The sequence below is a fragment of the Myodes glareolus genome, chromosome 1, assembly GCF_982192425.1.
Source record: "Myodes glareolus chromosome 1, mMyoGla1.1, whole genome shotgun sequence".
NCBI classification, from domain to species: Eukaryota; Metazoa; Chordata; class Mammalia; order Rodentia; family Cricetidae; genus Myodes; species Myodes glareolus.
In genome coordinates, this window is record NC_142026.1 from 86,411,783 (window position 1) to 86,555,961 (window position 144,179).

General features: G+C 43.2%; 3 protein-coding genes across 6 annotated transcripts in view; 2 read left to right on the forward strand and 1 right to left on the reverse strand.

Annotated features, from left to right (window-relative positions):
• Crybg1 (crystallin beta-gamma domain containing 1) overlaps nt 1-15,932 on the forward strand; it is a 200,035-nt gene extending 184,103 nt beyond the window's left edge. For both annotated transcript variants that reach the window (XM_085691001.2, XM_048425019.3), the window contains 6 exons: nt 1,155-1,284; nt 4,865-5,004; nt 7,339-7,462; nt 7,884-8,042; nt 9,746-9,908; nt 14,630-15,932. In XM_085691001.2, coding sequence (XP_085547127.2) covers nt 1,155-1,284; nt 4,865-5,004; nt 7,339-7,462; nt 7,884-8,042; nt 9,746-9,908; nt 14,630-14,718 — 805 coding nt within the window. In that variant the 3' untranslated portion in view covers nt 14,719-15,932. The remainder of the gene's footprint in view (nt 1-1,154; nt 1,285-4,864; nt 5,005-7,338; nt 7,463-7,883; nt 8,043-9,745; nt 9,909-14,629) is intronic.
• A 2,767-nt stretch (nt 15,933-18,699) lies between these two features.
• On the reverse strand, nt 18,700-60,914 carry Rtn4ip1 (reticulon 4 interacting protein 1). 2 transcript variants are annotated; one of them, XM_048425033.3, is made up of 9 exons: nt 60,778-60,914; nt 55,008-55,159; nt 52,653-52,721; nt 51,649-51,773; nt 41,636-41,684; nt 38,093-38,229; nt 29,666-29,849; nt 26,302-26,394; nt 18,700-19,135 (listed from the first exon to the last, which is right to left on the reverse strand). In XM_048425033.3, the coding sequence occupies exons 2-9, from the start codon at nt 55,131-55,133 to the stop codon at nt 19,028-19,030; spliced, it is 891 nt and encodes a 296-aa protein (XP_048280990.3). In that variant the 5' UTR covers nt 55,134-55,159; nt 60,778-60,914; the 3' UTR covers nt 18,700-19,027. The 2 variants fall into 2 exon arrangements, with proteins under 2 accessions (XP_048280990.3, XP_048280987.3); XM_048425030.3 differs by lacking the exon at nt 60,778-60,914 and adding an exon at nt 60,100-60,771.
• Qrsl1 (glutaminyl-tRNA amidotransferase subunit QRSL1) lies at nt 60,868-92,738 on the forward strand. 2 transcript variants are annotated; one of them, XM_048425029.3, is made up of 11 exons: nt 60,868-61,005; nt 77,385-77,544; nt 78,200-78,298; nt 79,309-79,405; nt 83,298-83,465; nt 86,374-86,549; nt 86,630-86,742; nt 88,774-88,966; nt 89,559-89,676; nt 90,910-91,115; nt 92,255-92,738. In XM_048425029.3, the coding sequence occupies exons 1-11, from the start codon at nt 60,982-60,984 to the stop codon at nt 92,473-92,475; spliced, it is 1,575 nt and encodes a 524-aa protein (XP_048280986.3). In that variant the 5' UTR covers nt 60,868-60,981; the 3' UTR covers nt 92,476-92,738. The 2 variants fall into 2 exon arrangements, with proteins under 2 accessions (XP_048280986.3, XP_085547139.2); XM_085691013.2 differs by having other exon boundaries at nt 92,476-92,738.
• Nucleotides 92,739-144,179: the final 51,441 nt, after the last annotated feature.

A 144,179-nucleotide genomic window follows, 5' to 3' on the forward strand; every position in this document is an offset into this window, starting at 1 on the left:
CACCCACCCCACGCCAATCCTCTTCTGTCCTGCTTTGTTTCCTACTGCCAGACGTGTGCATTCTTTATTGTTCATCATCTGCCTCTACTTCCTGGACTAACTTCAAGAGAGCAGGGACTGTTTTGCTTCTGCTAGGTCTTGAGCAAGAGGCCAGTACCCAATGCAGTCGATCCTCACTGAGCATCTGTTAGACTCAAATATAAAAGCATCTGCATCTTTAGGGGAACATGGCAAAACACTGTGGTGTGTGGGCTCCTGGCCCAGGGCGCAGGCACTCGGAGCAAGAAAAGCGTATATGGAAGGAAGTTGTCAGTAAATTAGAGCTGGACCCATTTCAGGACTTTAATCCCAGCTGCTTTGGAGACTGAGGCAGGAGGATCACAGGTTCAGGGGCCTGCCTGGGTTACAGAGTGAGTTCAAAGCATTCAGGAAACTCGGTGAGATCCTGTACAAAAAAAAAAAAGGCTGGGGTGCAGATCAGTGAACAGCAGCTCCCCAGCATGTATGGGATCTGAATTCAAGCACCAGGAGAGAAAAAAAGGTAAAACTGAGGACTGCCTAGCCCTGAAGAAGGGTCTCTAGACGGGAAGGGAAGGGAACTCCTGTGCTTGTAGTGACACTGGCTGGGAGCCCAGAGGAAACTTGGGAGGTAGGAAAGCAAAAATATAAAACAAACAAACAAAAATAATAAAGCCGCCTTCAGTCTTATCCAGAAAATTAACCAACTTCAGCACATTAAATTGCCACAAGATGAAATTTAGCAAATATATCCAGGTTTTTTTTTTTTTAAGAAAAATCATTTAGCTAGAAGCTTTATGCTTATTTTATAGAAGGCACCTTTAAAAATCAGATTTATTTTCTTTCATTCATTCATTCATTCATTCATTCATTTATTGCGAGACAGGGTCTCACTATGTAGCTCTGACTGTCTTGGAACTCATTCATTCATTGCAAGACAGGGTCTCACTATGTAGCTTTGACCGTCCTAGAACTCACTATGTACACCAGGTTGAACTCAAATTTACGGAGATCCTATCTGCCTCTGCCTCCTCAGTGCTGGGATTAAAGGGGTACACCACCAGGCCCAGCATAAAAATCAGATTCCTTAAATGGGGTTACACAAATTTCACACTGTGCGTTTGTTCCTGTTCTAGCTGGGTGGCTTATGATGGAGAGAATTTCTCCGGCAATCAGTATGTGCTGGAAGAAGGCCATTATCCTTGTCTCTCAGCAATGGGATGCCAGCCTGGGGCGACCTTGAAGTCTCTTCGCTTCATAGATGTGGTGAGTGTGACCACAGTGGCACAGAAGTGCACTGTTGATATCGCTGTGGTTAAAGCCAGGAAGCCAGCAGCCAGAACTGACGCAGATGGAAGCTGCACCAGGCCGGAGCTTTCTAACCTGCAGATTGCGTTCTTTTAAACAAAACCTATGTCATTTTATTTATATGCATGCTTGTGTGTGTGTGTGCGCGTATGCGTGTGCGTGTGTGTGCAGGTACCCCCAGAGGCTGGAAGAAGGCTTGGAGCTAAAGTTACAGGACTGGGGTCCACCCAAAATGGGTCATGGGAACTGAATTTGGGTCCTCTGGAATAGCACATGCTCTTAACTGTTGAACCGTCTCTTTACCCCCAGCTTCTGTGCTTTTTATGTCTGTTAAAACCAGATCTCCTATTTGCTTTTTCTCTGAATTCTTTCTCAGGACTTACATTTATTCACACCCACGACAGCCATCTGGTAGGTTTAGGCCCCTCTCCCATCTTTTCCCCCACTTTCTTTCTTTTCCCTAACTCCTATTTCTATTCCTCTCCCTTTTCAGCCACACTTTGTGCCTTATAGACACAGCTTGAATATTCTTGTAAAGTGTGTGTTTCTTAAAAGTGTGCATGTGTAGCTTTTAATTTTATATAATCATCATTATGCTATAGTTCTCACTCTTCCAGACATAACTCAGGCATTCCTGTTACCATTTTTGAAGAGCTGTCAATTTTGTTGCTTGCACATCTAGCTTATTGACTGTAACTGTCTCCTATCCTGCCACCACTACTTCTGAATCCCTAGAAACATGTGCAGAACAGGGTCCCCTGGCTATCCAAAGTGGGAGTCTGCTGTGTGGGACACGGTCCTCGGGCTATCCAGAGTGGGAATCTGCTCTGTGGGACATGGTCCCCTGGCTATCCAGGGTGAGAGTCTGCTATGTGGGACAGGGTCCCCTGGCTCTCCAGGGTGGGAGTCTGCTGAATGGGACATGGTCCCCTGGCTATCCAGGGTGAGAGTCTGCTATGTGGGACAGGGTCCCCTGGCTCTCCAGGGTGGGAGTCTGCTGAATGGGACAGGGTCCCCTGGCTATCCAGGGTGAGAGTCTGCTATGTGGGACAGGGTCCCCTGGCTCTCCAGGGTGGGAGTCTGCTATGTGGGACAGGGTCCCCTGGCTATCCAGGGTGGGACTCTGCTGTGTGGGGCAGGGTTCCCTGCCTATCCAGGGTGAGAGTGCTGAATTCCAAGTGCAGCCCAGGTCTTTACTTTGTCTGTCAAAGCTGTCCAGCCAGTGCCCTGGCAGATCAACAGTTTCTCCCTCCCACTGTCCATGACTGTCAGCTTGGTGGGATGGGTTTACATCATCTCACCGTTAGTGGCTTGGTCTCCTACACTTGTCATTTGGGGTTTCTGTTGGCCATCTCTCTGTGCGGATTCCTATTTTTTTGTTATTAATTTGCAGAAATCCCCTGTGGCTTAGTTTATTGTCACTGTGTTATGTGTTATATGTATGAATTTTTTGCCTGCATGTGTATCTGTGTGCCCTGTACCAGAGCCTGCAAAGGTCAGAAGACGACACTGGACCCTCGAAAACTGGAGTTACAGTGGTTGTGAGCTACCTTGTGGGTGCTGGGAATTGAACCTAGGTCCTCTGCAAGAGCAGCAAATGTTCTGAATCACTGAGCCCTCTCTCCAGATCAGCTCAGGTTATCACCTGTGTCCAAAAGTTGACAGTGTCCCCTGGACAGTATTTATCTCCTGAGCTAATCAAAGCCTCAAAGTCAGAAGATGATGTCCTTATACTTCGTGTGTCTGTCGCTTTGGAAATTTTTATTCATGCTTGGTGGCTAGTCTCATAAAATGCTTTAAGCATTCCTAGTTGATGAACTTAGTCTTAAATGTAGGAAGAATGTATGTGTTGACTTTATAGCACCTCTGCCTGCTTGCCTATTTAACTAATAAGATGCTGTTGAAACAGAAAAACAGTAGCAACATCTCTATGAAACACAGAGTAATGTGGAAACTCATCAGCTTACGGTAGGGGATAAAGGCCGGGATGTGGCTCAGTTGATAGGGAGTCTGCCTGGATGCCTGAAGCCCTGGGTTTGATCCTCAGCACCATGTACACCAAGCACAGCGAGGTACACCTGGGTTCTCAGCACTTAGGAGGTAGAAGAATCAGAAGTTCAGGTTCATACTTGGCCACAGAGTGAATTTGGGGCCAGCCAGAACTACATTGGGCCCTGTTCCAAAACAAACAAGCAAACAAACAAACAAAAGCAAAGCACCTACACACACAAAACAACCCAGGTCATGAAATAAGGCTTTAAAAAATAGTTACTATGCCTAGACTTCTAAAAGCTGCCTTAAAGTGTATATTTGAAGTCTTCCAGTGCCAGCTCGTCTTGGCACATATATTTAGATCATTTTGCCACTTAGATGATATCCTTTTAAGTTACATTACTGGAATGAAGTTACACATTTTGTGTGTCTGAGTTAGGGGGTTGTATTTGTATGTATTCAGTTTCTGGAAACTGAACATGAACCCTCATGCATGCTAGGTAAGTACTATATGACCGAGCCATGTTCTTTGTCCTGTGCATTTCAGCTGTAATGCAACACTTAAGATTGTTTAAATTATTTCTGACAATAAATTTGAGTGCTTAGAATGTTTCCAGCATGCCATCTCTGCAAATATAGTGAACATGCAAAGTAGTAATCCTGTGATTTTTGCCTGGCTCCCTCCTGTGCGTCTTCTATACCCGAATTCCTAGATCATGGACTCCATGTCATGTTAACTGCTCTTAACTGATGGCATACACTCTGTCCTTCATGTTAGGGCATATCCACATAAATGAAGGAGTAATGTATCTCACCCTTGCCACACAACTTGAAGCAGGTTGGGAAATAACTGTGCTCCTTGTGTGCTGTTTTTGATGTGTCGTTCATGCCCTTGGGGATGTGATCATTAGAGCCCAAGGACGGAGGAGCTTGGGGATGTGATCATTAGAGCCCAAGGACGGAGGAGCTTGGGGATGTGATCATTAGAGCCCAAGGACCGAGGAGCTGTAACTTGAAGTCTTCCTTGTCTGAAACTCAGTTGGGTGCTGCTGTTCTCTCTAAAATGTCTGTGCCTTCCATCTGTGTTCCTTGTTCCCCTCCTGATCATAAGTCCTACAAGAAGGTTTGGGATATGAGTTTACAGCATCCTTGTTACCATATCACCTGGCCACGACCACAGCCTTCTGGCCATCACCATAAACATCTATGGCTTTCTACCCAGAAAACTCTAGGTTGAAAGTAACTTTCATTAACGGGTTGGTGTTCCGTGCATATAGCCATTTCTCTAGGCATGGGCTATCCCATGCCCCTGCTTTACTGTGGTCTATTTCAACCTGCCTGTAGATGCAACAGAAAAACTTCCACCCTCCCATCCTTCCTCTCTAACTTTGCAGCCTAGAAGCATCAGATTGGCTGCGTTTATGAGTAGGTACAGCCTGGCAGGGTCCTGTGCCTTGTCCTTGAGAGTAGACGATATCTCATCACCTTCAGGCTCTCTACAAACACTTGGCACTACTCATAGATGAACAAATTTCCCCCCAAACAGGAATTTTCTGAACCGACAATTATTCTTTTTGAAAGAGAAAACTTCAAAGGAAAGAAGATTGAACTGAATGCTGAAACAGTCAACCTCCGATCCATGGGATTCAACACTCAGATCCGCTCTGTTCAAGTCATCGGTGGCATGTGAGTGACTTACCCACTTGTTGAGCTGCTGAAGCAGGCGACTTGACTCTTCTTGTTTTTACAAATGCGCTCTTCCTATGAAGCACATTAAGAAATACATAAACAGATACATGTGTTCCCATGAACACCTCATTCTGTATACATCTCCATTTCCTCATAATGGAAACGGAAAAGGATATCATCATTAAGTGAATGATGTGAATATATGTGCCAAGAAGGGACACTGGGAAACTTCCAGTACACATTACAGTATTTTAAACAAACTGACAGGGGGTCCTTGACTTCCAGTGTGGGTTAACACTGCACACTTCATGCTATCCTTTTCCTGGTGGGTAAAGCCTGTGCAAAGCATCATTCATTCATGTATCCAGATTTTTTCCCCTAAGGTTAGGTTTCCTACTCAAAATGTGCAAGGGAAGCTTTACAACACAGCACTCAGCAAATTTATGGAGTTTTCTTTTTATAGCAAGTAAGAGAGCGCGAGCTTTTCTTACTGTTCCACACTCTTTAATTTTAGAGCTTTCCCTTGATTGCAGATGTTGTATAAATTACTACGTCAGCTGTGGACAGGTGCCAAGATAGTGAACAAAAGGCACTCTATACGTGGGCCTGATGGCCTGAATTTGGTCCCTCGAGTGGAGAACTGACTGTACAAAGTGGTCTTCAGACCTCCACATACATGTTGTTGCATGTCCCCAACCCATCGCACACATACACACACAATAAAAAGTTACAATACCATCTTTTCTTTTTTTACACTTTTGTCATGGTTTTTTTGTGGAGTCTTGACTGACCTGAAACTTGCTATGTAGATCAGGCTAGCCTCAAACTCACAAGAGATCCACCTGCTTCTGTCTCCCATATGCTGGGTTTAAAAGCATACATCACCATACCCAGTACCCATCAATTTTTTTAAAACTTGGCAAAATTTTGGTTTTAACCTCTGGGTAATTCTGAAACTGAATTGGGCATAAATAAATATATATTACTGCAGTACCTTTCCTATGAAACATTTTCCTTTTAATGAAGTGACAGGTAAGGCATGCCGAGATGCACAGATATTGAAGGGACAGCAGCAGATGCAATCAGATGGGTTGTACCGTATCCACTAAAATAATTAAGGGATTATTAGGGATGTAATGTTTAATGTTTTTACAGTAAGATTTAATGACTGTTTTGTAGGACAGATGAAATGTTAACATTTTCGAGTTTGGGGGTTTAAAGTAGAGATCATCTTTCTCGGATGGTCAGCAGGGCAGGAGGAAGCTCCTGGGATGCTCAGTCTGTAGCCTCTCACGTGTGCAATCCAGCAGGTGGTGGAAGGAACTTAGCTTAACATTTTTGGTGTTTGGGGAAGGGTACCCTTATTTTAAAAGAATGTTTTGTAATCACGGCAGTGGTGGTACATACCTTTAATCCCAGCACTCAGGAGGCAGAGTTAGACCGAACTTTGTGAGTTTGAGGCCAGCCTGGTCTACAGAGTAAGTTCTAGGACAGCTAGGGCTGTTATATAAAGAAACCCTGTCTCCAAAAAGAAAAACAAAAGTTTTGTAATTGTTTAAAAATTTATCTTAAATTAGCATCAAAATAACGGGCTCCATCATGGCTTTATTCTACTTTATTTTGCAGGCCCTCCTTTGTGAAGAATTTATTTTTTATCTAATCATTACACTTACACATATACACATGATAACTTTTTAAATGTTAATTATTTCAATAAGGATCCATAACCTGAGTCTGTTTATGAACAACTTTCAGGAAGGACTGGAGAGTCCCACCGAGAAAGCATCACGATTTCATTGCTTTATTGGAGGAAAGAAAACTTACCTATTTCTTTCTCAGAATGGATCTTACATTTCTGTTTCTCTAAAAATTGACTAGTTATCAAGAAATGGCTTTGAATGTTCTAGAACACAGGCTTATTTTCCTTTCAATGTGTGTTTAAAGTTCAGCCCAGAATGGATACGTGTTTTTAGCTGGGCATGATGGAGTACGCCTTTAATCCCAGCACTTGGGAGGCTGAGGCAGTTGGATCTGTGTTGAGTTCCAGGACAGCCAGGGTTACACAAAGAAACCCTGTCTCAAAAACAGAAAAGAGAAGGGAGGGAGGGAGGGAGGGAGGGAGGGAGGAAGTAAAGAAAAGGAAGGAAGGAAGGAAGGAAGGAAGGAAGGAAGGAAGGAAAGAAAGAAAGAGAAAGAGAAAGAAAGAAGAAAGAGGAAGGAGAGAAGAAAGGAAGAAAAGAAAATGAACTAGTGGTGTTCTGAAAGCAAATGTAGCTGTCAGGCCCACCGTCCAATGGAAGTGGTCACCGCTATGGTTTACTCTCTTTTCAGATGGGTTACTTATGAATATGGCAACTACAGAGGCCGACAGTTCCTACTGTCTCCCGCAGAAGTGCCAAATTGGTATGAGTTCAGTGGCTGTCGTCAAATAGGTTCTCTCCGGCCCTTTGTTCAGGTATGTGAATTTCCCCTCCATGCTTTGAATAGACTCCTCTTGAAAAATGCTTTTATAAATATTGCTCAACCTTTTTAGTTTTGATTGGAAGCTTGGCATAGGCTCCTCTTCCTTCGGTATTTGGACATCGGGTTCGTGGCACTATGAGGCATGGCTATTTCAGAAATGCCGCCAAGCCCTATAACACATATGCATGTGTTGACTCTGGTTGTCCACAGGCACACTCCACAGCCTGGTCATTCTGAAATGTCCTCAATCTCTTAGCATTGAGAACAGTACTAAGACCCTTAGCATGTGACCCATGGGTGTAGTCTCCCTCCTTGACCCATGTGCTTCATTTTGGACTCTTCCAAACGTCACTCGGTCTCAGTTCTTCAGACAGCACAACTCTATGTGACTGTCACTGGGTTTTGTCTTCTAGAAACGAATATACTTCAGACTTCGAAACAAAGCAACGGGTCTGTTTATGTCAACCAATGGGAACTTAGAGGATCTGAAGCTTCTTAGGATCCAGGTCATGGAAGATGTTGGTGCTGATGATCAGATCTGGGTCTACCAGGAAGGATGCATCAAATGCAGAGTGAGCATTTAGGATTGCACAAGAAACATGCATCAAACACAGAGTAAGCATCCAGGGTTGCACAAGAAGATGCATCAAATGCAGAGTGAGCATTCAGGGTTGCATAAAAAGATGCATCAAATGTAGGGTGAGCATTCAGGGTTGTATAACAAACATGCATCAAATGCAGGGTAAACATTCAGGGTTACACATGAAAGATGCATCAAATGCAGGATGAGCATCCAGAACTGCACAGACAATTTCCAGAGAGTTTTCGGAAATAAATCAGAAGGTTTTCCCTCATGAAAATGCTTCCCAGCTGTGACAGAATCAGAAGCAGGGTTAGGAACTTAAAATTGGAAGGGAATCTAGCACTAATTCAGCAAGGGAACGACGGCATTTGTTTGCTCAGAGCCTTAAGCTAGAGCGCCCACAGCATCAGAAACCACTCTAGGGCTGGTTCTGTTTGGAGAACTCAGAGTCGGGTGAGGGTGGGAGACATGTGCAGTACAGCACAGTCCACTTCCTAATAGTCACATGCTGGAAATGGAAAAGACCGCGTGCTCTCGTCATGCTGGCCGCAGCAGACGTGTAAAAGCAATGGCCGGATCCCATGAGACAAGCTCATGCACTGTTGCGGGCATCTCCTTTAGTCCTTAACTTTATGGGCTTGTCTCTTTGCTCCTGATACTTCAAAAACTTGCTGCCCGTGAGTCAGCAGGGACATGCCCATTTATTATGTCTGTTGTGCCTGAGGGAGAATCGTGCTTTTGCAAGAGAGACACTGCTTAGGCACACGGAAGAAAGCAGCATCGAGAAGCAGGGCTAACTGAAGGACTGGAGCTGAAACAAAGGCGACTCTGCCTTTCGATGTGCAACAGTGGGGGCCCAGCCATTCTAACATTTCAGTGACATTATTCAATACCTCATCTCAGGATGTCAAGGATAAAAAGTGAAATATCACAGATGATCACAGTGCTTTCAACAGTGTGTGTGTGTGTGTGTGTGTGTGTGCCGTACCCAAGGCTTCACATATGCAAGCCAAGTACTCTCCCACTGAGCCATGCGCCCTACCCAGAACAGCCCAGTTTGAACAGGCTTTCATGGTAGCACGGTGTTAGCAGTGAGCCATGCTGCTTTTTACTTCATGAGGCACTTTTAAAATTCTTGCATTTAAGCACTGTCTTCAGAGTTTGCATTTTCCTCCTTTTCCTACCTGCATAGCAGGCTAATTTAGAAAATTTTAGGTGTTTCTCATGAATGAAAGACAAGGGGCCAGTGAGTGTAACTTCAGGTTTTAAGGGTGGGGCGGGGGCATTGTGTGGCTGTTTTAGTGCAGCGCCAGAGAGGAGGAGGCATGAGCCGGAAACTCAGGCCACAGGTGAGCGGCAGATGCGGCCTCATAGCATGCTCAGTGCCGACACAGAACCGTCACGGTGGGCAGTTTACTGTACTGAGGTTCTCTTTAGTGTTAACCACTTGGTCCTCGCAAGGCTTCTCTGAATGGTCACAGCAAGTCTTACAAGTCTTAGAGAGCGTGAGAATTGAGAACTCACCGCCACCGTGTCATCTGAAATAGAGGGCCTCTTGCCTGGCCTCAGCTACTCCAGCTCAAAGCGAGGGTGGCTCATCTGGAGTGAAGCCAGCCAGGGACTGTGACAGCGTCAGACATCCGTTTGTGAGACTGGAGCGTGTGCTGAGACAGGCTGTTGTTTCCCAAGCAGATAGCGGAAGACTGCTGCCTGACGATCGTCGGCAGCCTCGTCACGTCTGGCTCCAAGCTGGGGCTGGCCCTTGATCAGAATGTCGACAGTCAGTTCTGGTGCATGAAGTCCGATGGCAGGATCTACAGCAAGATGAAGCCAAATCTAGTCTTGGATGTGAAAGGTAAGCACTGTGCATTTCCCTGTGGTAACGCTCCATTCTCTGGTTAAGGAAAAGCCTGTTGTAACATGTTGGCTGTGCTACTAATACACTGCTGGCTCCAGGGACTGGTTTGTTGTTGTTGTGAGAATTGAACCAAGGGTCTGACATATGCTGAGCCTGTGCTTACTGAGCTATAGCCCCAGCCCTGTTTTTACTGCGGTGCTAAGCTGAGGCTTTATCCTGTCAGTGTAGTTGATGGATCTCATGTACATAAAGGTAGCTTTCATTGAAAAAGACCTGAGTTCTAGAAGGAATTGTAGTGTATTAAGGTTCTCTGGAGTAACAGAACTTATAGAACGAATCTTTCTATAGAGAGAGAAAGGTATTTGTTAGAATGGCTTACAGACTGGTCAGCCAATCCAACAGAAGGTCCAGGACTCCAGTAGTTGTTCAGTCCACAAGGCTGGAGGTCTCAGCTGTGTACACTGGGATCCCAAAGAAGTAGACTCTAATGCCAGTGAAGGGATGAACTTGCTAGCCAGGGCAAGAGCAAGCAGGCAAAGGAGGAGGCTTCCTCTTCCATGTCCTTATAGAGCAGTGGTTCTCAACCTTCCTGATGCTGCGACTCTTTAATACAGCTCCTCAAGTGTGGTGAGCCCCAACCTTAAAATTATTTTGTTCCTACCTCATAACTGTAATTTTGCTACTGTTACGAATTGTGATGTAAATATCTGTTTTCCAACGGTCTTAGAAGAGAGCCGCTGTTATACAGGCTTCCAGCAGGTCTAGCCCAGTGTTGTGGATCTTCCCACCTGTGGACTAAAGGTGTGTCATCCAGTCTCAAAGATATGGATTCGAAGTGGCTCTTGCCACTTCAAATGACTTGATTAAACAAAAATCCCGCAGGTGTGCCCAGCCATTTTTGGGTTTTAGTTAATTCCAGATACAGCCAAGTTGACAACCAAAATAACCATCCCATACAGCCCGGAGGATTTCAATATAAGTTAATGAAATTTCAGTGAAGCTAGTCTCAAGTGAACTCATGGTGCTTGGGGAAAAAAAGCTGGGTCCGTGGTCTTCCGGGGCTAGGAGCGTGTAAAAACAGTCTACTGGCTTCGTCTGTAGAGTTACTGAGAATCACAGTACCATTGACGGGACTTAAAACAGTGAACCAAACTAACCTAAATGATATATGGGACCTCAGCGAGTGTGCACTGTTGCCATTTTCGAGTCGATTAAGGCAAGCTTAATCACACCTGGGATGCTTTAGAATTTATTTGTTTATTATAGTTACTGTATTTTTAGCTTTGAGACAAGAGGTCACTCTCTAGCCCAGGCTGCCCTTATCTCTGGCAGCCCACCAACCTTAGCCTCCTAAACTTGAGAATTCCAGGTGTTTACTCTGCCACAGCCTTCAATGCCCTCAGTGACTAATGCACTCTCTTTTCCCTATCAGGAAAGGTTGTAGCGGTGAACTGGCAAGCGTGTGGCCACACTATACTACCCATGCTTCTAAATCGCTGCCAGAATTTGACTCAGTTTTGACTTTAGTCAAAGGTCTGGGCCAAAGCTGCCATTAAAAATGAGTAAGTCAGGGCAAAGAAACAGTGATAACACCAGGGGCATTGGTAACTGCCCAGAAAGCAGGTGCTTTGCAGCCCTGGTGGTTCAGGTAGGTAGGGGTGGCAGCCCACTCACCAGTCAGAACAGACACAAAGAACACAAGGAGCCTAATGGCGCTCAGAGAGGCAAGCAAACAGACTGAAGGAGGGCAGAAGCAGAGAGCATCAAATCTTAAGCACCGTGACTACCGATAGCGTAGAAACCAAAAACTGCACGTAAAATGCAGTGGAACCCTTGGGTATGAGAAATGACCAGCTCTAGAGACCAGGCCTCCCACACTGCATCTGTACACAGACAAAATGTGCACATCCGTCTCCTGGATGACTCCAAGTTTGAACCTTTTGAGAACTTCTGACCCAGGGTGGCCTTTATTTACTTTTATAGGGCCTTTCATGCTGCCTGCTCAAGATAAGTTTCAAAACCACCAGCGAGGCTGGGATTGTAGCTTGGTAATAGAATGCTTGATTCAATTCCTAATCGCACCTCCCCATTGGAAAGATGGGGTATTTGGGTAAATGTTACGGGAAGAGGAGGGGAATCACCATGTTGTGTTTCTTACTGATGGGATTAGCTTTCTAGGTCCAGGGCTGAGGTCACTGTAGTCCTTAGGGCACTGATTTTAGTCTTCACTGCATGTCAGGCTCTGTGTTAGACACTGGGTATCACAGTGAGGAAAATGGCTGGCTCTACTTTCCATGGGACCCCTCTCTAGAGTTTTACTCTAACGTTCACAGATGTCAGTCCCACCCTCTGGAGTGCAGGTACTGGCCTGTAGGTTTGTGAGCTCTCAGTGTCTACTGCAGCAATGCAATAGTTGCTTTCCTGCGCCCATGAACTTAGCTTTCTCAGAATGTGGGAGCATGGTGCCACCTTCTGGACAGGAGAGCAGGCTGCACAGCCAGCACGTTGGCAAGAGAGGTGCAGACACAGCTCGCCACACTTCTGTACTTGTAGGCGCCTGCCTGTGGTTTTCATTTGTTACCTACTAAAACTACAGGACTTACTAGATGAGTCTTTCTTCTTGCCTTGTGTTTGGGGAGCGAGTTGTTTTAGTATGATTCCAGACCGGGTGTCCTGTGACAGCAGTGGAAGCTGACTCACGCTCAGTTTAAAGACATCCAAAGCCTGGTAGGATTGTACACTGAACAGGCAAATCAAACTACTATGGAAAGCACAGAAACTAAAAGTGAACCAAAACAAAAGAGATAACCCCAGGTAATATCTTTGCTTTGTCCTTTGCTGGCCTTAAATCTGTAATCTTTCTGCCTTAGTCACGTGTGGGGTTACAAGCCACCCAACTGCATCTTTCTACTATAAGCAACATTTAAGGGAATACCAGTGATTTATTTTAATTAGGATGTAAAATTTCTCTCCAATTACTCCTCAGTTCTGTGCACCAAGAACTCAAATATACCTGTGACAATAGCAATCTTCTCAGACAGATGGGCAGGTGTGGGTGTTACCTCAGAATACACAGGTGACATAGGTGTCAGGACTGCCACCAGGAGGGGTGACCTGGCTTGCATCACTTGCACACCAGAGACCTGGCCTTCAGGGAAGCGCCGTCTTCCTAGCTGTCTCTAAACATGTGGCAAAGAGAAGGGTTTTGCTTTTACAGCCATTTAACTATTCACCCATCTTCTGCATCATTCAAATAGAAATATGTTTTCTAAAAGAAAAAAAAACCTAGCATGTTTTAAATTCTTCTCAAAGTCAAAAGGATTAGTCACATTATTTCACAAGAACTTTGTAGGTTTGGTGATTCTAAAGGCACTGGGGTAAACACGGAAAGGATGCTAAGGCAACAGAATCCTGAAGATGAAAACAGACATTGTCTTTAATACTCTCTGAACTGTTGGATCAGTTGGGGTTTTTTTAATCCCGTTTTTAGATTTATTAGTATGTATGACTGTTTTACTCATATGTATGCCTGTGCACCTTTTGAGTGCCTGGTGCCCTCCGAGGTCAGAAGAGGGCACTGGACTCCCTGGAACAGGTGTTGTGGATGATTTTTGAGCTACCCCAATGGTGCTGGGAATCGAACCCAGGTCCTCTGCAAGAACAAGAAGTGCTCTTAACTGCTGAACCATCTCTTCAACCAACAGCTATCTTGATGGCGAGTGCAGGGTTTGCTGGGGGCTGAATGGGAGGCTCAGAAGTCTTCCCGTTCCCTGTGCTCTGCAGGACTTCTAACTACTGAGCACTATGGGTGCTGAGTGACAGGAAGCCCAATCCTTAAAGAATGAAGAGATGAGCTCCTTCCCCAGTACTCTTTCTGACCCTTTTCATGTTCTAAATGTTTCAAAGGAGAGGAGAACCTTGTTTCTTTGCTTTGAGGATGAAACATGATTTTGGGACCAGCTGCACCCTGCACCCAAATGCAGATTTTCATTTCCACGAGGTCCTTGGTGGAGAGGCTTCTACTGAAGCAGATAAGGCAGCTCAGACAGCCCTTTCTGTTTTAATGATATTTCTGCTGAAAGAGGGTACTGCTGCTTCTAACACTAAAGAACTTCCTGTTTTCACTAAGCACCCTTGGAAAGGCCCCTCAAGCATCCTGGTGAGAGAAGTATAGGGTTCTTACAGCGGTACTCCACGTTATTTCACACACCCAACTTCCGAGCAGTGAGGGTCTTCTGTGTCCTGTGCATGCATCCGGGTGTCATTCAAACCTGTAACCTAGTTGCAGCTATTTTCATTATGCGAGCAGAACTCATTGCCTGTCTGCCTCCCCTGCAGTGTTTCTCTGCACTGGCATCATGTGTGCCTGCCTGCTCACGAGGATCTCACATCCATGGTCTCCCCAAGCCCATCTCTACGGCATCTTTGCTTTTCCTTTCTCTAGATTTTTCCCTCATGTCCCCATTTCAGATGTGATAACAGTAGAATGGCCTATTAGAGCTGGGTAGAACAGGGAGAGCCAGAGGCAAGATGAGCTGTGTGAAGATGCTGGCCCCCCAGACGGACTTTACCCACACACCCCAGCAAGCTGACCTCGTCCCCTGGGTACCAGAACTTCCCTACAGCACTTCTGTTCCGGGTTCTCTCTCATTCTTCCCATGGCTGGCATACTTCCTCCCTTCTCCCCGGCACAGTTCTTACTTTTGTCTCTCATTCAGGAGGTGCGCAGTACGACCAAAACCACATCATCCTCAACACAGTGAACACAGAGAAGTTAACACAAGTGTGGGAAGCCATGGTCCTGTGACCCTGAACCAAATGCAGGAGTGTTTCCAGGAGATCTTCTGGCCACCGTATTGAAGAAAAATAAAATTAGAGAGCTGATGGAGGAGCCAAGTGGAAAGTGGACCGAAGGCTACGACAGGGAAATTATCTTTTCAAAGTCGTTTGAATTTGAAGTCAATAGTTTGCTGTTCTTGTTTCTTGCCTTGGGTTTTCTCAGTAACTACTTAAACAGGTTTTGGGTGTAGATGTTCTAAGGATCAAGACCACGTTATAACTTATTTCTAAAGACAAGACCTCTGTCAGAAGACTTATCATTGGAGGCTGCTTTGCCAGACTTCTGATCCACTGCCTTAACATTTACTGCTGGATGGCAGAGTGGGAAACTCCTATATACTCAGACATGTTCCAAGGAGTTTAGCAAGTATAAACAAAACACTATTTTCAGTTAATATTCAAAATGAATAAATTTGCAAATGTTCATGTTGATGTCAGCTCATGAGCAGAACCTGGGTTATTTTAGTTCTCTTGTGGGCGGTCCTCCATTATTGCCTTCCTTACAGCTGCTATGGGGACAGTATTATGGCCTAATTTATTAACCCTGACTTTGTCACCTACCTAGAATGTGGGAGCCATATTCTATAATCTTGGCTAAACTTTGAGCTTTCAGCCTGGTGGTGCCAGGGCCACCAGCAGGACTGCTACGGATCTAAAGACAACGGGACCTCCCTTCTGGAAGCAGATGTGGTAGCGGCAGGCAAGGGTTACTTTTCTAGCAAGTGAGGGAGGGACCCCGAGGGCTCTGTGCAGTGTTAGCGCAGAGACCCAGACCTCTGCAGGCAGTTCGGGAACACCTGCCCTGATGGACCGGCCCAGACTCTGCTGCTCAAACAGCACATTGTCCTTTTGAGCAAAACTGCCAGACATTTTCTTAGACACATCTTCCTCATTTTGTTCTTATCACAGTATTGGTGCTCTTGTCAGGGGCTGAACAAGTCCACTTCTGCTTCACCTGCTTGAGCCTGTTTGGAGCCAACAGCAGGCAAGTGTGCTCCTCCGAATAGTTTCTCTGCAGCTTAAACAACATGTGCACAAAAAATAGCATTTAGCGTGTCTGTCTTCTTACATGTACATCTCTGGCTATAGGCCTTTTGTGTTTGTCGCTAGGGTATGGTGGGGTAACATATCCTATCAAAAGCCTGTTTGATTTTATCTCTTGAATAAACTTATTCCTGGCTAGCCATGTGGTAAAATCCTGGAATCAATTTAGTGGTCCTCCAACACAGCTGAGAGTTGTGGGTTAACTGCAGGCACTTCTTAGCCACCTTTGGGAGTGCTCACCGGTGCACTCAGGGATTTAATGCACTGCCACCTGGGAGCTCTCTGGGACAAGAACTGAGAACTCCCAGACAGACAAAAGTCGAGTGGCACTGGCATTTCCAATGCCGTTGATAAGAATGGCTTGTAAGGCTGCTGTGTTTGCATGGCTCGACCATACGTACCATCAGCCAATTAGGAAGAAGAATATAATACCCACACCTTCCCAGTTACAAGGGATCTGATGCCCCTGTCTGGCCTCTGCAGGCACTGCATGCATATGGTACACTTATATACAGACAGGCAAAAACACTCATATATGTAAAGTTAATAAAAAAAATTGTACTGAGGAAATTCTAGAGTGACTTTAGAGGGAACTCCACACCCAACCAACATAATAACTAAACAGGTATCTGATAGGAATACATGGAGTGGAGAGTTTCTCCAAAAAGGTCTATGTACATGGAAGGCTAGAAGCAAGTATTAAGGTACAGCAATGAAGATGATTATAAAACAGCAACCAACACCTTGAACAAGGTTCAAGAATGACAGGCTGACTGGTAAGGCACGTGAGGTCAGAAAACAGTGGACAGGTGCAGTGTCCAGCTGCTGAGCAAAACCTGAGCCAGGTGTGGTAGCATAAATCCATAATCCCAGCACTTTATGGTTGGAGGCCGGAGGACTAGGGATTCAAGGTCACTAGTCGCTATAACCTTCCCTTTCTCGTTTGTACCCAAAATGTCATGCCAATATTAATATCACAATATAAAACATTTATATTTTTATACAATGTAACTTTATAGGTGCCAGTCTTTAAAATTTCTCAACACTTTGTTTTCTTTAAGAGAACTTGACTTATAAAGAATCAAAAACCAATGTCTTTTTAAAAGTCCAAGTCTCTGAACTGTGGGCTCTAATAGTCTTGGTTTCCCTCTGAACTTTGTGGGCCAATCATGACTTTCAGCATACCTACCTCCCAAGCTCCCACAGAACAGCCCATTAAGCCTCAGGTCCTCAATGGTTTTCCAATCCAAAGGTCCACACACTTCCACAAATTCTTGCCAAATTTGTGGAACCTGTTCAGGTCTCTCACAGAAAAAAAAAAATACCTGATTCCAATTTCTGTCTTAGCTACATTTCCATTGCTGTGATAAATCAGTGACCAAAGTCAAACTTGGAATGTGAGGGAGATTTGTTTCACTTCACAGATTACTGTCCACTGTGGAAGAAAGTCAGGGCAGGCAGGAACTCAAGGCGGGAAAGAACCTGGAGGCAGGAAGTAAAGCAGAGGCCACGGGGAAATGCTGCTGGCTGGCTTGCCCACTTTTAGCTTACTCAGTTTGGTTCCTTATACTCTCCAGGACCACCTAGCCCAGGGATGGCACCTCCCACAGTGGGCTGGGTCATTCTCGTCAATCAAAATGCTCCAGAGGCTTGTCCACAGGTGATCAGGACATAGAGGTGGGAAGAACTGGGTCCTGCTGTCTCCTCCAGTGACACCTCCCCATTACCTCCCGCTAGGTCCCAACTAGTAAAGGGTCTACCACCTCCCAATATTGTCGCAAGTATATGTCACACACATGGGTCTTTGGGAGATGTTTCTGACCCAACCTATAGCAGCCAGTTAGGAAAATAATCACTGATGAATTTGAGGATGAAATTAAGTTCTTCACGCGGACATCCATCTATGCACCACACATTTTAGAATCTCACAGACATTAAGGTAAGATGATGGGATCTGAGCTGCAAGAAGGCCCAGGAATCTGTAAAGTTGGGTGAAAGAGAAGCTTAAGAAAACACACAAAAACACAGCATAGAGGCTGGAGAGATGGCTCAGTGGTTAAGAGGTTCCAGAGGACCTGAGTTCAATTCCCAGCACCTACATGGCAGCTCACCTGTTAATTCCAGTTTCAGAGTATTACACACCCACTTCTGGCATCCTCAGGTACAAGGCATGCCATGTAGGTGAAACATACATGTAGGTGAAACATACAATCACATGATATAAACTAAAATAAAACACTATGAACTTCTCACTGACTGCAGGCAAGTACAGGAGCTGAAACTTTTGTATCAAGCATTGGCAAATGATTAGCAAAAACGTTATGTTTTAATGACACCTGCACAGAAATTTCATGAAGAAACTTTATTATATATGTTAACTTAAATAATTAATTTTATAAGTGTTTTGGGGCTGGAGAGATGACTCATGGGTTAAGAGCACTGACTGCTCTTCCAGAGGGCCCAAGTTCAATTCCCAGCACCCACCTGGCAGCTCACAACTGTCTGTAACTCCAGTTCCAGGGAATCTGACATCAAATCAAAGCATGTAAAAAATAAATTATTTTAAAAAAGTTTTTTAGAGATAAGTTTCTCTATGTAGTCCTGGCTGTCCTGGAACTCACTCTGTAGACAGACTGGCCTTGAACTCACAGAGATCCATGCCTCTTGAATGCTTGGATTAAAGGTGTGCACTACCACTACCTGGCTATTAAAAGTACTTTTTAAAAATACATATTTTTAAAATGTTCTTTATTGAGCCAGTGAGATGACTCAGCGGGTAAAGGTAGCGGCCACCAAGCCTAGGGACTGGAGTTCTGTACCCAGAAGCTACACGGTAGAAGAACTGAGTACCGAACGGTTCCCCGTGATCCTCACAAGCGTACCATTGCACATGTGCCCACACACATACACACAACAGAAAAACAAACATTTATTTTCATTATCATTGCAGAGGTACATGCATGGAGTGGGGAGGGGATCAGAAAGCAATTCTGTGGAGCCAGTTCTTTCCTCTCCTCCCTCCTTCATGTGGTCCAGGGAGTGAACTCAGGGAGCGGCGCTTACACTGCCAGCACCTTTACCCGCTGAGCTGTCTCATCGGTCCGTATTTAGGTTTATAAACATATCATGAAACTTAAAATCTAACTTGGAAAAATATCTATTGGGGGCTAGATGTCTGGATCACAGGCACTCAGTGAGGAGAAAGCAGCAACTGCTGGCACGCACGTGTTTATTTAAATGACGTTAACCACAGTCTTTCCCCGGGCGTGGCCTCTTTCCACCTTCAGAAAGGCTTCTGGGACTTCAGAAAAGGGGAAGGTTTGTTCAATAACTGGCCGAATCTACAAAATACAAGAAGAGACAACAGGTTGATAAGAAGACACTTTCTGAGGCTGACAGTGTCTGTAGATATCCTTCAATGCCTGTCTCAGGGGCTCTCTGCCATGTGCTGAGGGCAGGGACTCCAGCTGCCTCTACTCCTCCTTCCATCTTGCTTCTCCAAGTTTACTGTTTCACCTTTACTCCATCTTACTCCCCAGTAATGCTGTCACTCCTGCTCAGAGCCCTGCAAGAGCTCCCAAACCCGACTTCCCAGGACACACTACATCCTAGCCTCAGTCCTCGTGCTGCTTGGCATTTTCATTTTCCGAAAATTCTATTTATTTGTGTGTGTGTGTGTGGTTCTGTGTGTTTAGTGTAGTTGTGGTATGATGTAGATGGCTATGTGTGAGTGTGATATATATAGTTGTGTGTATCTGGTGTGAGTGTGCAGTATGATGTCTATGGTTGTTTGTGTCTGTGGTATGGGTGTGTGTGTGTGTGTGTGTGTGTGTGTGTCTGTGTGTGCGTGGTTTGTGTGAGTGGTGTGGGTATGGACACACATCTGCTGTCTGATCCATGTAGAAATAGAGGACAATTTTTGGGAGTCAGTTCTCTCCTTCTGTCCCTTCTGGGTTCTGCCTATCAGAGTGGGCTTTGGATTCACATGGCACTTGCTGTTCCGCTGAGCCATCCCACTGGGCCTCCCTGTCATTTTCTAACGCTGTGCTGTTATCTGTGTTAACCTCACGGCTGCACCCCTGGCCTCACAGCCCTTTCTATCCCCCACCTGCACTGTGTTTTTCTGAGGTGCTCTAGGAGCCACTGAGCCCCCTCAAAGCCTGCAATCTACAGTGAGTGCCAGTCTCTGTTGGGTTTCGAGCTGTGCAGGAAGTAGCAGAGGGTAGCAGTGTAGCAAGGCCCTTGCTGCGCACATCTCTGTGCTCCCTCATAGGTGTGCACACACATGTAGTTTGTTTTCTAGTCTTAAACATATGCATACATATTTAATCAGAGCAGAAAGCATCTGTGTATCTTTATATGTCTATAATACCAACATGTAATGGGTGCTGAATTAAGGCACTAAAATGAAAAGCCATGAGGTAGGAAGCAGGCATCCTGTGTGAGCTTTCTGGGTGTGGGGAGTTCAGTGGTGTCTGGGTAATGCTGCCTACTTTACAGTACCTCAGCACTGGCAGAAGTCTCCTGAAAGCAGGTTCCAGGCAGGTCCCTGAACGCTTCCTTCCAAATGTCTAGCAGAAAGAATCTGTGTCCACTGGACACCTCACTGGACTGCTTCTCACTGCTCCACTGACAAGGGTCAGCTGCCACAAGGCACACACTGACACATAGCCTAAATGGCCCTTTTCCTTTGACAAGAGAAAGACATATTTTATGACATTCGGATGCATCTGATGCCATGTCCTCTGACGTGACTTTCAGAGCTTCTCAGGCACCACACGCTCCTCCTCCCATGAGCTGAAGATTCTTCTGCATCCACAGATCACTGCAAGCTCAGACTCACAGTAAGAGCGGAAGTGCTCCCACTGGTGGAGGACTACCCAAGTTACATACCTTCAGAGCAGGGCTCACTCCCATCTTATAAAACTTTGGGTCACCAGACTGAGTCAATGTGCCTGAGTGTCACAACCACTGCTCTCAGCACTGCCCAGAGCTGGCCATTATCACCTGCTGCTTTTCATCCCCACCCCGGAAGGAAGGGAAAGGTAGCTGGAGACGACAGTGAGTCATCACGGCCCGAATCCTGGCCTGCCTTCCCTGTGTCACCAAGCCCCAGCGATGACAGATGCTGTGGCACACTGCCTATGGAGGGTGTCACTAACTGATAGTCCCCAGCACACTGAGTAGGACCTCAGATCCCTCCACAACACCACAGGAACACAGTCAGAGCCGACCCAAGCTGCCTTCTCTGCTAAGAGAAAGAAAGCACCTGGGCTGTTCCAGCACTCTCCTCAGAGCTCCAGGATGCTCTTTACTAGGTGCCACTTAACTGGTAAATGATTGACTGTACCCACACTTCAAACACATCCTCCACTGCCTCTTGGTACAGTGGACTCAGACTCTGGATTGCTCTGAGTAAGTTCCAGAGAGGCGTGCACACACTTCTGCAGGAGTCCCTGGGTCTTTCTGCTGACTCTCACGTACCGAGGCTGCCACCCACGTATGCTCTCAGCCTACCAGGTTCACTACACCTCTCCCTGCAAAGCACCAGCCTAGCACAGTACACAAAGCAGACTCCACCCAGAACACACGGCCTGAGCCATCATGCCAGGCTCCCTTCAGAGCTCTCTGCCGGAGCCACAGAGCCAACTTGCTGACTGGGCCACTGCAGCGGCTACACACTTTAATCTGGCTGGGCAGGCCCTTTGTGACAAAGAGCCCGAGAGGGCTGACTGTGGCATAATGAGTCATTCAGCAATTCCTGTAAGTGACAATGAGAAGAAAAGGGGGGAGAGTGGCCTTCAAATTACTGTCAGGATATGTGACAGTACAGGGAGATTAACTGGATCATGAGACAGTGTCTATGCACAGCCTCACGCTGAACCTAGAGTGCGTGTTTGTTAAAGAGAAAGGGATCAGAGTTAAACTCCAGAGAGGGGAAAAGGTTACTCACAGTGAAGTGGGGACGTTTATGTGATGACACTGCTGTAGTCCACTTGGCATGCCGAGCCCTGTTATAAATCAGGCAGGCGCAAAGCCACACTTCCCGCTGCACAGACACCCGGGGATCACACACAGCAGCAGCCCTTATTCAGTGTGGGAGGCAAGTGTGGGGTCTCCTGAGTGCACCTCCCCTTCCTGAAACAGGACTGGGATCTAGCACTTGTTGCCTGGCACCCCCTCTTTAACACAGGTCCTAGGTATGACCACTCTTACAACAGCACTGTTTACCAGCCACTGGGCACGCCTCTGAGGGGCAGCTAAGAGCTAGAGGGGATGAGCATCTGAGCTAAGCTGCTGAACAGAACAGGACACTGAAACACAGCAGTTGTGTGGCTCACACAGACCCGGAGCTCGCAGGAGTACAGCCAAAGTGAGGACCTGGGATCCTTGACTATACTGCCCAATGGGATGAAAGTGGTTTGGGAGTCAGTCTGTCCACATTTCCCTGAGCTCCTCATCCTCATCCTCTACAGGGACAGCCCCCAGGCACAGAAGCTGCAGATATCAGAAGGTGAGGGACATGAAGATGAACCAACAGATGCAGATACCATGGAAGATTCAAGAGCTCCTGGTTTAAGTCCAAATCCACATCTCTGCTAATGGGCACTAGGACCACAATCCCAGAGCCCTCTTTGGGAGTTACACCCGTTTCTGTTAGGCCTGGCAATGTGAGGGAGGATGCTAAGGCCTGTCAGTGTGAGGGAGGATGCTAAGGCCTGTCAGTGTGAGGGAGGATGCTAAGGCCTGTCAGTGTGAGGGAGGATGCTAACTCAGAACCCCCAGAGCTGAGAAGACAGCAAAGGAAGAGGTGAGCTCTGTTCTAGTTGGCTGTTTCTTGGATTCTTCCTGAGTCCACAAAGTAACATTAAACTGGAAGATGGGTGTGGGGCAGATCAGGGATGGTGGATGAAAGTGAGGAATCTCAGGAGAGATTCCAGGAAGCACTCCTTTCCAGCCACGGGAGTGGAGGAACTCGGTATCATTCTCTTGGGAAAAAAACCTCAAGAGCTCAGAAAAAATCAGAATAGTCAAGCATGATGGTCACACACATGATGGTCACACACATGATGGTCACACACATGATCCCGGAGCCAGGGGCTAGACATGGAAGCACTAAGAATTTGAGGCTAGCCTGGACTACAAAGCGAGGCCTAGAACCGTCTTTCAAAAGAAAACAAAAAGGGGGAAAAAATAAAAGGAACTGAGAAGCACTAAGGCTGTGATGAGATGCTGGAACACCAGGCACGTGAACCCTCTTCTAGTGGTTCTCGTGACCTGTTCTCAAACTAGCGTGTTCTCCCTGTGGAGCAGGATCCAGCTGCAGTATGAAGCTTGAAGCTTGGCCCCCCAAGAGGGGCTGGAAATCATCTACCTCAGAGCTCAGTGCACTCCCTTTCAGAGCTGTATGTCTAATGCAGCGGCCTCTAAATACATGTGACTGGTTCAAATTTAATCAAGAGAGTAACCAAAATGGAAAAGTCAGTCTCCCGGCTACACTAGCCACATTTCTAATACTCAGCAGTCACAAACGGTTAAGTGGCTACCTGCTGACCATTTCCACCACCACAGAAAGATCTAGTGGACAATGCTGATGAGGAGGTGAACTATTCACAGCAGACCTATGAAACAGAGCCCTAGGAGCCCTCAGCAGATGGTGTGGACTGAACTCAAGCTCATAGGAGCTCCCCGCCCCCATAAGACCTCTTCTGATAGCGGTGAAAATAAAGAAATAGCAAACTCTGGGAAGACTACATTGATGCTCAACCAAACCTGAATGGTCAACTAGAATTCTGAAGAGACCTGTGAACATTAAGTACATGACAAAAGGGTTTTTAAAATGTCACTAAGAAGCCAGGCATGCTGTGTAGGAAGCTGAATCTTCCAAGTGAGCAGCACCAGATTTTCTTCCCATTTTCAGACCATGCCAGTCCTGGTGTGAAACAAACAAGAGGGAAGATGACGGGGGAGTAAAGAGAACAGGGGCTCAGAAGGGGACCACAGAGAAACACTAAACACAGGCTAGATTTCCAAAAGTGGCTGCCTTACTATTTATTAAAACACTCTGGGCTCAGTAATTGCATTTCTATGAACTGAAATGGATGCACGCGCAGTTAGCACTTTAAACAGAGCTGGGCTATCTACTGGAGTTTTATTTGTAAACGATCAGATAACGTTGGCACACCTGGGCAAAGGAACATTAATACAGCTATTGACAAAACAAGGACTGGAGAACATCTTAATATCCTAATATGAAATAAATTTAAGAAGGGTGTCTAAACACAAAAGGGAAGGTGAGAAATGACCCATGACTCACTGTCTTTTCCTGTCTGGACAGAAAGTCTTTGGGATTCTCAATAAACTGGTCACACTGGTTTGTCTAACGAGCAGAAGCTCAGTCACTGAGCGATGGAGTCAAAAGTGGTTTTTTGAAATAACCTCAACTTCCAGAGTTTGAATCATATGAATATATTTATCCAACTTACAGCAGTTGGCTTAGTTGTTCTGTGCCTTTACACCAGACAGCAGCTACAGCTCCTCTCTCAGGCTCATGCTAACCGGATTCACTAAGTCCTCCTCAGAGCTTTGAAGAAATGGATTGTCCTTGTCCAGCTGAGCAAGTCTTCGAATGGCACAGTCTGCAATGTCTGCTCTTACTCCTCACAATTTCCCAGTAGACAGAGACAGTGACCTCTCACCTTCAGATCATGGCAGGGACATGACAAGACACCTGACCTCATTGGACCCACAGCCACCTATCAGCTTATGCAGGCCCAGAGCTCTTCCCTGTCAAAAACAACTTCCAAAGCTCACAAACTGAGCAGTAGAAAGAGTCCTCCTTCAGGCACATCTCAAAGGCATCTTCTTCCTGCCATGTCCCTTCTCAGCTGTTCTACTGGTTATTCGCCAAATTTAGTGGGTGCATATATACAAATCCCCTCTCATCTCTGTTGGGTAAATAGAAATTTCCAAGTAGAGACAAAGCCATAATATTTTGAATACAAGAGAGTGTGACAAGCATTTGGCAGGGTGAGCAGATATCAGGACAAACAATACCATGTGTGCACTCTTGTAGGACAAACACTGTGATCATGGGGCCCCATGAAACACTCTCTTATTTAGTGATGGTTCCATTCTTTGTAGCTATAAAAGAAACATACCTGTGGGATGTGGAAGAATCCTATAAATGTTAAATGTGAGCCTGTTTCTACTCGGGATGCTCCAAGATAGAGAAGTCCATGAAAAGGTTCCTACTAATCTGGGCTATCACAGACCATATAGTTCCTTGACTACAAGAGAATTGGACAAACCAACGAACCTTAAATGTTTAAAAAGCAACACTGAGAATCTGGGATAGAGGGGAGGTGGCAGGCAGGAAGGGGAGTAAGAGGGAGCAGGGAATGGAGGAAGGAAAGCTGTAGTTGTAATGTCTTATATGAGACAATTTATAAAAAAAAAAAAAGAAGACTTACTGAAAGTGTAATCTGGGGAGACTTTCACCCTCCACGAGCCCTGAAAAGTCTTTTAATACCCTCAAATGAAGAATTAAAACTCTCAGCAATGTTCACTATCTACGAAGTACCCGACAGGCCAGGCATTAACATCAGAGAAAAGCAACTGGTTGTCTCTGCTCAAATTCCCATCAATCCCAGCCCATACCTGCACTCTTCTGAAGGCCTGAGGAACCACTTCTCACCCAGGTATTAGGGGATTGAGAGTCAGTACTGCTCTCCCTGTTATCTGGAAAATGGTTGACCTCCTGGGCAGCTTCACTATCAGACCGAGGAGACTCTAGGAGTTTTCCTGAGAATTGCAAGCACCCGTTCCCCTTTGTGCAGAGGGTTCCATCTCTCAAAGATTGTCACCAAAATACCAGTCACCCAGCTCAGATCCCACTTCTACTACTCACTAAATCCTTTAGAACTATCATATAATGCCTCTCCCTAGCTTGTCCCTTGATCTATAAACCAAGGGGGTAGTGTAAGTGTTACAGCTCTGAAGGGAAAGGTATGCTGGCAGTCAGGAGCCAAGGAATACCACAAAGTCACACTGCACAGCAAACCTTACACAAGAAATGTATTGGAATCACAAGAGGGTGGCTGCCTCTGCTCTCAAGAGAAGGAGCAGAGAGCTGAGCAGGAGGCAGGGTTTCTTTGGAGTGGGGGGAACTTTCCAGGGTAGCCTGCGACTGGTGGGAGTCTGTGGCCTGATCTTGGGTGTTTTTTCTGTAGGGCAGAGCTTGGCTGCCTGCATCACCAGAGGCAGAGACTAGTCTGGGGGGCGGTGGGGAGCTGGCCACTTGTACGCCTTGTAGGGCTTACAGGTAGACTGAGCAGTCTTGCCACGACTGGCATGGCAATAGAAACACACACACACACAGAGCACCCTCTTCATACCCCAACCCCTCCTCCTAGAGTGCTCCCAGGGATGAGGCCTGGTGGACCGTCTACAAGAAGAATGCCAACAACACAGAGTTACCAGGAAAAGTGTTTCTGGGTGGACCTACCTTTCCTGCATCCACCAGTTCTGCAATTTCATCTAGATATGGACCACTGGCCATGAAGAAGGCCCAGCGGTAATGAACTCCTTGCCAGAAATGCTGAAAGGAAGAAAATAATTATGGTGAGGGTATAGAAAAGGAGATCTGACTAACTGTAGCTAACCAAAGGCATTTTTCTGCATGACCAAGACAAATGAACCCGTTTCCCATATCACGCTGACACATGATTGTGTACTCAGAACCTTAGCGTAAGCAAATGAACAAGACCTACCCATGTCATCTCAGGGTCTCCATGTATGGCTGACACAGGAAAGCTTTCCTTAACTGACGGTCTGAATGTCTCATGTGCTAAACTGCTTACCTATGAGGAATCAGGGCCTGGAGGTTTGCAGGAAGAGGCACCAAAACTACATTTAAAACTGTTTTAGGAATGAGAGTCACTAAAACATGCTCTTAGAGAAGATTCAGTTGTATTTTTTTTTTCCTTTCTGATTCTGTCAGGAACAAGAAGCTTCAGGGGAAGGGTATGAAGTTGCTTTTATATCGGCTGGGTCTAATCAGACGGCCCAGCGACCACTGTAGTTACTGTGACTGTCATGCCAGGGTTCCCCTGGACTTCTGCACCACTTATAACAGGATCTCACCATGTAGCCCCGGCCGCACTCAACAGTGGCGACTTTCTGCAGGAGCTGAGTGGGATATTATCAAGACAGCAGTAAGCCAAGCTCCAAGACATCTCAAGCTGGCTTGAGTCCTCAGAGATGGGTAAGGGCACTTAGTTCCATGCTGCTGTCCTGCCTGCTCCTACACACAACTGCAAAGTGCAGGCAGAATGTTCACTGAGGCCGGTCTTGGCTTGACAATCCCTGAGCTCAGCCTCTGTCATGTGACCTGCAAGGCTGGGCGGGTGGGGGTCTATCTGACCACAACTGTTCGTGAGCAAAGCTTCCTAAACTGTGGGTCACGACCACATATGGTGTCATACAACTGAATGCATAAGTCATGAAAAATCTAACAGTAAAAGGCTCTGTACCATGTATGTGGCTAGACAATGATGCACTGATATTCCCAGCACAAGGCTCACCCAGTAAATGATAAGCACAGCAGACCTGTTCAACTGATTCTGCTACAGTCTGCTGCGGCTTCCGGGACCACAGTGAAAACATTCTGGTAACTGTTTGGGGCATTAAAGGGGGAAATAAGATGGTTACAACTGCCACATCTAAATCCCTCACAACACATTCCTCTGTAAAGCAAACCTCTTGATTCCTAACAGCAGACAAAGAACAGTCCAGATTCCTTCCCCTGCCAACTGCTACCATGTGGTTTTCCTTAAGCGGTTGTTTCTGGACACTGAGCAGAAGCAGAGTGCACACTGCTCAACTCTGCACCACACACTTCAGGCAGGCTAATGAGTTGTGCCTCCTCACAGCCTTTGTCTTGAACAAGGTGAGTCCTTGCTTCTAAGAAACCCAAGTCTTAATCTCCTAATGGTGCCCAAGTTCATTTCTAGCATAAAGAAGCACTTAGAGGGGGGTGGAGATGGTTCAGGGCTTAAGAGCACTTGCTGTTCTTACAGAAGACCTGGGTTTGGTTCCCAACACCTACACGGCAGCTTACTCCTGTCCTCAACTCCAATTCCAAGGGATCCGGCACTCTCTTGTGGCCTCTGATGGCACTAGGTACACACGCAGGGCACATCCACATATGCAATCAATACATGCATACACATAAGATAAAAATAATGAATTTTCTTTAAAAAGCAGTTAAAGGCTGAGCACAGTGACACACACCTGTAATCCACGCACTTGGGAGGTAGAGGCAGGAGGAATACAAGTTTCAGGTAAACCTGACCTACATAATGAAACCCCATCTAAAAATAAAACAAAAAAACCTCTCAAGAGCCAGGGTGTGACTCAGCAGCACTTCTTGCTTGATGCGTGTGAGGCCAAGTTCAATCCCTAGTTCCTCATTGAAAATCATGCATAAAAAGAAAAGAAATTGATGGAAAGAAGAAGGAAAGGGAAAGAAAGCTAAAGATAGTTAGCACACTGAACATGGTGATAGCTGCTTGTGGACTTGAGGGCCTGTCTACTTCCTTTTCCTTGAAAATGAAGTAGTTTAAAAACAACATTTATCTTTATTTTCTTCTATCATGTATACCATTTCACTCTAATTCAATACTCTAGAACTACCCCAATTTATAACCTGAAATTCCATCAGCCTCTGTCCCCACTGTGGTGACAAGAGGTGATGGCATTAATTAGAGAACAGATACTTAAGCTCTTCCTCAGCCCTGTACCTGAGGCTGTAAGCACCCAAGGCCCACCAGTTCCCGGGGGCATTCAGCTTGGGCACTGGAGCACTGCACAGTCCCCAGAAGCAGTGGCCGATCAACACAGTCAGACTAATCTGAAGTCCCCAAAACTCTCATCATGTCACCAATCTTTACAGTTCACTGGGGGTGTGAAATGACAGGACAGCAGAGGCATGACAGTTCCATCAGCATCCACAGCTCTAGGTAAAAGTACCATTTCCTTAAGGTTTCGGAACCCCACAGACCTCTAGAGGTGGGAATATCTACTGTTACATGAGAGGTGGGAATATCTACTGTTACATGAGAGGTGGGAATATCTACGGTTACATGAGAGGTGGGAATATCTGTTACATGAGAGGTGGGAATATCTACTGTTACATGAGAGGTGGGAATATCTACTGTTACATGAGAGGTGGGAATATCTACTGTTACATGAGAGGTGGGAATATCTACTGTTACATGAGAGGTGGGAATATCTACTGTTACATGAGAGGTGGGAATATCTACGGTTACATGAGAGGTGGGAATATCTACGGTTACATGAAAGGTGGGAATATCTACGGTTACATGAGAGGTGGGAATATCTACGGTTACATGAATGCAGCAACAGCAAACCGCCCTCGTCAAGACTCTACCTTATGTACAAGGGACTGTGTTTTAAGAGTGGTGAGAAAGAAAACCATCAGGAAGAGTCAGGAAGGAAGCAGGAAGGTGTTATCAGATGAATCCAGAGAAGCAATAACAGCTCATCACAAGGCTGGCGTTAATGAGAGTCTTGATGCCCTAGGCCTTGTGCCACACTCTTCATGTGGATTATCTTAGTTAATGCTTACAGCAGTGCAGTAAATTACAGATTAGCAGCCTTACCTTATGGACAAAACAGTAAGGAATGTGCACAGGGTCACACAGCTACTAAATAGAATTTGAACCCTGCTGTGTGAATCTAGAGACCATGCTGGTAGCCACTGTGGTAAGAGGAGGAAGTGGCCAGGTGGCGAACCCAGTAGTATGAGGCACTTGCTCATTCACACCAATCAAGGTTTGGCTTCCTACCTTCAATGTCTTGGTACCCATGGTGACTCCTGTCTGCAGCATGCCATCCGCAATGCCCAGCTGGTCCATGTTCAGGAGAAAAGGAGTCACCAGCGTCACATAGGTGGCTCCTGACCACTTCTTGAGAAAAGTTAGAGCCCATGTCTCAGTAGATCCACCAACATTATCAAGGATAAAGTCAAACCTGGAAGGAAAGAATCAAATAAACAAACATATTCTGCCCCTCTACCTGGACACAGATCTTTCACTTGGTTGTCTAGGTGTATTCAGAGTCAGCGCACGCACCATGTGGCACTGTGCCATCCACAGAGGGGTGGCTGAGAGGGGAGAAGGCACAGTCACTCACTTCCACTTATACCTTTTTTCCCCAAAGGTAAAACGCAACTAATTTCTTATTACTAGTTTTCTTATATCTTATACCTTAAGAAAGACGTAAGCAAGTGGTTCTGAATTGGGGTGATTTGAGTTAATATGAAGAGAACAGATTCTCACACCAAAAAAGTATACAGCTAAATCTATAAGTCATTGATGAACTTCAGGTTGTCCAGGTTGAGGAACCCAACATCAACCCTGAAGACGACTACAAATCTGTCCTTTCAGAATCATCGATGGCTTCTCAGTATACATGACTACTCGAAAGAAAGATATACAGAATGTTTTCCTGTAAAGATGACTTGCTTAGTCAGAAATGCATCCTCTTTACCTTCCAGAATGTTCTTTTTGTGTGTTTTAGTACAGCCTCAGGATAACGCATGAAAAAAAATCAATACCCTCCTCTTGGCCTCCACTGTTACTCTGACATGCTCCTGCCCTGTAACATGTGGGCCGGCTTGTTGGGGTTTCTGTCCTGCCCAGTACTCCACAGCCGGCAAGCCCAAAGAAAATCACACATAGGACTCCATAAGGTTATAAACTGATTGGCCCATTAGGTCAGGCTACTTATTAGCTCTTATAACTTATGTTACCCCATTATCCTTATCTATGTTAGCACATGGCTCCGTACCTTTCTCAGCAGGGCAGGTTACATGCTGCCTCTTCAGTGGTCTGCACAGGAATGGCGGAGGGAGTTTCCTTCTCCCTAGCCTTCTCCTATTCTCATTGCCCCACCTCTACTTCCTGTCTGGTTGACCCGCCTATACTGCCTGCCTGGCCAATCAGCATTTTATTAAAATATGATTGACAGAATACAGACAATTCTCCCACACCACTGCCCCCAAATTGTCTAACAGAATCCACAGAACTGACAGATACTCAGATCTCTAAATCTAACCTAATAATGCTATAATCACTATAATGCACCCAAAGGGATAGAAACCCACAAAAGTTTTTCATTACTTTTAAAAACAATGTTCTTTTAGAAAATGCATGTGTATAAATTAAGTAAATCAACTGGTAAATTCCTCTCGGGTTAAGTTTGCCCCTTCCAAATTCATCTGGAGGAAGTCAAAACATCAAAGCTTTTAAGATAGCTTTGGCCAGCTTCAAGGATACGGAGTCTTTCAAGGGATTAAGCTAAAGAGAGAAAAGAGTAAAGGCTACAAAAGGCAGGAGAGTGACCTTCCTAAAGGATCACACTTCTCATTAGCAAAGTTCCTACTGTATTCCTAATGCATTAGTAACAAATACGAGGCTATTTAATTTGTGGAAAACTTAAAACTGCTATTATAGACTGGGCATCATGTGAGGAGGAATCTGGAGACAACCTGTAGGCTGAATTACCCCAGGAATGAGTAGTGACCTTGAGCTAACACCCAACAGCCCCTGCCTCTGCCTTCTCAACCGTGATATGACTGCACTGGAAAGCATTTAACTCTCTCATGCTGAAATCTCTACAACATCGACATCAAGAAAGCTGCAACTTGGAAGAAGTCACAAATTTTCTATAGGAAAATTCAGAGTTCAACCTCTGGGCAGAGGTTATAATTACAATGATCAACTTCAACTAAACTGTTTGTCGTGGTTTGAATGAGAATGGCCCCCAAATACTTGTATATTTGAATGACTGGTTGGTAGTTGGTGGAACTTGTTTGGGAATCATTAGGAGGTATGTCCTTGTTAGAGAGCATGTGTCACTAGGATGGGCTTTGAGCTTTCAAAAGTCCATGTCATTTCCAGTTACTGGACACAATCTCAATCTCTCTCTCTCTCTCTCTCTCTCTCTCTCTCTCTCTCTCTCTCTCTCTGTGTGTGTGTGTGTGTGTGTGTGTGTGGTGGTGTTGTTGTTGTTGTTGTTGTTGTCTTGTCTCAACATGCAAGCCCTCAGCTACTGCTCTAGTGCCATACCTACCTGCCTGCTGCCATGTTTCCCACCATGATGGTTAGGAGCTCCCCCTCTGAAGCTGTAAGCAAGCCCTCAAATGAAACGCTTTCTTTTATAAGTTGCCTTGGTCATGGTGTTTCTTCACAGCAACAGAAAAGCAAGACACTGTTGAAGGAAGAGGAAGAGAGAAAGGAGAGAGGGAGAGAAGGAGGGAGGGAGGGAGAGAGGGAGGGAGGGAGGGAGGGAAAAAAGGAAAGCCCCCTACTGGAAGAGTACAATCAAGAAGGCTAGAGCACTTGCCAAAGAAGCTGAGGGGACTGTCACACTGCTATGGAGGCCAGACTAAGTGTCTTTCAGTCTTCCAGCCGTCAGGTTCTCCTTTGTAAACAACTTACAAACATATATGCTACTAAAGGTCAACAGACGAGAATGGGTTGGCACTGACCTTCGTGTAAGCCCAGCAAGTGGCCAGGCCCTGCCCCTGAGGACCTCCAACCACCAGGTTTTGTCCACAGAACACTCTACCAGCTATAATGGCCAGCCCCAGCTCCTCTGGTTGCAGGTGGCTAAGTTCTACCATACAAAGTAAAAAGCCCAACCTCAGAACTTGAAATCCCACCAATTCCCTCTCTGGACAGCTCATCACTACCCCAAGAAACGCAATATAAAGCCTGTCTTCTGTTCAGTTCTCTGCTTCTGCTCAGGGGAGATTTTTCTTCCCTCCCAATAAATCTCTTATGTGCGGTTTGCTGTGTGGTGTATTTGTGGTACTCCTTGGCTCTTGACTGCCAGGGTAACTTTCCCCTCAGAGCTGTAACTTTTCCATTAGGGAAGCCTTTGCTATCAGAGCTATGCTCTTCCCAACTGCAAAAAACAGGAGATCAACTCAAACTACCACTAACCAGAAGCCAGATCTTGAAGACCTGTCATGTCTTCACCTTCCAGCAGCCTATAAAAGCACAGACCTTAACACTCAGATACTTAGCCCTGAATTCTCAATCACATCAAATATGTTCTTGACACAGGAGATTTACATTTTAAATCAAATGAGAACAAATGTTCTTTTAGATTCCCTCCATAATTAAACCAGGAGCTTGTGAGACAGCCTGGCGGTTAAAAGTACTTGCTGCACAATCATGAGGACAGACATTTGGATCCCAGCACCATGTAACAAGACAGCATCTGGTGCATGCTAAAACCCCAGCTCCAAAGGGGTTGAAGGCAGGAAGATCACTAGTGGCTTACATCTAGACAAGAAAACATGAATCTCATGTTCAGGAAGAGATTCTGCCTCAAAGAAACACATGGAGAGAGATAGAGGGAAATATATGATACCCTCTTTTGGCCTTCACTTACATAGGCATGTGAACCCATATGTGTATATGTACATGCACACACACACACACACACACACACACACACACAGAGAGAGAGAGAGACAGACAGACAGACAGACAGACAGACAGACACACACACACACACACACACACACACACACACACACACAGGTTTCTGTTCAGTCCCAATGAAACACACAGAAGCCTACATTAATTATAAACTGATTGGCCAGTAGCCAGGAAGGAAATACAGGCAGGGCAACCAAAAAAGGAGAAATTTGGGAAGAGGAAAGGCTCAGTCTGCAGTAAACACCCAGACACAGAAGAAGCAAGATGAGAATGCCTCACTGATAAAAGGTACCAAGTCACGTGACTAACACAGACAAGAATTATGGGTTAATTTAAGATGTAAAAGTTAATAAGAAGCCAACCAGTTTATAATTAATTTAGGTCTCTGTTAGTTTCTTTTTTTAAAAAAAAAAAAGAGATTTTATTTCTTTATTATGTATACAGTGTTCTGCCTCCATGTATGCCTGTATGCCAGAAGAGGGTACCAGATTTCATTGTAGATGGTTGTGAGCCACCATGTGGTTGCTGGGAATTGAACTCAGGACCTCTGGAAGAGTAGCCAGTGCTCTTAATGGCTGAGCCATCTCTCTAGCACCCTCTGTTAGTTTCTTTGGAATTGAACAGCTGCAAGAGTGGGTGGGACAGAAACCTCTGTCTGCTGTAGGACAATGGTCTGTACCCTGTCAATTATATTTTAAGTAAATGCTGATTGACCAGTATCCAGGCAGGAAATAGAGGTGGGGCAACCAGGCAGAAGTAGAGGCAGGGAAATGAGAACAGGAGAATTTTACGAAGAGGACAGAGTCTACAGTCATAACCCAGCCACAGAGGAAGCAAGATAGCAAGATGTGACTGTCTTGCCAAAAAAAGGGACCAAGCCACATGGCTAACAGAGACAAGAATAATGGGCTAATATAAGTTATAAGAGTTAATAAGAAGTCTGAGCTAATGGGCTAATCAGTTTATAATTAATGTAGACCTCTGTGTGTTTATTTGGGACTAAATGGCTGTGGAACCCGGTGGGACAGAAACCTCTGACAAAAGAATGGCACCCAATGTGGGGGCTGACCAAATCCACTTAAAAGCCTGAGAGAACTTGGGAAGTTAGTCTAGAAAGAAAAGAATTGAGTTGAGCACTGCTTCTTGATAGCAGCACTTTCTCGGGTAGGCTCTGCTTGCTAGAGGCAGGCACTCCCATTCAAGAGAGGCTTCCTGACTCAGCTTTAGCTGTAAAACTTTGCAGCTCTTTTAAGAGGTCCTGCCACAAAACACTTAAATGGTGTTGATGAAAAGCTGATTGCATGCTTTTTGGTGGTGGCAAGGACCTTGAAACACCATGGAGTTGTGGCAATAAACATGGCTCTGGCCAGTACTTCCACCATGAGACTGAACTCTCAGAAAGCTAAGGAATGGGCTGGATCCAGCCGTCAAAGTCATGGCTTTAATCTTAGCCATATTGTTTAGCAAATTAAAGACTCATGTGGTCAGAAAAAGAGGGATACAGTAAAGACAGTTTCAGACAAAAAAAAAGCCTCTAAACAGCTTGCAGTAAGTTTAAAAATATATGTAGGCTTGGGAGAGAAAATAAAAAGGATTAAGTCCTTTAAAAAAAAAAGAGAGAGAATAGTTGGGTGTGGTGGCACACACCTTTAATCCCAACACTTGAGAGGCAGAGGCAGGCAGATCTCTGTGAGTTCAAGGACAACCTGCTCTACAAAGTAAATTCCAGGACAGCCAAAGACACAGAGAGAAACCTAGTCTCAAAAATCCAAAAATAAATAGTTTAAAATAAAGCCACATAAAGATGGAAAATATACAGAGTATCTGGATATTGTATATTATTGTGTTGTCTTTGAATTGTTTGATGGCTGAGAAAGGAACAACAGCTGCTAAAAGGCATTTGTTTATAAATGCTACTGAATTAATCCAAGATAGGTATTCTGGAAATACCTTGACTTCAAAATGAAGTCAAAGATATGTTACTTTGTAGAAGAGGTTTCGTTTTTGTTTCCACAGGAAATGAGAGGCTGTGGATTCATTCTGGATTAAGAAAAATAAGGTTTGATCAAGGAAGATCCCCTGAGAAATCTCTGATAGGAGCGGATGGCCCAGATGTCTGAGTTCTACATCCAGAACAGATTCAAGACAGCTGACCATGTTGCTTTGGGGAGGGTTGTGGAAGGACTTTGGAACTTTGGGTGAGAAAAGTCATTGGGTGTTGAGAGCCTGGTAAGCTGTTCTGTGCCAGCTTGGAAAAAAATAATTTTGAGAGCAGTGCAGACCATGGGGGGCTGGCTTGTGGAGTTATAGAGGGAAGTTTGAGAGTTCCTTAAAGACTTTCTATCAAATCCATTTGCTTGAAATTGAGAACCCATGGTTCTGGTTAGCTGAATAATCAGCTGTGATTAACAAGAGACCAGAAACACTAAAGTAAAACTTTTTTCATTACTGGGGCAATGGATACTTGTCACCTGGAGCTAGGACGTTAGCAGTGATTAAGAAGAGACCAGCATCATTGAGATGAACTCTTCTGGGAAGTGTTTTCTGAGATCAGTGCACAGAAGCTTTGTTCCAGGGGTGGCCAAGCTTGTATCTCACATTGGCAGCCGAACTTGGTAATGTGTAAGAGTCACCCAGGTGGTACTGGTTTGGAAAGTATGAAGGGGTCATGGAGAGTAGCTGATGCTTAGTACATTGAGAGGCCAGGAGAAACCACTGGTGACGATGCAGCCTCAGTGACAGCTGAAGGCTCAGGACTGAAGAGATCATGCAGAGAAGTTGAGGCTTGGCACCATGAAGGGAGCTCAGGAGAAGCTAATGGTGAACATGCAGCTCGGCTGCAGCAGAGACCCCAGCATTTTAGAGATGCTAGCACTACGTGATGACCACGGAGAACAGCAGCAGTGGGGAGTGGAGCCTGCCCCAGCTAGAAGACAGGGCATGTGCTGCAGAGGGTGAAGCCAGGAGTCCAGAAGACTGTGAGTGAATCCCAGATATTGAACAATGAGTTATTTATACTGTTGGAGTTTGTTTTTGCTTTGTTCAGATTGTGACGGAGCCCTGATTCTTCCCTCTTTTTTTTTTTAAATATTTATTTATTATGTATACAATATTCTGTCTGTGTGTATATTTCCAGGCCAGAAGAGGGCACCAGACCCCATTACAGATGGTTGTGAGCCACCATGTGGTTGCCAGGAATTGAACTCAGGACCTTTGGAAGAGCAGGCAATGCTCTTAACCACTGAGCCATCTCTCCAGCCCCTGATTCTTCCCTCTTGAAGTAAAAAAGTATACTTCATTTATTTTTGATTTTATAGGAGCCCATAATAGAGAGATTTTAAACCTGAGAGAGAGTTTGGACTTTTAACAGATTTTAAATTTTAAAAAGACTAAATGTTTTTAAAGAGACAACTTTCGAAGTATTTGAATTTGTAAGGCTGTGAGACTTTTTAATAAAGTTTGTAAAACATTTTATAATACCTTTATTAACGTGTGATCTTCAATACAAACAAGAAGGGAAAGGTTGTGTATTAACAGTGATGTGTTTGTCAAGATGACAAGGCGTCAGTTGTGCTGGCTAGTTTTATGTTAACTTGACACAAGTTAGAGTAATCAGGAGAGCAGAAAGGCTTAACTGAGAAAATGCCTCCACAAGACCTGACTGCAGGCAAACCAGCAGGCATTTTTTTAATTAGTGATTGATGGGAGAGGGCAGCTCACTGAGACTGGTGCCACCCCTGGGCTGGTGGTTCTGGCCTTTATAAGAAAGCAGGCTGAGCAAGCCATGAGGATTAAGCCAGTAAACAGCACCCCTTCATGGCCTGTGTCAGCTCCTGCCTCTAGGTTCCTGCCCTGTTTGAGATCCTGTTCTGACTTCCTCTGATGAAGAACAGTGACGTGGTAGCATAAGCAAATAAATCCTTTGCTCCCCAAGTTGCTTCGGTCATGGTGCTTCATCACAGCATAGTAATCCTGACTAGGCACTAATCCTTAAGTGGAATGTAGACTCTATGAAGGAGGAATGTGTCTGGTTCACCAGCATCTGGTGTCTAGAACAGTCCTGATGAGAGCTCAAGTGCCCTAAAGGACAGAATACACAGGCTCTGGCTGGCTGCTCCTGGGAGCACTGCAGAGAAGAGGACCTTGTGTTTTCATCCTTCAATATTACACATCTAGTCAGTGTGGCCAAGAAAAACTGGCTTCTGAAGATGGATTTTAAAAAAAGAAAGAAAAACCTTTGAAACTGTGGGCAAATACTTGTGAGCTGTACTTTCGGCTTCAGTTCTGCCTTAGCTAATGGAGATCAAATTAACAGGTCACAGGCAAGACAACAGGGCCTGAAAGAATCCCTCAGTCAGTCCTATCTGGCATCTTAGGCCAAACCACAGGCTGGCTTCCTGGCGTTCTGCATACCCTGATCCCTGCCAGCGGTGTTTTCTTATGCCCTTAATTGAGCCAAAACACTGAAATGTGTTTAGGAGTAATCATGTGGTTTTGTGCCCTCCTCTCTGTTCTTCCTGGGATGATGCCACGGAAGGAATCACGTCCCAATCTTGTTGCCTTAAAATCATCAGACCATGTATAAAAAATAACTTCCAAAGTACATACCATGTGGAAATGGATCCAAATGACAAGGGGTGTTTTTAGAGTCTTTCAGAAGATTCCAGCCTGACTGTGAAGCCACCACACCGGTGACCTCAGGCCTGCACATCAACTGTACTTGTGCTGTCCTCCCAACAGCAGCATTGCTCTACTACTTACAATTTTAAAGATTTCAACTGCTCTTCCACACTTCCCAGCGTGTAATCAACGACCTCATCTGCTCCGAGCCTCCTTACAAGTTCACTGGCATCTTGAGAGCAAACTGCTGTCACATGAGCGCCCCATGCTTTCATTATCTGCCAAGGGGAGGGAGACACAAAGGGAAAGTACAAAAAAAAAATGCATTTTTTTAAAAAGAAAAAGTTGGCGCAAGGTGTACACATATCATAGTAATCTCTAGAGAACTTCTACATCCTCGGTGAGGAAGAACTGCAGAAGGCTACTTATCAGACCCGGTTACAATGGTAAAACTTGTTAGTCAGGAAAATCCCACGAGATCTCATCTTCCGGAGGCAAAGCCACATTTCTGTCTTGAAGTTTATGCAGTGCCCCACCAGGATCAGAAAAACCAGGAGAGCCACAGCCTCAAGTGTAGCACCTTCAGTGGCAAAGGGCAAATAGCAGAGAAAACAGAGAAACAAACATCACACATCCTCAGGACGGGAACATACGATAAAGCACCCAGAACATAAAACATAAAAATGCAGCACCTCCTCATTTGCATCTCCAGAATGTCTTGAATCAGGTGGTGCTTCAGAGTTACTTAGACCATGGGCAGATCGGCAAAGTGCCTGCTGGGTAAGCACTAGGACCTAGGTTCAGATCCAAGCAGCATGTAAAGGTCAGGCATGGTAGCACATGTTTACAGTCCCAGCACCGGGGAGGCAGAGACAGGAGGGTCCCTGGAGCCAAATCAGCGAGCTCCAGCTTCAAGAGATAGACCTTGTCTCCAAAACCAAGACAGAAAGAATGGGAGAAGCAGTGTCACTCTCTGGCCTCCACATGCATGCACATACAAAAGCACATCTAGAAACATGTGTAGTGATCAGCTATCAGATGCAAGGTTACTAAGAAAATATGAACATTTTAGTTTTAGAACATGAATCGTCTCCTCTCCTTTGGAGTAAGAAGGCCTAGATAAATGGTCTCTTGGCTTTAAAACCCAAGTATAGAGGTTTTAATAAGAGAGGACATAATTCTAATTCTAATATGTAAACCTCACGTTTACATATCTAAAATCACCCTCCAAAACTGATATACTTTTCAATACTGTCAATTTCATAAAGGTAAAAGGGACTATTGCCAGTTTAGCATCAGGCAAGGCACTTCAGATTTACCAGAAATTTGGTATGGATATCAACCAAACCAAGAATGGTGACATACACATGTAATTCTAGCCCTTTGGGATACAGAGCCAAAGATCAGAAACTCAAGGTCATTCTCAACTATACAGAGTGTTTAAGGTCAAAATATGATGCACAGGACTCTATCTCAAAACAAAAACATAAGTATTTCCCAAGGATTCATATAACCTGAAAATCTGAGGAATTGGACCATGAGAAAGGGTAACATATACAGTTTATTGTGTTTGTAGGCCACAGACAGGGACTCTGCAGTAAAGGAATATATTGCTTTCAACAGCAAGTCCTGAGTCAAAGTCCCAGGGTGGAGTCTAAGATGACCATCTTGTCCCCAAAATATATGCAAAGCGTTGTGGAGGAAAGGAAATAACGTGCTAAAGACTTGCATCTATTACATGCCTTTCTTAAAGATTTATATTCATTTTATGCATATTGGACCCCAAGGCTAGAGTGACAGACAGTTGTGAGCTGCCATGAGGGTGCAAGGAACCAAACTCAGTCTCTGAAGAGAAACCAGTGCTCCTAGTCACTGAGCCGGCCCTCCAGCTGCTGACCACTGAGCCAGCCCTCCAGCTGCTGACCACTGAGCCAGCCCTCCAGCTGCTGACCACTGAGCCAGCCCTCCAGCTTCTGACCACTGAGCCAGCCCTCCAGCTGCTGACCACTGAGCCAGCCCTCCAGCTGCTGACCACTGAGCCATCTCTCCAGCTGCTGACCACTGAGCCAGCCCTCCAGCTCCTGACCACTGAGCCAGCCCTCCAGCTGCTGACCACTGAGCCAGCCCTCCAGCTCCTGACCACTGAGCCAGCCCTCCAGCTCCTGACCACTGAGCCAGCCCTCCAGCTCCTGACTACTGAGCCAGCCCTCCAGTCCTATGTTTTATTTAAACAGCATTAAGTCCTCAGGACTTCCCCACTGTGATGAACTGTGAGCCAAAATACTTCCTTTCCTCTCAAAGTACTCTTTTCACATATTTTGCCATAGCCACAAGGAAAGTAACCAAGACACATGGGTTAAATGTGTTTAATTTAAACATGTTTAATTTAAACATGGGTTTAAATCTCCTTGATAGTACTCTTTGATGTATCAAGATTTTTTAACTTGATAAAACTCAACTTACTTGCTTTTTAAGTCTATTGCTTATGTTTTTAGTGTCACATCTAAGGATCTGCTGCCAAATCTCAGGAGATGAATATTTATAGCTGGTCTCTTCTAAGAGTTTTATGGTTGGTGCTCTACATTGAACTCTCTGACCCACCTTGAATTATTTTTGTGTATCATGTAAGGTAAAGATCCAAGTCCCTTCTTTTTAGGTAGATATCCAGTTGTCTCATCATCTGTTGGAAGGACATTTCCCCTCACTTAACCATTTTGCCATCCTTGTTAAAAATGAAACGATAGGGACAGAGCAATGGTTCATCAGCTAAGAGCACTGGCTACTCTCCCACAGGATCCTACATCAGTTATCAGTTCATAACCACTATAACTCTAACTTCAGGAGATCCGCCACCCTCTTCTGACCTCTCTGAGTATCTGCACACACGTGGCATATACCCGCACAAATACTCACAGATGCATAAAAACCAAAACTGACCACGCATGGATAGGTTTCTCTCTGGATAGTTAATTTTTCCCACTGTATTCTTGTTGTGCTTCCTCCCTCCCTCCCTCCTTCCTTTGGTAATGCTGTTTACTGCTAAACCGCAAACTTTTATCTACACCCACCACCATGGTCTTCTTCCCAAAGGGTTTCACTCCACAAACTCAACTTTTCCATGCTAAACAAATGGAAAGGTTAATGTTTCCTTTTATATTAGAACATGTTCGTTTGGGTCACTGAAATTAAAAGGTATTTATTAGATGCTCTACTTTTCTGTTACTATGTTAAAATACTGACCAAAACCAATTTGGGGAGTAAAGTATTTCAGTTTACAGACTATGTCTAAGGAAGTCAGGGCAGGAACTCAAGGCAGGAGCTGATGCAGAGGTCATGGAGGGGAGCTGCTCCCTGGCTTGTTCTCCATGGCTTGCTCAGCCTGCTCTCCTATACAACCCAGGATCACCTGCCCAGGGATGGCACTGCCCACGGTGGGATGGGCACATCCCATCAAACATTAATCAAGAAAATGCCCCCATAGACATGCTTACAAGCAAGGCAACTTGATGGAGGCAATTCCTTAATTGAAGTTTCTTTTCCCAGGTAACTATAGCTGGTTTCAAGCTGACAAAATTAACCATACACTGGACCCAGTTTTGAATGAAAACTAATTTATAATATACGAATTTATAAATTCACAGAAACTAAAATCTCCCCAGTCACAAGATTAAAAAAGTCTTTTACCTGTATCGCAAAAGTACCAACTCCACCTGATGCACCCAAGATTAAAGCACTGCAATAGAAAATGAGAGAGAACCTGTGAGAATCTTGGGCAGACATACCTGATGAGTAGAACTGTGAGGAACTGCCTCAGTGACAATCCCCAAAGCAAATAGCTATTCACCTTCCCAAGACTGAATCACACAGATTTCAGCAAGAAGCTTCAAATACTTAAAATGAAACATTTTACAAACCGTTAACTGAAAACACAAAGCATTACCATACTAACAGTTCGTCTTGCTGGTAGTCTGGGTGGTGCTTTGTAACTCTGGTTTGTTTCTCTGGCTAAAGCCACTACCCTTCCCCTGGAAGGAGGGAACTTGAGGTGCACATTCCTTGAGGAGTCACATTCCTGAGCACATTCCCGCTGAGGTGGAAGGAGCACCCGTGTTCAGGCACGTCCTGCTAAACTGTCACAGAAGGGACTCTCATCCGCGGTATGACTTCCTGTGGAAGCAGACACCTGTGTCCTGTCAGCACAGGCCCCCCAGCCTGGGCCCTTACCACACCTACTCAGGGCCCTCCTGCCAGTTGAGACAGGAGCCAGGCCTAGAGAGTGGAGTAGAGGTAAGAAGAAAGGGTGCAGGAGAGCCTGAGCCTCTAAACACAGTACAAGGCCAAGAGTGCACAGGATACAGAAGAAGTCTGTGATCTGAAAGAGAATCAGTAGTCAAAACGCATCAGGCAGGCAAGACGGGTCAGTGAGTAAAGATGCTTGATGGGAAAACCTGACCACCAGAGTTCAGTCAATTGGCACCCACAGGAGAAGGGAAGAACAGACTCCTGAAAGTGGTCCTCTGACTCCATACATGTGCTATGGTGCATGAATGAACACACAGAGATACACAGACACGCACACACACAGAATTTTAAAATTTTTTGAAACAATCACTGCTTTGCATACTTTTACATACTTTTATTCTGGAATTAATTGCCTTCCTGAACTGCACGGTTTCAAATACCTAGAAAAGTGTACTGAGCAGCAGTTTGGTGCTCTGTTACCAACAGAGGTGGAGCGACATTGCACACATCTGTCTGCTCTCTGGTGCTATGTTAACAATTATGGGAGACTGTTTCATGAAAATGTTCTGAGTGCGCACAGAGAAACAGCCTCCGAGACTAAGTGGTGGGAGTGCCGGCTGCTTGTCTGCCACTCTCATTACGGAACTGCTACTTATGGCCCTTGCCTTCACTACCAGACAGTATAGAATCTCGCCACCTACTGCTAACCAGTGCACTGAACCTCAGAACACACACTCTGTCTATAATCTCAACCCTAGTTTCATTTTTCCTGTCCCTTACTCAAATCACAGAGGCTGATTATTATCCTCTGTTAAATGTTAAAAGTTATTACTATAATTTCCAAACCAGTTGCTCCTTTTGAAATACCATTAAATATAATTAAAAGAAGTCTCCTTGCAAATCATGCTCCTCTACAAGGAGTTTTCATCTCACCAAACTATCAACAGTGAAGAAAAGAAGAAACTCCGGAGCTGTCTCACTCCTCCAGACTTCAATCTCACGCTTGAGAGCCTTAGGAGCTCCTAAGTGGGATGGGGGTGGTGCACCTAGAACCCAGCACTCCGAGAGGCTGAGGCAGGTAAACTGCAAGCCCAAGGCCAGCCTGGGCAGCCCAGTGAGACCCTGTCTCAAACCAAACGATGTAAACAAAGCAAACCTGTCCACAGATCACCTACCAATTAATTCACTCACAAAATATTTACCCTGACTTTTTGCTCATTATCTAAATTAGTGAAATCCTCCTTCAAGAAACTTCAAGGTTCTCTTCTAATCTATATTAGGACAGAGAAAAGAACAGGCATTTTTATCAAGTTTTCAGTTGTCTGAGGCCTGGTAGTTTTTGAGGCAGGCGGCTCTTTGTTTAGGAAAATGCCTTTCTGGCAGCTTAAGGCTACCTGGCTAGGGAAGCTGCAGGCCAGCGGTCATTATTCTTAGGACACCGTGGCGTCACCCTGCGCCTGGTGGCTTGTCTGCCTTTAGTTTTGTTTCTTTTCTATAAGGGATGGGGACAAAGAGAGCTCGTACCTGGGGATAGAGGAGGACTCTGGGCAGGTCACAGGCTGACAGCCTGTTCTCTGTTCAGTGTGGCACCTACTTCTGCTCTGCGGGCACTGAAGGACAGACCTCCTATCACACCCTGCGCTGGCCTGGTCGGGGTTGACTCCATCTCACCAGCACTGAACCTTAAGCATGCAGTAACTGCTGCCACCGGAAGACAGGGATCACCTGACTACCTGACAGACTGCACTAAAGTTTGTCCAGTAAAGGAAAGCCTAAAATTCATTTCTAGGGGGCTGGAGACATGACTGCTCTTCCAGAGACCTGGGGTTCAATTTCTAGCATCTACATGGCAGTTCACAACCATCTGCAACTCTAGTTCCAGGGGGTCTGACACCGTCACACAGACATACATGCAGGCAAAACTCCCATGCATGTAAAAGAAAAATAATCACTAAAAAAATCTTTTAAAGACTTCTAGTTTCTACCTGAGAAGATTAAAAGGATACCAAATATAATGGCTGCCTGAGGACTCAGCTTCCAGACACATCTCTGACTCCTTCCTGTCAGCTTGTTTCTTAATCCTTAATCCAAAGCAGCTTCACTTCCTAAATAAGAGCAAAATTATCTCACAAAAGAAGGGCTTGAGAACCAAGTTAAACACCCAGTGTCAGTTCCCAATGCTGCCACCTGAGGGCGCCCTCGAAGAGCAAAAGGCCAAGGAGCAGGCTCGAGAAGTGCTGGAGACAGTTGGGACACACAATTTTCTAGCTGTGCCAACTTTAGTTTCGTGTAGGGTCAAGCAGGGTCTATCCGTTTTCAAACAAAGTAAATATCCAAAAGGGCAGCAGGAAAAATGAATTCTAACGCCATTAATAAGCTGATTGTTCCTGTTGCTGATTGTCCACTGTAGTCTGTAAAGTACCTCCGAGCCTAAGGCAGTGTGGCAGCCGCTTCCCTCACAACAGCCCAGGTGATATTCCCGGAGCATTTCCTGACCTGTTTGCTGTGATGGTCACACTACACATCTAATCCAACCGAAGTTGGAACCTGCTGTTTGTTGGTTTATGTCAGTGCTTCTCAACCCTCCTAAAGCAGCGACCCTCTAACACAGCTGATATTGTGGACACCCCCAAATATAAAATTATTTTCATTGCTATTTCATAACTAATTTTGCTACTGTTATACTTGTGATGTAAGTATTTTTGGAGATAGAGATTTTTCAAAGGAGTAGCGTGACCCATGGGTTGAGAACCACTAGTTTATATAAAAATGGCCCAAGAAATACTACACTTGCAAGAGCACTTTAGTTCAAAATTGCCCAGGCTTTTAGTACATGGCCACTCACTTCCTAGTCCACACAGCTTACTCTGAAGGTTCTGAAGACTGTACTAGAAGCAGATCTAGAAAACATGGGAAAGTAGGAATAAATATTAGAATGCTATGTATTGTTCTTCGTTGTTGAGACAGGGTACTAGGTAGCCCAGGTTGGCCTCACACTTGCAGTGCAGCTAAGGGTGGCCTTGAACTCCAGATCCTCCTGTCTCAGCCTCCAGAGTGTTGGGATTACAGGCATGTGCCACCATACTTGCTTTCTTAAACTCTAAACCCTAACTTGCTGTCATTTCTGCCTAAGGTCTAAAGTCTAAGTAAACATGAAGACACTAAGATAATGGTGCTTTCTCTGGAGACATGACTCAGCTGTTCTTCCAGAGGACCTGAGTTCAGTTCCCAGCACCCATGCCAGCTGGCTTTCAACCACTCAGCTCCAGAGGATCAGACTTCTGGACTCCACAGGTGCACACCCTCACACAGACACAGACACACACAACCAAATCCAAACCATAGGGGAAGCAGGAGGGACTAACCCTCAAGTTTCGGTTCTGTCTTGACCTATAGAAAGCTGGGCTGCAAATGCACAGATCTAAGCTCTGCTTCATTTCATTCTGGAAAGGAAACACGAGGGCTCAGATTCATGACCGGCAAAGGGGTAAGCAGAGGTGTAGTCTGGGATCGTGAAAATAACTGGTAATTTCAAAGCAATTTCAACTTCTGCTTCTTCCTTTCCAACCCATATGTAACTGGTTTCCCTGACTCCCCACAAGATTAAAGGACCCTATATTAGATCCTAATGGCTAAGAAACAAAAAGTGTTGGAGGAGGCTGCTTGTTTGTCCCGGCTGCCCAGAACCGAAATAATCACACAGAAACTGTATTAATTAAATCACTCTTTGGCCCATTATCTCTAGCTTCCTATTGGCTAGCGTTTACATATTAATTTAACCCATTTCTAGTAATATGTGTATCACCATGTGGCTATGGCTTACCGGCTAAAGTTCTGGCATCCGTCTCCAGTGGGGACTACATGGCTTCTCTCTAACTCTGCCTTTATTTCTCCCAGCACTCAGTTTAGTTTTCCCTGCCTCCTCTATTCTACCCTATCAGGCCAAGCCAGTTTTTATTAACTAATCTTATTCACCGCATACAGAGGGGAATCCCACATACAAAGATGATATTAAATCTGACTATATTTTCTACAGGTAAAAAAAAAAAAAGGTCTTATAAGACCTTTAAGAAATAGGGATGGTGCTGATGACGAACCACACTTCAGTTTCACGGGGTACATTTAAATGTGGGAGTGGGGAGACAGGTGAAACTGCAGATGAATCACCCTAGCACAATGCACTGCCTGCTTAATATTCTCAGTCTCCCTGCTAGAGTAAATGAGAAACTTTGAATGAGAGATACTACAGTTATAAAACAAACTAAGCAAATGTGACCAGCATAGCCTGGATTTGTTTTCTTCTCTTCTACGTCTCTGTAGTTCAAACTGACATTTCCTAGTTTACAGGACAGTTCATGTTGAATTAGACATTTGAAATGTAAATATATTTTCCCATGAAAACAAAGCTATTTGTATACATTGTGGCAAATGAACAACGTAACTGTTTCTAACCCATAATGGATGAAGAACTTCAGACACAGGCTAACAATGCTTCTATTAGCTATGATTATTTAGCATTTTGCCTGAGCCTTGGATGGAGCTTTTAAGTGGGACAGGCCCTGGGAACAGGCTTGAATCACTAGCTCCTCGAGTCATACACAGAAACAGACTGAAGGAAGAGATGCTGACGGACACAACAATGAGGGGTATGTTCAAAGCGGGTTGATCTCAGTGGAGAGGTTCAGTGGAGCGTTAGAAACACAGACCTGCACATTACCAAGACCTAAAGGGAGGTCAGCTGGCAGTGAAACAGAGATGATGGCATGGGAGACCTGGAAACAACAGCAGAGAAGGGCTAGCAGAACTGAGGGAGAATGCTATTTAAAAGGTAAGAAATCCCAGCACTCTGGAGGTAGAGGCAGGAGGATCGCTGGATTTGGGCACTTGACCCCATGAGGGCAGCTGCAGGTGAATGACAAGGCTCAGAGGAGCCCACAGGGCAGTAAAGAGTAGACTTCTGACCTCTGAGGCCGCAGCTCCAGGCACTTCCAAGGCTAATCTGCACAGCACAGACTGACAAGGAGGCTCAACAACTGCTTTTACCGAGGCCTCTGGCTCCCCAGGAAAGAAGCCAGGAGTAGGGGCAGATTTGTTTGCTCCATACAGGTCAAGTCCAAACCCCTCCTCTCCCCAGCCACACAATTCCCATACAAGGGTTTCTGCGCTTGCCTGCTTCTTGCTGTTCCTGGTGGCCATGCAACCAGACCAGGGTCAGATGCAGATGAAAACCCCAAGCTCACAGGAGTGGCAGAAGCAGAGGGGAAAGAGACAGGGGTGACACACTGAAGACCAGGCAGTGGGATGCGCTACAAAGGAGGCTGGCAGCACTACCAGGTGGGCACTGTAATTTCAGTAGAAGCGTAGTGTGTGTTTTTGGATGTGAAGTGAATGTTTTTAAATTTCAGCCTTAAATTTATTATAAATTAATTTCTATAAACAGAATTAGAAACCTAATTTACACTACCTGACAAATTCCCCTGATCAAGAGCCTAATCTCAAAATAAAAAAACAAACCAAAACAACCAAAAACTAAAAAGTATCCCCATTCAATGCATTGGGTTTCAAAGTGGGCACAATTTAAAAGTGAAATTTATTTTAGGGGGTATAGTTTTATGTCTAACACTTTCTAAAACTTCTGCCAAACACACTGAATTTTCCCAGCAAGAGATACATTTCAGGAAGAACATGAACACTCAAGTGTGCCCACAGCCCTACCAATTAATAAAACCATTAAATTGTACCATATTTTAAAATGAGAAGCAACAAATTTACAACTTGAAGTTTTCAGGGCAGAGTATGTGTATGGCCCAAGGTCTACATCATCAACACCCCTCTCCTTTTTGCATTATTCTTAAGTTCTCCCATCTCTTGTGACTGTCACAAATAAGTAATTGAAACAGTAGGCTATTGTTGTACCTCACATGTAATGGTTTCATAGAGCTGACATTTCTGGGGCCATCAAATGTCAATTGTCACGGTTCCAATGTTTGTAATGTGTTCCTCCAGAACTCAGATGCTAGCATCTTAACCCCAAGTGAAAGGACCAGAGGTGGCTGGGTCACATGGGTAGAACTCTTGTGAATGGTCCTTTTGAAGGGGTTCCCAAGGATGTTGGTGTTTTCAGCATGTGTTGATAAGCAAGAAGCCCTGTCTGGACACCAGAAGCTGGTCCTCTCCAAGCAACAAATGACAGTCAGTATCTTGGTCTTGAACTTCGAGACTCCAGAAATATGAGGGATAAGTTTCTATCACTTATAAACCACCATTTTAAGGTATTTTGTTCTAGAAGGTGAAGGGAGCAAGGCGCCAGGCTCTCACTATTGACCGTGGCACAGGCGTCCTCCACTACACACATGAAAAGCCCTGGTGTCAATTACTGAGGCTCTTCAATGCATTTCATTCTAGTTAGTTCTCAGAGGGCTACATCAATTAACAAATCCAATCTAATATCACATTTAATGGCCTTAGGGATAGCGAGATGGATCACTGGGTTAAAGCACTTGCCACTAAGTCTAACAAACTGAGTTTGTTACCCAGAACCATGGGGTAGAGAGAACCAATTTCCACCTCCATAAACATGTGGTATGCACATACTCTTACACAAAAAGTAAGTTAAAAAAATGTAATTTAAATTCTGCTTAAATTTTAAAAATATATAATGACCTTAAGAGGCATAGAATTATCTCACTTCTCAAAGTTCTTCTCACAACTTGGAATCTTTTGTTCAGACATTCAGAGGAAACAGTAAAGAGACTACAAATACCATGTGGCCACTTGGTAGGCTAACAGCAGAGAGTAGAACCCAGGGCCCCAATTCCCCAGTACCAGGCTTTATCAGATCGTAACAGTGAACCAAGTAGTTACCCAGAAGTCAACAGCACACTGGGCATCCACAGTGATGAATCTAAGGAAACAGTTTGAGGTCTGTACCCACATTGTTTTTACAGAAATGAAAACATACTCAGAGAGCCCCAGACCTGAAAGGAACAAGGTCTGTAGCCATACCATGCATCAGCCACACAGGCAGTGAGCCCAGGGTCTTTAAGGGACCAAAACAATAAAGCCTCCAATAAGAGAATAAAAATCTGGATGATCTCTGCAGGTTATTAAGGAAGGAAGTCTGTGGTCAAATCTATTTATATTGAACTATGTTTGACCAAAATGACAACTTCAATAAAGATAACTCAAGAAAACTTAAAAAACAAGGGTAGCCTTTAGAATAAATATTCACCTTAAATTCTGAAATAAATGGCAGTACTCCATCAGACAAACAGTCTTTGAAATGCTTTCAGAAACAAAGCCTAAACCTTTACAAATTCAATTCTCTATTACACACACATTAAGTTTAAAATGTAATATTTTATAATGGGAAAGCAGAATGACATAGACTTCATTTGTAATAAAAAATAAAAGAACTGTGAGGCTGGTAAGATGGGTAGTGGATAAAGTCACCTACCACCAAGACTGAGTTCCAGTCCTAGACCTACATGATAGGAGGGAACCAGCGCCTGCAATATGTCCTCTGATAATGCATACCATCTGCACCACATACACAAGCAAACAATCATTTGCAAAAAGATTCTGGTGTCTTCTGAGGAATAATCCTGTACACTATGAAAATGTGTTGCTCTCATTGTTAATAAATAAATTGATTGGCCAGTAGCCAGGCAGGAATTATAGGCAGAACAACCACACTAAGGATGCTGGGATGAAGGAAGTGCTGAGTCAGAGGAGTCACCAGATAGAAAGAGAACAAGTAGTACACACAAAATGGAACAGAAGTAAAAGCCACGTGGCAGAATGTAGATTAATAGGAATGGGTTAATTTAAGTTGTAAGAGCTAGTTAATAATAAGCCTGAGCTATCGGTCGAGCACTTGTAATTAGTATCAAGCCTCTGTGTGGTTATTTTGGAGGTGGTGGTCAGGATAGGAAAACTCTCCCTACAGGTGTCACCTGCAACTCTCCCTTCCTTTCAGTCACCAACTAACTGGTTCAGAGCACCTGCATTTCTACCAAAAAAATAAAAATAAAATAAAATAAAATAAAAAATTTCACTGTCAATTTTCTTTGTAAAAGAATGTTTCTTACATTTATTTATTTCTTGAGGGAGGAAATATGGGCCCCAGGGGTGAACTCAGGTTGTCAGGCTCAAGGGCAAGCACCTTTATTCACTTTGCCTTTTCACCAGGTCCTACGCCAACTTCCTAAACTACAAAGTACACTGTAATGTCTGGTTAATTCCAGAAGCCACCATTTATTGAATGCCACCTCAATAAATGCTTTGTCTCATTTATTCTTCAAAACAAAACTCAGAGAAATCAGTTGAACAGGTCCCCTGATATGGACAGCAGAATCAGAACATGAAGGAAAAGATAGCAGTCCTCCCACCCACAGTGCTTTTCAGAGCCACTGTGGTTACCTGTACTACACACACTGACTACATACATAACTATGATCAAGTTTGTAAGTTGGGTAAAATAATAAATAAAGAATTTGTAATTTATGAACAACAACCTAACAATATACTGTAAGAGAAGTCACATGAACGTGAGGTTCCCCTTGTGCTTCTAAACATCTGACTCTCCTGAGCTCGTCCTCTCAGATCGTGGACGCCCACAGGAACAGCAATGGAAACTACAGAAGGTGAACACACGGATGATGAGGACAAATGAACTGAGCCCTGCCACTGCCGCACTGCTGACCTAAACAAGCACATATTCTAGTCACTGCCGCATCAGAGCTGACCTCCAAGATGCACACACTGAGCCCAAGAGAACTCAGGAGTATTCAACACCACTTTGTAGCCCCATAAAATACACAAACCCATGAGCAAGTCCTGGTCGGGAGAAAGCACAGCTCTCACCTTGGCACATCCCTTATAGAGTGCAGGAGGTTCGCATCCACCCTGCAAGCCTCACAAAAGCTGGCTCTTGTCAGAGGCTCACATAAAAAATTTTGCCCCAGGGCTCAAGAGATGGCTCAGCTGTTAAGATCACTTTGTGCTCTTGCAGAGGACACAGAGTCCCTTTTAGCACACACACTTGGTGGCTCACAACCACCTGTAACACCAGTGCCAGGAGATCTGATGCTTTCTTCTGGCCAAGGCACTTCCATGCATGTGGTGCACATAACTTCACATAGGCACGCAGGCGCACATGTACAGAAAACACACACACACACACACACACACACACACACACGCACGCACACGTACAGAAAAAAGTTTAAATGCCCTAATACAGGAGACTCAATCTCCTAGGTAGCTCAGCTATATATCTTTTAATACCCCCCATTTGATTCAGCTGTGAATTCATAGACTGAGGCTTTAAAGTAAAATGTGACAAATGTTAGCGTAACTGGTCACACAGCTAACGGTGATCTCAACACAAACAGATCTGCTGTGAAGGACTAGAAGAAAGAAAAGGGAGCTTCAGATGTCACCATCGCACTTACCGTTTTCCCATGCAGTTCTTGGCATTCAGGCCACCAACCTTGTTTATGGCAGACCAGGCTGTGAGAGCCACATATGGCAAAGAGGCAGCTTGAGTATGAGTGAGTGATTTGGGCTTGTGCGAGACCTACATTGAAAGACAACAGTAAAAACTAAGCAGGAACTTACAGGCCTATATACACAGCCAAGCATTTGCCATCACAGGAAACCAAGAACTTTCACAGAGAAATGTACAAACTACTTCTGGGTTCAGTGTTTACTACACACCCTACTCCAAAGTTGGCCTCAGAATAGTCTCCAAACAGTTCTTTACCTGTATCACAGAGGCTCAGTGATGTTTTGCAGAGTACATTATTAGATATACTACTTTACTGCTTATTTAAAAAATACCATATATAATAATCACAAGTATTAGACATACTACTTGACTGTTTATTTAAAAAGACCATATATAATAATCATGCTAGTTCTGACTATACTCAGAGATAAATCCAAATAAGCCTCAAATCCTGATAAACACATTTTAATTTGTTTTTGATACCAACTGCTTCCTTAACTCTGTTTTCTAAAAAGTAATTTTTCTAGAATTTTTTCTATCCTAATAATTCCCAATGCCCAGTAACTCCTAATTTCTCCTCCAGGCTCCCTCTGTTAATCCTTTTCCTCTATTAACTGCTAGGTCCCCTGACTATATTTGATACCTCCATGTCTCTCCCTTGGGTATAACTGGTTCATACTGGGTAGAGCAAAGAACACTGTAGGGTTCTAAACCACAGCCCAAGTCTCTTCTCCACGGATACAGACAACTGCTCAGCAGGCAACGCTAATAAATAACACCAAATAGTTTTAACTCTTTCAAAGTCTCCTGTTCTTTATTTTAGATCCCTCAACATTGCCTGTAAAACATGAAACTAATCTGAAAAGACATCACTAACTTTCGAGATGCCTTCCAGTCTTCCTTATATTATATAGTTAAGCATTTCAGCAGAGGCAGCGTGTCAGTTACCTCATTCCCACTGACCACGACAAATTCTGACAAAGTGCCTTGTTTCCAAGGAGGAACTGCAGCCCAGACCTGCAATGCAGATGTGCAGCTTTATTAGAACAGACATGTCTGACCCACACTAAGCATGAAGGCATCCCCTAACACACGGTTACCCAGAGCAGGAGGGGGCTCAGTGCAAAAAGCTAAGTTTCACATGATACAATTCATTGCTGAGTATGATTCTGGATTTATCAACTCAAACCACATTGGACACACAAACTAACACACCTGGCGCATTCTTCTAGACTCTGCTGGGGAACGACAATGTACTAGCCGTGGCTTTTAACTTTTATTTACTTATATGTATTTTTGAGACAGGATCCCATCAGGTAGCTTAGGGTGACCTCAAACTTTTAATCTTCTCATCTCTGTTGTGTGATATTCATAGTGTTCTGACAAATAAAGCTTGCTTGGAGTCAGAGGGGGGAGCTAGTCACTAGCTGACCATAGAGGTTTGGAGGACCATAGAGAGAGGAGACAGGAAGTGATAAGGTGGGGCTAAGACAGGATCTGGGCCCTTTTGGACAGATGAACGGAAGAGATAGGAAGCAACTGGCAGCTGCTCCTGGCTCTCTGATCATTCAGGTTTTTATCCCAATATTTGACTCTCGATTTTTTTTGATAAAGATTAATTAGAGTAACGCTTCACATCTCAGACTCCTTAGTGCTGGGATTACTGGAAAACCATACCATTCCCAACTGCCTGTGGGCCACTTTATAGCTGGGCTTCTGCAACTGCAAACTAGTCTGGTTGTATTGACTAACAGAGATTATCTTCTCTGTGAAAAGAAACTAGAACATGGCTATTATTATGAGTTCACTACTAACTCTTGCCATAAACATCCAAAGTGACAAGTGACAGATTATATCAAACTTTCGCTATTTCAAAACCAGCTAACCAATAAATCAGAAACTGTCATTTAAAGACTCAAGCAAAATGAATCATCCTAATCCTATGATGTGGGATTCCCCTCTGTATGCTCTGAATATGTTTTATTGCCATTGGTTAATAAAGAAGTTGCTTTGGCGTATAGTAGGGCACAATATAGGCAGGAAGGAAAACTAAATGGAATGTAGTTTCAATTTAGAAGAAGGCGGAGTCAGGCAGATGTCATGCAGCTGAGGAAGGAGAAAGATGCCAATACCTTACTGGTAAACCATGAGCCTCGTGTTAAAATATATAATAATAGATGGGTTAACTTAAGATATAAAAGCTAGCTAGGAATATACCTGGGCCATTGGTCAAACAGTGTGGCAATTAATATAGTTTTTCTGTGTGATTATTTGGGTTTGGGTGGCTGGGAATGAGAGTGCAGACTCTGTTTACAATCCTACATGTTTTAAAGTCTTATAATTCTTAAGAATTTAGAAATTTAGAAAATTCAAGTATAAGCTGAGCATGTGGCTCATGCCTGTAATGGTAACACTAAGGAGGCCAAAGTATTACCATAAGTTCAAGATAAACCTGAGCTATATAGCGTGTTCCAAGCAGCAAGACCCTGTCTCACAAAAAAAAAAAAGAAAAAGAAAAAGAAAAAACAACTTGTAGTCTATTTCCAAAAAAAGGAAGTAGGATAGCCTGGTAACACACACTGCAATCCCAATTCTTGGGAGGTGGAGAAGGATTAGAAGCACAAAGTCATCCTCAGTTACAAACCAAATCTGAGATCCAGCTATATTCAATCTAAAATAATTTTAAAAATTAAAAAATAGATTGGAAAAAGAAGAATAACCAGTAAGAGAGCTGGGCAGAGGGGCATGTGCCAGTAAGCCCAGCATTTGGGAGGTCAACACAGCAGAACATATATGTTCAAAAGCACCCTGTGGTGGTTTGAAGGAGAATGGTCTCCACAGGCTCACATACTTGCATGCTTAGTCATCAGCTGATGAACTGTTTGGGGAGGATTAGGAGGTGTGGCCTTGATGGAAAAGGTGTGTCACTGGGGATGGGCTTTAAGGGTTAAAATCCCATCTATGCCCAGTGCCTCTTGGATCAAGATGTAAGCTTTCAGCTACTTCCCCAGCACGATGCCTACCTGTGGGCCACCATGATCCCACGGTGATGATAACAGACCAACCCTTGGCAACTGTAAGCCAGCCCCAATTCAAGGCTTCCTTTTATCAGAGTTGCCTTAGTCATGGTGTCTCTTCACAGCAATGAAACAGTGACTAAGACACTTACAATGTATGCGTCTGGGTTACATGAAAACCAGATGAACTGAGGGGAAGGGAAGTGAGGGGAGGGAGGGGAAGGAGAGGGAAGAAGGAGAAGGAGACAGAGAGAGGGGAGACAATGAGGAGGAAAGATTAACTCACCTCATCTCCAGGCTGGAAATACTTTACATCAAGCCCACACTCCATCACCACGCCAGACACATCCCGACCCAGAGTCAGAGGAAACTCTTCTCCTTTGGTTCTTATATGCAAAGGATCACGCTTCATATTTAAGGCCGTCGCTCCATAACCACCTATGAAACACAATGGACCAACTTCTTAAAGGAAAAGGTCAGAGTGACTTTAAAATACTATAGCACACAGTCAGATCAATGTCATATGCTCAAACGGAGACTCTAACACAACCAGCTTTACAGCTTTGCCACCACACAGTAAAGTGTAAAAACAACAGGGTGTTGTTCCTTTCAGAGAAAATTACTTAGAAAGCTGCAATCGCTAAAACCACAATTGCTCAAAGTCCTTTGAAACTCAGACTGCAAAACTGCCTTCTGGAGTTTTAGAATCCTCTTTTATATAATTGCTCTTTGAAGATAGTATTGCTATTAATTTACTCATTTGCAAACTTTTTAAGTATTTAGACAAGATTTGCCGTGTAGCCCAGGCTAGCCTTAAACTCCTAACCCTCCTATCTCAGTCAAAATGCTGGGACTATAGAGATGTGCCACTACACTTGCATTTTTTATGAGCAAAGACATTTAGTACTAAGTCTGCTAAAGAAGACAAACGTTCAGGCTGTTAAAGAATTCATACATATTAACGTGCCCTATATTGCACTCGATTATGAGTTTCTGGGGGGTAGTCTCCATTTCCTAAAAATCTATCTAGAATAATGATTTTGAGTAAGTGCAAAGAATTTTAGTGGAAAAGAACCACTGAGCTACATTTGATGTGTCTGATCAGGTCAACTGCATTATACCTGAAGGGTAGGGTGCACTGGTTTGGGGATTTTTTTTTCTTTGTTTTTGAAACAGAGTCCCACTGTGTAGCCTTGGTTGACCTGGACTTGCTATGTAGACCAAGCTGGCTTCACAGAGATCCATTTGCTTCTGCCTCCCCAGTGACAGGACTAAAGAAAAATGTGTGGTACTACACGTGGCTCATACCATTTTCCTTTAAGGATATTTACACAGAAAACAGGTAAGTAAAGTTGAAACCATTCTTTTAGTTCAAATAATTAACTGCTCTATCTGCAATAATAATACAAAGTAATAAATGGGCCTAGATACTTCAGAAGAGTTCTGAAAGTCAAGGGAAGGCCTTTGGAAATATTTAATGCTGTTTTCAAATAAGATCAAAAGCAGATAAGGGATTCTAAACAAAACACAGTGTCAGAAAAAGAAGAAATAATAATCACAAAGTTATATGCTGTGTGAATGATCCACTATAAAAGAAAAGAGAAATGCAGGAGAGAGCAGATACCCCAGGGTAAGGGAGGGAGGATGCGATCAAGAAGGCCAGTGGAAGGTTGGCCTTAGGTGGGCAGTGACAATCGAGCAGCAAAGTCAAGAGCAGACAAGCGGAGATGGCAGGTGGGTAGTCTGCAGAGCTGGTTTTCTAAAGAAAAAAAATCAAGGCACTTGGGAGGTAATGAAAGTTGGGATAGTCCCAGAGAAACATAAGCTGGTGGTCCTTATACCAACATCCCACATTGCCATGTGGCCAGCTAGAACTGCACCCCACAGAAAATGCCAACAGCGCATGTAACATTCACCAAGGGCATTTTCCTGTCTTATATTTATTTCCCTCTGCTAAGACACAGCAGTGTACTCACTGAAACCCTTTGTGGCTTGACAACACAAGTGTACATTTTGCCTTGTCACAATTTAGTTGTAAAGCTGCAAAACGGTTTCGGCCCTTTCTGAGGTCCCAAGCCAACGGTTCAGATTGTTTTCAACCGTTTTCTTAATAACCCTAATAGGTTAGTATACCCAACCCTAATACACCAAGAGTAGCCAGGTCCAGCTAACCTCATCTCACCAGAATGCTGCCAGCTTGTAGTAAGAAATGGAACCTGTTTGGGGACAAAATGGGGTTTAAGCTTGTCATCCCAGCTGCAGGTAGTAGCACACACACCAGGATCTGGAACACAAGCAGGGGGGGCGGTAGTTCAAGCTCTTCCTCAGACACACAGGGCCTGCAGCCAGCCCAGGCCAGCCCACAAGAGTCTCTTAAGAAAGACAAGAGTGCCTCCCACTAACACAGGCTTGACTTGACCAGAGTTGGGCTAATTTAGAAAATCCCCAAGATGTCATCATTTCAGTTCTTTTAATCCCATCTAAAGAAATCAAACTTTGTTGTATTTGCTGTTGGCTATACTACTTTAAAATTATTCATAAGACGGGTGGTGGTGGCACACGCCTTTAATCCCAGCACTCAGAAGGCAGAAGCAGGCAGATCTCTGTGAGAGGCCAGACTGGTCTACAAGACCTAGTTCCAGGACAGGCACCAAAGCTACAGAGAAACCCTGTCCTTAAAAGGCCAAAAAATAAATAAATAAAATAAGTCATTGCTTTAGCCATGTCTATGATTTATTATTTTATGTCAAACAGCAGTGGCCATTAAAAAACAAACAGCCTTTATCTGTCAAAATAGATGTGTGTCTTGTTTTCTTCTCAAGGGAAATAAGTAATTTTCTAATCAAATATTTCCCAAAGCCACCATATAACACTTTCTCAAAAGCATCCATGGACTGGGAGATAACTTGCAAATAGTATTACCCAGTCAAGTTATAAGATACTAGATCATCTCAAAAATACTCTATAAATAAAGTAAGATGTGCTACATTATTATATGAAACAACAGCTTAGAAAGATCTGAACACAGCCATTCTATTGAAATGAAACTGTACACAGCACACATTATGTACTTATAAAACAAAATTGCCTTCAAGTCTAATGAAAAAATAAATAAAAATAAATGAAAAAATTTAAAATGAAATAAAATATCACATCCAACTAGGAATCACAATTATTACATCAGCACAAAAAAACTAGAGAGAGATATAACTCATTCCCCAGCACTGGAAAAAAAATAAACATAGACAATTGCAAAAGGTATTTTTAATTGTAATTATTATTATTATTTTGGTTTTGGGAGCCACTGAACGGCTCAGTTCAAGATGGCCTTGAACTCCTGTCTCTACTTAAGGGTTTGTTGATGTTTTGTTTGTTTGTTTGTTGTAATACCTAGGCCAACCTCAGACTTCCTAGTAGTTGAGAATGACCTTGACCTTCTGGTCCTCAGGTCACCACTGCTCTAGTGCTCCAGTGACTGCAGGTATGCACTGCCCCACCCAGCTTAAGAAATGCTGGGGCTCACACCCAGGGCTCTGCACAGGGCAGGCAGGTGCTCTTGTCAACTTTTATCCCAGTTTCAGGAGCTACAAACATTTAAGACTCCAAACCTTTCTCAAAATCTCTTCCTCTAAGGAAAAGCTACTGCTAATAGTTATTCTGCAGGTAAAGGAAGCAAAAGTAATTCTGGAATACTTGACTCAAATATCCAAAATATTGCCAAGATAACGTGTAGTTCTTGTTGTTGGCTGTTGCTGTTAATGCTGGTGATCTTGCCCAGGGACACACCACACAAAGAAATTACTACTGAGCTATACTTCTGGTCCTGATAAAAATCTGATGGAGATGTGTTTAACTCTTTTCTTATTAAATATTTGAAATCTAGTGTCTTTTGCATAAACAGCTCTTATATCCCAGTAACCTCTTTGGAGGTAAATCCTGTGCTGTATCAACTACTGACCGTTTGAGTAGTTCACATATGAAATTGTCTCTCAGTCGTTTCATACTTTACTCCTATTTTAATTCTGTATTTACCGTATTTTAAAATAAAGATTTTTAGCATTTGTTCAAATTTCTGACTAGATGGTTATAACTCACGTAAAAGTCCAGTAATTTTTAGATACAAATGAGACTTGAAGCCAAAATTAAGAATTGCTATTCTATCACATCATTTCTGGAGAAAAAACAAAGTTGGTTTCAAAATTTTCTTCCACTTTTAACTTAATCTTTGCGTAACAGAGAAATTAAGTTAGCCTCACAGTACACCATATCTGAGAGCTGCTTCTGAGGCCCTGAAGGCAACCGAAGGCCCCCACACAAACCCTTCTGAACCCAGGGTTACATATGGCAGCTCCCTTAAAAACTGGGAGGCTACGTGCCTGGGAATCAATACTGACATCAGTCATCTCAAAACATGTTCATCTCCAGAAGACACAGACTGAGCTCCCACAAGCAAGACTGACAATATTTTTGCCAAATTTTTTGAGTTAAAGTAATTCATAAATACAAACCAATCCATTCACTATTATAATAGAATGACAGTACAGGATATAAGAAATGCTGTCTCCAAGCTTTCCCACATGGCCCAGCAAGAGAAAGCAGGCTGATAGTATCCCAATTTCAACAAGTGTATAACAAGAAAACCCATTTTAGCTACAGAGAGCAAAATGCAATTATGAGAAATGAGAATACAGGACCCATATCCTGGACTCCTGTTCTGTTGCTTGGTTCCCTAGGCCTGTAACAGAAGCTGTGAATAACTGGAGAGCAAGGAGGATACAGGAATTATATAAATCCAAACTCTGAACCAATGGGGAAACATAACCAAACTCTGAAACCTATGCCTGACCCTAAAATTACCACCCAGTTAAATTAACTTCAGGCACCACTTCTTAGTCCCAATTCACAACTGGAAGGAAGCAATCAAGCACACTTAATAAAAGATTAAAGCGTTCCTTGGCTATTGTGGCTTCAAATTTTTGGAACTACTTACAGGGATGTTATCAAACAACCTACCCGATTCTGGATGCCTCTACCTGTAATGGCATTTTCCACCAAGCCTGATGGTTGGAGTTTAATTCCTGATGGTGGAGAGGAACCCACTTCCACCTGCTGTCCTTTGACCTCCACTTGAGCACTGTCCCATGCACCCAAACACAAAATAAATAAGTGTAGCAATAATAAACCTAAATGATTCCTTTATTCCAGGACTGGAGAGGCAGGGCAAGGAGAGCTGCAGAGTGGAGACTGCAGAGTACATGAACTGAAAACCAGCATGGACTAGATAGCAAGCTCTTGTCTTAGAAACAAACAAAACCACACAAACAAAACACCTGCACGCCTAATGAAATTTTGATTAAAAAAAAGTCTGGACAACTTACTTCTCATATTAACATCTATAGGATTTACACTGGCAGCATGGACTTTGATAATGACTTCGTTTGGATAGTGTATGATAGGTAACATCATGCTCTGAGTGAATCGAAGAACGTCATTCTTTCCATATTTATCTATCACCCAAGCAGGCATAACAGTGCTCCTCGCAGGCGTAGTACTAATCTCTCTAAATGGCCTCTTTGGGATAACTTTGCTTCTCCAGAAGCAGGCTGCGGCGGCACATGCACTTCTCCTAAATACACAAGACTTGAAAACCTCCATCCTAAGAAGGGATGGAGCCGCGTCCTCCAAAAAGAAAAAGAAAAAAAAAGAAAGAAGGAAAAAAGAAAGAAACCACTGTAGTGGGTCAAACTAGCCCACTTCAATTCAGCCAAATTCGGCCAAACCCACTGTCAATTAAAGTGAGAGGAGCTTCCAGAAACGAACTCAACCTAAAGAAGCAATGGAAAATATGCTACAATGCTCCCCACATCAAAAAGGCTCCAGTTGACGTGCAGTCGATATTTTGTTCATTGCCCCTTCCTTTCGCTTTCCTCCCACTTAAAGAAAAATCCAAACAAGCAGGGAGCCCTCGGCGGGGCGAGCAAAATGCATTTGCTCTCCCTTGACGGCAGTCTGGAAGCCTACGAGTCCCGACGCGACCCCAGCCCCGGTCTCCTTGCCTGTCCGCGCGCCGCCGCGGCCGGAGCGCCAACCAATCGCGTGCAGAGATCATTTCAGCAGCTGGGAGCTCGACCAATCCAAGCGGTCGGTGTTGAAGAGGCCCGTGAGGATCCAAGATGTCTGCGCCCATGCACTGCTAGTGGCAGACGGCGACTTTTTCCTTTACTCCGGGCCCCTCTGGTACCGGACTGAACCCGAGGACTATGCTGGGCCGGACTCTCCGAGAAGTGAGTGGATGTGGCCCGGAAGGGACCCGGGAGGGCGGAGACACTCGAGAACCCTGAGGTCAAGGTCGCCCCGGGTCACCCGGCACGGCTCAGCACGCCTGGCCGCCTTCATTCTTGAGTGGCCAGAGGGATTCGAACCTATCACTTTTAGGCAGTTCACCACCATACCCGTCCCCGTCAGGAGAAATATTTGCACCGCTGAACCACGGGGTGGAATTACATCGCTCCCGTGCGATTTGGGGAAGGTTTTCACCCTATCCCAGCTGTGCTCGCTTAGGGGCGGGCGAATTTGCAGCATGCAAAATTCCAACGAAATAATTGGTGTCTCAAAGAAAAGCTGCATTCTGTATCTTTAAAGACCTCCAAATAACTAGGATCCCTGCCACTGCCTTCACTCCTGGACATAACATTTGAACCCCTGCGTAAGCTGTAGGTCGCAAACTATATATAGCAGAAATTTTGATAGATCTGAGAGACCGTAGGATTCAAACGTTGTGAATCTAAGGTGTTTCTGACAGCAATCACCGATGTTTCCTCCCGACTTCACTGCAGCAAGGTTCAGAACACTGTTTGCAGTCCCAACTGATACTAGCTGAAACATCGCAAGTCAGAATCAAGAATATTGTGTGTTATGAATAGCAGCGGGATTGTGTGTGTGTGTGTGTGTGTGTGTGTGTGTGTTATGGGTTGTAGTGGTTCTTTTCTTTTATCCGTATATGCAGCTTCTCTAAACTTACAGAAACGTAACTTTAATTGCAGAAAGCAAAAACTTTTAGTATTTTCCTAAATCTTTCTTAAGCTTGTATGAAGTTCGTTTATCTTTGGATTTTATTGTGTTAAGGTTCTTGATTCTAAAAATGGCTGTTTTGAGTTATTGGCTTCAGTTTGACTTTAAAAAAAACATTAAATGAATTTTGATGTGAGATTATTCAGCTATTTCTGATATAGCCCTAAACATGGTCCCGTCATTTTGTGCAGAGTATTTATGCAGAGTTGTGTTCTCAGCACTCTGATAATTTTCAAATCGAAATATTGGTAAACTGAAAAAAATGAAGAATATCAAAGCAGCTACATCCTGCAGTATCCAAATAGTCCACCAAGATTTAATTATTTATTTAAAAATAAACAAGCAGTTTGTCTTTAATAGATAATAAGATTATGTCTACCAAAGAATTTCTAAATATTTATTTATTTTATGTATATGGCTATTTGGTCTGCATATATATCTGCACACCAGAGGGCATCAGATCCCATGGGACTGTAGTTCTAGATAGTTGAGAGCTGCCATGTGGGTGCTGGGAATTAACTCTGGACCTCTGGAAGAGGAGTCAGTGCTCATAACTGCTGAGCCACCTTTCCAGCTCCCTCCCAAATTCTTTTAAAATAAATTCATTTATGACTTGTCTATAAATGATTTGTATACCTTCTTTATATACCAGTATACCATGTTTTGCAAAATTGCACTGGCAGAAAAGGATTGTGAGTGGAAAAGCTTAAGGAGCCCTGTCCTAGACGCTTGCTGGAGATTTCTTCCAGGTGCCCCATAACACACTCTAAAGCAAAGGTGCCACTGTACCAAGCAAAAAAGAAAGCAAAAGCCCAGAGCATAACTGTTATCCATTGGCCCGCAGACTGTCCTTCACTCCCCACAGTCATTAGATCACTAAGCCCTCTATAGTCTGTTCTGTGACTTTATTATTACTCTTAACGCTTATTCTTGTTTTAATATGGGTCACCTGGCTTTGCTTCAGGCTAAACTCTCTCCATCTTTGTCGCAGTCTGCTTGCCCATGCAGAATCACCTGGGGCCTTGGTTAAAACTTCACCTGGTTCTCACTCTAGACTTACAGACAGATCTGTGTGATTAAAACCCAGAGTATGTGACTTAATAGAGTGTCTGGGTCGATTCTGATAACTCAGTATTGCATCCCTGTCCTGCCTACCATTTCCCTTCTGTGTCTCCATTAGGGAAGTTTCTCACCCTGGCAGCATTTCAGGAATTATAAATTGTAATGAGACATTTAAATCCATAGGCTTTTAGTAATACTTTCCCCCAAAATACATTTTTGCTTTACTATCCTATGTTGTATGTGACATATCCTACTGTTAGTGAAAAATCAAATTTGTTCTTTTCTTTCTCTCTCTTTCTCTTTGTTGTTGTTGTTGAGATAGGATCTTGTGCCCAGGCTAGCCTTGCTAAATTTGTTCTCTAAAAAGAGTGGGGACTCCCTAAAACTTACTTAAGATACAACCTATAAAAAAAAATATGGTCTGCTTTTTCTCTCTTAAGCACCTTTAGTGGAAGAGAGATGTGTGTGTATGCTACCCCTTTTTGACACTGAATGAACCGTTGTGAAAACAACATTTACTTCATGGGGGAAAAACCCATAACAAGGTAGTTGACTCAAAGGAAGACCAAGAAGTTGCCTTGACATGACTTTTACTTAACAACTCCTTTGACAAATATTGCTAGTGCTTACTGTATTCAAAGACTGGTAGTTATTTTACCAGGCGAAGAAGAATATTCTGTCTACTCTATAATTTTTCCATGTCCCTGTCCTAATGCTCCAAACTTTCCTAGTTAGATTTAAATCAGTACACATTCATTTTTTAATGTGCGCAGATTCCCCGGGAGTAGTAAAGGATTCATTCTTCATGTTGTAGTCTATCAGTTGAATCAGTTCTCTTTTTCCTAACACTGTAGTTGAGATAATTGATTAAGAAAGGGAAGTTTTGCTGGTGGGGCAGCTAGAGGGAGAAGCTCGAAGCTGAGCATTTGAGGCAATTTAGGGGGCTATTAATGGAATGGAACTTAGTACAGCAGAAGAACCCTGGGACAAGGCACCAGAATGGTAGCGCTAGATGAGAGGTAAAGCCCAGGAGGGCTGGCAGCCACAGCTTCGACCTCAGGTTGCCTCAGTGAGCCTCAGTTCCAGGGCAGCCAAGGCTGCACAGTGAGACCCTGTCTTAAGAAAAAAAGGTGTGTTGGAGGGTAGTTGTCAGGAATCACCTTTTTGGGGAGACTCTTGCCGCGGTCCTAGCCTGCAGTGGGTTCATACATTCCAGGGTAGGGGCGTGAGGATTAGAATAATTAGGCAAAAAAGAACAGATATAGGAGAAATATGAGACAGAAACAGGGAGGGACATTCAGTGAATACTGAATCCTCGTTTATTCTTCCAGAAGCTTGCATACTTCACTCCAAAAGGGGAGGGAGGGGAAGGCAACAGAACTTAATTAGCGTGACACAAGGAATAGGCTTGAATTCTCCCACCTTTTGTTCAGGTGGAGCAGATCTACTGCAACACTCAAAATACTAATTAACCACACCCTAGGCCAGGAGCTCTCATTTGTAGCCACACCTGTTGTAGAGCAAAAACAAGCTCAAACTCTGTGACCTTCAGACAAGATGGAACAGGCGCGCGTGTGTGTGTGTGTGTGTGTGTGTGTGTGTGTGTGTGTGTGTGTGTGTGTGTACGCTGACAGTAGTTACCTAGATGTATTTAGGATGGTTTAGCTCTTAGCGTACTCTATCCTGGCATGATCCCAATTTTCTTGGCATTAGACACAAGGCTACTGCAATTAATCCAATAGTTTGTATGGGTTAGCTTCTCAGAGTTCTAAACTAAAAAGATTTTGTCTTAGTCAGTATTCCATTGCTAGGAAGAGACACCATGACCGCAGCAACTCTTATAAAGGAAAGCCTTTAATCGGGCTGTCTTAAGAGGTTTAATCTGTTACCATCATAGCCGGGAGCGTGGAGGCACACAAGCAGACATGGTACTATAGAAGTAGCTGAAAGTTGTATATCCAGATCCACAGACATCGGGAAAAGAGTGACACTGGGCCTGACTAGGGCTTTTGAAACCTCAAAGCCTACCCCTAGTGACACACTTTCTCTAACAAGGCCACACCTACTCCATCAAGACCACACCTCCCTACCGCTACTCTAATTCAAATGATGAGCCTGTCACCACAGGTCTATCACTGTTCTGTAAGTAGTAGATTCCCAGTTTTAAACAGCTGTCCTCCCACTAATATTCAGGGACTGCCTCTCGTCCAGGCACTAAGGATTGGTTGAAGACAGAAGCTCTTCCCCTGTTAACACAACACTATTTTTAGATAGGAAAATAATCATGAGTAAGTTTTCTTCTAACGTTAAGGGGTATAATTTCATGTAGTGTAAGTACTGAGAAGGAAAGTTAAGCAAATTACAGGGAAAGCATAAGTGGAGTTGGATAGTTTAGGCAGAGTGGCTGGGGAAAGTAGAGTGGCTGGGGATTTAGTGCATGGTGTTTAATAGAGGCTAGGAAGAAGCTGGGATATAATGTTCTGGACAGATGGAAGAATGTGTGCACACCAAGAAGCAAGAGCAAGTTAGACACAGCCGAGCCATCATGAGGTCAGCATGCCAGGAACAAATCAGCTAGGAGCCTGGAGGAAGATAGGTCAGAGAGACAAGACACCCATGATAGGGAGAAGGATTTGACTCCGAGTACAGGCCAACCTCTGAACAATTTCAAGTTTGTGGATGTGGTCTAAGCTTTTAGTAGCTCCTCCAAAAACTAGGCCTTGGCTTTAATTTTATCTTATGTGTATGACTGTCTGGATGGCTCCGAGAACAGAAGAGGATGTCTAGTTCTCTGGAACTGTAGTTACAGTTTTGGACCACCATGTGAGTGTTGGACCCAAACTCTGGTCCTCTGCAAGAGCAACAAGTGTTCTTAACTACTGAGCCATCTCAACTGACTTTAAAAGTTGCCTTTATGTAGGGAATTCTCATTTGAAATATAGTTACTTTTTCACCATGATCCCTTATGTTATCTGTAGGTTAATGGGATGGTTCTCTACTTTATTGAAAGGGAGTAAACATCATAGCCATATAGAAAGAAGAAATGGAATTTAGTGGCTCTGAGAGCTGGTTTTAGAAACAGGATCAGGTCTTGGTTGAATCTCAGCTCTGCTTTTTTCTAATTCTGTGACCTCAAGCAAGCAGTTATTTCATCTATAATAATAATAATAGCAGAATATCCATGTGACCTCTGCCTCTTCAGAACACCTTATGTCCAGGCATCACACCATCCCAGCTCTCCTGCCTGTCTGGCCATGCCTTCACATGTGATGCAAACGGAATGTACCAGGTGTCTTGGAAAGTGCCTGAACAAAGTGCTGACTGTAACTAATGAAGTAAGGCAGCTACTCAGTTACACAGGTGTAGTTTTCCTCTTCTGCCCTTTAAGAGTTCAGTTAGATTATTAACCATTTTAACCTATTATCTATTTTGTGCATATATACCTATGTATGTATGCACACATGCTGTGTGGTATACATATGTGGAGGTCAGAAGACAAGTTTTCAGGAATTGGTTCTCTCCTGCTACATGGGTCCTAAGGATCCAGCTTAGGTCCTTAAGCTTGGCAGCAAGTCTCCTTATGCTGAGCCATCTCCAAACCTACTCAAATTTTAAATTAGCGTACAAAGTATTTAGTTCCAGTATGGCATTTTTCAAGCATATTTTTCCTTCTACTTTTCTAAGAATGTTTCCAAGATTTCTCAAAGCAGGTATATTCATCTTCTATTGCTTTATAACAACTTGAATTTCATATTTGAAGTCACATAGCCTTCTCTTGGTTTTATGGGTCATCTGACCATAGATTTAGTAATGTCTCTGCTTTGAGTCTCACAAAGCTGAAAGAATGGTGTCCATCAAGCCTGCAGTTCTGTCTGGAGCCTGGAGGCCTCTTCTCAGCTTCCTGATGACAGTATCTGTTTCCTCATGACTGTGGGATGGAGCCCTTATTGCATTGCTGGCTATGTGGATAATCAATGAGTTAAAGGGGTGGGAGATATGGGATGACTAGAACTGAGATTTAGGATTTTTTAGGATATGGAAAATGGCTACTCAAGGCAAGTAATAATCAACCCTTAAATGATGTCTCTAACCATGAGGACAAACTTTTTTGGGAGAGGGGACATCACTTTCTCGAATTGCTTCCTGCTGTCATGTGGGCGATGTTTTTTCTATGGGATCCTTTAAAAGTAAAATGATGGTTAAGTTTCAAGATTGCTGTTTTGCATAATTACAAATGGCCTCTGAATTGTCGATGAGGTCTTTGTTTGTTTGTTGTTTGTTTTGAAGTTCTTGTTTGGAGTTCTGGCCAGAAAGTTGTTAGAAGGTGCATCATTTCTGCAACTGGTACCCAAAACACGGTGTCACAGTAGCACTATCAGCATCATGACATCATATCAACCAGGTGGAGTCGTTGTTGTGGGGCCCCATCTTCTTCCTGGAAGCTTAAAAGATTACTGCAGGAAAATCTACTGTTCAGTGTGGGAAACTTAAGCATTATTCATATAGACATATATTCAATGAAAGATACAATATAAACAAAATGTGGTGTGGGAGAATTGTCTGTATTCTGTCAATCATATTTTAATAAAATGCTGATTGGTCAAGCAGGCAGTATAGGTGGGAAAGCCAGACAGGAAGTAGGGGTGGAGCAAAGAGACTGGGAGTATTCTGGGACACAGGAAGCCCTCAGCCATTCCTGCGCAGACCACTGAAGAGGCAACATGTAAGCTGTCACACTGAGAAAGGTACTGAGCCATTATGGCTAACATAGATAATGATAATGGGGTAATATATGTTATAAGAGCTAATAAGTAGCCTGACCTAATGGGCCAATCAGTTTATAATCTTATGGAGTCTTGTGTGTGATTTTCCTTGGGGTATGCCGACTGTGGGGTACCAGGTGGGACAGATACCCCAACAAGCCGGCCCTCATGCTACAAAAATGGACATGGAAAGGTAAAATATTTCCTTAAAATCTATCTTATTTCTGTCCCAAACCAGATGGCTCCTGACATGACACAGAAATTCTGAATTTTTTTAACAAGATGCTTGAATTTAGAGAAGGATAGCCATTGTCCAACTCTAAAGTCAGCTCTTATTTTTAAGTAGAAATGTATATATGTCCAAATAATCAAATTTTACCAAGAAGATAATACAACATCGTAAGGAAGGTTTCTTTTTGCTTGTTGATTCTTTCTGGATAGCTATCTTTTTACTAGATGTCCAAAGTCTCTCCTCTCCACTCTTTTAAGATGAATATTTTCCTGCAAAGATAAGAACAGAACCCTGCCCCAACCCTTCTGAGGTTTTCTTACCATCTATATGATTGTGACCTCTGTGGATGAGCCATCATTTCTCTTTCTCAAGAGATTTCTCTTTTTCAAACCGAATCTTTATCAATTTTGATGGTGTCCATAGCTTTTCTTCTCCTGTGGAACCAAGAGCAAAACCCCTTCCCCAATGTAGCACATCTCCTGGTTTCCATTGTGACATCAGCATATCCTTGAAATATACTGGCTAATTTAATTCAGAAGTTTTTTCTGGCTAATTTAATTCAGAAGTTTTTCCTATTATCCAATGTCTCTCTGCGGCTCTTGTTCCTTTCTCATTAGCATTAAAAAATTCAAGGTTATTAAAGCATTAAGCAATCTATTTCTGGGGATAATTTCCATCCCTTCCTGTTTATTTAGCATATACATTATAGTTCGATTTTCTATATTATATTCTATAATTATATTCTATAATTATATAATTATATTCTATAATTTTTTTCAGTTATCTTTCTATAACTGCTTGACCTGTAGGATTGTTTGGTATACCTGTAATATGCTTTATATTATAATAAGGAAAAAACTGTTTCATTTTCGTAGACACATATGCTCAACCATTGTCTGTCTTTATTTGTGCAGATATACCCATGATGGCCATAACTTCTAATAAATGTGTGATTACTGAATCAACCTTTTCTGAGCTCAAGGCAGTTGCCCATTGAAGACCTGAATAAGTGTCAATGATGTAGTGTACATATTTTAATTTTCCAAATTCTGTAAAGTGGAACACATCCATCTGCCAGATTTTATTCCTTTGAGTATTCTTTGGGTTACTCCCTGCTGGTAATGATATTTGGTTATAGAAAGAGCAAGTAGGATATTGCTTTATAATCGACATAGCTTGTTGCCATGTAGTAGAAAACTCTTTCTTTAAACTTTTGCTATTGACGTGATGTTTCTTATGAAATTCTGAAGCCTTCAGCACACTTCCAATCAATAATCGATCAATTTCTACATTACCTTATACTACAGGACCTGGCAGACCCATATGGGATCAGATATGTGTTACGTATATGGGACAAAGCCTATTCCTGATTATATATTGAACCTATATGAATAATGAAGCCAACTCTGTATCATCTGGTATAAATTCAGCAGTTTCAATATGCAAGACAACTCTTTCTGCATATTGCAAATCAGTAACTGTATTGAGAGGTTCTTTAAAATCTCGTAGTACCATGAGAATAGCATATAATTCTGCCTTTTGGACAGAATTGTAAGGATTTTGTTCCACCTTACTAAATTCTTCTGATTTGTAACCTGCCTTTCCTTATTTATTTACATCTGTATAAAATGTATGGGCTTCAGTTATTGGTGCATTACTTACAATTTGGGAAAGAATCCAAATAGTTCTCTTTATAAGGTTAATTCTTTCACTTTTGGGATAATTTGCTACTAATTTCTCTCAAAAAATTAGCACAAGCTCTTTGCCATGGTTCATTGTCTTCCCATAATTTTTCAATTTCAACAGCAGTAAAAGGAACTATAATCATGCTGGGTCTATATCTGCTAGTTAATGAAGTCTCAATTTTCCTTTTATAATTAATTCAGAGACTTTTTCCACATAAGTTTTTAATTTTTTACTTGGTTTATGTGATTTTAAAAAAAGGTCCATTCTAAGATATCTTCCCTCTGCATTAAAATTTCCGTAGGGGAAATTCTGGAAGGCAATATGACTAGAATATAGTTAAGATTTGGATTCACTCCATCTACGTGTGCCTCTTGTAATTTCTCTTCAACGATCGTCAATTCTTTTTCCGTGTCAGTTGTTAATTCTCTGTGATTTAAGTCTTTGTCACCATCTAAGGTTTTGTTTAAATAAGCTATTAGGTCAGGCATTATCTCAACAGCAAATCGTAGACTGGTAATATCTCCTAACAATCTTTGAAAGTCATTAAGAGTCCGCAATCGGTCTCTCCTAATTTGCTTTTTGTGTTCTAATTTTCTGTAAACCTATTTTGTAACTAGGTAATTGACAGAATCTCCTCTTTGTATTTTTTTCAGGAGCAATTTGTAATCCTCATTTAGGCAAAACTTTTTTTACTTCCTTAAACATTCTTTCTAAAGTATCTGCGTTTGAGTCAGATAACAAAATGTCATCCATGTAATGGAAAATTATAGACTTAGGAAATTGATTGCATATTATTTCCAATGGCTGATTTACAAAGTATTGGACAGGGTGGGACTATTGAGCCTTCCCTTGGAATGACAATCCACTGGTATCTCTTAATAGACTGAGAATTATTATAAGTAGGCACTGTGAAAGCAATTTTTTCTCAATTCTTTTCTTGTAAAGGTATAGTGAAGAAACAGTCTTTTAAATCAATAACTATAAGAGGCCATCCTTTTGGTAATAGAGAAGGCAGAAGAATTTCAGACTGTAGAGGACCCATAGGTTGGATAACCTTGTTGACAACTCTTAGATCTGTCACCATTCTCCATTTTCCAGATTTCTTTTTAACAACAAATGTAACATGATGAGGGTGCCTGCTTGTTGGATTTTCTGTCCCGCCCGGTACCCCACAGCTGGAAAGCCCCAAAGAAAATCACACAGAGATCTCATAAAGCTGATTGGCCCATTAGCTCATGCTACTTATTTGCTCTTGTAGCTTATATTAACCCATTGTTCTTATCTATGCTAGCCACATGTTTCAGTACCTTTCTCAACAGGGCAACTCACATCTTGCTTCTACGATGATTTGGGCAGGAGTGGGAGGAATCAACTTCCTCCTTCCCAGAATTCTCCTGTTCTCCTTGCATCATTTCTACTTCCTGTCTGGTTTTCCCGCCTATACTTCCTGCCTGGCCAATCAGCATTTATTTAAAACATGATTGACAGAATACAGACAATTCTCCCGCACCAAACAAATACAGGAGAATTCCAAGGGCTGATTGATTCTTCAATATGGTGAGCATCTAATTGCTCTTGTACCAGCTGTTCTAAAGCCTGCAGTTTGTTTTCCATTAAAGGCCATTGTTTAAGCCATATGAGTTTAAAGGCAAGACTGTTAGTACCTCTGAAGGTTTGCTAGTTGATTTGTATTCTTATACATCTTGAATGGGTGGTGGGGTATTTTTTTTTTTGGTGTTTTTTTTTTTTCATAATTTCCTTCCCAGAAACATGAGTTTTGGGAACTGCAAGAATGTTAACTGGATATTCCATTGCTGCAATAGGTCACAACCCCATAAATTCACTGCAATATTAGCTACATATGGCCTCAGTCTTCCTTTCTGTCCTTCTGGCCCTATGCATTTAACCCACCTCGTGTTTTGTTTTACTTGAGATAGGGCTCCAATTCCTAAGAATTGAATATCTGCTTTTTGAAGAGGCCAATCTAGATGTCAAGATTCTGGAGTAATGATAGTTATATCCATACCTGTGTCTAGTAATCCCTCAATTACAATGTCATTTATATACACTCTTAGCTTTGGTCGTTGATCTTTTATAGAAGTCTGCCAAAATAAACGTTTTCTATTTCCTACTGGAGTTTTTGACTCATCCTCCAGGTCTATTCCATCGTCCAGAATGGTATGGTTTTTTATAGTAGGCACTGGGTTGTTTAATTTTCCTGGTGAGACATGTTCTTCAGTGACTGGGTCTTGTTTGACATTGGGGTCTGCAAGAGACCCCCAAGGAGTTTCCTGGTGATATTGGGTTGCCTTGTCTGTCTCTTGTCAACCTACATTCATTAGTCCAATGTCGGCCTTTGCCACACCTCCTACATACACCAGAAGGCTGAATCCTTCTATTCTTGCCATTCCTAGAGGAGACATTATTCCTAGGAATTCCTTGTCTACAGTCCCTTCTTAGATATCCTATTTATCCACAATTAAAACATTTGGCATTTTGGTGTCTCCTCATACCACTGGAAATCGCTTCTTCTACCCAAGCTTCAGTACTATAGTCTAATGTTTTTACATTCATTGTATGCAAGATTCATTCATCTATGGGTGCTGATCTAACCTTTAAAAGCCCAAGGATCTTCTTAAATTCTAAGTTGGCATTTTCAAAAGTCAAGGATTCAATTAGTACACATTTAGCTTCAGGGTCTGTCACTCCCAATTGTATAGACTTAGTTAATCTTTGTAAGAAGTCAGTAAAGGGTTCTCTCTTGCCCTGTTTAACCCTAATATATGACTCAATCTCTTTCCTAGTTCCTGAATCCTGACCCAAGTATTTAAAACTGATGTGCTTGCTACATAGGGACAAGGTGTGTTCGTCATAGAGAGCCTGTTCCTGAGGATCAGAGTAATGACCCTCGCCAAGAATTTGATCTTGGGAAATTTCAAATCCTTTTGCTTGCCCCTGTTGCTCTAAAATTTTTGCATCTTCTCTCCAATAACACTTCCAAAGCAGCTGAGGTCCATTTTCTAGGATCAGTGAGGTTAATTGAAGCCAATTGTGTGGGGTGGCCTTAGTGCTTGAAGCCCTGGTTTTCACCATTTCCCTGACAAATGGTAAATGTAGCTTGTAGGAAACTTGCTTGTTTTATTTCTTTTAGATCACTCATATGTATTGGTTTCCGTGCATAGTCTTTGACTACCTTAGGATACTTTGTGTCAGGTGGTCTTTCTGAGTAAATTACCAGATATGCAGTTGAAACTCTGTGTAAGTCATCCAGAGGTCTGGTACATACTGATGAGGCCAAATCCTGTCCTTGCACCTCTGTCCCTGCTCATCAATTTCAATAAATTCCTCAATCTTTTCAGATCTTTTTACTACTGCTTTTTTAATGTCTGAATCTCCTGTCCAGTGTTCTGTTTTTATGTCCTCTCTGAGGATTCCAACTTGTTCAGTAAAGATAATGTCTCATCCTTGGACATATAATAACTTTTCAACAGATTCTGACAGATTCAACAGTACAAATTTTTTCAGATAATTTTGCCAAATTGATGCTATCCCATCAATTTTGTCAAATTGATATAGTATTGTACTATTTTTAATGAGATAATATTGAAAACAAAGCTAATTCCTAGAATCAAATAATAGGAAGGAAAATAGTGTAAGTTTTACACAATACCTTCCATAATATAAGCAAAATAATTATTGAACTCCTGGATGCTATGTCACTTTTTGTAGTTTTTCAGATCCTACCTGTCATAAAGTAATTGCAATGACTTAGAGTAGACGTAATGATTGTTATCAGCCAGCAGGTGTCACAGTTGCAACAACGTGGCCAAGAGCCACTAGCAGTAGTGAACAACATGTGTTGCTTACTTAGGTACTGAAAAATATGCTTTGTTTAACAAATTAAGAACAGTTAATAAAGTGATCAAATGACTCTGATAGTTGGGGCCCAGGATAAAGAGAAAACCCAAAGTTTTCCATCAGTGCAAATTGCAGACTGTGCACCGCGGGGATCACAGGCAGCAGTGTGTGGGCTGGTGTGTGGTTCGCAAGCTGAGGAGCACTGAGCAACAGCCTGCTGTGTCTAAGGGCTGGCTAAAGTCACGGGCAGGAGAGTCAGTGCCCAACACACCACACAGCTGACAGACAGATCCCAAAAAGTGTGGACTGGTCCCCATGTTTGGGTGTCAGATGATGGTGGAAGATACAAAATATCCCATACTAGTTCAGAATTACATATAATAAAGGGTTATTTGTTTAGTGGAGACTTACAGATCACTGTCCTAGATCTCAGTCCTCTGCATGAATGGGAAACAGGAACAGAGTCTAGCAGCCAGAAGTGAGAACCAGAAGCAAGAGAGTGAGGCAGGCTTGTAGAGTCACGCTGCATTCATAGTATAAAAGACCACGCCCAAGTGGGCTGGTATCTTAAAGGCTATTGGCTGAAGGAACAGAAGGAGCTCCCATTGCATTTGTTTGTTTGTTGTATTGGGTTTGTTATTGTTTTGTTTTGTTTTGTTTTGGTTGGTTGGTTTTGTTTGCTTTGTTTTTGAGACAGGCTCTCCTCTATCCCAGGCTGGTTCCATACTTACTACCTAGTTGATGCTAACCTTAAATTTTCAACCCTCTTGCTTCTACCTCCCAAATGCTAGGATTATAGACATGAGCCATCAAACCCAGCTGTGAACTTGAAGTTGGAGGTGAACCAGTAGTAGCAAGAAAGATGACAGTGAACTCAGCACTAAAACTACCAGAAATGGTAGGTGGTGCCAGCCAGATTGTGGGTCAACACAAGAGAGAAGTGGGGTTCAGATGCCCTGAGGCTTTTGAGAGAATGGGAAAGAGCCATAAAGGACCAAGAGAACATGTGCCTACCCCTTCCTCCCGGTGGACTCTCTAGTACAAGATAGGTAGGAGCAAAGATGGGAAGCCCACTGGCCATTGGCAAAGAAGTTTCAGGAGAGAATACTTTTAGTGACAGTGTTTTAAGTTAACATTGGTTTATATTTAGATGTAGTGCCACACTTTTGTTCCAGGAGAGCTGTCTAATTTGCATATTATACTTTACACTCAGCCCATTCTCTCTAATTAGCATCTTTGGTCTCACTTCTCTTTTCCAATTTTCTTTACTGATTTTCTCAAATTGGGAGTCCCTAAAAATGGTCCAAATGAAAAGCAGCACTCCTGCAAGTCAGTGCACCTGGACACTCGTCCTTTCTGACTAATTGTGGTGCCTACATTTATTCTCATACCAACTGTTAAGTCAGAAAGCAGCTTGATGTCTTGGAAGGCCTCGGGAGAGGCCTGCCTGTACTTGTCTGTCGCTCTGGGTTTGAGTGTCTGCTTGTGCTAGGTGTTCACTGCCCCCTCTCTTCCCATTCTCCATAGTATTAGAACTGGGTTTGTATGTCTGCTTGTTCTAGGTGTCCACTGCCCCCTCTCTTCCCATTCTCCATAGTATTAGAACTGGGTTTGTATGTCTGCTTGTTCTAGGTGTCCACTGCCCCCTCTCTTCCCATTCTCCATAGTATTAGAACAAACTGTCATCTTTCGCTGCTCTCCAGCTCCTTCCTAATGAAGCATTATATTTAATATAAACAGTGCAACAGACCTCTTACCACTTAGTTTCTTTCTTAAGGTATGCCTAGCTGCCCAACCCACCCCAGAACCACTCCTCTAGCCTCCTTTGTAAAGGGTCTTTCTTGTGCTTGTCCATGAGCATCAGGGACTTCTCTTAAACCTTTTCCCCATAGTTTTTGCACAACGCTCAGCCCTAAGAATGTCATTGCTTTGATGATATGTTTAGAAGCCAAAAGCAGATCATTTGCAGACCCTTCCCATAAATGCAAACTCCTGTTGCTTGATACATTTAAGACATGAGAATACAGTCAATATGGAGAACAAATTCTTTTCCGTGAGAATGGATGTTGAAGTGGTAAGGAGAGTATATTGTCACCCTTTCCTTTACTGTTGAAGTGTTATTCTAATTAATCTTATCAATAAAAAAAATCAGGAGTCAGATATGGGAATAAAAACCTGAAAGATCAGAGAAGCGGGGAGCAGCCATAGGCGCTTCCTACCTTTTCTGTTCCTCTGACCAAAAGGACCCAGATCCTCTCTCAGCCCCACCTTACCACTTCCTGTCTCCTCTCTCTATGGCCCTCCAAACCTTTATGATCAGCTAGTGGATAGCTCCGCCCTCTGGCTCCAAGCAAGCTTTATTTGTCAGAACATAATCAAAATATCACACACCATAGATGCTTGGTCAAAAGTGAGACCCCAGCCCCCTGATACCTCTATATCCAAGAAGTCTGGGATGTTTGGGTGAAAACGTCACTCCTGCCCCTGGCACCCATCCTTGGAGTGCCAACGGAGCAGGAAGCTCCTTGGGAGTTGCCTTGGTCCAGACTCCAGGGATAGCCGAGCACTGGCCCCTCCCCAGGGAGGTCAGGACCACTCCCACAGGGTATTTAGACTGATGCCCAGAGAAAGAACCCATTCTCCAGGTTTCATGTGGTCTTCCCTGCTCCCTTCCCCTCACCATGCTTTCTCGGGTCACTTGGGAGCACTGCATTAAACGTGGGCATCTTTTATTTGGTCTAATGCGGTCTATTGGAATTATTTGCATTATCGGAGAGGCTCATCTTAAGCAATATTCCTAATATATGGAGGTTTCACAACAATCTTTTGTGTGACTTTAGACAAATGACAGCTTCTGCGCTTCAGCTTCTTCATTTGTCCAAGACCGTTAATAATGCCTAACTTGCTAAGGAATTGATGAGACAAATAAAGCAACAGTGCCTGGCTCTTGGTAAATACTCATCAAGAATTACTCCCTTCCAGACCCTCTTGTCCCTGAACTCACATAATAGGTGAACAATGGAACTATCTTTGCTTATTATCTCCAAAGAAAGCCTGATAGCATCTTTGACTTCTTGTTACCTGTCCTTTTCTAATCAGCAAGTACCCATTCTTACTCAGGACGTGGCAAATAATCACACTGCATCTCAGGTTTCACTGCTAAACAGTGGGTACTGGTCACTTCTCTGCATTTTTTAAAGATATATTTTTATTGTAGTTGTTGTTGGGGTGTGTGTGTGTGTGTGTATGCACGCACGTGCATGAGAGTGTGTGCGAGCGCGCATGCGTGCACGTGTGTAGGTGTTTTTAAGGACAAAGGAGTTGGCTTCCCCAGACCTGGAGTGACAGTTGGTCTTAAGCCATCTGAGATGGATGTTGGCTACCAAACTTGAATCTTCTGCAAAAGCAGTATGAGCTTTTAACTGCTGAGTCATCTCTGCAGCCCTGCTTTTCATGCATTTTATTGTAACACTTTGTCCACCAGCCTTCTTAATGCGCAAAAAAGACAGAAATCCTGAGTTTATAGAAGATATATGTATGGATGTATATCATATATCTCTGCATTTTTCTGAACACCTAGTGTGTCTTATCTGAAATCCCCAGTAGATATAAAGATCTTTTTCAGTGCCATAAAGTGCTTCTCTTTTTTCACTGTATACTTCTATGGTTACAGTAAGCTACTTCTGCGCCTGCTCTCCTCTACCCATCCTATACCCAGGCTGGGCTCAACCGCCTCAAGCCCACACGGCACACCTAAACTATTGGTGTTTTCTTAAGTCTAACTTAGAAACAAAATTAGTCCACTAAGGGGAAGATTGCTCCCCACCATTCCCATCATCCAGCTGATGAGTACCGCTCTTTGCTGAGTGTCCTGCTCAGACATGGGTTTTCTGGTTCTGAGGCTGTTTTCACACTCTATTGTTTATGGCTCCCTCACTTCAGGATTTGGACTTGTATAGAGTCTGTAAAGAGATAATTGTCTCTACTGTAGGTCTCTGCAGCACTGAAACAGGGCCAAGTTACACCAACAGAACTCTGCAAGAAATGTCTCTCCCTCATCAAGAAAACCAAGTATTTAAATGCTTACATTACTGTGTCAGAAGAGGTAGCCTTAAAACAAGCTGAAGAATCGGAGAGAAGATACAAACAAGGTCAGTGTAAGTTGTGTTCAGTTGCATTTCATTGCAGTTTAAATGGGTGTCTTTCAGTAAGTAAAACTTTAAACTTAAAACAATCCCTTGTTTAAAGAACTTGTCCTGAGTATTTAGTGTAAATGTTATATTGTGCCTCTCTATAATAATTTCCAGTGTAAACTTGTTTTCTGGAGTTTTGTTCTTCTGGGGCTCTCTGTGGGGTGGGGGGAGGGTACCCGTGTCTGTCACTCTCCGCTTTATTCTCTCAAGTCTTCTGCTGAACCTGGAGATAGGCTGCAGGTCAGCAAGCCAGAGTGACCGTCCTGTCTTCACCCTCACAGCACTGGGGTCACGGCAGGCATAAGAATAAGACACATGCCAGGCAGTGGTGGAGCACGCCTTTATTTCCACACGTGGAGGCAGAGGCAGGGGGATCTCTGTGAGTTCAAGGCCAACCTGGTCTACAAAGAGAGTTCCTGGATAGCCAAAGAGCCAAAGGGCTGTTACACAGAGAAACCCTGTCTCTGGGGGAAAAAAAGAATAAGCCATGTGACCGTGCTCAGTTTTGATGTGGGTACTGGGATCGGAACTCGGCCTCATGTGAGCACTCACTCTTACCTACTGAGCCATCTTTCAACCCCCCCCCCCCCCACCTTGTGTCTTTTGAATGCAGGTCAGTCACTTGGAGATTTAGATGGAATTCCCGTTGCCGTAAAAGACAACTTCAGCACAGCCGGCATTGAGACAACATGTGCATCAAACATGCTAAAAGGTAAAGCTTAATGATTACAACATCAGTACTCTCATAAAAATGAGTGTTTTTCAGCTTAAAGCTAAAATAGTGAAGCTTGAAGATAACCTGAGATTAGTTACAGCCCTGTGGGAATTACTTAGGGTGACTATTGCCCCTTCACTGCGTGCTCACTACATACAGAGTTAACTTAGGTGTTGGCCAGCATTATGAATGAATAATGCTTATGAAATTGATAATTAATTCATCAGTGCCTGCTCACCAGTTCTCTTGGAACTGAATAGTAATTCTTAGTTTTATTCTTTAATCTGTCAGTTTGAAAACAAGAATGTTTATCAAAACATTTGGCTCCTAGTAGGAAAGATAAGGGAAAAAGACAAGGTCCTCAGAGTGCTGCCGCTGAAAGTGCGGTTCTGAGTCCTCTTTATGGGGTGGGCTAGAGTGTGTTTCGGAATATAAGCTAGAGGGAGTTTTGGTTGTGTTTTTTTTTTTTTAATCTGTGGTTGTGGGTTTTTTTTTTTCCAGTCTGTGGGTGAGGTGCTGTTGTAGTTGTTGCTGTTGTTATTGTTGGGACAAGGTCTCACCATGTAGCCTTGCTGGCCCGAGTTCTCTATATTATCCAGACTGGCCTTGAAATCACAGAGACCCTTCTGCCTCTGCCTCCTACGTGCATAGGCCTCTTTATAACCAAAATTCATACATTGCTGTGTGACATAACATTATCTAAGAAGAAGAAAAACAGCTTTTGAGCATAAGGATATGGAATTATTGTCAAATGAATTAGGTCTATCTTACCATCCAACATTTTACAGTACTCAATGTTTTCAGATTGTAAAAATAGTGAATGATGTAATGAGTATCTTTGAAAAATGGGCAGTCGGCAGAAGAAAAATTAACTCATAGAAGAAAGTACAGTTTGCTATTTAGTTTAAGAATAATTTACACTATGATAGTAATTGCTTAATTAAATTTTAAAATTGTGCTTCCTATTTGCTGTTTTCTCTCATATAATAAAAATACTATTTTTCCAGGTTATATTCCACCTTACAATGCCACGGTAGTTCAGAAGTTGTTGGATCAGGGAGCTCTACTCATGGGGAAAACAAATTTAGATGAGTTTGCTATGGGGTAAGTAAAATGAAGTTTTCCTCTTTTTTTATTTAACATCTATGCCTTTAATTTCACTGCACTTAGGTACCTAAAGGTAGCAAGGTCACTTCTTGAGGGTTTTTTTTTTTTAAATGTCTACTTTTATTATGTTTGATTTTGTGAGTGTCTGTATAAGTGAATGGCACATGCAGATGCCAGTGGGGGCCAGAAGAGGCTACTGAATCCCTTGAACTAGAGTTGTAGGCAGTTGAGAGCCAGCCTGTATGGTGCTGAGAACTGGCTCCACAAGTCTTAAACTGCCAAGCTAGGTCTCCAGTCGGTTTGTGAGGACTGTGACATCAGAGTCATAGTCCCTATGTAAGCTTATCTGTTGTCTAACAATTATGTAGATATATCGTTTGGGTTTTTTAAGAAAGTAGCTCCATGGTAAATAATGACTTTAAGTGCCTTCTCGTGTGCTTGTTTTGCCATTGGTGTATCTTTGAAGTATGATCTTTTGTAAGCTGGTTTATTTATTGAGTTATAAGAGTTCTTTCATGTATTCTGGATCCAAGTCTGTTATCAAAGGGCTTACAAATCTGTTCTCAAAGTCTTTGGCTTATCTTTTCTTTCTGACTGTATTGGCTACTTTTCTCTTTGCTGTAATACAGACAACTGATAAACCGCCCTAAGAAAAGGGCTTATTTCAGCCTACAATTTGGGAGTCTATGGCAGGAAAGACGTGGCAACCGGAGCCTGAGGCTCAGATCTCATGACCTGTGCAGTCAGGCGGCAGGGCAGTGACTGCTGCTCAGAGCACGCTCTATACGCAGTCAGGGGCCCTGGCCCATGGGATGGTTCAGAAATGTGCTGCCCACAGTTAGTGTGTGTCATCCCACCTCTGTTAACCCCGGCTAGAGACTCCTTGCCCCAGGACTTGTGTCCTAGGTGATTCTAGGTCCTACCACAATGATAAACAGTGTTACCACGCTGTGTTTTTCAAAGAGTTGAAATTTTAATTTTGATCAAGTCCAGATCATCTTTTTCTTCTTCCGTTGATCTCCACTAATGCTTCCATAATCCTTATCCAGACCAGAATGGCAGGTTTTCCGCCTAGTCTTGTTACATTTAGATATGTCACCTATGTTGTTTAAGTTTTTTGTATATAGTGTGAATATAATTCCGCTTTTTACATATGGATATTTTACTCCCACCATTGTTTAGACGAGATAAGCTTGTCCTTGTTCTTTACAAACACACACATGTAAACTTGAGTCAAGATCTGTCTTGACAATGGTGGCAAAAGTCTTCTCACTTTGTTCTTTTGGAAGTCACTGCACACACTGCAGCCCTGTTTTAGAAGACACTGCACATACTGCAGCCCTGTTTTAGAAGTCACTGTGCACACTGCAGCCCTTTCAGAATTCACTGCACACACTGTAGCCCTGTTTTAGAAGTCACTGTGCACAGTGGCCTTGTTTTAGAAGTCACTGCACACACTGCAACCCTTTCAGAATTCAATACGCACACTGAAGCCCTGTTTTAGAAGTCACTGCGCACACTGCAGCCCTTTCAGAATTCAATGCACACACTGCGGTCCTGTTTTAGAAGTCACTACTCACACTGCTGTCATGTTTTAAGGTCACTGAATGCACTGTAGCCATGTTTGTTTTCCTCATAAGCTTTAACAGTTTCTTTTGAGCTGACCTCTGTCTGTGTCTTCTAATACATAAATGCCATGAGTATGTGCTAATTGAGATTTTTGCTCATTTCTCTCAACATTTTTAACCTTTTCTGATGTAAACCTTCTATAGAGCTTATGGGATTTCTGTTTTCTTATTATTAATTTTTTTCATTTAGGTTACATTCTGACTGAAGTTCTCCCACCCTCCACTTCTCCTCCATCCACTCCTCCTTCATCTCCATTCAAAAAGGGGCAGGCCTCCCATGGGTATCAACAATACATGACACATCACCCACCAGATGGATAACTGGGGATTGAATTTAGGTTGTCAGGCTTGGCAACAAAAGTGCCTTAGGCCACTGGGCCACATTCTAGTCCATGACTTATTTTATGCTGTAGTTTTTCAGTTTCTAATTATTTATAGCAAATGCATAAAAATATCATTGATTTTTCTATATTGACCTCCTAGCCCATCACCTTGTTAAAGTTCGTTTGTTAGTTCTAATCGATCTTTATTGATTCTTTGGAATATTTTGTGTAGACAGTTTTATTTTTTATGTCTTATTATTTATCTACATTTTTCCTTTTTGAACCAGTTAAGACCATCAGTGCAGTGTTGAAGAAAAAGTGTAAAGTGGTAAGGTGGAGAGATGGCTCATCAGTTTAGGGTGCTTACTGCTCTTGCAGAGGACCAGCGTATAGCTCCTAGTAACCACGTGATGAGTAACTTACAAACGCCTGTAACCTCAGCTTCAGGCGACCCAACACCTTTTTCTGGCCTCTATGGTATTCTGCAGTCATGTGCATAGACATAAACATATATAGAAATAATTAAAATAGGGGGGCAGATGTAAAATGGATAGCCTTACCTTGTTCCTGATAGTGGGGAGGAAAATGTTCAGTCATTCACCCAAAGTACTTTAGACTTTTCCACTTTATATTTCTTTTTACGTTTATAATATTTGTTTGGTCAGAGTTGCTGTTTTGTAGAAACAGAGCCCTGGACTACCATGTTTATTGTGATATCTCTTAGTACTCGGTAGATACATGTTTAATGAGCTCATCCATGGCAGTAAACTTGAACGTGGGTTTTTAGGATATTTTCTTTTCTCAGCCAATTAAAGTTAACATGGCCAAAGAGGAGAAGGTAAGTTTAGTATGTCCCCAATGTGAGTCTGAGGACCCTCCATTACCCATGAGAGTCAGCTGGAAAAACATAACCTACACCTAATAGCAAGGAAGTATGTAGCAAATCTAAATCAAGAAATGCTCTGTTAAGCTTTTTTTCCATTAAACAAAAAGATGCTATGAAAATGTTCCACAGTGAGAAGTTCAAGAATATAAAAGTTAAAATGATAGAATTTACAAAACCTATTAAAAATTATTTGTGACCTTTACTTAGCAAAAATCTCTTTGCTAGGACACAAATAATACAAAATAAAAACAGGTAGGTTGGTCTTGAATAAAATTAAGGACTTTAGAAATATGCTACTTCAAAATAAAAAAGGAAATGTTCCGAAAGATAAATGTTTTGAAAGATAAATCTGAGAAGTAGTTAATATATAGAACTGTAGTTAATGTGTTGGCACATGCCTGAGGCAGAGGCAGGCAGATCTCTCGAGTTTGAGGCCAGTTTGGGAGCTGCAGTCTATGCCCACCCTCTCCCAGATGCTGAGCTGACAGCCCTGTGGCCATGCCTGTCTGTCTTATGGGGTGCTAGGAATTCCAATGAGGACCTCATGCTTGCACAAGTGCTCTTACACACTGCACCGTCTCCTCATCCCTAGTGTTCAGGGCTTTGTTTTGGTTTTGAGACAGGTTCACTCTAACCCAGGCTTGCCTGGAATTCGTAGATGCCTTCCTGCCTCGGCCAACTAAGTGCCAAGACTGAAGGAGTGAACTACCTCCTGATTAAGAGGGAGATTACTTTGAAAGATTTCCTAATGGTCTGAATGTTTGTGAATCCTTTCAACTGATAGATCTTAACCAACAAGGAAGTCGGCGTTAACTGATTCGGATGATAGCTGGTATCATCCAGCTAAGGGATGGGTCTGCCCTTAGCTAGTAATTTTCTTCATTTCCACCCCAGCTTCTCATGCCAACTCCTTAGCGGCCTGATTGGGAGCTGCATGAGTGGTGTCCGCATTTTCCAACTCAAGCTACAGTGGGTTAAGAAAAGCTCCGTGAGTTTCCCCGGGGACATAAAATGAAGCTTTTCTAAGGTACTGCTTTGCCTCTCCATCTCAGATCTGGAAGCACAGATGGTGTGTTTGGACCAGTTAAAAACCCCTGGAGTTATTCAAAGCAACACAGAGAAAGGCGGCGACACGACGAGCATGATGATTCCCATTGGCTGATAGCTGGAGGGAGCTCGGGTGGGAGTGCGGCCGCTGTGGCGGCGTTCACGTGCTTTGCGTAAGATGCCCCCTGATGCCCCCTGTCGGTGCTTTAAATATTCGGGTTTTTTTTTGTTTTGTTTTGTTTTTTGTGAGCTGTTTGTGCTCAAAGGTGTATTAAAATGATGTCTAAGTATACTCAGCTTTAGCCACTAGGTGAACTTTGTACATTAAAATTTAATTTAAAATAACATGTTACCGTTTCTTCTATAGTCTCTGGTTCTTTAAAACCATGGCTTTCTGGATCTTACCAGATAAGAAACTGCACGAGTGGACTTCGGGATCTAAGTTTTTATTTACCCGCAGCATCGTTTCACCATGCAGATGACTAGTTCATTGCTGCTGAGCTGCTGCGGTGACTTATCTTTCAGAAATCCCTTAGTATTTATCAACAGGATATTTAAATAGTGCTTCCGTACATCTGCAGCCGAATGTGCCTGCCACTAAGCAGAGCTCTCAGCCTAGGCTGATTATTGTCAGCCGTCAGTAAGAACCCGTCAGCCGTGTTTTAAGTGCCATTTTTAAAGGCGTTCTAGAGAGAGCTGGCATCTGAAATCTGAAGTGTGGTCTCAGTTACAGCCCAAGTTGACTTCAGTCTTTGTGTAGCAGACAATGGCCTCAAACCCCCATCCTCTTGCCTAGCTTCCAAGTGCTGAGGTCCTAGGCCTCTGCCACCACTGCTGGCCCTCCAAAAACTGTCAGCCACCTAAAAAATAGTAAAAAATGATTTCTTTTAACAGTCTCAATTTAAGTAAGTCGAAGATGTTTCCTCACTAATATATTATGTATGTATTTTCCCTCTCTTGAATTATCCACTAAGACTACATTCTTTCACAGGGATTGCAACCAATAATTTATTTACATATTTTAGAACTTATGATGCTGTAGTTTCCTCAGACTCTTTTCATATTGCTGAAATCTTGTTAAGAAGCAGAGCCATTTCATTTATCTGTGGAATGTTACAGCATTGCATTAATATTAATGAGAGTTCTGACATGTTAGAAGTGCAGGATCAGGTGAATTTTCCCTCCCCTCGACATCCCCCTTAGTGTTATCTTTCTGAATCTACTTTGAGAAGATGGCATTTTGACACATAATTCCTATGGAGATGTAGGTTTTGCTTTTACACAGCCATCAGTGAATGCTAATAAGGGACAGGATCTTTTTAAAATTATGAAAGCAACAGACTGATTTTGTAGTTAAATGGACTTGGCGAGAAAGGAAATACAATTTGCATTTTCTGTAGCGTGCAAGTGGCTTATTATTATTAGGAACGTTACTCAGCCCAAAGCATTGCTTTCAGTATAATCAGTAGATTGTATATGTGTGTATAATCAGTAGACACACCAACCAAAAGTAACTTCAGATTGAGTGTCTCCTAACTATGAGGTAGTCTTCTTTTGTCTCCCTTACATTGATTTATTTGCTTTATTTTAGTTTTTAAATTGAGAAGATTCTTGGAGTATGATTGAACCACATAGAAAGAATGAGACAGGGCCTATGGGGTGATACAGAAAGTTACTCAAGGTGCATTGAGTGAAAACAAGTTATGGACAGTGTGTGTAACTCCTGTTAGGAATAATTATTGGTCATACATGGAGTATCTGGATGAAAGTGTGTAGAAGAGCTATTATGGGTAATAAAATAAGTAAATTTTTACTTCTACATTATATATAATGATATGATACTTTAAATTTTGCAGTAGGCATGTACTATCCAACAGCTGTGGTAAAATTTCAGTTGTGGTAAAATATGTATATGTAATTTTGCAATTAATCTGCAAATTCAATCTTGTAAATCTGAAGCCAGTACCCGTTAACTGCCCTCACCCCCAGTCTCGAGCAACCTTCTTGCTGTTTGTGGATTTGACTGCCCTGGATACTTCCTGCATGTTCTTTCTGCATTTGTCTTCTTTGACTGGCTTGCCTTACTTACCATGATGTCCGTTGGGTGACATTTTTTTGTTTTAATTAGTTTCTTCTACTACATAATATACTGTCTAAACCATGTTACTTTTTTAAAAAAAGTAAGAACAGCATATATTCTCTAGGTGACTGGTCTATGAAATGAGCATTCACTTTGTTGGATAATGAAAAGTTTTCCAAAATTAATCTTTAAGAAGTATTTTTTAAATCAGGTTAACCAAAATTTTAAAAAACTGAGTACAATAATGATAATGAAATGTTAAAACACAGTTCATTAGAAGTAAATATATGAATTGACCTGATCTGCAACAAGTACTTTGATTATATAGGTTAAGAATTTATAACAGCAAACAGGCCCTTGTGTTCACTAACCTTCTTTCCTAGAAGCCAGCAACCTAAAAGCAATCATCAAACACGTACAGAGATTTATGTGTTAAGGTGTTTACCAACAGAGGTTCGCAGAAGTTATCATTCCAGATGAAAACAACGTTGTGCAAATTATAGTACATCTGTAGCCATGACTCTAAATAGGAGAGGAACGGCTTGGGGTCCGGGTTTCTGCAGAGTGTGTTCAGTTTGTGAAAGCATATTGCCTATAGTTACTTGACATATTTTCAAATATTTGTACATATGCTCAATTTTTACAGTTTTAATGGCAGCGAAAGGTCATTATAAACAAACAAAATCAGAATGGAAACTTACAATTATAAAATGTTCTCCAAAAAGGAAAAAACACATTTTTTAAAGAGTTGAAAGGCCAGGCATAGTGGTACATGCCCATAATTCCAGCACTCAGGAAGCAGAAGCAAGAGGAAAGGTTGGATCTGCCAAAATGTTAACTGTTTGTTACTGGACCTTTCTGCTTTTTTATACCATATGAGTCCTTTGAGATGAGTATGGATTACTCTATATCATTAAGGGAAAGTAAACTTTTTAAATAGTAGATTTCAAATGCAATTAAAGAATGTCATTCCTCTAAAAAGAATTCTCTTTGAATCCTAGGGCTCTAGGATCAGATACTGGAGGGTCTACCAGAAACCCTGCTGCCCACTGCGGGCTTGTTGGTTTCAAGCCAAGTTATGGCTTAGTTTCCCGTCATGGTCTCATTCCCCTGGTGAATTCGATGGATGTGCCAGGAATCTTCACCAGATGTGTGGATGATACAGCTATTGTGTTAGGTATTTCTGTGGTTACATATTATTCGAAAGTCTCACTGTAAAACAGTATGTCGGCCACACGTAAGAATATCTTCTTTCAGGTATACTGGCTGGACATGACCCCAAAGATTCCACCACAGTACAAGATCCTATTAAACTGTCCAGGATTCCCAGTGAGGTGGATGTGAGCGGACTGTGCATAGGAATTCCAAAGGTAAGGCCTTTCATTGCTTTTCAGAAAAGATGGCTAGTCAAATGCAGAGTACTGACTAAGGAGGGAGATTGGTTGATTTTGAACCCCTGTGCCCTCTTTTATTGGCCATGTGACTTCTCTTCCTAAGCCCAGTTTCTCCCTTTGTGGAAGAGGATGACAGAAATACAGACCTGAGAGTTGTGGGGTTAAATTTGATTATCCTATAAAGCAAGAGCTTGTAAACTTTCCTTGGAAAGAAAGTGATATTGTTTGGGGCTTTGTAGGTCCTAGATCTATGATTTTTAACTCCGCTGTTAAAATGAAAAGGCAGCCATAGGCAATATGTAAATGAAGAAATATGTCTCTGTACCAATAAAATTTTATTTTTAAAAGTGGATGATTATCACATCTTGCCTGTGGTTACAGTTTGCTGATCCCTGATGTAAAAGACAGGCATATCTTCTCTAGTAAGGCCCCATTAAGTATTATTGCATTTATTTTTATTATTGCCATTTAGACTATACAATTACAATAGCAATTAATAATCTATACATGTGAGAAATAAATTACTGACATTTTAAAGTTAAAAAACAGACCTGTGTGTGTGTGTGTGTGTGTCTATGTGTCTGTTGTCTATGTGTCTGTGTATGCATGTTTTGTCAGTTTTTATCTAAATTTTAATCTATTTTTAAAAAGATATATATATGTATATATATACATATGTATGGATATTATACCTACGTGTCTATTTGGTACTGTGTGTGACTAGTGCCTGTGAAGGATATAAGAGGGCATCAGATGCCCTGGAGGTGAAGTTACAGTTGGTTTACAGCTGTGACACAAGGGAGTTGAACTCGTGTCCTTTGGAAGAGCATTCAGTGCTCTTCACTGCTAAGCCATCTCTCTAACACCTTTTATTATTTCAAGTTATATGTAGGTGTGTGTGTATCAGCATGTGGCTATATATACATAGTACAAGTGCCCACAAGGCCCGGGACATCAGACCCCTGGATTGGAGTTACAGAAGTGGCTAGCCACTAATGTACGTGCTGGCCACTAAGCTCCGGTGAGATAAGAGCTCCAAACTGCTGAGGCCAGACTGACTTCCACCTCAGTTACCCTCCTGCTTCTCTCTCTCAAGTGCTGAAGTCTAGGAGTGTACCAACTTAGCCAATTATATACCTGACAATGCATTAATATCTACTATTTTTTTAAAATGTATTTTAGAAAAACAACTCAGCATAATGAGCAATGAGGCTTTTTAATTTTGGCATCACTGATACTTTATTCTGGAAGGTTCTGTGGTAGGAAATCATCTTTTGCATCCCTGGACTCCACCCCTGTCCCATAAAATTCCTCACCACTATAACTCTACAGTCAAAGCATCCACAGACATTGCCAGGTGACACCTACTATAGAGAATTGCTACTTTAAAAAGACTTTTATTAAGATAACTATCTGTACTTTCTTTAAAAGACAAGGTAGACCAGCTGGGCGGCGGTGGCACACGCCTGTAATCTCAGCACTCAGGAGGCAGAGACAGGCAGATCTCTGTGAGTCCGAGGCCAGCCTGGTCTACAAGAGCTAGTGCCAGCACAGCCTTTAAAGCTACAGCAAAACGTTGTCTCGAAAAACAAAATAAAACAAAACAAAAACAACAAAAACAAACCAACAAAAGACAGGATAAACCAAAGCTTTAGAAGTGAGTCTCATTGAGTCCTAGATCCCATGTAGGCATGATGGGATGCTACTTCACTTTCCTATTCTCAGTACTTTTCATCCATAAAATGAAAAAACCTATGTAATGGGGTGTGGAAAGCTAACCTGAAAGAGCCTCTAAAAAATATCTGCAGAGTATTTGAGACATAGTGAACACTTAGCAGAGTCCCGACCAAATCACCCAGCTTTATACTGCTGTGTCCAGCTGACAGCCTTTCTAGGTACTGACCAGCTGTACTAGCGGTGTTTCAGTGTAGTGGATTGCCAACAATTTTAGCATACAGGTATTTATGAGTCTATATAAACTTTCCTGTGTTTTGTTTTTCCTCTAAGGAATATCTGGTACCAGAGTTGTCGAGTGAAATACGGTCTCTCTGGTCCCAAGCTGCTGACCTCTTTGAGTCTGAGGGTGCGAAAGTGATTGAAGTCTCCCTGCCACACACCTCCTACTCAATTGTCTGCTACCATGTGCTGTGCACATCAGAAGTGGCATCGAATATGGCAAGATTTGATGGGCTCCAATATGGTGAGATGGCTGCTTTGTGGTTTAAGATACCTCAGACATTTGAAAGGTTCATATACTGGTTATTATAATGATTCAGGAAGGCAAATCAGTAAATCAAATTTTTCCTATGTTATTTTAGTATTGAACTTATATTCATCACAGTTCTCTCTTATGTTTTGTTCTCTGGACTGAAGGGAAATTCTTGAAGGGATTTTCTTTGTGTGCCCAATCCATCTGATGTAGTGTCTTACAAGGTGAAGCTCAGTCAAAGTTTGCATGGATGGATGGATGAATGGATGGGTGGGTGGGTAGGTGGATAGGTGGATAGGTGAATGGATAGATGGGTGGATGGGTGGGTGGGTAGATGGGTAGATGAATGAATAGATGATGGATAGATGGGTGCATGAATGGATGGTTGGGTGGATGGATACATGGATGGATGGATGATAGAGTCCTTTCATGGTTCCTTTCTCTCCGTGGTTAAGTCTCATAATTAACTTGTCAGTTAGTCACAATGCAAATAAAAAGAACTTGGACAGGAAAGTCCTCTAAGATCCATACTAGAGCCAAACTTTTAATTCTTTTTCTGGTAATGTTTACTTCTTGTTCTCAGGTCACAGGTCTGGCATTGATGTGTCTACTGAAGCCATGTATGCTGCAACCAGACAAGAAGGGTTCAATGATGTGGTGAGAGAAAGAATTCTCTCGGGAAACTTTTTCTTATTAAAGGAGTAAGACAATTGCTTTAAGAATTTTTGCTTCTCTTGAAACCTTAAAATTTTCATATCTAATACTATACTGGCTTAGTTAGCAAGGTACTTGCCCAGATGTCTAAGGCCCAGGTTTGATGCCCAACATCAGTATTGTGGTAGTGCATGCCTATAATCCTGGAGAATCTTTTAATAGTGTTTGAGCATCCTTCATTTAATTTTATCTCTGCCTTCCTTGACTAAACTGTCCATAAAATACCAAACTGCAACACTGTGTGTTTCCATGTTTCTCTTGATGGAACCTGCTTCCCAGGACTGTTGACCACTGTCTAATTCAGGCAGATGTGAGACTAATTAGTTGTCATTACACTGTAGATAGACTGAGACATAATGATAGAAAATTGTATAAGTCTTTGAGACCCAAATTTTTAAACTGTTGTACCTAGAAAATAACTTAATCACACTGTATCTCACCCTAAAATAAATGCTCTCGTTTAGCAGTTTCCCTTCTAGACAGTATTATTTTGTGATTATTTAATAGAATTGGATCTAGTAACAAATTCTAATGAATAAATTCCAGTTATAAAGTTTTAGAATAACAGTATAGTTGAACAAAATTCATCATTATAAGTTGTTAGGATTCAGCTGGGCAGTGGTGGTACAGGCCTTTAATCCCAGTAGTTGGGAGGCAGAGGCAGGAGCATCTCTGAGGTTGAGGCCAGCCTGGTCTACAGAGTGAGTTCTAGGACAACCAGGGCTACACAGAGAAACCCTGTTTAAAAAACAAACAAAACAAAGAAGAATCTTAGTGATATCCTGCCAGGTGTGGTAACCAGGTCTTTATTCCAGCACTAGCTAGGATCTACATAGTTCTCACCCAGCCATACTACATAGTAAGACCCTGTCTCAAAAAATAAAATAGCAGTTGGCTAACAAGGTGCTTCAGTAAATAAAGGCACTTTAGACTGATCGATGGCTAAAGTTTGATTCCTGAGATCCACATTTTGTGTGGCTCTCATGTGGATCACATGTAGAAGGAGAGGTGTCTCTGGCTGCTTGTCCTCAGCCCTCTGCCCACTCCTTCCTTGTTCCCTCCCCCACAGAGTAAGTATGTAATAGTAATAGTCTTAGTGGTCCCTGATGGGAAAGCTGCGGATCCAATGGCTCATTAATATTTCTAATGTGAGAGAACTGCCTTTCAAAACAAAACAGAAACAGAAAAAGTCTTTAAGATAGCTTTGTATTTTTCCACAGAAATTACGAGAATTATTTCGTCAAAGCGCAGAAAGTGAGGCGCCTCATTTTAAGGGACTTCGTGAATGTTTTTGATTCTGGTGTGGATGTCCTGCTAACTCCCACCACCCTGACTGAGGCAGTGCCATACTTGGAGTTCATCAAAGAGGACAACAGGACGCGGAGTGCCCAGGATGATATTTTTACACAAGCTGTAAATATGGCAGGTGAGGATTCCTTAAGGATGGTGTGGTTTTCTTCAAAGTTTAGACAGACTCCCATGTCTTCAGTTCAGGCTCTAGCAGGATTGTTTCCTAAACACAGTACCCTTCCCTTCTAGAAACTTGAGGGGGATGCATGTGTGTTGTATATGCATATTTTCTTAACCAATATGCAATATTTTTATAATTGGGTTAAATAGACATTTTTAGCAGAAAATCACATACTTCTTACATCAGGAAGCAGTTACAATCATTGTTCCCAATTTGGGAAGCTAAGTTGTTTACTTAGGAAGATAGCTCATAGGGCTGGGGAGGAGGCCCACGGGTACTGCACTTGCCACATAAGCAGGGACCAGAGACCAGAGTTGAAATCCCCATCAACTACATGAAGCCAGATGCAATAGCATGTATCTGTAGCCCCTGCGCTCCCATAGCAGGATGGGAGGTGGAGACTTCCTGGAAGTCAGCTGGCCAGGTAGCCTTTATACACAGTAGTGAGCAAGAGTTCTTGTCTCAGATGCAATGGAAGGCAAGGACCAGCACCAAGGTCTTCCATGTGCGCACAAACAAACCAAAAGAAAATGAAAAGATAGCTGTCGGATCATTCCTAAGCAATTTATGTGTCTTATTTTGGGTTTCCATTGCTGCAATGAAATATGACAGAAACAAGTCTGGGAGGAAAGTGACTTACTCTTCCACATCCCAGTTCATCATCAGAGGAATTCAGAACAGGAATTCAAGCAGGACAGGAACCTGGAGGCAAGAGTTGGTGGAGAGGTGGAACTCACTCTGTAGACCAGACTGGTCTCAAATTCACAGAGATCCACCTTCCCCTGCCTCCCAAGTGCTGGAATTAAAGGAATTAAAGGAGATTGTTACCACCACCCAGCTTTTTCTTTTTTTTCCTTTTTTTTTTTTTTTTTTTTTTTTTTGAGAAGGGGGTTTATCTTCATAGACCTGGCTGTTCTAGAACTCACTATATAAACTAGGCTGGCCTCAAACTCACAGAGATACACATGCCTCTGCCTCCTGAGTGCTGGGATTAAAGGCAAGGCATGGGCCACCACAGCTAGCTATTATTCTGTCTTATCTGTAAGCAAGGGGCAAGAGGATTCACCAGTTGATGACTTCTTTCCCTTCCTCAGGCTTACCAGCAGTGAGTGTCCCTGTGGCCCTCTCAAACCAAGGGTTACCAATAGGACTGCAGTTAATCGGACGAGCATTTTGTGACCAGCAACTTTTGACAGTTGCAAAATGGTTTGAAAAACAAGTACAGTTTCCTGTTATTCAGCTGCAAGACCTCATGGATGATGGCTCATTGATTCTTGAAAATGGAAAGTTAACTTCTGTTTCTCTAACCCAATAGTGATCAACTCTGGGCCTCTGGCTTGCCAGGCAAGCCCTCTGCCATTGGACTGAAACCACCACCACCACCCCACCCCTGCCACTGGATCATGCAGTTCACCTGACTCTTAAGAGGTTCTATTCTCTAAGGTGCCCAGTGATCTTGCTCAACCCTGTGATTAGGGTCACTGTCAACACTGTCTGTCCTGAGAATCACTTCTTCAAATCCCTGTGATGTTGTTCATTGTAATATTTATACATTCATTAAATAACTGTTAAATTCAAGTATTGAATTTTACTATAATACAAAAATTCAAGGCTATAAATACAATGCATTCTGCATAATTTTCATTACAAAGAACAGAAATTAGAGTAAAACTAAGTTTAGTAATAAATGTCTGAAAATGTGTGTACATTTATAACAAAATAGTAACAAAACAATAACATTGACTCCTGAGGTGATGGTGTGGTTTTGACAGGCAGTTCATCCTGCGGTAGAGGTTACCTCAGAGGTGTGAGAAATGCACACAAGCAGACAGGACTTGCCCTGATAAAAGCGCTGGACATATGAGGAAGTGTAGCCCACAAGACCCAGAACCGTACAAGACTGCAACTCCTCAGCCAGGCACAAGACTTCTTTTGTTTCTCTGGAAACAGAGTTAAAATGACAGGACTTCCTCCTTGCCTCGCCTCTCTCAGACCCAGAACAGCTCTGGGTCACACCGAATCACCTCCCTCTTAATCTCAGGGTAGAAGGTTCCAAATGCCCAAGTGACACACAGTGTGAGTGTGTGAGGATGCCAGAGATGACATCATAAGATCTTTCCCTGGAGTGTCGGTGATTCCATACTCTCTTGGTCGGCTTCATCAGTGTTCTCTGTTTGGACCTCTTGAGTCCCAGTTAGACATCTAATAAAATGTCCTCTGGTGTGTCATTGTTGAACATCTCTGTCTTTGCTAGGACACTTGTCACCTCACGTTAATCCGGCATTCTAGTTTGAAACCTGTATATTGTTGATAAGTGAAAGTTGGAACCTGAATTACAGTGATAAATTTATCTGCTTCATAAGAAAAGCTTATAAATGTGAAGGACACGAGAAAATACTGAGGCAGAGCCAGGACTACTTTGTCTAGAATTCACCCTGCCTGTTACTGTCATTAGCAGTTTTCCCTCCTCCAGGGGACGCGTCCACTCACAGATGTTCAGTCTGATCACACATAAAATCTTCATGTGCCAAGCTCACTGGTACTCTCAAATGCAACTGAATTCCTGACAGAAGAAAATATCTATAAGAAAATTGTATTACATTTGGCCCTCCACATCTATTGATTTCACATTTTTTAGAGGTACCACCAACCGTAGATCATAGATCAAAACTGGCAGGTTTAAAAGATGATAGTTCTAGAAAGTTCCAAACAGCTAAACTGGAAAGTTTGGCCTTGCTCTGAGTACTAGGATGAATCCATGCAAAAAGGTAATGTGTAGTGATTGGAGATTCTGGGTAACCCAAAAGTTTAAAGAATACAGAAAAGATATATAAATCTGTCATTTTTTAATCAGAATCTGTTTCCCTGGAATACTTAGATAACTAAGAGGAGATCATCCTAGTTGAAAGAGCTAAATGTAATATTAAAAACAAGCAAACACACTCATACACACCTTGCCCCAATCTTTTTTTTAGGTATCTGTAGCACAAGTTTTAATTAGTCTTAATAAAAAAAAAAAAACCTGGAGTCAGATATTAGGGGGTGAAAGCTGAAAGATGGAGAAGGAGAGCAGTCAGCCACAGAGTTCTTATTTCTATGAAATCTCCAGACCAAAAAAAGAGACGGAGCTCCTATCTCCTCCCACCTTACATTCCTCTCTCCATCCAGTCATACCACTTGCTATCTGTACAGACCTCCAGACCTCTGTGGTTACTAGTGACTTAACTCCACCCTCTGATCTTTAGGCAAGCTTTATTCGTTAGAGTACAAGCCAGATATCACCACAGGTATCTAATTTGGGGTTTGGTTGTTTTTGGATCTTGTTGATTTGTGTTTGGGGGGGTTGTAGTTTGCTTTTATTTGCATATTTTTTGAGACAGGGTAGTCATATCTGGCTTCAAACTCACAAAGATCCACCAGCACCTCTTTTATGAATGCTACGATTAAATACACTTGTTTTTGAGGCAGTCTTGTTATAAATAGCCCATGTTGCCCTTGAACTCACTATGTGACCCAGGCTGAACTCATACTCCAAGATGCTGATTTACAGGCTTGTGCCACCACAACCAGCTAGGTAAGCGTAGTTTGAAATGAAAAACTTTTGGAGACTGTTTACTTTTATGCCTATATTTCACCCTCAGCTGCACTAATTATTTGAATCTAGAAACAGAAAAGTGGGATAAAACAAAAAAGTAGGCTCTCCTGTAATAGACCCCACTAGTGTAGGTACACGGCTGATGCCTAATTTGTATTTCTCCTCTAGCTTGACTGTAAACCTATGATATCTCATTGTGCCAACTCGTTGGAGTATTTGACTGACATGATTTTTAAGGTGGGGAGGCAAAAGTTAGAATCAACAACAGAAGCCTACCAATGTGAAAAATGTGATGTGCTTACAAATTTTAGCAGCCTGACACCACGTAGAGCCAAAGGATAGTGGGAAAATGAGGGTTCCATGTTGTCCCCTCCCCCCTAAATAATTTGAAATCAGAGAGGCAGAATGTGATACCAGGTTTGTGTTATCACAGTGAACTCGAGCCATCTAGAAAAAACACATACAGGAGAGGAACCTCTAAATGTGACAGACCGTAGTGATGTGTGTGTGTGTGTGTGTGTGTGTGTGTGTGTGTGTGTGTGTGTGTGAAGGAGGGAAAGACAAGTTACAGCACAAGAGCACAAGTGTTGAGGTCAGAGAACAACTTTGTGCAGTCCTTTCCTTCCACTTTCAGGTAGGTTCTGGGCTTTCTTACCAAAGGCCGTTACCCAAGCCATCTTACAGGTCCTTAACCTGAAGTTAAGGTAAATCCATACCTTCAGAATTAGAATAAATAAGGTTCCCATTTGTTGTTGTTTCAAATGGAGGCACCAAAGTTGCTATCTTCCTAGTTACTGTGATGAAACACTTAACAACTTGAAGGGCTAATTTCAGTCACCAGCTGAAGGTGCAGTCAATGGGGAAATTAGGGTGACAGAACTCAAAGCATAGTCACATTGGGTCAACAATCAGAAAGGAGAGAGCAATGACTGCCTGTGCTCAACATTCTCATTTCAATGCAGTCCAGGACCCAACTGCAGGGCATGGTGCCGCCCACCTCAGCTAGCCTAATCTAGGTAGTCCCTCACAGGCCTGCCCAGAGGCTCACCTCATCTAGACAGTCCCTCAGAAGCTGACTTCATCTCTATAGTCCCTCCAATGTGCAGAGTCCTATGTCTGGGTGGTTTCAGATCCTGACAAAGCCAGATCGTGTCAAGATGACAGCCAACAGGGACCATCCCAATACTGACCTCAGACTCCCAAGCACCAAATTACAGCAAGCCATACCTCTTCCGGCTACTAGGAGAGCAGGACAGCAGAAACGTGGTTCCACCAATGAGGCCATTTAAGATAGGTAGCTTGTCTTAGTTATTTTGAAAGCAGTATGTGTACCAGAACAGAAATCTGAGAATACTTTTAAATTGCTAATGTTAAGTAAAAGGTTTTTTTCCCCTTTATACATCAATTGACTATAAATCCTAAAGGGTTTTAGGCAGTTTATTTTTTAAAAAAAATGTATTAATACAAAGGTATCTTTTAAAGTAAATAGTTGAAGAAATCAATAAAGTGATTTTAAAAAAACAAGGGTGAGGGATACAGCCAGGGTCCTAAAGACTGGATGATAGTGTGGTGGGGAATTATGCAGCAGCTATCCTGGTGGCCAAAGTCATGAGATTTAAAGAACAGGTAGACCCAGTTTTGACTTCGGTGACTGCCCTTTGGTTATGGAACACCCCTTAACTTCTGTAAGCCATCTGTAGCATAACGGGCAGTCTCAGTGGGGTACATGCCTGATGTGATGACAGACAGACAGGTATTCCAAAATTTGTAGCTATAAGACAACAGCTAAGACCATGGACTTGAGCTTTTCTGACAGAGACGTTGGATAAACTAATGGCACAGGGCCAATTTGTAATTTCCTGGGAAACTTATATACCTCCCTGGTAATATAGTATCTTCTGGAGATAATTTAAAACTGAAAGAATACATATTTTTAAACTATTTTTGTGTTTTTAATGCAGAATTGGCTACCTTGTGGTTTGGAAACGTGGAGATCTGCAAAAGCTCTTGGCTCTGACAGCCAAAGTGCAGAGTTGAAACACTCCTCAGGATGGAGGAGCCTCAGGAGGGACAGCCCCAAATCCCGATGGGGAAAACTTTCAGACAGCTACATTCTTCTCCATGAAAATCATGTCCTAATCCAACATATAGACAGATAATTGAAGCTGAAGAATACTGTGTCTTAGCTACAATTACATTATCAGAAAAAGTTTAAGGTAAATGTTACTAATAGCCCACTGTACATCTATCAGGAAAAGACATTAATGAAGCACCCATGAGACATCTAATCATAAGCAGTTTCACATTGGTCAATCTTCCAAGAAAAATTGGTTACATGATGAGCCTACAAGAAAATGGATAAGAACCGTGGAAGATTTCTGCCAAATGATACCTGGCCATTCTAACACACACTGGGAATACTTCCTGGGCTCTGATGGTATTAATGCACTGAGAGTACCCGAAGGTTTCAAGTTACTAGCATGCACAGTCAAAGCAGTGGGGCTGGATTCAGAGACTGAAAAATTTATATTAACGAAGCATTATAACTCTAATTCATTATTCCACTAGAGCCCTTCTATAGACAATGTCTGACGGCATTTATCTTTTTTTAAGTTACACGGAAATTATTTCTTAAGAAACTGTTTTTCTTATTCAAGGGAATGACCAATAGGACTCAGGTCATTTATTCAGCATGAGGGTGGTTTGAATGGCAAGATACTATAAAATGAGAATTAGCATTTCGAACTTAATTGTATTGGAGAACAGAAAAAAAAAATGATAATAAAAAAAACCTTTTATCCTGAAAAGTGTTCACAACTAGATGAAGGATATTAAAATCGATGGGAGGAGGACAACAAGAATGATTTCTAAGGACTGAAGATGAATTCTGCAACAGGAAAAAAAGCAATTGAATAAGGAGATCTGCTGGCTGAGGTTTCTGTCCTGTTGGGTTCCTGCAGTTGTTAAGTCCCAAAGAAATCACACAGAGGTCTACATTAGTTATAAACTGATTGGCCCATTAGCTCAGGCTTCTTATTAACTAATTCTTTCAACTTACATTAGCCCATAATTCTTGTCTATGTTAGTCACGTGACTTGGTACCTTTTTCGGCGAGGCAGTCACATCTTGCATCCTCTGCATCTGGGTCACGGCTCCAGACTGTGCTTCCCTCTTCCCAGAATTCTTTTTGCCCTGCCTCTACTTCCTGCCTGGTTACCCTGCCTGTACTTCCTGCCTGGCTACTGGCCAATCAACGTTTATTTAAAATATAAGTGACAGGGTACTGACCATTGTCCCACAGCAGAGATCTTTGTATTGGGTTCTCTTTTCATTCTGTATTTTATCCACTATGTAAAATTCAATAGAGTCAACACTCACCAACCCACCACCTATGTTCTATCATTGACATTTTACAATGCTTGTTTTTATCATGTGATCTGTTATCTTTATTCATTCATCTACCTATTTAAATATATATCAAAATATGTTTCTCATTCATATTATACTTTGAACCCAATACTTAACTGTTTGATGTATAATTTGCATACCATAAAATGCACAAATCTTATGCATACATTCCTTGGTTTGCTATCAGCCTTAACCTGTCTAACCCAAATTTCTATCAATCTTTATATAAACCATTGCTATCAGTTCATCATCCCTGTAAAGTTCTTCATTACTCTCCTCCATCTCCCTCCCTGATGGGAGCCACTCTTCTGATTCTTATTTCCCAGCATGGCTTAGTTTTGCTCAATCTTGGACTCCATGACTGTAATCTCCCTTAGGAAAATGCAGGGGGAAATTCTGCTTTTTGAATTTGATTTGAATAGTTTTTAACAAGTTTTACTAATTATAAGACAGCAGAAGTTTGAGTGGGAGAGAATGGTGGCTTCAAAGACCAAATAAGAGAAAAGTCATGCTACATCATTATGTAGTAGTATACTGTTAAAACTTCATACAAAATAATTTCTTTTAGATAAGAATGATGATATGACAGCACTTGGAGCCAGAAGAGGTTCAGAGGGTTCACCCACTGCATTAGTGGCAGGCTTGTAGACGCTGGATACAGCAGCACAGTAGAGAAGTACTGTGTGCCACTATTCTCCGCACAACCTGAACAAACATCTCCTCACCCCTGCTGTGGGATAATGCTCTTGTACACTGTAAAGATTTGTCACTTGTATTGTTTTAATAAGATGTTGATTGGACAGTAGCCAGGCAGGAAGTGTAGGTGGTATGACCAGACTCGGAGAGTTCTGGAAAGAGGAAAGACAGAGATGCAGTTGCAAGCCAGACTCCGAGGAAGCAAGATGAGAATGCCTTACTGAGAAAAGGTACCAAGCCACATGGCTAAACATACATAAGAATTATGGATTAATTTAAGTTGTAAGAGCTACTTAGTAATAAGTCTGAGCAGTAGCCCAAACAGTTTGTAATTAATATAAGCCTCTGTGTGTTTATCTGGGACTAAACTGCTGTGGGACCAGGCAGGACAAAAATTTTCATTTTCACACCCCAGATAGGATGCCTGTAACAGATCAAAGAATGGGTACCACCAAAGTTCAGCTTTGTAAATGAATGGGTTTTGTTAGGGTTGCTTACAGGAGCATGGGTGAGCAGTTAATACAGAAGCAGAAATGGCTCAGAGGTGCAACCCTGAAGCCCATCCCAGCATGGTTGGAGGCTCATGGAACCCGAGAACCCAGAGCACCTGAGTGCTTCTTGGGCAGCACAGGTCAGAAAATGTCTCATCCACGTAGCTCTCTGGGTCTCTGCCTCTTCCAGGCAGTTCTGCTGCTCTGAGCCCTTTTAGGTGGGTTGGCTTCTCTGAGAGAGTTCCTCAGTGCTGCAGTCCTTACTGGTTATACAAGCTTGGAGAGGAAGGAGTCTAGTGTATCTGGTGGGGTTCAGAAACTTCCTAAAGCCTTTGAGTTATTTATTTCCTGAGCTCAGTGGGTTTCCCTGCAGGTTGAAATGCTTCAATTCCCCTTAGAACACCCTGTGTCTGAAGTAGTCTCCCTCCAATGGAAGATTCTTATCTTTGAGGAAATTGCTATACAAGAAGTTCCTGGTTGACTCCAGCTAGCCACCTGCTTTCTTTGGTGAGGTGTGATGACCTTTTGCTTTATTGGGGTTGGGCTGATGGGAAGTCCCTAGTTCTATAACCAACTGCATCTAACTGAGGCATCATCTTTTTATTTTTAATCAATAACAATAATGTTTCCAAGTTATGGTCTTATATGCTTGCCAAACAGTTCTAGATATAAAAACAGCCCCATGCTAAGGAACTTTTCTTATTTCGCTTTAGCAGTATGTATACATGTAAGCAGCTATACAGTGGGCTCTTGTGGTTAATTTGACCCATGAACTGTGAGTGGTACTGTCTATATTGATGCTCTAGGGATTTCTTTTCTGACAGTAATACTCAGAATGATGGAGTATTCATTAACTCCAACCCCTGGTGACTAATGGTGACTGGGTTTGCAGCCTTTTCTCTGTTAACCTATTGCATGGCTAGTATGAGTCATTGTCTTAAGCCAGTATAGGATGTTAATGAGGCATAGGCTTGTTTCCCCCACTGCCCTTCTTGTGATCAGTATAAACGTAGGGTCCTGTGCATGCTTGGCAGATGTAGTGCCACTGAGCCACAGCCCCCCAGCTCAGCACACTTGCTTCCCTGAATGGAAGGTACAGGAAGAGTTTCAGGTGAAACATGCAGAAACTGAAGATGAAGTGGGTTCATATCAACATCCTTACCCTTCTTTTGTGAGCATATTAACTTCAGCTGTGTGAGAGCATAAGCTTGCCATTTGAATGTAAAAATGGAGTGGTTCAGAAATACTCTAATATCCAGAAAACAAAATGTCTGGGAAGTGAATATTTCTATAAAATGTAAGAGAAACATCTGATTACATTGAGTAAACCATACCTTGTCTAAAAAGGATGTGAGGGTAGCAGTCTATTTAGAACCCTTGTCCTGTTAGGGTCCTGGAGAAGTTCCACAAAAGACCAGCATCCACATATGCAATCAGCAATAGTGTTTTTATTATACCAGCACATAATATCTCCACACACAGAAACAAGATGGTGAAAGATGCAGAGAGGGACATGTGGGCTCCCTTTAAGCACAACTAAGAGGAGTTCCTGGGGGGTTATCTTAGATATGATTGGCTAAAGCAAGTGGCAATCATATTATTGCATTCTAATTGGCCAGGGTTAGTCAGGGGCTGGTCAAGCCTACAGTTTTCCATTTTAGGGCAGGCCTTGGCAAGTCCCAGGCCCTGTCTATTGAGCTGCTGACTAGTTACTCAGGCCTATCCTTGCACTGCATGTACCAGGCCCCCTCCTTGTTGAGGGTGCTGGGGATTGTCCTTTGTTCATGGCTCTCAGTCTCAGGAAACCAAAACTGATTTTTATGAGAAGACCGAGCAACCTGTTATGAGTCAGTCTGCTTAATCCTCACAGGCCCTGAGTTCCAAACCCAACACTGAAAACAATTTGTGGAGAAAAAAGCCTGCCAGAGTTCTACAAAGCCCAGAAAATAAACGTGAAGGCTGGACACAGTGCGCGAGTCTGTAAAGCCAGATATTTATGTCTCCCAGTGGCGATGCCTGGCATGGACAGAACACTGGGTTCACAGCAACACACGTACAATGAGACTGATTTGACTAATTCAATATTTGCTATTCCAGTCCATTCTTTGGGCTATTATGCTGCTCTGTGATGGATGTTTAGAAAACTGTAGCAATTATGGTGTGCCCGTTCCCAAACCACACTCAGCAGTGACTCACCACAGTGGTGTATTCAGTAAAAGCAAGTGATAGCCACCATGCCTTTAATCCCAGCACTTGGGAGGCAAAGACAAGCAATCTCGGTGAGTTCAAGGCCACCCTGATCTACAAAACAAGTTCTAGAACAGCTAGAACTGTTACACAGAAAAACCCTGTCTCAGCAAGAAAAAAATAAAAAGCAAGCAATAGATAGACTTCCAATCAAACCAAGGGCCATCTGGACCTGCAACCTGAATACTCAGCCCAAATGAAATCAGAGAAAAAGAAAGGACTCACATCATGTTTCAAAGTAGCCCATACCTACTTTTTAAAAATTTGTTTTGCTAGATGGAAGAAAGTTCTAGGGGGGGGGGAAAGACAACTATTTTAAAACATTATAAGACTATAATTAAAACATCTGTATAAATACACTTTAAAAAGTCATCAATATTTTACAAGTTTGGTCCTAATCAAAAGTTATTTATAAAAGAGGACTTCAATATTAAGTATAAAAGATAGATTACCCCATAGACCTCATTAAGTTGCTAGCTTTCTAGAAACTGTCATCGCATGTCACAGAGATGTCCTGAAAAGTGCATTACTAGGCAATTTCTTTTCCTGCAAACCTCATCATTGCTATAACGTCATGAGATGTACTGCTTTATGGGACTCCACTGCACATTCGGTTTGTTCTCATCCTAAATGTCATTATGGAGAGCACGACTGGACGTTACAGCATTGTTCATATTAACAGAAAATTGGAGACAATCTAAGCGCCATCAGTGCTGAAATACACTCATTTAATAGGATTTGGCCACTGGAAAAGACAATGTGCGATCTTATTATCTCCAGTATGGATTAAAGAGAGTAGATGTAGGAAGCTGCCACGTACACAGAACCTTGGCTTGTGGATTCAGAAAATACCTTAGGCAATATGAATTCAAGTGGAAAACTGGTTTTCTCTTGTGAGAACTGGGTGGCACTGGGACAAAAGGAAGAAATGTGAAGAACAGGGTGCCTTGTAGAATGGTCAGCACAGACTTCTGAAGCCAGATGTGTGTGAGTTGACCCCTACATGCCAAACAAGCACGCGAACCACCGTGACAAATTCTAACTAGAGCCCCCTCTTAGCCCACAGGCCGGGCTCAGTCCCACCTGCCTCGCTGGGGCCCTACACAAGCTCCAGTGGTTTTTACCTGTGCTGCTAGCCTTCAGCCAGAGTTCCCACAACCTACAGTTTAAGTTCAAACACACTGCTGGGGCATCTCTGCAAATCAATGGAGCACTAAGCATGCTTAACTAGTTGATTATGAAGGATATTACAAAAGAAAAAGATGGAACGGTACACACAATGAGGCCTAGGGAAAGGCCCAGAGCTTCCAGCTCCTCTCTCCGGGGCTCTTTCATGAGCTCAGTCGTCAGAACTCCCAAACCCTCCCCCTAAAGCCTCTTCTGGAGGCTGCACAATGCTGACATGGTTGCTAGAGCCTGGGTGCTTCCATTTTGCTTTAGACTCTCTGCCCCGTCCTTCCTCTCCTCTCTATCTCCTGGAGCCTACTGTTAATCACCCGCCGAGGGTAATTCAGAGAATTTCTTTACAGTTAGGTACAAGACAGAAATCTGGGGAAGAGCAGAGGTTTTTGTTTGTTTGTTTGTTTGTTTTAATTTCTGTGATGACTGATCTTGGTTGTCAACCTGCCTATATCCGAAATCAACTAAAGGCCACAGGATACACCTGTGAGGGATTTTCTTGATCTGATCTTCTGAAGTTGGAAGACAATGTAAATCTGGGCCACACCTCCTCCTGGCAGCATGAAAAACAGGGAAGAAAGACATTTCTGCCTTTTCCCTGCTTGTCCTCATTCTCACTGGCAAGTCCATATATCCTGCTACTGAGCTGTTCCTTCACAGGCACTAGAGGCTGCTTCTTTGGGATTTCGATGTAGACTGCAGACTGCCTGAGACATCCAACCTCGTGGACTGTTGAGTTCTTGAACTATTCATCAAGTGAGCAATTGCAAGACTAGCTGAATCACAGCCTGTAAGCAATTCTAATTGTGTGTGTGTGTGTGTGTGTGTGTGTGTGTGTGTGTGTGTGTGTGTACATGTGATCACTCTATCTGTTCTATTCCTCTAAAGAATTACAGATCAAAAAGAGAAGCTAGTTTCTATGGCCTGCCTTGGCTAGGGAGTCTACACCCTAAAGGTACATTCTTAGTCAGGGTTTCTGTTGCTGTGAAGAGACACCATGACCACAGCAACTCTTAGAAAGGAAAATATTTGACTAGGTTGTCGGCTTACAGTTTAGAGGCTCAGTCCATTATCATGATGATGGAGAGCACAGTGGTGTGCAGGCAGACTCGATGCTAGCTACCTCTTGATCAGCAGGCATCAGACACTGAGTAAAGAGACCTGACAGCCCGCCTCCACAGTGACATGTTTCCTCCAACAAGGCCACACCTACTCCAGCAAGGCAACACCTCCCAATAGTGCCACTCCCTATGAGCTTATGGGGGCCAGTTACATTCAAACTACCACAGTACATGTCATAATATCACAACATACTTGATTTTTACTAAAGTCTCTTTATGCCACTCAATTTGTACAACACATGAGTTAACTTTGAAATTTTTGCCTTCTTTATTTTGAGGCAGGGATTTCCCATGTTGCCCAGACCAGTCTTGGATAGCTGAGCTCAGAAGACCCTAGCACCCTATCCCCTCAAGTGTTAGAATTACAGGCATACAGCCAGGCAGTGGTGGCACATGCCATTAATCCCAGCACTCAGGAGGCAGAGGCAGGCAGATCTCTGTGAGTTCGAGGTCAGCCTGGTCTACAAGAGCTAGTTCTAGGACAGTCTCCAAAGCTACAGATAAACCCTGTCTCAAAAACACAAACAGACAATGACAAAAAGAATTACAGGCATACACTACCATACCCAGTCAAACTATTTTGAAACAAATCAAGTAATTTCTATTAAAAAAAGAATTAAGGGAGTTGGAAAAATAGCCCCACAATTTGTTCTTGCAGAAGACCCAGGTTCAATTCCTAGCAACTGTATGATGTGCACACCACCTGCTGTCCCAGTTACAAAGAATCCAATGCCCTTTGCTGACCTCTGCTGACTTCAGGCACACATTTGGCATATACATACATGCAAACAAAACACTCATACATCTAAAGTAAATAAATAATAAAAAGCTCAAACCTAAAACAGTAAAAATTGCATCTTCACTACCTTAATTTCACCTCTGCCCCCAAGTTTATTGTAACTTTTCTTTTAGTTAGGACCTGCCAAGATCTCTGGGTACTGCTTTCAGACTTCATTGTCCTAAACTTGTTGAGAGAGTCGGAATTTAGTAATTTACTTTATAAGTAGTCCCCCCCCCAAAAAATGAAGGCCTAACACGAGTGAACTTAGTGCTTGCTAAGATGTAATTTATATTATTTATATAATAATATATTATATTAAAATAATTGTATTATTTTATAAAATCAATCTGGGTTTTGAGCCACATGGTCCTAATCCATTCCTTGAGGGGTAGAGACAGGAAGTTTAGGAGTTTTAAGTCATCCCAGGCTACATAGCAAGGTGGAAGTCAGTCTGGGCTACATGAGACCCTGTCTCACAAAATAAACAAACAAAACAAACAAACAAAACAGAAAAAGGTGAAAGGAAAAAACTAAGCAAACATAAATAGGTACTTTATTTCGCAGCAAAAAAGAATAGTCTATGTGGTCTGTAGAGATTCCACAATGTAAAACTAAAGGTCGGTAAAAACTGAAAAGCTAATGGGCTGCAAGACTTCTGGCTAGAGGAGCGCGTCCCCGAGTGGGGCAGACTTCTGTGCACAGCTGTCTCTCAGTAAGCATGGGTACTATAGGTATACTCTGACCAACTGCACATTCTAGGAGGATCAGACATTTCCTGTCATTCCTTTCTGACCAGTACATCCATTTATGCAACGTTTGCTTTGAATTAGACACAAAAATAACCTAGAGGTGATTTCCAGTTCGCAGGAAACATACTAAGCCAGTTCATGTCAGGGACTTGAGCATGATTTTGGTCTCCGCAGAGATCAGAAGCTGACCCCCAGGGACTCTGAGGGACAGCTCTGGTGGCATCATCAGCAACAAACACTGTGAAATTCTGTTACCACTGGGAGCCTGTCACCCTTTTTTTCTTGGGAGCAAAACCCATCTTGTTTTGAAATATCTAACTTGAAACTCCAGCACAAATCATATCACATCTGCCAATAGGAAGGGAATGTCTGCTCTGACCATGTACTGTGACCTTTCAAGCAATTTAGAGCTTTTAAAAGAGAGAGTATGCTTTCTGAGTATTAATATGATGTTCTTAAAACCTGAATAAATTATTCTCAGTCAACCTTATTATCTGCCAAAGACAACCCTAGAAAACCCTTGTGTGGAAAAATGTTACCTGCCAAGTAATTAGATCAAATCTTTAAATAATCCTCTTTTTTTCCCCTTTCTTATATCTCCTGTTGGTTCTTTGGGAATTTTGTGCGATGAATTTTGATTACTTTTAGCCCCTCTCCCACAGCTCTTCCCAGGTCTCCCCCCACTTCCATTCCCACCCAACTCTGCGTCCTTCCCCCTGCCTTCCAATTTAGGCCAATTTGTGCTGCCCAAATATGTAGCCTGTCACACAGAAGCGTAGGTGACTTACAGGGCTGCGCTCTTTTTGCTGTTGTATTTTGAGACACGGTCTCATTACATAGCTCTGGCTGCCCTGGAACCCACCCCGTAGACAAGGCTGGCCTTGAACTCACAGAGATACACTTGCTTATCCTCCAGAGGGCTTACACTCTTAGAGAAAAGTGGCCCTTCCGCTTGCATCAGCTCACAGTTGCCAGTAATTCTTAGGCTAGGGGTGAAACTTCATGCTCAGCTCCCCTCTTCCTGCTGGATCTGGTCTGACTTGATCTTGTACAGGTCTTACGTCTGCTGTCAGTCAGCACTTGAGTACTTGTGTGTAGCTGCTACATCCAGAGACCCTGTTTCCTCGTGCTCTTTACAATCTCTTCACCCCCTCTTCCATAACGACCCCAGAGCCTTTGGAGAAGGGGGTGGGGTCCAGATGTTCCCCTGAGAGCTGAACTTTCTCCAGTCGCATGTACAGTTTTATGTACCTTTGGCCAGTTGTGGTACTCTGTTAATCATCACCTATAGCAAACGTAAGTTTCTCTGGTGAGGGCAGAGAGGTGACCTAATCTGTGGTATAATGATAAGCCATTAGGACTTTTTTTTAATATTATGCCATTTTAGCATAGTAGGTTCCAATTTAGTAGTAGGTTCTCTCTATGGCCTGTGGCCTGTCTAACCACAGGTTCTCAGTCTGATAATGGTGCCAGATATGAGTTTCATCTTGTGAAGCAGGCCTTAAATCTAATCAGAAAGTGGTTGGTTACTCTCGTGGTGTTTGTGCCTCTATTTCAGTAGCGGGCATATCTTATCCAGTCAGTCACTATTGTAACCCACAGGGTTTACATATGGGTATGACTGATGCTTACTTCTCATCTCTGGTAGCTTGTATAATACCTTCCAGTGCAATGAATGGATGCCAATAGAAATGAAATGTGTACCTGTGTACCATCTTGATTTCAGCATGTTCGATGATGCAAGTGTATGGAGTCTTCAACCAAAGTTCTTACCATCACGTTCTGGAGAATGACAGGGAGCGTTGGCATTAGCCTATGGCATTTCGAGGTCTTGGGACCTCACGGGCCAGCAACTCCAAAAGAAGTAACACTTTCCTAGCACTGACCTTTTTATTTGTTAGCCTCTGATGTCTAGGGGGTGCATTGTTGTCCTGCCATAGGTTAACTCCATTTTAACCATTTTTAATGTATGTGTGTGGCTGTGTTTTAAGAAGTGTCTACCACAGTAGGTTTCCGGATGACCTTTGGACTGGTATTTAATGTTATTTACCCCTTCCAGTTTCCCTCTTTTATTCTTCCTTCCTCTCCTCCACCCCAATTTATTTTTTCCTGTTCTACAACTTTCTTTTAAACATTTATTCCAGTGGTCTCTATTTCTTATTTGTAGCGCAGCTGAGTGGGTAATTGTGATCAGTAGCGGTTGGAGCAGATGTTCTGGACAGCTGTGATCACAAGGGTCTGAAAGACATTTTAGACCCTGACAGTGAGTGTGGAGAGCCTCAGGTCTGCTGGTGTTTGGGTGTAGTGGCAACAAGCGGTCTTTCTATTTGTCACTCTGCCTCTAGTCTGGTTGGGGCAAACTTTTTTCCTATACCCTTGAACTCCTGTGGTGTCTGGTCTGTATTTGTGTTTCTGACTATGATGAAGGCTCTGGAACAGACGACTTCCTCTCCTTTGGACTTACTCTTAGTTCACTACCCAGATGTAAACGTATATGCTCACAGTCTTTTAGTTCTGATTAAAAAGTCTAAACTTGTCACCTTTTGCAGGTCGGAATTGCCAGCTCACAGTGTTGGCGTGTCCCCTGAGGGAACCTTCAATCTGGCCCTCATAGGAGCAATAGAAGAAATTGTCTTCAGACTGCCAGCGGGGCACCCCGACCCTACATAGTGGTCTGGAGGGACTTGGTGGAAGGGCCCACTTCCTAGATTAAACCACTCGTATTCGTCAGGGTAAGGTCCTGACTGCCACCAAGCAGGAGCCTCCACATGTGCCAGCCCTGAGAGCCTCACAGCCATGAGCCAGAGACAGCCGCCCAGCTCATAGTACTGCCCTTTGGACTGGCTGACCAGGAACCGAAGGGTGCGGAGGAGCTGCAAGTGGACCGATCCACCCAGACTCCTTAGGTCCCCAAGAAGAGATCCTTCAAGGAGGCAACACAGAAGAGGAAATCTTTCCCCTTCCCACCTGGTGGGGCAGTCCTGCAGCTGGTCCCTCCCCCTGGTGCAGCCATCCTGCAGTCTGCCCCTACCCGCTCTGGTCCTGGTCGCTCCTGCCACCGGGTCAAGTTGGGGACCGGCCCAAGGGACCTGCAGTCATAGGAGAGACAACCCCAACTCTGGCACGGCAATCCTCCCCAACATGGTAGCAGCACCCCCAGACCAGGATGGGAATCAGCCAAATCACTATTGGTGCTTTGCCGCTAGTGATCTTTATAATTGGAGAGCCCCAAATGCACCCTTCTCAGAAAACCCTAAGGAGCTGATTAGCCTCTTTGTGACAATTCACACATCAGTCCACGTGGGACGATTGCCAACAGCTTTTACAGGTCCTCTTCATGACAGAGGAGAGAGATCGGGTACAGGCTTGGAATCCTGCATCCTGTATCCTGTATCCTGGCTCTGGGTCCTCCTGGAGGGTCGCAGATGCAACCTTCCCCCTATTTCACCTGAGGTAGGACAGCAACAACGCTGAAGGTCGGGGGTGCCTCCTGGTCTATCACCAGACTCTGTTGTCGGGTTTCAAAGCAACCACAAGGCAGCCTGCGAATTTGAGTAAGGGAGCAGAAGAAAGCCCAGCAGCACTCCTGAGTGCCTGCAGGAGGCCTTCAGGAGGCAGACACCCTATGATACTGAGTTCGAGGGAAGGGCCACTGCAATGACCGTGACTTTCATTAACCAATCAACCCCGGAGACTAAAAGAAAGTTACAGAGGCTAGAACGGCCCAAAGAGAAGAGTAGCAGGGATTTGGTGATGGTGGCCAAGAAAGTGTATACTGGAAGGGTTAGGTCAGAGGAAAAGGAAGTTAAAAAGGAGTGGTACAAGAATCAGCACCTCCCTAGTGTGCTGCTGGCTGCTCCCACGCAAATGAAGAACGCCAGAGGCAATTGCTATGCCCGATGGCTGGAGAGAAGCACCAGAAACTAAGAGGTAGCAAAGAAAGGCCCTGGCTGGGAAAGAATCAGTGTGCCTACTGTAAATAGGAAGGGCACTGGGCTAAAGGATGCCCCCGAAAGGCGGCTAGATGCAGTACTAAAGTCCAATGGGGTACGGACACCATTAGGGGAGATGGGATTTGGCCCCCTCTGCCAGTCCAGGGTAACCCTAAGAGTGGAGGGGAGACCAGTTGACCTCAGGATGAATCCTGGGAACTCAGAACTCAGTTCTCCTGAGAGCTGTTGGACCCAGGACAGATAAAAAGACTTGGGTTCAGTGTGCCACCGGAGTCAAACCTTATTCACTACCCAGAGAACAGTGGACTTGGGAAAAGGCTATTTCTTGGTAATTCCAGAATGTCTGTACCCCTTGTTGGACCATGATTTACTAAACAAAATGAAAGTGCAGATATATTTCTCTATTAGGAGTTAAACTGATTAATGAAGATGGGAAACCCATTCATGTACTGGTGACCAGCAATTTGACTGAAGAGTACAGGCTGCATCAAGTAATCACTGGGCCTGACCCCCAGCTGGAGAGACTGCTTCAGGAGTTCCCATCAGCTTGGGCCAAAACAGGGAAGATGGGGCTGGCAATACATCTTCCCCAACTATGTGGAAGTCAAGCTGGGGCAGACCCAGTCTAGGTCCATCAGTATCCCATACCCCTAGAGGCTAAGAAGGACATCACACCACACATCAGGAGGCAATGTAGGTGTCCTCAGGCCTATGCAGTCGTCCTGGAACATACCCCTGCTACCTATCAGGAAACTTTATACCAATAATTACAGACTGGTCCAGGTCTTGCAGGAGGTCAACAACAATGTGACTGACATACACCTCTCAGTGCCTAACCACTATACCTTACTCAGCTTGTTGCTCCCAGACCGGCAATGGTATACTGTCCTGGACCTAAAAGATGCCTTTTTCAATCTGTCTCTGGCTCCCAAAAGCCAACAGTACTTCACCTTCAAATGGCACAACCCAGAGATCGGGATCAGTAGCCAACTGACACGGCCCATACTACACAAGGATTCAAAGACTCCCCCACCATCGTTGATGAAGCTGTGCATGAGGACCTGGATAAGTACTGGGCACAGAACACAGACATCAGCCTGTTGCAGTATGTTAATGACCTACGGCTGCAGCCGCAGAACAAGAGACCTGCCTGCCTGGGACTAAGCAGCTACTGAGAACCCTGGGGCACCTAGGGTATCATGTCTCATCCAAGAAAGCCCAAATCTACAAGCAGCAGGTAACACGCCTGGGGTACATCTCGAAGGAAGGGCAGCAGTGACTCGGATGCACGGAAGGAGACAGTACTTAAGATCCCAATACCTACTAGGTGAGAAAGTTCTTCGGCTCAGTGGGTTTCTGTCACCTGTGAATCCCAAGCTTTGCAGAATTGGTCAAGTCCTTATATGAGGCCACCAAAGAAGGGTAGGATTTCACCTGGATAAAGGACCACCAGTTGACCTTTGACAAACTCAAACAAAGCCTACTCTTGGCTCCAGCACTGGGTCCATCAGATGTGACCAAACCATTTCACCTATGTGTAGATGAAAACAAATGGATAGCCAAGGGAATCCTGACCAAACACTTGGCCCTTGGCAATGGTCAGTAGCCTACCTGTCAAATAAACTGCACCCTGTGGCAGCTGGATGACCACCCTGCCTCCACCCAATAGCAGCTATGGCCCAATTGGTCAACGATGCTGACAAGCAGCTCTTGGGACAAAGTCTCACCATGATGGAGTTCTCAGACAGTCCCCCATCAGTGGCTGAGCAATGCCAGAATGACTCATTATCAGACTTTATTGCTTAGCCCCGCCAGAATAACTTTCCAGATACACTCAGTTCTGAATCTGGCAACCCTACTACCCAATCCTGGCCTGGGACCACTGCTGCACCCCTGCTGCACCACTGCTCTGGGATCCTGGCCCAGGCCAGATTTGCAGGACACCCCATCACCCTACATGGAAGTTATGTGGTATACTGGCAGCAACAGCTTTGTGGAGAATAGTCGAAGGTATGTGGGGGCAGCAGTCAACACTGCAGAGGAGGAAATATGGGCAGAATTGATGCCAACTGGAATATCCCCCCAATAGGTGGAGCTGATAGCCCTAACTAAGGTATTAGAACTGGGGCAAGGGCAGAAGGTTAATGTTCACACCAACAGCTGGTATCTTTTTGCCATGGGACATGCACATGGGGCGATATACAAAGAAAGAGGATTGCTAAACATGGAAGGAAAAATCATCAAAATAAAGATGAGATCCCGGTCCTACTTAAAACCCTATGGTTACCCAAGTAACTGGCCACTATCCATTGCCCAGGGCACCAGAGAGAGGATGAACCTATCTCCAGGGGCAACAATCTGACAGACAAAATTGCCTGGCAGGTGGCACTCGAGACTAATGTAGTCTTTGCACATGTTCTGGCGGACCCAGGGGCACCTAATCTACCCTGGAATCCTGGGTATACTAAGATACTGGATCAAGCCCCTCCCTAAGACAGGTGGTGGAGAGTTGCAGACAGTAAAGTCATCCTGCCTGGACGTCTGGGAAAGAGACTGTTTAACAAGGTCTATCAATCCTTTCACATGGGAACATGAAGAATGCAGGACTTGGTTAGACAGTTGAGAATAAAAATCAAAGATGTACAACAAAAAATCATAAATATTGTCACCAACTACAAAGCCTGTCAGCTCACCATTGCTGTTGCCAACCCTAAAACCCTAGGTCTTGACTCAGAGGGAAGAAGCCTGGAGCCTACTGGGAAGTAGATTTCACTGAGATAAAACCTGGCAAATGTGGTTCTAGGCATCAGCTAGAATTTTAGATACTCTCTCAGGGTGGACAGAGGCCTTCCCCACCAAGCATAAAATGGCACAGGTGGTGACAAAGAAGTTACTTGAAGACATCCTGCCCAGGTTTGGATTTCCAACTATGATAGGGTCAGACAATGGACCGCTTTTGTATCCCAGGTAAGTCAGGGTGTAGCCACCTTCCTGGGGAGTGACTGGAAGCTGCATTGTGCATACAGACCCCAGAGTTCAGGGCAGGTAGAAAGAACGAACAGAACTCTCAGACCTAAACTAAATTGACCTTAGAGACTGGCACAGGCTGGATGGCTCGCCTTCTCTTTGCCTTGTATAGGGCTAGGAACTCCTCTTATCAGATGGGACTGACCCCGTCATTTGAAATTATGTTTGGCACCCCACCTCCAATCGCACCCAATCTCTGGGCAGATTTGCTGGCAGAACTGGATGACCAAGATCTCCTCAATGCTATATGAGGAATTGAATGGGTTCACAAGGAAGTTTGGCCCAAGCTCAGGGCCCTCTATGAATCTGGTGTTCCCCCTAAACCCCACAGGTTTCAACCAAGGGATGAGGTCTACATTAAGAGACATTGCCTGGGGCCACTGGAGCCCAGATGAAAAGGACATACATCACCCCCATGCCCACTGCTACTAAGGCTGATGGCATAGCCACCTGGGTCTACTACACCCAAGCGAGACCTGCTGATCCTTTTGCATTCAAGAAATACTATCAGGTCCGGGGATGGGAAGCATTGATGGATCCAGACAATCCCCTCAAACTCAGAGTGTGAGGCAAGCAGTAATATGGTTTCTGTTGATGGTTGTACCTAATAATGCCTTAGTTGCAGAGAACCCACATTCTCCTTGGAATCTGACATGGCAGTTTATCAACACAGCTACAGGGGAAGTCCTGACACAAACTGGTCACAGCAGCCCCAAGGGTGCCTGGCTCCCTGACCTCACCTTTGACCTTTGACTTAGGAAAACTCCTCCAGATAACTTGGAGTGCTGCCTTCACCCAAAGCTCTGCTTTCATGTGTATCCAGGACATCTGACCTCAAAGCAAGGCTGAAAGCAAAGCAGAGGGACCGAGCCCTGTTTCTGTGCTAGCTGGTCTGCTGCAGGAAAGCCGCTTGGTTGTTTCCGCTGCCCAGACTCAAAATAACCACTCAGAAACTACAGTATCTAAATCACCGGCCAACCACTTAAGTGCATTGCTAGACAGCTCTTGGATCTTCAGTTAACCCATTTTTATTATTTTATATTTTACCATGAAGCTTGTGCCCTACTAGCAAAGTTCTGGCTTATGACTCACATCTTTCTCCTCTGGCGGCTCCATGGCATCTCCCTGACTCCGCCTCCTTTCTCCCAGCATTTAGTTTAGTTTTTCCCCTGCCTACCTCTATTCTGCCCTGTACAGGCCCAAGACAGTTTTTTTATTCATTAACCAAAAAGAGTAATACACATACAGAAGGACTTCCCACACTACTGGTCCTGTGTCTCTACTGGACATGTCTGGTGGACCCTGCCATATACCTCAGACAACATCACCTTCAAGTGGCCTGAGGGGCTGAATCCCACTGGTAGAAAGGACAGGCAGAATGAAAAAATTGAGGGTCACTGTAACCCAGTACACCTACAATTTACCCAGGAGGGCAAGCAAGTGAAGCCCTGGGGAAAAGGCCTCATGTGGGGCATATGGTTGCAAGGAGGATTATTGGGGACCTCAGACCTAGGTGCCATCTTCATGGTCTGGCTGGTGCAACAGATCCCCCAGACAGCAATAGACCCAAATCAAGTGATCAATCCCCTAGGCCCTCAACCTTGGCACCCAGGCTGAGGACCCTACACCCTAAAGCCATGCAAACCTTAGAAGCCAGAACATATTCCTATAGTTACCAGGAGTCCTTGGGCTGGCTCTGTCCAAACTGAGGAGGAGGACCCACTCCCGACACTCCTCAACCAATCATTCCTAGTCCTAAATACCACCAAATCATACCAGACTGCTTCATGTTGGCTTTTCTATGATGCTGCCCTCCCTTGTTATGAAGGAATTGTCATCAAAGGAACCTACGCTCAGGTCTCAGATTTTACCTAGTGCTTTTGACAACCTCAGGCATGGCTGACCCTACAGCAGATTTCAGGCCAAGAGTTCTGTATAGGGAAGGTCCTCCCTCTGCAATAGTTCCTCTGGAATCAGACCCTGATGTTCCCAAAACCCAGGACACCATAGTGAAACCTGGTGAGCCTACTCCACAAGACTGGTCCTTAACAAGACCAAGAGCTTTTGTGTGAAGGTATGGTTGGTCCCAAGATTAATTTATCACCAGAGGAGGATCTATATAGCACATTGGAAGGGGGCTTATCCAAGGTCAAGAGGGAACTGGGTACATCCCTAACCCTAAGCATACTGCTGGGAGCTAGCTTAGTAGGGAACTACCTCTCTGATCACCCAGCATCAACATTATTTCCACCTGTATGAAGTTGTGATGCAGAAGAGGTGGGGTTTAGACCTCATCTTTCTCCAACAGGAAGGACTTTGTGCAGCACTGGTCGAGGAATGCTGCTTCTACGTTTACCATTCAGGTCAGAGAGTCCATGGCTAAAATTAGAGAAGGATTGACCACGTGCAGAAGAGATCATGAAACCAGTCAAGGATGGCTTGAATCTTGGTTTACTTCATCACCCTGGCTTATCAACTTGGTTTTTACCCTGCTGGATCCACTCCATATCCTGGTCATGTTACTCATTTTTGGGCTTTGCATTTTAAACAAGGTCGTACAGTTTATAAAAGAAAGATTGAGGGCCATTCAATGGATGGTAATGTGGACCCAATATTAGTTCCTTCGCAGAGAGATTAGGGAAACTATAAAACTTGAAAGAATCCCATGATTGGAACTCTTAGTGACCATTCAAGGGGGAGAATATGAGTACCAAGGAAAACCTACTTAGACTCACACACTCCATCCCGAATAGGAGCCTCCATCTTAAGTCATCTGGTGACTGGGGTCGAACTCAGTTGATATGGGATGTTCTTCTGTATATGTGTTGCTTTTATTGCTCAAAGAATAAAGCTGTTTCAGCCAATAGTTTAGCAAAGTAAAGCCAGGCAGGAAATCCAAACAGAGATATACAGAGAGAGTAGGTGGAGTCAAGCAGAGGCCATGTAGCTACTGAAGGAGGAAGATGCCAGAACATTATCCGTAAGCCACAGCCTCATGGCAATACATAGGTTAATAGAAATATGTTAAATATGCTAGAATTATGCCTGAGTCATTGGTCAAATAGTATAATTAATATAGTTTCTGTATGATTATTTGGGTCTGGGTGGCTGGGAAACAAAAGTGAAGTCTCCATCTACAAATGGTGCCCAAACATTTGACAAGAAACTGTCCTTGCCTGGACTGCTTGATGGCATGCTACTTGAACTGGACAATAAGGACCCACAAAGAAGTGACTGCTGAATTTTCCAAAAAAAGGGTTGGTCTTTCAGGGTTCCTGTTTCACAGAAGAAACTGCCAGACATTCTGCAGGACACAGAAGAAAAAAAAACTGACAAACTTTGACAGTACAAGGCAGAACAGATCTTCAAATTTCCTGCTTCACTAAAAAGTCTGCCAGATACTATGGACCAGTAGGCTGAAGATGGGTTCCCCAATATTACAAAATAACTTTGGGTGACTGTCCAGGCAACAAGATGTGTCTGTCATTTCTAGAACTTTGGAAGTTGCTTACATTGCACTTCTTGTTTACTTAGGTAGTAATATATCTTTCTGGGGTCTTTGATGACATTGAAGACTAGATAGTTATAATTATAGTTTTCCTTAGTTATGATAAAAGATAAATTAGATATAAAACTTTAGACACACAAGAATAGGATATATGATATTTCCCTTAATTGTCAAATATAAGTGGAATAAATATAGCTATAATTCTTGATTAATAACTGGGTTGTATATGTAATTTTACTTTGTCAAAGTTAAAATTTTCCTTTTTAATTAGACAGAAAAGGGGAGATGATGTGGGGTGTCCTTCTGTATATGCATTACATTTACTGGTTGATGAATAAAGCTGTTTCAGTTAATGGCTTAGCAAAAGTAAAGCTAGGCAGGAAATCCAAACATACATACATATATATGTATATATATATATATATATATATATATATATATATATATATGGAAAAGGTAGGCAGAGCCAAGCAGAGGCCATGTATTTTCCAAAGGAGAAAGTTACCAGTACATTACTGGTAAGTCACAGCCCCATGGCAATACATAGATGAATATAAATGTGTTAATTTAAGGTGTAAAAGCTAGTTAGGAATATGTCTGAGCCATTGGTCAAACAGTATTGTAATTAATACAGTTTCTGTATGATTATTTGGATCCAGGTGGCCAAGAAATAAAAGTGCAGTTTCTGTCTGCACTCAGTTCCAAAAAAAAAAAAAAAGCACAGAATGTGCTGCAGAGGCAAATACCTTGGATACAACCAATTAGAAGACTGGGCAATAAAATTTAATGAGGTCCAGATGTTTCTGCAGACATACTGTCAGCAGTTTGTGGGTTCTTGCAGATATCCTGTCACCAGTGGTTTCTCACCTATAGTTTGATCAACAATTTTAAAAAGTACCTTACTGCATACTCCAAGCCCAATCCTGAAACACAAAGGCATGTAACCCCCTGATTGCATTTTTTTTCCTTTAAAAGCCAGCCCTCCCCTGAGTTCCTGGCCCGCACTTCCTCAGTCCTCTGCAGTGGTGTGTTGGAGAGCTGCAGCAGGAGCTCCAGCGTGCCAAACAAAGACCCGTGTGTATTTACATCAGAAACTGGCTCTATAGTCTCATTGGTGGCTCTGCAACACGGGTAAAACAGTTAGTCTAAGGCTTCAAATACGACATTCAACAGGAGGACGGACGGTGAACATCCTTCCATTGTTCTTATTTATAGTAGAAATGCTTTGTTGTTTTGTTTTTTTTCCATTTAAGATGATGTTGACTGTGGGTATCCTGTGTATTGCCCTTATGTCCCAATATATCCACTATATCCCCATTTACTTCAGGATTTCATTGTTAATGGATGCTAGACCTTGTCAAGGGCCTTTTTCACATCAAATGAGATCATGGGATGATCTGACTTTTAGTCCATTTATGTGGTGAATTAAATTTATTGATTTATGTATTTTGAACCATTCCTACTTCTTTGAGATGAAGTCAATTTGATGATGTTGAGTAATTTTTTGGTGTGTTTCTTTAACTCAGTTTGCCAGTATTTTATTGAGAATTTGTGCATCTTTTTCAGAGATAATAGCCTGTAATTTTCTTTTTTTTTGTTCTGTCTTTGTCTGGTTTTTATATCAGGATAATGCTGGCTTTATAAAAGTAATTTGGAAATGTTCTTTCTTTTCTGTTTTGTAGAATAGTTTGAGAAGTCTTGGCATTCATTCTACTTTGAGGTCTGGTAGAATTCTGTACTGGACTTCCTTTAGTTGAGAGATTTATAATTATTGCTACTATATCATTGGTTTTATATATATGTGTGTGTGTATGTATGTATAATACATATGCACATGTCATATATGCATTACACACATATGTATAGCCAATTATACATAACCAGATACATGCACATACACACATATATAAATATAAAATTCATCCATTGGAAGGCATATAGATTTGTAAAGTATGCCATTATGATTCTTTACATCTCCTCAGTATCTGTTGTAATGTTCTCCCTCTTAAATCTAATTTTATTAATATAAATCGTTCTTAATTTGGCTAAAATTCTGTCAATAGTATTGATTTTTCCAAAGACCCAATTATTGGTTTCATTGGTTCTTTGTATTGTTTTTGTCTGTTTGTTTCTATTTTATTAATTTTGCCCCGATTTTAATCATCCCTTCCCATATACCTTTTCTGATGCTGATTGTTCTTATTTCTCTAAGGTCTTTGGGTGCAACATTGCTTATCAACATATGCTCTCTCACGATTTGGAGTGTTTTGTGGACACTTAGTGCTATACATTTTCCTGTTAGGATGGCCATCATTGTATCCCACAGGGTTTGGTGAGCTTTGTTTTTGCTTTATTCAATTCCAAGAACATTTAAGTTTCCTTCACCCAATTTTGGCTCAGTCTTGTGTTGTTTAGCTTCTATGAATTTGTGTCCTTTGTCTTTTCTTTTGTTATTGATATGCAGCTGTAATCCATGGTAGTCACATAGAACGAAGAATCTGTTTTCAATTTTTCTGCATTTTTAATGAGACTTGCTTTGTGTCCTAATGTACATCTTATTTTGTAGAAAATCCTATGGAACTCATAGAAGAATTGTATTCCTTAGTGTATTGATGGAATGTTCTGTAGATGTCTGCTAAGTCATTGGTTTATGTCACTTAACTCCAGAGTTTCTTTATTTAGGTACCCACTCCAGATGACCCAGTGAGAGTGGGGTATTGAAGTCACACACTATCACTGTGTTGATTTTGATCTGTGATTATAAACCTAATGGTTTTTATCTTATGAAATCGGGTGTGTCTGCTTTTGCTACATAAATGTTTAGAATTGTAATAATCTTTCATTGGATTTTTCTATTGATGAGTATAAAATGTCCCTCTTTATCTCTTCTGATTGAGTTTGGCTTGAAGTCTATTTTATCAGGTATGAGAATAGCTACACATGCTTGTTTCTTATTTATCTTTTCCTGGAATAACTTTTTCCACCCATTTATCCTAAGGCAATGTCTGTCATTGGGAATAAGATATGTTTCTTAAATGGAGTGGCATTTCAATTGTGTTTTAATAAGTAAAGACTACCTGAAGATCTGAGAGTAGAACAGTCCCACTGGTCAGCCTTGTAGACCAGTTTATGACAACACGCACCTTTAATCCCAGTAGCCACACTAGTTGCCATAGAAATCAGGTGGTGCATGTCTTTAATCCCAGTGGTATATGCCTTTAATCCCAGTCCTAGAGAGGAATATAAGACAGGGAGAGACAGCTCTCAGTCTGAAATGGCAATCCTGCCTCTGAGAATCTCAGAATAAGACTGTGTCTGAGAGCCTCCTCTAGTCTTCTTCTTCTTCTTCTTCTTCTTCTTCTTCTTCTTCTTCTTCTTCTTCTTCTTCTTCTTCTTCTTTTTCTTCTTCTTCTTCTTTTGTTTTTTTTTTTTCAAGACAGGGTTTCTCTGTAGCTTTGGAGCCTGTCCTGGAACTAGCTCTTGTAGACCAGGCTGGCTTTGAATTCACAGAGATATGCCTGCCTCTACCTCCCGAGCGCTGGGATAAAAGGCATTTGCCTCCAGCATTTGGCTCCTCCCATTTATAATCCTCTCTAGGGCTGGGATTAAAGGTGTGTACCATTGGGATTAAAAGCATGCACCACCCAGTTTCTATGGCAACGAGTGTGGCTACTAGAATTAAAGGGGTGTGTGACCACTGCCTGTTCTGTAAGGCTGACCAATGAGGCTGCTTTACTCTCTGATCTTCAGGTAAGTTTTATTTACAAATGAAATGTCACTACAGACAGGCATGAGGGTGCATGTATGCCTGTAAACTTATAATCTCAGCTACTTTGGATTGAGACAGAATGATTATGAACTCAAGACTGGACTGGTCAATGATACTTAAGCCCATCTTTTCAAATATTCTAAATCTACTATGAAGTGGGCTCTACAACTGGTTTAGTTTACTCAGCTATTCTCATCTTCACTTTATCAAAAACTTCATTTTTGTCTACTACCAAGAAAAATGTTTCTAAAAGTATTTCTTGTAATTTCAGTACTAGAAAAGCTGAAGCAGGAAGATAACCATGAGTCTAAGACCTGTGTAGTACACACATGAATTCTAGGCATGATATGGACCGCTGTGTAAGAGCTGTCTTAAAAACGAAATGAAATTCTCCCAATAATTTTTCTATGCTAAAGACAGGCATTGTGTATCTGGGGTAGTTTGTTTTTGAGACAGTATTTTGCTGTATCACTCAAGCTGGTTTTGACTTTGCAATTTTCCTATACCCAGTCTCCGGAATGCTGGAATAACAGGTGTCTGCCACCACAGCTGCATCTAGTTTTTACATTTTCATATTCCCAGACAGGATGCTAAATAGCAGTGCTGGCCACCTGGCAGCCTCAGTGGTTAGCACAGAGAGGACCTCAGCTCACACATGAAATGTTCTGTCAAGTATGCATCCTTAATGTTCGGGGACCAGGAGTGGTCCTGCCAAAGCAAGGGAGAAATGCCAGAGCTGCCTTGGCACGTGGCAGAAAATTACAAGGTTCAGAGAAGGCCGGCTGAGTGTGTACAGTGGTGCAAGGCACGGCTCCTGTGAGAAGATCCAGAGTGTCTGGTGTGTACAGGCTGGAGCGTGTCCAGTGTGTACACAGTGTGTACAGAGTGCAAGACATAGACCCTGTGAGAGGATTCAGAGTGTCCGGTGTGTACAGGCTGAAGTTTGTCCAGTGTGTACACAGTGTGTACAGCGAGCAAGGCATGGCTCCTGTGAGAGGATCCAGAGTGTCCGGTGTGTACAGGCCGGAGTGTATACAGTGTACAAGGCACAGCCCCTGTGAGAGATTCCAGGGTGTACATAATTTGCTAATGCAACAATGAATGCACTGGTAAGAGCTGCACCAACATCTTGAATTCTATGGCAGCTGCCCCCTCTGTAGGCCAGGGATGAAGAGCCAAACACACTGACAGAAATGGAGAACGTAGGTGATACTTTTGTTGCTCCCGCCCCACACACATAATATGGAGGGCAGGCTGGTGCTCAATCAGCAGGGGCCAAGTAGATGCAATTATCATAAGGGTGGGAGCAGTTACTGAGGAGTTTGACTCGCAGAGAAGTACGGAGATAGTTAGCAACATTACTGGGGGAAAACTACGTGGATAGACAAAAAAGGTATGGCTTAATGCACAATATAAAAAGAACATCAAGAATGAAGGGTGAGAGCAGTCATTCCAACAAAAATGGAATGACTTGCCACTCTCAAGAACTAAATTAGTCTTGGGTCTTAGAACCCATCAGTAGAGGCTGGGCTGAGAAAGCTCACATAATGGTTTCCCAGTTCTTTCTCCAAATATGTGTAACTCTGGATCCTGAGGACTGCTGAGCACAGAGTCCATCACGACTTCATATTTACAAGGTACCGATAGTGGTTTAGTTCTTGGTCTTCCATTTGCCCTCTTGAACTTCTTAATACTGTTTGAGCATGGGGGGCTTGCATTTACAGTTTGTTCTGGGCACCTGGTTTTAAAATGAATGTGTGGTGGGGACAGATAGGGACACGGTAATGAATGGAGTTCTGTTTCAGGTGACAGGGAGCCTGTTAGGTCTGCAGAGCCACCCATAGCATTTCCTGGTTCTGAATACTTTGCTTGGCTACAGGGTAAAACCCACCAGACAGAAAACAGCTAAGTGGAAAGCTCAGAAGGCTCTCTGAAGTGAAGGTTCAAACTCTCTCTGTCTCTCTCTGTCTCTGTCTCTGTCTCTGTCTCTCTCTGTCTCTCTCTCTCTCTCTGTCTCTCTCTCTCTGTCTCTCTCCCTCCCTCTACACACAGAGGGTTGGGGAGTTAAAATACTGTATCATAGAGGGTTTGTCAGAAATTAGTGTCACACTAAAAACTTTTAAAATGCAAAGGTGAGGGCTAGAGAGATGGCTCCGCACCTGAGAACACTGACTGCTCTTTCTGAGGACCTGGACTTAATGCCAAGCACCCACAAGGTGACTCAAAGCCATCTGTAACTCACTTCCCGGAGTCTCCTGTGCCCTTCTCTGCTATCCACGGGCACTGATTGTGTACAATGCACAGACATATACAGATCAAACACCTGTATGCACAAAATCGAAATCTAAGAATCCTAAAATGCAGAGGTTCAGGACCCATGGTGTCCCTTTTAATCCACTACAAACAAAAACAAAATTTGAAGAGCAACAATGAACCTTTTAGAACTCAACCAAGGTTTGGGAATGTAGCTTAATTTCAGCCTTTGGGAGGCTCTGTGTTCAATTTCTCCACCACATAAAACAATTGTGAAATGTCTCCCACCCCATCTCCATCCAGGTTCATGCCTTAAAAGTGGGTTTCCAGATGATAGACTTTGAGGAGGTGATTAAGGGATTTGGCCTAGTCAGTGACAGAGCCACAACGGATTCAGACCCTGGAGACATTATCAGGTCGGTGTGGGGCTAGGTTGGAAGAAGTAGGTCACTGGGCATGCTCAGGATCCTGTCTGTCTACTCTTCAATCGCCTGAAGATGAGCTGGTTCACTCTGCCGCATGCCTGCAATGATTATCCTCCTCAACACAGGCCCCACTGTCATGGAAGCAGCAGAAGTCGTTAAAACTGTGAGCCAGAATCTTTGCTCCTCGTAAGCTGTCTCCCTCTGGCATTTTTCACAGCAGAAGAAAAAGTAACTAATACAACAGAGTTCAACCAAGAAGCAGCTTGGACTAGAGCGGCTGTGCTAGCCATGGGTCGTCGCACATGGAGTCAAACACTGATAGTCAGAAGTGCAGAATTGCTCTGCAGGCGTGCCTACCTCACCGCTTCTGAGCCCAGGCCTTTCATCACATAGGATGGACGATTGGCTACTTGATGTGCTCAGCGCCCCGGCATCACCATAGAGCCAGCACTCAGACTTCTGGAAGGAAGGATACAATGTTTCTAGATGTTTGCTGCAACAACATTTCTAGCTCTTACAGATACCATCACATAGACAAGGTCGGCTGTGGTCACATGCTTTGGATCTGCTTGGATTTTGTTTGTATTCCCCCCTCCCTTGTATAAACAGTCATCAGAGAGAAACATCATACACCTGTATGAAATTGGTATCTTGTACAGAGGTAGCCTGACATTTCACCAGTACCTATTACCAATGACAGACCTCCCACACCAAACTGAGCATCCCTGGATCTTCTTCTCTTCCAGCCAACAGGGACAGGATTGCTAAATAACAATTACTCACGTTATCCCTAATTTCTTCCTCTGTTTCATTTCTCTCATTGTGGACTCATGGTAACCTATTTTAATAAATAGTTAATTCTCACATTCTTCGTTTAAAAAAAGATTTATTTTTTACCATAAACAAATGTGTGTGTGTGTGTGTGTGTGTGTGTGTGTGCATGCGTGTGCTACATATGTGCACAGGTGCCTGCAGAGACTTGAAGGCGGCAAGCTTCATGGATCTCATGAAGCTGTTGTTACAGGCAGTTGTGAGCTGCCTGATGTGGGTGCTGGATCTGAACTTGGGTCTCTGGAAGGTCAGCAAGTGCTTTAACCCACTGAGCCAGTTTTCTAGCCCTCCACCATTTCTTTTTAAATGTTCAAATTATTCTCGGTTTGGTGTGGGTCACCCAATCATGGGACCCCAGTATTCTTCTTCACGGCCTCCTTATTTACTGAGAGCATTTATTCTGCAGCACAAGAGACCATTTCCCTGCCCCTTACCCAAGGGAGAACAACATTTAGAAAACAAACTGAGGGAAGGGACCAGTGATGGTTAACCTTATTTGCCATCTTGGTGGCATCTAGATCACCCTGGAAACACGCTGCTTAGCATGTCTGTGAAGATTTACCTAGATTAAGTTCACTGAGGCAGGAAAACCCACGCTAAGTCTGGGCAGTGTCATCCCATAGGCTGGGATCCTGGACTTCAGGAAAAAGGAGAAAGTCAGCTGAGTGTGTGTCTTCACCTCGCTCTGCTTCCTGAATGTGGATGAATGTGACCAATTACCTGAAGCTTCTGCCATGTGATATCCCCACCGTGACGGATGGCATCTCGAACAGTGAACCCCAAACAACTTGTCCTTGAGTTTCTTTTGCTGGGTGTTTTGTTGTAGTAATGAGACAGGATGCATGGAAAGTCATTCATAATTTGTGTTTCTATTGGCTACCACAGTAATTTTGCTTTCTATTTCTTCTTTCTTTAATTGTTTTTAATTTACCAAGTCGTGCACTTGTGTATACCTGCTGTAGCATGTGTGTGCAGGTCCAAGAACGGCTTTGTAGAGTCAGTCACCTCTTCTCTGCCTTACGTGGGTTCTGGGGTTGAACTAGGTTGCATGGTAGGCACCTTTACCCAATGAGCCAGGCCTCTCCTTTTCTCTCTTTTTCTTTCCTGTTAGAGGCTTTCCCTAAGCTGCCTATTAGCACGAGACAGGCTCTGAAAACCTTTGATTAGAAGATTTGAGTGGAGTGGAGAAGGAAAGATCACTGGTAGAGCTTTTGGATGCTTTGGGAGTCAATGTACTAAATCCAAACAACAGACTTTTTTCTCTTCCTGGCTTTTTCAGTTTTTAAAAAATCCTATAAAATATTTACTTACTTATCATCGTGTGTGTGATGCCCTGCTTGTGCAAGCACACACACCAGACCACATCTGTTCTCTCCTTCCACCCTGTTGTATGTTCTGGGGATTGAATTCAGGTTGCCAAGCATGTACAGCAGGCACGTTTGCCCTCTGAGCCACCTCACTGCTCACTCTAGTTAGCTTTTAATTAGAAGACTTCTCCAGTATCCTGCTAGGGAAATGTATACCTGGATACTCCTGTGTTCAGAGCTGAGTTGAACAAGGGCCAAGGATCCCATTCTGCATAAAATTTCACTCAATGCAAGCAGTGTGAACTTCTGCCCTCAATTGTCCTGCAATTCTGAAGGCCAAAGAATGACTCTAACAGAGAGGATAAGGAAGATCCAACATACATCTTAGTCACTTTTTCAGGCCATCCTGGTTTTTTGCCTAGTAGCTCCAATTCTGAACTCTCCATGTGTGAGAGGGAGGAGGTGGCCAGAATAAGCACGTGTGGGGGTTGTTCTTAGGGGCACGTTAAGGTCCCTAGGTTAGTGATTTCCAGCTGGAGGGAATTCCGTGTCCCCCAGGAGACATTTGGCAAACGTTGTCCGAACTGTAAAGGGAGTGCTGGCATTTGGTGGGCGCAGCCTGGGTATGTGTCCAAACACCTTCCAGTTCACAGGGCAGCGAGCTTTCTGGTGGTGTCTGATGAGAAAGCTGGTCCTGAAGCTGGTGTGGGCACCTTCATCTTGCAGTTTTCTGATGCTTCTTGGCTTTTTCGCTCCTGTTCCTTTTGATTTTGCAGCTTTACAAAGCCCTTGCTGTCACCGAGAAGCTACTTTAGGTGGGAACACTTATTTGGCTTGCATAATTCACCAGAGCTCACGTGAGGATATTTGAGTTCATATTTGTTGAAAGTATTGTAATTTCTACTCAGATACTGGAACCGGCAAATATTTAGTGCCAGAAAGAATGTGTTCACCAAAGACTAGAGCACAGAATGCACATTGAATCTGCTGGAAATGGGCCTATGTCTTTGGAAACCTTCTGTACAATTGCTCTGAAGCTCTGGAGTTTTGTAATGGGGGAAAGAAAGGCAGCAACTACTACAGTTGAAATATAAAGATATTTTAGTCTGCACAGGAGGTTACTAGAATTTCTGTACAACCTTCTTGACCCTCCATACTTCTTGAGTGTGTTTGACCCCATGGTAGAACACATGTTAACATATATAATATATAAGGCCCCAGATTCCACCCACAACACCACAAAAGCAAAACCACCACAACACACACACCCTTACCCCCTATTTTGCTACAGTTATCATCTCCCACTAGTTTCCTGGGTGGGTGTAGTTTGTGCAGATTGAAGCTGGTAACAAGGAATTTGCTGCTTTTGCTCTAAATCTTAAACAGGAAGCCGATAGGCACCAATGACGAGGTAGCGGAGTCTAACACAGAATGGAGGCAGGGAAACTCTTCACTTCTTTTTATTAGCATTCAAAGTAACAGGCTCCGTTGTGGCATTTTCACATAGACTTTGTTTCCGTCCGCATTCTCCCACTCTTTCTGTTCAGGTTCCCTGCCCCTCCTTGTGTGTTTCTGCAGAGTTGTTCTTCCACCTCCATGTTGCCTGTGTTCTACCACCCTCCTCATTCCCTTTCTGGAAACCTCCCCCCCCACTCCGTCTTCCTCCTTCTAGTTTCCTAACATGTACTCAATGCCACTCTTCCATAAATATTTGTATGTGACAATTATAAGCCAGGGTCTGCCTAGGAGAACAGAAGTGCAGTATTTGTTTTTCTGAGTCTTGGGCACCTCACTTAACACAATAATTTACAGACCCATCTATTTTCCTGCAAATTTCATAATTTCATTTTCCTTTATGACTGAATAGAACTCCACTGTGCAATGTACTGCATTTTCATTATCCACTTACCAGGTTATATACATGTTGGCTGGTTCTGCTTCCATGCTATGGTGAATTGAACATCAGTGAACATGAATGTGTAAGCCCCTCACATCACATAGAATCTTTGGGGTTTATTTTCAGGATTGACCCAACTGCACCATGTGGTAGCTGTTAGATTTTGAGAGACCTCCACACTAATTTCACAGTGGCTGCACCAGTCTGTAGTCCCACCATAGTCCCACCAGCAGAAAGGGGTTCCTTCTTCTTCCCACCAGCAGAAAGAGGCTCCCTTTCTTCCCACCAGCAGAAAGGGGCTCCCCTCCTTCCCACCAGAAGAAAGAGGCTCCCCTCCTTCCCACCAGCAGAAAGGGGTTCCTCCTCCTTCACACCAGCAAAAAGGGGTTCCTCCTCCTTCACACCAGCATTGTTTCCTTGATAGTTGTAGCTGTTCTGACAGGATTGGGATCTGAGGCAGCTTTAATTTGCAATTCCCCCATTTCCCTGAGGGATAAGGATGTGTAACACTTTGAAAATGTGTACTGGAGGACCTGGAAAGATGGCTCTGCCTTCTTTCCATCCTTCCTTCCTTCCTTCCTTCCTTCCTTCCTTCCTTCCTTCCTTCCTTCCTTCCTTCCTTCCTTCCTCTCATTTGTTTGACGGGGAGGGATAGAGAGCAGGTTGATTCAGGGTCTCATAGTATAGCCCTGACTGCCTGGAACTCACTCTGTAGATCAGGCTGGTCTTGAACTCACAGAAATCTTCTGGCTTTTGCCTCTTGTTTATAAAGGTTAGGTCTGTCTCAATTTATTGCCTTAATTAACATGTAGGAGAGTTTTATCCTTCTAGTAGTGGTTTGAAACCTATTTAACTAGACATGAGAATCTCTGCCACAGCTTGTTGACAGCGTCCATTCACTTGGAAAGCTGGCTTCCAACTTTTGTGTTTTTGCTCATCATGTACATGTCTTAGGGACAACACTGATTTAGAGGTTTTTGTAAAGCAGTTGTTCAATTTGTGTCATCTTGCTGGCGATGTGAGTCTGCTTGCACACGGGCTCGCTGTTGTGGTTTGCTCCCCTGTAGTTTGCTCTGCTAGCACAGAAGTTTGCTGTTGAGATCTGCTCCCCTGTAGTTTGCTGGCTGCTCTGATCAGCTGGGTCACTGGTTCTTTTCCTCACTATCTGTAGCAGGGCTTTGGGGCTTTCCTATGTTGGACATGACTGATTCCTTCCCAGTCCCCCTTCTGTTCATCAGTTTCTCTCATGAAAGGCACTCTTGACTGTTCTTGTGGATTAAATTGTCTTCCTTCTTCCTTTGCATGTAATATTCCTCTGAGAATCTTCTAGTGTGATGCCTTGCTTTGCATGAATTGCCTTGAAGTGTGTTTGTCTTGGAATGTTTTTATGTCTCCATCAACTTTAAGAAATAAATTGACTGAACACAGCAATCTTGGCTGATAGTTATGTGCTTGGGTTCTAGGGCTGTTGGTAAAGGATCTAATAGTATTCAAATGTTTCTGTTTTTGTGGCTGAGTTGGCATTTCTCATGTCTTAGTTACTACTCTATTGCTTTAGGAGACACCGTGACCAAGGCAACTTATAAAAGAAAGCATTTAACTGGGAGCTTGCTTACAGTCCCAGAGGGTGAGTCCGTGACCATTACGGTGGGAGCATGACAGCAGGCAGACAGACAAGGTGCTGGAGAAGTACCTTGTCCACAGGCATCAGGCAGAGGTTGGGGGAGGCTGGCCCTGGTTTGGACTTTTGAAACTTTTGAAGATCACTCCCAATGACACATCTCTTCCAACAAGGCCACACCTCCTAATTTTTCCCAAACAGTTCCACCAACTAGGGACCAAGAATTTAAATATATGAGCCTATGGGAGCCATCACTTTCAAATCACCACATTTTCTGTTATAGCTTTTAGTATATTGTTTCTTTGTTTTCTATATTTGACATATTGGCTATGTCAAATGCCTCTGTATTTGGAGGTTTTGGTAATCGATTTCTTTCTCCAGGTTTGGGAAATTGTGGCTATAGTTTTATTGAATATGCTATCTAGGACTAAAGACTTTACCTCAGTTCCTTCCTCCCGCCATGGATTCCTAGGTTTGATTTCCCAACATGTTCTAGAGTTCATTGGAATTTGTCTATATGTGTGCTTATCTTCTGCATTCTCCCCCCACATCATGAAATTCATTCTTCTGTTTTTCCTTATCTGTCGATGATGATGCAGAAGTTGAGGAAAGAGAGATCTCATACCACTGAAAACTCACGTAGGTGGCTGAATTCAGAAGAAAGTGACACATGACTACAGACCCAACAGTCGAAAAAGGGTAAAAGAGTCTGAGTTGAGAGTTATGCACTGTCTACCATTTCCTTGTCCCTGCCACTACCCAGAGAAAGAATTGGGACTGTGAGCAGAGCACAGACCCTGAGCAGCCTAGCCTGTGCAGAAAGTCGCAGGAGTATGGTAACGGAGTCTGAATCCGAGAAAGTCTCCACTACCCCATCATATCTGAGACAAGCTATAAAAGGATCCCAATACAAGAAAGTCTACGGTGAAACTTGCTGTTGTGTCTTGATTGATGGGAAAAGATAAGCATAGGTAGTCAGAAGATCTATCCACATGTACTCAGAGCTTAGAGCTCAGAAAACCTCACTGACCAACTGATCCCCAGTGCGTCAGAAATAGAGCTGTAATCTGTAACATGGGAAATCAAACAATGGCAGTCGGGAAAAATCACCTTTGCTTACAAAGTTCCTTCACTATGGAAGAATATGAAGACAAGTTATTTGAACAACCGAGACTAGCAGGTATCTGTGAAGTATGACCTTTGTTTTGTTTTTCAAGACAGGGTTTCTCTGTGTAACAGCCCTGGCTGTCCTGGAGCTCACTCTGTCGACCAGACTGGCCTTGAACTCACTGAGATCTGCCTGCCTTTCCCTCTCGAGTGCTGGGATTAAAGGTGTGCACCACCACTACCCAGCTTGTGAAGTCTGATTTTTATTTTTGGTTGTGAGTCTAAGCCATTAATGGTTTTCTTATAAGTCTGTTCTAGGAGAAGAAGAAAAGAAGAAGAAGAAGAGGAAGAGAAAGGAGAAGGAGAAGGAGGAGGAAGAGGAGGAGGAGGAGGAGGAGGAGGAGGAGGAGGAGGAGGAGAAGAAGAAGAAGAAGAAGAAGAAGAAGAAGAAGAAGAAGAAGAAGAAGAAGAAGAAGAAGAAGAAGAAGACAATGACAACAATATAAGGGGCCACATAGTGAGATATTGTCTCAATAAAACCAAACAAATCATTTTTCTAAGTCTAGTTAAGAATTGTCCTGGATGAGGAATATAGGTAAGTGGTAAAACCTGTGTTTACATTGCATAAAGATCCTGGGTTAAAATGCAGCAAAGAAGTAAAGAATGGAGAAAAGAAATGGAAGAAGGAGATGGGAGAAAAAGAGAGAGGAGGAGAAAGAGGGAGAGAGGAGTGGAGAGAAAGAGGAGAGAGAGGGAGAGAGAAGATCAGAGAGGGAGAGAAGAGGGGAGAGAAGGGGAGAGACATGGAGAGGGGGGAGAGAAGCTAGAAGAGAGGGACAAAGGAGGGGTGAGAAAGAGAGGTTAGGAGAGAGGGAGAGAGAAAGGAAGAGAGGGAGAGAGGAGGGGAGAGAGGAAGAGAGAAGGGGAGAGAGGGAAAGGGGGAGAAAAGGGAAGAGAGGGAGAAAGGAGGGGTGAGAAAAAGAGGATAGGAGAGAGGGAGAGAGGAAAGAAGAGAAAGGGAGAGTGGAGGGGAGAGAGGGAAAGAGAAAGGGAAAGAGAGAGAAAAGGGAAGAAAGAGAAATTAAAAAAAGAAAAAGAAGGGGGAGGAAAGGAATAAAGACAGAGGAAATAATTTCTTCAGACTAGAGTCATGAACTTTGAGAAACTAATCCATTATTTACAAAGAAAATAAAACAAATTAAGTAAAAGAATCAATCACTGTAGGAGCAAGAAAGACTCTTGTACACGTCTGGATGGGAAGCTTGGAGATTTTGTAGATCAACTCTAGGAATAGATGTTAAAATGAAACTTTAGGGAGCAAAAGGTAATGTAGTCTCTAAGATGTTTTTCTTAATTTAAGATTTAAAAAAGTCCTTTTAATCAATAACATTTTTATTTATTTTTAAAAGTTATGTGACAGGTGTTTTGCCTACATGTATGTCTGTGCACCATGTGTGTGCTGAATGCTTGTGAGGCCAGAATAGGATCGCAGATCCTCTGGAATTAGAGCTATAGATGGTTGAGAACTGTCCTGTGGGTTCTGAGAATAGAACTTGTGGGTTCTGGAGACTAGAACTTGGGTCCTCTGGAAGAGCAGCCAGTGTTCTTAACTGCTGAGCCATTGCTCCATCTCCTTAGTCAATAATTTTTTTAATATTAAATCAAAATTGACCTTTTACAGAAGGTTAGTTGAAAGTCCTATAATCTGACTTTCATAAAGTCATAAAAAAGCTTCTCTGGCATTTTCAGATGTGTCTTTGTCTATGAAAAGCCTCCAGGATGCCCAGAACACAAAAGAAAAATTCCAGTAAGTAAAACTTGGTAAGTCTGTGTATTTGCTACTGGAGATTTGCCCCACTTGTGTGAATAGTTCCATTTGTCATGAGGCGGTGAGAACGGCATTTCAGTAACCTGAAGAGGAAAGGTAAGCTTCAGTCATTAGACTGTTTACTATGGGACAGTCATGAAACTAAATTATTTAAGTAGTTCTTGGCGTAAACGAAGGGCAAAAATACATTTCTCACTGATACCTTTGCCCATCATTATAAAGAATGAACATGGGAATAAGCAACTGCTCTTCAAATAAGGACCCTGGCTACGGTTTGGTCAGTTTTCAGACTATCACACATGTCTTCCATCTGAGACGTTAGAAAGTCTAGCTGTGGCCTGGCAGGAAATCTTAGCCCTAGCCATCCCAGCAACGTGGACATGTGTTGTCTTGTCCCTTTCAGTCACTCTCATCTAAGGCACAGAGCGCTCATTACATTTCTAATGCATGTACTTACGAGCAAACTTACTGACAAAGGCAATATGGTTACCCTGTCAAGTGTGCAGGAAGCAGATGAGAGACTAAAATAGCCAAGTGAGGATACGCTCATCCTTAGAAAAAGAATGCTTTTCATTATTAAGTATGTCAATCTTTTTGTTTAAAACACACACATACATATTAGTGTATGCAGGTAAATTAAAAGAAGAAATTTGTAATCTTTGTCATCTGGAAAAAAATACGGATCTCTAATATATATCCTTCCACACCGCTGTGTAATCTTATGTACCTAAGTAAAAATTGGATTATAATACAGGGAAGAAACAATTACAGAAACAGCATTAAATCCTGTTCCCATTTGGGGCTTTAATTCCAGAGACCTGACATGAACTAGTTCCAACTGCACATACATCTGTGATTCTGATATGGTGTGTGTGTGTTGTGTCAGAGTATGCATGTGAGTGTGTGCATGCATGTGGCGTGTGTTGTGTGAGTGTATGTATTAACTGTGAGTATGCTGTGTGTGTGAGTGAGAGAGAGAGAGTGTGTGTGTGGGGGGGGTGAGATGGGGTGGTACTGATATCACGCCTTGATCTTGGACTTTGCCCCCGTCCCCAACCATGAGAAAATAAAACTACTGTCTTTTTGTCCACCCAGCCTGAGGTTCTTCGTCACAGCAGCCTGGACGGATGAACCTATAAGGCAGAAGGGGAAACATTTTTCTGAAGAACTAGCTAGGTTTCCCCTTGATATCTCCCACAGTCTTAGAAACCAGGAAACGGTGCATCTGAAGTCCAGGAACTACCAAATGGTTAAACCAAGAGCTTGCCTATTTACTATCAATGTTGTCTTCCAAAGGTTATGTCTTAAAGGTCATGTCCGATATGCATGTACTCCCCCTTCTAGCTCTCCGGTAATGCTCGCCACAGTCATTTCACAGCCAGCTCCGTAATTGGCTTTATATTTTCTAAATGTCAGTCTCTGATAGGAGTTGTTTTCAGCCTTACTGTTTCTGGCAGAGGAGCTGGAGGTGGAGGGGCACTGTTGACAGAGCTGTTTCTAAGAAAGTCATCTCTTGTTTTCCCTGGATACAGTCTGTGACAGGAGAAAAGTCCTCAGGGACAAACTCTGGGAACAGAGTGTGAAATACCAAGTGGAGTGTGATTCCTTGCAGGGTGATCTTCAGGCATCATTCAGCAGCTGGGAGCCCCCCCTCTGTGCCAGGCACTGGGGAGTTAGCCCCCATGAGATGAACGCTGCATTGAGTACAGCAATTCACAGCCTGGAAGTGGTACAGAGAAGTTTGGAAATTGGAAGGAAAAGAAAGGGGACAGGGACATCAATCGCCAGCCAGCTAAGTGCAGAACTGGGGTGCCACAGGGCCCCTGTGGGAGGCAGAAGCAATGGCAGATGGTTTGTGCTTCTCTTTGCTGTACCCTCAAGTTGGGCACTCCTTCTTTGGGGACCCCTGGTTCTAATAACGAGATGCAAAGATGGAGACATCCTCTTGGTTAATTAATGTATTCGTGATGCCTTTCGTGGTGAGCATGTTTTGTTGCTACCGGGTTACTGTTATTTGTATCTAAAATGTCCCCCCAAATGATTTTGTGTTAAGCTGTGGTTCCCTAGGTGGCACTAATCAGAGATAAGAGAGGTCTTCATGTTGCTAGGGGTGAACTCTGAAGGGAATAATGGGACCCCAACCTCTCCTCTTTTGCTTTCAGACCATGTCACCCTTGCTTGACTGCTCAGCTGTGATGTGCTGCCTTATTACATGCAACCAAACAGCAGGGTCCGTTGGTCCTAAGTGAGAACCTTCTCAACTTTTTCTGAGATATTTACTACAGGAACCGCTAGCTCTCTGCAGAAGAGAAATCCCCTTAGAACAAAATCCCTAGGCTTTCCACTTCTAAGACAGGAGAGAGAAGTACGTGCACACAGATTTCAAGCCCCAGCTAAACAAGCACAGCAAATGTGGCATCACACTCTCACACCAACTTCAGCTCTATCCCTGTGCCAAATCCTACCCAGCTATGGAGCAGAGGACCGATCACCACGCAAGGCTGCAATCTTTTGAATGCATGTTGGAAACACAATCCCATAATTCGAGCCAATGGCTTTTGGAATTCAGGCCTTAAGGAAGCGACTTGGTGGGCGCACTGTCTGCTCCTTTCACAGCTCCACTATGCAGGACAATCAGACGCAATAGGGAGTCAAGTCAAAGCGGGAACTCTGTTTATTACTGTGAGAGGCAGCTTATGTAGGTTAAGCGACATCATAGGGGCCAATGTGATGTGGGGGTACCTCCAGCCAATGAGAGACAGCCAAGCCCTTCCTCTGGCTGGAGGGGCATCTACCTAGATTTCGCTGTCTCCTCCTTCTTGGGTAGCTTTGAGACTATGCTTCAAACGTGAGTTAGGCATTTCCCTGTCCTACAGACCTCGAGATACAGGCCCTGAGATAATTTTGGCCCAACAATGCTCCAAGAACTGAACGTTCTTGTTTAAAAACAAAGGTAATTATGGAAGAGAGCATGGCACAAGCTTTCCAGGCAAGAAGGAAGGGGAAAGAGGTTAAACTGGGACACAGGAACTCTTATATATGGTTGATAGATACAGGACCAGTAAGATCTTGTGGCCATGAACATGTCGGCTGGGCCAAGTTAGTGACAGTGGACTTGTGGCCAGTTTTATATGAGAAGTGGCTCTCCTTCTGGTGAGAAGCACATGAGCTGACCTGCTGCTTGTTTGGTTTTGCTTATAAATAGCTCTCATATTTACACCGACTTGGATAGATTTCTGTCCCTTATGATAATAAAAATAATTGTCTGGGACCTCTTCTAAAAGATCGCATGTAGATGGCTAAAGGAGATTGTCATGAAATAAAATGTTTCAAAATATATTTACCGACTATGTAATTTTCTACTCAGGAAAACATAGGATTCCTGGCAGATTTCATATTAGGAGAGAAATGAAAGACCATGCCAGGAAACATGAAGTTCTCAGGAAGTAATTTGGTTATAAACATATTTCCTTAATAGGATACAATTTGATTCTCTCATTACCTTTTGACAAGAACAGTAAGACACTGGTGGTTTAGTCAGTGATCGTGAAGCTTTCTCGGATGTGCAGTCTTATGGGGAGCACAGCGGCTGCCACCATCCATCCTCATTCTGCTGATGGGACCCAGAGGGTTTAGAGACTGTCTGAGGTCACATGGGCGGTAGGAAGCTGGCTTGGTTTCTAGGTTCCTGGATCAGAACTGCGTCTACCTCTCTGCTCTTTGTGGCTCGCATAGATGAGGAGAGTTCTTTCTTGATGGATGCTATAGCCTCTCGAGGGCCCAGGGTTTTGAAAAGTAGGGTCATTGTTGTTTCGTGGTCAGTTAAGAAGCTCTTCAAGAGCCACTGTGTGTCAGCAAGGATGTGATGGAAGGAAAATTCCTCCTAGGGACAAGAGTTCTGTAATCAGAGGAACATCCTGGCTTTGGTATTTTAAGGAATCTTCTGGGTTAACCAAAGCTGCGGGAATTCCCTTCCTTGTAACAAAGGTGACCCTGTAATGAGACCTTTGGTCACTCAGCTGTGACATAGCAATCAAACTCTAACACATTGTTCATCACTTACACTTGCTTTCTGCTCAGCCAGTGGTAAGGAGAGTAAGGCTTCTACTGCCCCTCCCCCAGTTACAGGCTTATTTAGTTTTTGTACTCTTTGTGTGTAGAAGGGGGAGAATGTCTACATATATATTTGTGTGTCCACGTGCACCCACATCCACGTGTGGAGGCCAGGGGTCAACACTGGCTGTTTCCCTCAGTCAAACCCTATCTTATTTTTGGAGACAAGATCTCTAACTGGACCTGAAGCTTACCAGTTTGCCTAGGCTGACTGGATGGAAAGCCTCTGCCTCCTCAGTGCTGGGATTTGCAGACCCAGTTTTTTACCTGAATGCTAGAATCCAAACTCGGATCTTCATGCTTATGTGGAAAGCAGATAACCACTGGATTCATCTGCCCAACCTCAGAGTTTGTGTTCTCTTGAAATGTTTATAAGCTTAAATGGCCCCTGAAGAAGTTTACATCTGTGGTTAAATTCTAACCAGGATTTAAATCCAGAAAAAAAATATTCCAAAATAGAAAGAAATCCTAACATTATTTCAAGTGGCACATTGAATTGGGGAGGTGACACAGCCTATAGCCCTGTAGCTGCATAAACATAGCTACTTGGTAGACTAAGGCAGGTGGATTACAAATTAGAGGCCAGTTTGGGCAACTTCATGAGATTCTGTCTCAAAATATAAACCTTTTAAAAAGCAGAATAAAGGACTAGAGAACTGGGTGTGGAGGCACACACCTTTAATTTTAGCACCTGGGAGGCAGAGGCAGGTGAATCTCTGTGAGTTTTAGGTCAGCTTGGTCTACAAAGCGAGTTCCAGAACAGCCAGGGTTACACAGAGTATTGTAATGAGGAGCAGGCTGTGTCCAACCAAACGGCTAGCTTACACCCGAAATAATTACACAGAAATTGTCTTTATTTAAACACTGCTTGGCCCATTAGTTCTAGCCTCTTATTGGCTAACTCTCACATCTTGATTAACCCATTTCTATTAATCTGTGTTTACCACAAAGTTGTGGCTTACCGGCAAGAGTCTAACTACCCTCCATCTTGGGCAGGAGAAGCAAGGTGTTTGCCACACTTCCCTTCTTTCCAGCATTCTGCTCTGTCTACTCCACCCACCTAAGGGCTGCCCTATCAAAAGGCCAAGGCAGCTTCTTTATTCAACCAATGAAATCAACACAAACATAGAAGGACTTCCTACACCACAGAGAAACTCTGTCTCAAAGCAAACAACAAAAATTCTTTTGAAAACTGATACTAAATTTCTGCTCATAGGAATCCAAAGTCTTTGGGTTTGATTTACATGAATCCAGGAGAATCAACACAATTTAGCATGCTTCTTGCATTAAATAAGCCTTTCTGGAAGGATCCAGCCTGAATTATACTTATTTTTATTGGGCCTAAAGAACTATTAGTTAAGATACAACCCTTAGGGGGCCTGTGGGTTGACCCAGAGGACAACAGTATTTGCTGCCAAGCTTGATGATCTGAATTAAATCCTTGAGACCTCTATTTTGGAAGGAGAGAACTGACTTCTGCAATCAATGGAGGACGTTACACAGCATCCCTGGCCTGTGGCCATCAGATGCCAAGAAGCACTTCCCACCCTCCCTCTTGCCCTACAAACAGAAACAGGCCCTGATTCAGGGTGCTTCACATATGAGTTAACTTTATGCATTCAAGAAGTCATGCTTAGAATTTAGGTCTTCCGCCAGGCCCACGGTATGTCCTACAATGACACTTTCCCCTGAGATGCTCCTCCATGATGCTAGTAGCATCAGCAGGTCATAGTTCCCACTCAGCCATGTGATCCCAGTCTTTACCAGGTACCGCACTGTTCAGAAGTCAGGTGTATTAAATACACTTTGAACTCGATAGTACTTCCAACTTATGACAGGTTTAGTGGGATACAATTCCATGTGCGTGTCAACAGGAATCTGGAATGGCTCAAACACTGCAAATGTTCCCCAGGGTGCACACATGTTCTAGGTGGAAATATTCTGGCTTTCAATGCAGAGTTAAGACTTCCTGGAACTCCCTCCTGATGCCTCCTGAATCTTGACCTACTTTCAGGAATTTCATTCATGCAAAATAAAATCTATTGATGAATGTCATATTGAGCATAATGGACTTTTTAGTAAATGCTTTCATACATTCATTCACTAACTCCTAACAATAGAGGTGTGGAGTTAGTACATGTATGCCTGACCTGCACAGAAAAAGGAGGAAACTGAGGACCTTAGCTACCCAGAGAGTCAACAAGGAATGCAGAAGTAGTGCTTAGAGCCATTCCCTTGACCGGCAGACTCTCCTGGCATTCTTTGTGAACACTCAAATTGTTGGACCAGGACCCATTACATCAGACAAAACCCAAGCAGACTTTGTGGGTTTAATGGCTTTGGGAAACTTTGAGAGTCTGTATGAGACGCTTCCTTTCATTCCATATTTTTACAAACACCAGGGGAGCGATAATCATTTGAACAGTTAAATTGATTTAGGGGAGTGAAATCCACTTTATTTTTTCAGTCTTGAAATGACTTCAAGTCATTTGCCGCTCTGAGTGGACTCCAGGCCCTCCAGTATCTGCCACCCCTGTCCCCTGCGGCTTCCCAAGCCCCATTACCTGCCCTTAGATTTCCTTTTTAATTTCCCAAACAAGATTGCCTTGTACATTTCAGACATTAATCCAAAGAACAACAATGAGGAACTCCACAGCCGAAACACTCAGAAGGAAATCAAGTGAACCGAGGCAAGAAGAAAGGTGGGGAAGAAAAGATGAAAATCTAGTATTTTCTGAGCCCTTTGAAAAGCCACAATGCCTTGCAAAATACCACGTTCGATTGCTAGTTTGCAAGGAAACAGCCCTGGATGTTCCTTTCCTGCACTGGAAGAGGAAAAGAAGCCTTGGCTGACCTAAGCTCAGCGCCAAGACCTTGAGGCTCAGGGTCTGGCACCCACAGAATCCTTCACATGGGGATCTCTCCACGCTGCTCCAGCCGGTCTCAGACTTGTGGTCACAGTGATCCTCCTTCAGTCAGCTCCCCAGCTGTCTCAGCACACCCTGCAGGAATCCTTTTTAAGCTACAATGTTTCAAATCTTTTTTCATGCAACAAGAAACCACAGGGAGTTCTGAGCCCTGGCTCTGTTCTTCCTCAGCTGCCAAGCCTGGGCTCAGTGGCAGATACTAACACTAAGGCTCTAATCATGAGGCCACAGTGAAGAGTCATCAGTGGGGAGTCCCAGGGACAGCCCCTGACTGTTTTTGTTGGGGTCAGAACTCATTGCCCTAGAATGGGGTACCCTGGCATTTGCGGGAACTGACAGGCGGTAAGGTGGCTTACCCTTGTTCTTGCCTTGTTCTCCGAAGCAGGTTCTAAACTTCCATTCAAGAAGTGCTTTCCTAAACCTATGCCCAGGAAATAAATGTCCTTCAATCACAAAGACAGAGGGATTGAACCTGCAGGGTTTGCTAATTCCCCAACTTCATTACCAGCACATCTTATTCCCCTCACTTTTCCATGACTGCCTTCTTGGTACATCTAGCGTAAAAGCCTGCATGGCCACACATACAGTACACGGCAAGCAGAGGCCAGAGGACACACATGTGAAGGCATCTGGGTTGCATGCTGAGCTTCTGTTTCAAAAACAAAACCAAACAAGAACCACCCTGACTTTTTTCCTTTGGGCCTTTAGTTTCCTCTGGAAGCTCCTGCATCACATGAAACTCCTATAGACAAATTTGTCTGCTTTCCCTTATGGATCTGTCTATGGTTGTAGGTCCCCAGCCATGGACCTCTCCCCCCCCACACACACACACCAGTTAGAATTGCAAAGTGCATCTTTTCTGTTCACACGGAGTGCAGGTGTGCTGGACACCAAGCCATAGCAACCCCACTCCCGGAGAGCTCGTCTGTGTTCTTGCCCAGATCTAACACAAGATAGAGACTTACACAGCTGTGGAAGAATAAGATTGGAATATAAAATAATCCCATTTACAATTTGAAAGCACCTGCAGGATCCTCTACTTCATGAAAGACTCCAGCATTAGCTACTAACTTTTGCTGAAAGACAGGCAGCCCAAGCCTACACCAACTCCCACTTTGCTGTTTGCTAACCTCATAAAATAAGGAGCAGGGTTCTCTGAGGGAAGGGGCATAAGACTTTTAATGCACTTATCAGATAGAGTTTGGTGATTTTCAAACTAGAAATTGCAACCCTTTAGAAGTTGGTAAAATCAGTAAGTCAGTGGTGGCAGACGCCTTTAATCCCAGCACTTGGGAAGCAGAGGCAAGTGCTCTGTGAGTTCAAGGCCAGCCTGGTCTACAAAGCAAGGTCCAGAACAACCAGGACATTATATAGAGAATCCTTGTCACAAAGCATCAGCATCAAAAACAGTTAGTAAAATCAGTTTGGTAGAATACAAACAGCACTTTGAACTCACGAATAAATAAGCAAATACAATATGAGAATCAACCTCAGGATAAATCTAAAGCTTTAGCCGGGTGCTGTATCCACAGAGTGATACTGGTGTATGTCTGTGATCTCAAGACTCATGGGGTTGAGATGATGACCTTGCCTACAAAGTGGGACTCGGTTTCAAAACAGACAGACAGGGGAGGAGGAGAGGGAGGGTGTTGGGAGGAGGGGCGGAAATGGAAACTTTTATAATTTAATAAAATTACTTTAAAAAAAAAACAGACAGACAGATAAGCAAACGAAGCCAATCTCACCAATCTAGTTGTGACCAAACTTTTCCCTACTAAGCTAATCAATATGCTTAAAATCTGTGGTACTAAGACCTCAGCCTTCTCCACCATATGTGCAAATACATACATGTATACATGAGCTTGGAACAGTTTCCCTCACTAGTACGGGCACTCTGAAAAAGATATTAGTAGTCAAATAGATGAGAAATACTCTGTTTTATCTTTCTTATAGATCACCAATACATATTAGTCAATGGAAGAACACAGTAAAGAGACCGGTTTGAACTGGGTCTGGTGGGAGGGCGAGTAGGGGAAGGGGACAAAAAGAGAGACGGATTCTATCAGTACCAAATACACTGGGCCCTGAAGCCCTTTACTAAACCTTTAACAGTTCCACAATCCTGGCCCCAGTCATCAGCTCCCCCTGCTGGGGCTGTACCCTGCTGTACTCTGATGAAGATGGAAGTAGGTTTATTCAGTAACCTACTCGCAGTCCGCTTTATGGTTTCCAACATGGTGTCCCAAGCAGCATGGTCTCCGTCTTTGATCAGGGAGGATGCCTTATTCTAGGGTAATTACCGCAACTGCTGGGAATCTGGCAGATTAATAGCATCTGAACAGTTAATCGCTGTGAGCAAAGTCTATTTATTGGTTTAAAATAATTTTGTGTTCCTCTTTCTTTTTCTTCACATGGGTGTTGTGCTGCAAACCATGATGGAGCACCTGCCTGTGTGTACACAACCTCACTAACTCAACCATTCAGCCGCTTTCTTTCCATGTTTAAATAAGAGATAAGCCGGGCTGGCCGGTGCATGTAGACTCTTGAGGTCGTTAGTTAACCAAAATCATAGATCGTTGCAACATGGTCCATACTCCAGTGTGTCTGTTAGAAACAGGTGCCCAAGAGGAAATGTTTAATTTCTCCAGGAGGCAAGTGCTCCTGTAGACAGTGTTTTTAGCCAAACTTTGTCTGGTTATGGAGGGAAATGAGGGGCTGCCTCAGTGTCTGGCGCTGGCTTGCAAGCCGACCACTACCCACTCTCCTCCTCGGCCCTGCATCTTGACAGCAGTCTTGCCACTTTGCCAGTTCCTCTTCCGGGTGGAAACCCTGTACTAGTTCCTTCCGGGAATCATCTGGGTTTGGGTTATTTGAAATTCTCTTTTTGATGAACACCCTTCGTGTTAGCATTGAATCCTGCTTTTCACTGCCTAGATTTGTGGAGTAGTCCACTGAATTTCTCTCTCTCTCTCTCTCTCTCTCTCTCTCTCTCTCTCTCTCTCTCTGTCTTTGGCTCCCTCTCTCTGTCTCTCTCTGTCTCTATCTCTCTGCCTTGATCTCCCTCTCTCTGTCTCTGCCTCGGTCTCTCTGCCTCGGTCTCTCTGCTTCGGTCTCTCTTTCTGTCCCTCTCTCTCTCTCATGCCACGGAGATACCAACCCAATCCCCCACCCCCACCCCCCGCCTTTCAGAGTCACCCTTGTCCTGAAGACTTTCTCCATTGCTAAAGTAATAGTTGCCATGGCCCAAGCTCTTCAGATTCCAGCCGCTCCCTCCTCTTCCCACAACCCCGCTCCTGCCTCTGCATTTCTGCCTACTTTCTTGTGCGTTTAAACAGTCCGGACAGATAATGCCAGGCTTGTTGAGGAATCCAACAGCTCTACTTGTCAGCTCACCAAATTCTGCAATTCCCTGCGAACTGAGGCTTGGCTCTCAACAGTCTTCACTCGTTCATTTTGTCAACGAGGGGACTGTAACTGTCGACCAGAAAGCTCTAGGCCTATGTGCCAGCTAAACAATGACACGATGCTTGCCTTTGTGCTAATGAGGGAGAAAGATAATAAATAAAACAAGCAAAAATCTATAGAAAGTGGTAAGTACACAGAATACAAAATAAAGCAGGGAAGCCGAGGCAGGCACAGCTGGGGTCTAGACCTGGAGGAAGCTGGTCTCTGAGAAGGGAGGGGGGTGCGAGAGGGTGAAAAGAACTGCTGGGGAACTCAGTTCCAGGTAATGGGGTTCAGGGTGTGCTACCCCAAACACAAGCACACCCGCCACCACCCACCCCGCACTCCCCTAAAGCAGATTCTAAAACTTAAAAGAGTTTTCTGATCCTCTCCAGAGGGTCCTAATTCTCATTCAAGAAGTGTCCTGCTAAGAGGAAAGGCACACCCTTGTGCCCTTGGATAGATGCTGGGTTCTTACCAAGTCACCTTCAGGCCATCACCACAGACTCCAGAGCCCCATGGTTCAATCATCCCTCACACAGCTGTCTACTTCTTCATCGATGCAAGCCTCAGATTGCACATGTCAGTCTCTTGCTTTTTGTCTTCATTTTCTGACGATGCTTCCCTTGCCTTGTAAAATTTATATGAAGTAATTCTGTACTTTGTTCGTTAAATCTCTTTATTCTTTGCTCTCCGCTGTGGTCCTACGGAGGAAGGAAAAGATATGTCCTTTTCCTTATGTAGAGAAGAGGGGCATTTATCACAAGGCCCCAGGTGTCTAACAAAGTTAGCATAAAAGTGCTGTGAAAACCAAGTGTTCTTGAAGTGCCGGGCATTTAGACAGTGCTAACCGGTAGTGTGTTTGTCGGCTTTTGCTACCATAATACAATGTTTGAGGAAGGTTTCTTTAAAAAGATTAGAAGTTCATTTTGATTCATAGTTCCAAAGATGAAAGATGGTCAATGGGCCATGCCTGGTGATGGCTTTCTGCTGACAAAAATCTCAAGGTGGCATTGAACATTAATGCAGGAGACAGGGAATAGCATGTCGTCTATGTGCCTCACCTATCTCCTTCTTATAAAGTCACCAGGATCCACTCTTGAGGGCCCTACTCTAATGATGAGCTCTCAAAGGGGTCTTGTCTATTGCCCCTTCCTGGAGGGATACATATATGTCTCTCCTAGGGTTCTCCTTGTTTCCTGTCTTCTCTGGGGCTGTGGACTGTAGGCAGGTTATCTTTTGCTTTATACCATGTTTGTCTTTCTGAGTCTGGGTTACCTCACTCAGAATGTTTTTTTCTAGTTCCTTCCATTTGCTTGCAATTTTCAAGATGGCATTTTTTTTTTAGCACTGAGTAGTACTATATTGTGTAAATGTACCACATTTACTTTATCCATTCTTCGGTTGAGGGACATCTAGGTTGTTTCCAGGTTCTGACTATTCTGAATAATGCTGCTATGAACATAGTTGAGCAAGTGTCCTTGTGGTATGATTGTGCATCCTTTGAGTATATGCCCAAGAGTGGTATTGCTGGTCTTGAGGTAGGATGACTCCCAATTTTCTGGGAAATCACCATACTGATTTCCAAAGTGGCTGTACGTGTTTAGGGGAGCAGGGAGAACATGAAGGATTGGGAAGATTGAGATGGATGATGATATGTAAAATAAGATTGTTAAAAAAAAATAAAAGAGCTCTCAAAGACCTCAGCTCAGAACATTCTAGTCAGATTGCTTCTGTCTTCTTAATACTTAACTTTGGTAATTAAAGATTAAACTCCTTCGTGAGTTTGGAGGTCTAGGGAGATGGCACAGGCCAGATGTGTATCATAGCAGGGGGCTAGAATGAGAGTTTTCTATGAGGTGTTTGATGTCGAAGCCATAGAAAGTGTATGGCAACCAGGTGTGGTGACACACACCTGTAATCTCAGAGCTTGGGGGATCTGAGACAGGATGACCATGAGCTTGAACCAACCTGACTTATATAGAAAGAAAGGTGCAAGGTGGGGCTGGGGGAAAACCATGCATATTTCTTGGCCAAGGAAGCCCAAGTATGCTCCCTAGTCTCAAGCAGAGTGTTTTATGGGGCTGGGCAGATGGCTGAGTGACTAAAGTGCTGCTCTGCAAATGTGAGTGCCAGGGTTCAGATCTCCAGAACACACATAAAAGTCAGGCAGCTAGGGCAGCAGCCTGTAATCCCAGCATTTGTACGGAGGACTGATGTGGGATTCCCCTCTGCAGGCTGTGAATACCATTGGTTAATAAAGAAACTGTCTTAGGCCTGTGATAGGGTAGAGCAGAGCTAGGTGGCAGGGATGGGGGTGGGGACTAAACTGAATGCTGTAAGAAAGGAGATGGAGTCAGGGAGAAGCCAAGTAGTCCCGCCTGAGACAGACTCCAAATCCTGTAGGTAGGCCATGAACCTCGTGGTAAAATATAAAATAATGGAAATGGGTTAATACTAGATGTAAGAGATAGCTAGCAGCAATACACTCAAGTGATTGACCATTATTTAGGGAGTCTGGGCAGCCAGGAAAACAAACAAGCAACTTCTTAAAACAGAGGACCCCCCCATGGAAACATAAATAGGTAGACAAGTTGGAACTGGCAAGCTCTGGGTTCAGAGATTTTGCCTCAACAAACGAAGTGGAGATATGTGCAGAAGATACTCCAAGTCATCTTGGGGTTTCCAAGTGTGCATGTATCTACTTACACATGCGTATCCACACCCATGCAAATACACATA

Coding starts and splice junctions, on each gene's coding strand:
- Qrsl1 (XM_048425029.3), top strand. CDS start 60,982: ATGCTGGGCCGGACTCTCCGAGAA. Junction 61,006..77,384: donor TGGGCCGGACTCTCCGAGAA/GTGAGTGGATGT, acceptor TCTCTACTGTAG/GTCTCTGCAGCACTGAAACA. Junction 91,116..92,254: donor ACAAGCTGTAAATATGGCAG/GTGAGGATTCCT, acceptor TCCCTTCCTCAG/GCTTACCAGCAGTGAGTGTC.
- Rtn4ip1 (XM_048425030.3), bottom strand. CDS start 60,376: ATGGAGGTTTTCAAGTCTTGTGTATTTAGGAGAAGTGCATGTGCCGCC. Junction 38,230..41,635: donor TTGGTACTTTTGCGATACAG/GTAAAAGACTTT, acceptor TCCCCTTGGCAG/ATAATGAAAGCATGGGGCGC. Junction 19,136..26,301: donor AACTGGTGGATGCAGGAAAG/GTAGGTCCACCC, acceptor TGTATTTTGTAG/ATTCGGCCAGTTATTGAACA.